The sequence below is a fragment of the Haemaphysalis longicornis genome, unplaced genomic scaffold (assembly GCF_048455015.1).
Source record: "Haemaphysalis longicornis isolate Haplotype H1 unplaced genomic scaffold, Haemaphysalis longicornis Haplotype H1 scaffold_14, whole genome shotgun sequence".
In the NCBI taxonomy this organism is placed as follows: Eukaryota; Metazoa; Arthropoda; class Arachnida; order Ixodida; family Ixodidae; genus Haemaphysalis; species Haemaphysalis longicornis.
The window spans coordinates 32,866,687-32,980,072 of record NW_027526245.1 but is presented as its reverse complement, the minus strand read 5'-3'; the positions used below and the strand labels follow the sequence as shown (position 1 = coordinate 32,980,072).

General features: G+C 48.4%; 1 protein-coding gene, 1 long non-coding RNA gene and 1 other non-coding gene across 4 annotated transcripts; 1 reads left to right on the top strand and 2 right to left on the bottom strand.

The window, feature by feature from the left end:
- The first annotated feature begins 1,491 nt into the window (after window positions 1-1,491).
- LOC144165032 (uncharacterized) lies at window positions 1,492-110,381 on the top strand. Its single transcript, XM_077695192.1, has 9 exons — window positions 1,492-1,583; window positions 17,920-18,097; window positions 40,345-40,491; window positions 69,274-69,379; window positions 71,493-71,623; window positions 96,479-96,617; window positions 102,226-102,368; window positions 104,011-104,328; window positions 110,109-110,381. The coding sequence occupies exons 1-9, from the start codon at window positions 1,558-1,560 to the stop codon at window positions 110,322-110,324; spliced, it is 1,404 nt and encodes a 467-aa protein (XP_077551318.1). The 5' UTR covers window positions 1,492-1,557; the 3' UTR covers window positions 110,325-110,381.
- On the bottom strand, window positions 50,862-50,934 carry Trnat-ggu (transfer RNA threonine (anticodon GGU)). Its single transcript has one exon. It is a non-coding gene; the product is annotated as a tRNA-Thr (tRNA).
- Window positions 74,197-84,525, bottom strand: LOC144165241 (uncharacterized). Of its 2 annotated transcripts, none has more exons than XR_013321417.1 (5): window positions 84,330-84,525; window positions 82,189-82,256; window positions 81,076-81,571; window positions 79,336-79,632; window positions 74,197-74,428 (listed from the first exon to the last, which is right to left on the bottom strand). It is a non-coding gene; the product is annotated as an uncharacterized LOC144165241 (long non-coding RNA). The 2 variants fall into 2 exon arrangements; XR_013321418.1 differs by having other exon boundaries at window positions 79,336-79,629.
- Window positions 110,382-113,386: the final 3,005 nt, after the last annotated feature.

The following is a 113,386-nucleotide window of genomic DNA, read 5'->3' as shown; positions in this document are numbered from 1 at the left end:
TGCTATTCGGGGTGGTCTCCAAGCACTTGCATCGACAGTAACTACCGGCGTGAAACTGGTAATTTACACGGACTCAACGACAGCAATTCGTCATCTACGTCGAGTTGCGCGTACCACCAGCGTGTCGGCACGTATTCACGCGATCCTGGACACATACCCATGCCCTGTGCGTGTTTTGTGGATTCGCCGGGACATGCTTCCTGCCCACATAGCGGCGGATCGCTCCTGTCGCCGTGTAGACCTTCCACGGCCGCTACCACTTCTTCCGGTGTCCACCCTACAAGAACTGCTGGTGGAAAAGGAGAACCTCCGCTGCGCCACGCGTGCTTTACTTCCACCGCGTGGAACTGACCTCCCCAGTGGGCTCGCTCGCTGGGAGCAGGTCCTGCTTCGGAGGCTTCGAGTTGGGGTGGCCTTATCCCCAGCAGTGACCCACGCTTGCCCTGCCGCTATCACGCAGCGTTTGCGGGCACCTGTCCCTTTTGTCCGGTCCCTGTGTCCGAAGCCGACACTAGCCACCTTCTATGGACCTGCCCTGCCCTTCAAACCTATCTCCTGCAACACCTCCGGGGCACAGGGCTCCATCCTGGGAGACCCCCTGATCTACAGCGGTGTGTATGGGGCCCTCAGTACCGGTCTCTGCTGACGTTTCTGGGTGAAACAAATGAGATGTTGTACATATAACTGTTATGCCGCAAGGCAAACTCTCGCAAAAAAAAAGTGCAACGTGTACACTACCACGTGAATCTGGATCGAGCAGGTGGAGTGATTCCTTTCCCCACAGCCGCGGCCGAGTGAGTGAGACATTTCAATCTCGGGCATTAACTCTCCGGTGTGTCCGTGTTCCGGAGACCGACTCCGCCAAGCCGATTCTGGAGTTTTTGTGTGGCCAATGTGGGCCTATGTAGGCCGATCTCCCTAAGTGGGTATGCTTGGCTTGACGAACGCTCGCTCGAGGCACGCGGGGAACACTGGAGTTTTTTTAGATTTTTGGTCAGTATTGGCCAACCTCCCTAATTGGGTACGCCTAGCTTGACAAACGTGCGGTAGAGGCACGCGTGAACGAGCGCTTTGAATTTTCTTGCTATCTTTGCGGACACCATACACAAACGATTTCCTCAACAGCTTCGCTGTCAATTCATTACGCAGCTGTGAGCGTTCGACTTCGCAGAGACGCTTGAAGAGAAGGGTTACACTGATTGTTCATTAATTCAGTCGCTAATCACAGCTTGACGCCTTTCCGAGGCTTCGGGAGCTCAAAATACAAGTGAACTAATGCGAATTTACAGTGAAGCTTCAACGCAGCTAGGCGCAAAAAACTGCAGCCACGCTAAATAGGAGTATAGCAGACGACACCGGCGCGAGTTCACAAGATGACGCCGGGGGTAGGGTGGCGAAACATCTACTGCGAGCGGATTCAGAGTGGTAGAGCGCGCCTTAGTTTTCATGCCATTTGTTTTACTCTAGCTGTCATTACACTTCAATGCCACATTCGTAGGTGGCGCCACTCCCGCGCTGCCACGGTAGCCGGGGCAATTCGTTTGAGAAGTAGCGGCGATGATGGCGTTCTCAGCATGCAGCAGGTGAGTTGCGTCAGTTCCTACGGATATTCTCATTACATATGTAATGCGCTTATTTAAAGTTGAGCTGTGCGCCGTTCGATAGACAAAGCACAGAGAAGAAATTGGTATTAGTGTCTTAAACTTTCGCGAAGTGGCTGACCAATAAGCGCTTTTCACCGCTAATACCCACTCGTGAACGGCACGCGCAGAAATGTTGCACTTCCTCGTCTGTAACGCGCATTTTTTTTAACCTTCTGTGACGGTTTCCGAGACGCACTCACTATGGTAACAATAGACTCTAAAATACAGATCGGAAACATGTATCTCTTAAAAGCAACTTTTGGAGGTCGTGTTTGTTGCTGAAAAAACTGCCGGCACGAACTTTCGGCGTCCCATTTTGCCGGATCGTCAAATGAAAGCGCTGTTGGAAGACTCTGCGCCTCATGATTGCTATGGTCGCATCGACACTGACGAAGCAAGTGGCGTTGACTGTGAAAACTGGTCTGATTTTTTTACTGTACCGATAAATGTAGACTACGGAAGAAATAAAAACGGCGAAATGTCGGGAAGAAAGTGGAGATTTTTGGTGATACTTGAATGGCAAAGAAGTATAAGGAGAAGAGTTTAGGACGAAGGCGCCTACAAGCACAGGTAGTCCAGCATAGATACCCAGAAAATAGAGTTTCTGAGTATTACAAGTGAAGAACCGTATCCCTAGAGTGACAGCTGTTACGGAGGAGGAGATGAAGCTTCTCGCGGCTCTTGCGATCACTGCGACAAAACGGCATTCTTTTCGGTTGCATGCGTGAACGAAGGCAATACGAGGAGGTCATGGTACGTGTTCCTCGCAAGAAAAAAAATACGAAGTGCCTGGAGTATGCGCGTCAGGTGATTGTGCATTCGCGTTTCTTGACCGCACGGGCTGAGTGTGTCTATCTTGTGGGTTGTGTTTCTTAATGTACCCTGGAGTGCGCGTGCGTTGTGTGTGTTTCTGGGCTACGGCGTTACATTTACAGTGGTCCCCTTAATTTCGTACTGCCCCCCGCAATTAAGTATTTTCCTACGTGCATAAGCGGGATGCGGGAAGGAGTACGCCCGATTTCTTTGCCGGGCTAGAGTAACCATCTGAGATACAGCGGTCGCGTGATAGTGGGTGCTGAGACCATTCCTGAACCGTAGCGTATCGAAGAGCCACCCCTCCCCCCTTCCTCTTTTTTTTTTATGAAGTTGCGTTACTCGGCGGACCGATGCCTTCCTGTACGCTTTCGTGATTCCTGCTGGAGCTCGCCATTGGCACCTCTTTCCTCATGCTGATCGTTTTTTAACTCGACTCTTGCTTCTGGGCTCCTCGGCCAATGCGGAGGTGCTTTCATCTGAGTGTGTTAGGGGGGTGACACTTATTTGCAGACACGCCTGCGAGGACGGCAATTATTGTGACGGTCTTGGCCGTTGACACTGCGCACTGCTTAATATGATCACTATCGATTATGGAGGAAAATCTGCGTCGCCGATGACGTCAACGAGAACGGCACTGATTGTAACAGTCCGCGTGTCAGGGAACATGGAACCGACAGTTTTGGGTGTTTAGATTTAGCTTTTGGGCCGGTCGCCTGGGTCTACCAATGTGGGTATGACAATGGTGATAGTCATTTTATGCGAAGCAGCTTTCTGAATATGCACCATTGGCAATTCAACCATCTTTCTGTTTTCACAACGAAGCTGGTAATGGCGTAGACCGGAAATTTTTCGCACCCAACACGTAGTGTCTTGCGTCTCCATTTTGGAGGGCCCCTGGAGTGACGTTTTTTCCGTTGTTTTTCCCATCTACGTTGAAGGGCTTCCGGAGCGACATTTTGCCCAGTGTCTTTCACGTCTGAACTCGCGCACATGCGTGCACGGGTGGAGGGGTGGGCATGCACTCGCAGCTAGGCTTAAAGGGTCCATTCAGTGGAGGAGGAGGAAGCCATAAAAAAGACTTCGGGTGATCAACCGAGGCTGGTCCCTACGTCCGGGGTCCCATTGGTCCTGCAGCCCTCGTCCGCTACGGATATCAACTGGCGCTGACCCTTCGCGTCCGAGGCCAGATTGCCGTCTCTTAGGGCTTTAGGTGGTCTCTCCGTCAAGCAGCGTCTTGAGGTGCTTCGCAAGATATCGCTCGACGCCTAGATCAGGCAGTGCTAGTATCTAGAGCGGTCTACGGCGCCATGTGTTACGATCTGACGGAGCACCAACTTCACCAGGTTGTGTTGTATCGGGAGGCTCTGAGGGCTATTACTGGCCTGCCCCTTCACACTCGCGTCGAAGACTACCGCTATGCTGGTTTTCCCACGCGTGGGGATACCATCTCTGCGCGCATAGCAGGCGCCAACGACCGTCGCCACTTGTCACTGCAGGGTCGCCGCCTGCTACGTCACGACGGTGAGCGACTACTAGATGAGCCGCCCATCCACCTGTACGTTCGCCCATGGAAGGTCGTGCTGATTACAGAGCGGCGAGCAGCACCCCGGAAAACTGCTCGGGCTACTCACGCGGCGCAACGTGCCACACTGCTGCAGACCACCGCAGCCACCGACGCTGCGGATCCGCGGACATTACGTGTGTACATGGACGCCTCCTGGCAACTTCGCACGGCCGCTGTGGCACTTGCAGCTGTAGTGGAAGACCGCAATGAACGCAGCGTTACAGCCGACATCGTCGGCTCTATTCAAGACAGCACCAAGCTTGAGCTGCGCACTATCCAACAAGGCCTACGCTTAGCACGTTCCGTTCTGCAGGCATGCACTCGGCGCGCGTAACACCGTGTGCACGATTTCACGGACTGTGCCGAGACCTTACGTTCCCTTATAGTAATTCCACGGAAACACTCTGCAGCACACTGCATTAAACGAGCTTGCAGCTCCCTGCACACCTTCCACACGCCCGTAACAGTACGGCCATGGAGGGCATTCCGGCGCCCACAAGCTGGCGAGCGAGGCATCTTCGTGGTACCGCCGTCAGCTCGGGGAGACCATTGCCAGCGGAGCCCACTCCGATCCTTACGAGGAGCGCCAGCGTCGCCGACATGCCTTGCGCCTTCACCTCCAGTCTTCAGTACCCCAGAACCCGCATCCTCTGCCTCCGGACTTGTCTCGCGGCGCCCAGGGTTTTCTCAACCGGGCCCGTTCCGGCGTCGCCATAACCTCCGACATAGTGGCACGGTGGCGGGGACGGTACACTCATTTTGAGCCCCCGGGCAACGAATCCCAGCAAGGCAACAACATACCGCCGGCAGGTTCTCCGATGTCAACCTCGGCGGGAAACTGCCCTTCTGTAGACCTCGCAGGCCTTCTACAGACCGGATATGCTCCCAGTTCCTCCCCTCCTCTCTTGGACCCCCATGTGCTCTGCTACGCATGCCATGGCACATCGAAACCTGACCTTCCGCACCTCGTCTGGTCTTGCCCGCGCCTTGCCGTGCTTCGCGCCCAACACCGCCCCGCGAGGGTTCACTCATACGAAGAGTGGATTCGGCCCTCTTGGCGCGTCAAGGACACCTTGACAGCACTCTGGAGCTTCGTCTGTGCGGCCTCGATGGCTGGACATTACTAGCGTCCTTCCTGCCCTCCCCTATCCCCAGCGGCTTCGGGCCATCCTTTCTTAATAAAGTTTTCTTCCTTCTTTCTCCTCCCCCTCTTGCGAAGGACGAAGCGTTCCGCGAGCGCTTCGCAATAGAGTGCAAGTCAGGCTAGTAAATGTAGTGCCAGGTTGAAAGCTTAAAGTTCAGCTTTTGCTGTTCGCCCGGTGCCCGGAGGGGGGGGGGGGGGTTGAGTCGACATAAACAGGTCTTTTCGCCTCGATCATCCATGTATGAGCAGACGGGTTGAGTCGAAAAGCCGTCGGGGTCCATTCGACTCGCTCGTCGGGCTGAGTCGGCGGTCGGTGAAGCGGGATTCACTCGACGGAGAAACCCTCTCACGGATGCGGACGGATATGTGACGTCAACACCACGTGAGCGGATTTTCCGTCTTGGTGGCGCATCCACACGTGCGGAGCTGCCCGGAGTGACTAGCAGACGACAGCGCGGAGGAAGCGAGGGCGAGGCTCGCTTCTTCCGCGAGAGCCTCGCCCTGTGTGCCAAAAACTGGTTCCATTCCCTACGGAGGGCCGCCGCCGCCGAGCGAAAACATGCGGAGGCATTTTCTTTCGCGGAGCCACCGCGGGCGATCTCCACCGAGGGGCGGAGCCTAAAACCGGTCACGTGAGCGGCTCCCGCGGGCCAAAATGAGAGGGGTTTTCCGTCGTGTGAATCCCGCTTGAGGAACTGAATAAGTGCCCTTCCGCGAACCCCTGCGGTCCGCGCCTGCTCTCCCCTCACCTCGGTTCTCTGGGTGGAGTTCATATAAGCACCGGATAAATGGATTCGATGAGGGAGGGCGAAGTCACCTGACGGGTTCAGCAACCTCGACCACTCCCGCGTTTATATAAACCCATGCCAAAGAATCGAGGGGAGGAGACCGGAGGGATTCCGGGTAAAGGAGCTACCGTATTTGTGCGGTTCTAACGCCAATTTGTTTCTTGCTAAAACCTAACCTTAAAATTTGTGTGCGCGTTCAAATGGGGCTCAACACCGAAATAGGCTTTAAGCTGGCCAGCGGCGTGGCCATAGGCACGAAGTCCTCCCGAAATTAAACTGTATCCAATAAAAAAACCCGTCAACACCGCGTGGATGAATTTTGGCGGACTCATTCCTAAATGGCATACCTTGTTCAGCTGTTGCACATTTTTCTACCACTGCAACTAGTCCGTCACGCATAGAATTATGAACGTCAATGCATTTCAAATCGCTAACAGCTTCAGTGTTCAGTTTTATTTCCGGCAGGAGCTAGATAAGCAAGTTTATGAAGCACAATTATTTTTTGGCTGCCACAGTTGCATGCGTCAAATCAAATCTCCACCTCCCAGGTACGTGGTGTCATGCCTTCTACATCTTCGCGGTAGATTATTTTGCTCGAATTTTCCTGCACGAACGTACCCGCGCGTTACAATCAGTTGCGCGTTATAATCGTGCAGATAAGGTATTCAGCTCCTCGCGGCCCGCCGACTCAGCCCGACGAGCGCGTCAACCCCTGCCTGGGAGTTGAACGGACTCGCCCCGACGGCTTTTCAACTCACCCCGCCCGCTCATACATGTGTACGTTGAGTAAAGAAAACACCGTTTTTTTCTTTCGACTCATCTCTCGCTCGTCGTGTGGGCTATTAACGCGGGAGGGTTGAGGTAGCTCGCGGCGACTGCCCGGCGTCCCCGGCGCGAGGCGGTGGGCACGACCTGCGCGCAGTGGCTTTAGCAAAAAAAATGTCTGGCTGTTACGATACTCCCCAATGCGATATTTGGGCGCAGCAGCAGTGCGCTGAGGCAGCACTCACTCGTGGGTTCTCTCGACGGCAGCTAAGTAGTAAAAGAAGCAACCCTGTCCGCAAAGAAAAAACCAAGTGTAGTACCAGTCATAAGAAAAAATTCACTGAATGCGAAAGCGGCGTTGTGTACCGGATCCCTATGGCCTGTGGCAAGGAATATATAGGCCAGACAGGCCGATGCTTGAATGAACGGCTGAAAGAACATGACTACAATGTCCGTCGTTCTTCACGAGGCCACGTGTGGCAGCACGTACCTGACTGCCTGCTTTGTGCTGGTCGAATCCCCGTGTTCGATAACACAACAGTTATCTTTAAGAGCAGGAACCAGACCACGAGGGAACTTGTTGAAGCTGCAATGATTGAAAGAGCAGGCGATAAATGTGTTAGTGTGCCCTCGTTAGCTATCACGCCAAAGGAAATCGCATTCTTGGAGGCCAGAGAAAAGTGGATGTGGTGACAAATTCAGTGACGCAATAATAGTTTGACAAGCTGGGCATCCTTCTCTTATCTCTTCGTGCGCACTTGTTGCATTTTTTCCCCTGTAACTGTGCTATTTATTTTCCGCAGCTTGCAATAAAGCCACCAGTTGATAGTCAGCGCTTGTGGTGTGTTACTCTGTCGTCCTTTGTTAGAATGTGCGCTGTTCCTTCCCTTGCATGGTCAGAAACTTGTGAGTTGCGTGGAACAGAAGGATTGATGAAGACGTATCCTGGCAGCTGAGGGGTGGTGAGGGTTTCTTGAAGTAGGCGGGCGATTGGTTTGATATATTTTACTTGCTGCGATTATTGTCTTGGCGGTCAAAAAGCTTATGCAGTTCCATTGCAGAATGGCGGGAGGGTTAGAGGTCATGGTGTGGGTCGTGGTGGGACTTTGCGAGGGGGTTCAGGTATGGGTTCCGAAGGTCGGACGTTGGTGATGACTTGATGGAGGAGGTCTCGGATTTGCTGGAGCTGTCCATCGAAGTACTCATGCATACGACGACGATCCTCCAAGCGGGCGAGGCGTTCCTGGTGTCATCATCATCATCATCATCACCACCAGCCTGTCTACGCCCACTGCAGGGCAAAGGCCTCTCACATTATTCTCCAATTACCTCGGTCCTGTGCCAACTGTGACCAATTTATCCCCGCAAACTTCTTGATCTCATCTGCCCATCTAATTTTCTGCCGCCCCCTGCAGCGCTTGCCTTCTCTAGGGATCCACTCTGTTACCCTTAATGACCAGCGGTTATCTTGCCTTCGCATTACATGCCCTGCCCAAGTCCATTTCTTCTTCTTAATTTCTACTAATATGTCTTTAACACCAGTTTGCTGCCTGACCCACTCCGCTCTCTTCTTGTCCCTTAATGTTACACCTATCATTTTCCGCTCCATTGCCCGCTGAGTCGTTCTCAATTTAAGTTGAACCCTCTTAGTGAGCCTCCAAGTTTCTGCCCCGTAGGTGAGTACCGGTAAGATGCAGCTGTCATACACTTTCTTCTTCAACGACAATGGTAGGCTGCTATTCATTATCTGATAATGTCTGCCATATGCACCTCACCCCATTCTGATCCTTCTAATTATCTCTGCCTCATGGTTGGGATCTGGGGTCACAACTTGGCCTAAGTATATATATTCGCTTACCACTTCCACTGCCTCGCCATCTATCTCAAACTGCTGTGCTGTCCCGAGGTTATTGATCATTACTTTAGTTTTCTGCATATTAATTTTCAGGCCCACGGTTCTACTCTGTTCGCCCAGTGCGGAAAGCATCCTTTGCAATTCGTCCCCCGAGTTACTTAGCAAGGCAACGTCATCAGCAAATCTGAGGTTACTGAGGTATTCTCCATTAACCCTTACTCCCACCTGTTCCCAATCCAACGTTCTGAATACTTCTTGTAAGCATGCTGTGAATAACATTGGAGAGATTGTGTCTCCTTATCTGACACCCTTCCTTATAGGTATTTTACAGCTCTCCTTATGGAGGATGATAGTAGCTGTAGACCCATTATAGATATCCTCTAGTATTCTTACATAATGCTCATCTACCCCCTGGTTCCGTAATGCCTGAATGACTGCTAGGGTTTCGACCGAGTCAAATGCTTTCTCATAATCTATGAAGGCTATATATAGGGGTTGAGTATACTCAGCGTATACTTCTCTATCACCTGATTGATCGCGTAAATATGTTCCATTGTTGAATAACCTTTACGGAACCCTGCTTGTTCTTTAGGTTGACTGAAATCTAAGGTTGCAGAGATTCGGTTAGCGATTACCTTGGTAAATACCTTGTAGACGACTGACAGTAAGCTGATCGGCCTGTAGTTTTTCAAGTCCTTCATGTCGCCTTTCTTATGGATTAGGATGATGTTAGCGTTCTTCCAAGATTCCGGTACCATTGCGGTCATTAGGCATTGCGTATACAGGTTTGCCAGTTTTTCAAGTTCCTGGTGTATTTCGGTTCGAATAGTTTGAAGCGTTTGAGTTAGTTGGGGATCGTTTTTTGATTGAGAATTAGTGCTTTTCTTGTAACTGGGGCTGCGATTGCGGCGGGGGGGTGGGGTACCAGATCGGTTTGCTTGGGAGGTAAACGATGCGTTCGTTTTAGTTGACTGGGCTCGCTTGAGGTCTTTTCTGCTTAGAGTTTCAGATCGTCTTCGGCGTGGCGGACCCATGGCGCGCCGGTCGCTACACGACGATGACGACGAAGGCAATAGCTCCTCATGTGGTATGCTCTCCGTGCTGAAAATCTGAAACTCAAAGCAGAAATTGCAGACCACATGAGGAGATCTTGCCTTCGTCGTCATCGTCTTGTAGCGACCGGCGCGCCATGGGTCCGCCACGCCGAAGTCGATGACGACGAATCTGTCAAGCCATCCCTTCACAATACACACGTATATGGCAGAAAATATGGCACTTTTAATGTCCACATTGGTGCCATAACAACTAATCTGCGCCCAATTTTAGTGCATAGACTGGGGGGGGGGGAAGCAACATGACCCTTACCCTGCTATTCTGAATCCGTGCTCCATTTTATCCTCCAGTGGAGGAGATCATTGAAAGCGATTTCCCCATGCACATGCATTGCGGAGTCCTCCCCTCAGGAGGGAGCAAATGGAGTAGAAGACGCACTCAGGATACGGCCCTTAGGTTCAGGCCTACATTTTAGAAAAGCGCTCTTCGAATTTTTGTGAAACTCTTTCAAGATGTTGACCGCTAAATTTGCTTTGGTTAGAAGTAAAAATACCTGATAATGGAGTGTGTACAGCGCGAGAATGGAGCCCTGTCAGCCATGCTCCTTTCGGCGTGCCCACTCAGGATACAGTGATATAGCTACGTACCTAAGATTTGCATATACAGTGGAACCCCGATAATGCGACTTTCAAGGGACCGCGAGAAAGCGTCGTATGACCGGGGTGTCGTACGACTGGGGTGCGGGTAAATGTCGGCCTAGTAGACGGCTCCACGCCACAGGTGGGCTAAGAACTTTTTAAACTACTACATATAGCGCGTTATCGCGTGATTTGCGAACCTTTAGCTGAAATCGCAACAGGGTGCCTAGCGACCGGGAAAACAGGGAAAAGTCAGGGAATTTTGCGCCACCGGGAAAAGTCAGGAAATTGTCAGGGAATTTTTCAATCAAGTAGTACCAGTCAGGGAAAACCGTTTCGGGGCCTTCCCACAGTTTCAGAATAGGGGATACAGTGTTGCGGGCCCCCAAGAAGTTACCGAACCCAGCAAGTTCGCGCGCGACGAAAGCGTGAACCGCACGAAACGTTTTCTGGGTTTTCTGCAAGCGAAAACGTGCCGCGCACGCCTGAGGCGCGCTGACGCCGCCGCGAAAACCACCCGCACGGTGCGTGCCGAGAAGCAGGCGCCGGCAACACGGCGGCTGCACCGGCCGCGGCGGTAGTGCGGTAGCTCCAACGACCTCTTCTAACCGCTCTTTAAACTCAATGCACAAACGCACCTGCTTGTGCAGGAAAGGAGCCACCACAGGCACGAAATCGCCGACGCGGCCGTGAAAATACTGCGCATGAATGGCGTGCAGAAACTCGCCGTGCGGTTCACGGAGCTCGCAGCTGGCTTCGGTTGCTGGTTGCACTTGCGCAGAGGGGCGATGTAGGCGGTGCCCAAATCGCAGCCACAATGCGCTTTTTTTTTTTTCAGCGAATTTTAAAAGTCAGTCCTTTTTTGGGAGCTAATCTTGAAAGGACTTCTTTCTTATGACATCAGGAGCTAGAATTACCTAATCAAAAAGGAACATGACATGGTTTAGCGTGAATCGCGTGGGGCGTTTTCTGCTCGCGAAAATGCGCCGCGCACATCACAGACGCTCTGACGCTGCCGCGGAACCGCCTGCACGCTGCGCGCGGTGCTGCCGGCAGCGGAAACATGGCGGTGACTTCGACCGCGAAGTGATGACGGGAGCTCGAGCGACCGCTTCTAAGCGCTCTCTAAAATGCCACACAAGGCACGCACGAAGTTGCTTGTGAGGTAAAGGAGCTTATAATGTGGGCGAAAACGGTACTATAAAACATCATCCGCGCCGCTAGTGAAAGCGCCCATGCAATACCTGCCTGGGTGGTAATCCTAAACATCTGTGGCGGGGCCATCCGGCTGTCTCGAGAGCTTCGAAAGTGCCGCCATGAGTCGTGCGGCTCTCCATTGGCGCAAGTCGGCAGGCTCCTCCCACTGCCTCGCGCGACGCGCGTCATTTTCTGAGCGAGGCAGAAGCTGCCGCTCCCGCGAATCGTCGACGGGGGCGTCAAAAAATCACACGCACAATGCCGACGCGCCCGAATCGCGTGCAGAAACGCACCATGCGGTTCACGTTGCATATAGAGCCAGGGCAATAAAAAAAAGCAAAAGGTGCTCGCTGAAGCGCAACTTAAAGGGACACTGAAGTGAATTTGTCAAGCTCCCGTTTTTGCTTGCAGTGTAGACTGCCTCAAATTAGCACACTTTTCATCGTTTATCCGATTGACAAATCGGTAATTAGTTTACAAAGCGCGAAAGAAGAAAAACTACCATGCGCGGTTTGCGGCGGCCGCACCAACTAAAGCTGTGACGTTGGGAGGAGCGGGTACCGTGATTGGACGATGCCCAAGGTGTGCAACCAAACAAGTTTCGGTTATGGTTTCGGTTCTGTAAAATACAACCGGTGGCGTTGTTGGATGGGCATTCTCAATAACTCAGTAATCATAGTATAGGGTATATATTGTACAACCAGTTTACACTTTTATTTAGTTTTGGTATTTCAAGCAGCTTAGGTGACTATTTGTTGTATTGCGCTCGTGCAGTAAGCGTCGCCCGAGTTTCCACAATAGCTCACGTCTAGCAATTGCATTTCGTAGACGGAAAAGCGTTCGCAGATGCGTAGTCGTGCTGCTGACCGCTGTGCTTGTTCGCCCAGCGCAAAAAAGTGCTTCCCGCGCCCTAGTTTTACGCTGTACGGTAAAAATATCAGTTGATTTTATTTCCTTAGTACCTATATTGATTTCGCTGACTCTTCTCCCGCCTTCAAGAGGCCTTATATTTTCCTACTGGCGTACCAGTAAGCGAAGCGTCGCATGTGCGCTTGTACAGCGCTTGTGTGAAGCGACCTTGACTTGGAGCTAGATACAGTGTACAAACTAACCAAGTAAAGAAAGGCAGATTCTTCCATTCACAAACGTGTCCTGGCTTCGTTTCAACTGAGCGAACGAATTGCGACGACACGTCGGCGGCCGGCGGACGAAACGCTGGGCCGACTGACTCTCGTCTGAAGGCCGGGGGGCCGTGCAGTAGCGCAGCCAATTGCGAGCTCGGCTCCCCGCGACGTCACACGAAAACGCCGCAGAAAATGGGCGAGCGTAAAGAGAGGAGGACAGCATTTTCGAATTAATTTTTCTACTAAATAAAATCGCGTAAACGCGCCCAGGGTGGTCGAAACACGGCCTGGGGACTCCGGACTACAATTTGCGCAAGTAATCCCGCAATGTTTACATATATCACTTCAGTGTCCCTTTAAAGCTTCTATCTCGCAAGAAGAAATAAACTCTCTGAAGCCGTAACAGAAGGCATGCAAACCTCAAACTGAACATACAAACTGAAGTTAATCAAAGTGCATTTTGAGAATTAGGGCATTTGCAACAAATGTGTTTTTCCTCATGATAGAACGTGTTTTGTATATACTTTTTATATGCTTCACGGACCAATTCCACAGAATGGCGCCTGTTGTATAGGTCAGGGAATTACGTTTAAAATGGTCATGGAAAACACGGAAAAGTCGGGGAAATTGAATTAGGCAATTTGCTAGACACCCTGTCGCAAGTTTAAAAAAAGCAACTCCTATGTTGTGCCCCTTCCCCCCATGGCGTCCAGCTAGCCTGCCAGCCAAGCGCCTCGCGACATTCGTGCCGTCCGCCGCCATTTATGGCCCGCCAGTGCCGCAAGCCCCGCGCCTTGCGCGAGAGAGATAAGGCCGACGTGGTTGAGCAAATTGAGAGGGGAAATGGTGAGTGTGAAACTGCCAAGGCCGAGCGAAACGAACGATATTACAAGGTGGAGATGAACAAGAAACGGCATAGCCGCACATGGCGGAGACACACTTTGAGCGGTACCGTGCCGTCGCTATTGTGTAAATGGTTCTCTATAAATAGCTGTTTTTGTTTCTCACAAGATCCCAGCAACGTGAAATAGATAAGATGGCTCAAATTTCGCTAGTAAACCGTGTTCCGGCGAAAATTATAGTGCGGCATTGCTACAGTGACTTGCTGCGGCGGCCAGCGAGTGATCCAAAATGGCGGTGCCAAACGTGTCTCCACACTTGCGACGGACGCGCGTAAGTTGAGGCATTCTATCAAAATAAAAGAGCGTAGTGAAAATGCGGCTACAGTGAACTAGTTTACTTTAACGCGGCTTTGAAAAGCTGATAAGCAGAGAGCAGAGAAATAGGAAGAGAGAGCGTCGTGAAAGGAAGAAACTTTTATCGAGTGTGCGGGGAAAGCGGCTGTTCGGTCATCGCCGTGGGGTTGCGTAGAATGTGTTTTCGCGTTCGTCGGCGGCTCGACGGGAGCTGCAAATTCACGGTCCGCCTGCCACCTGAACTTCGACTTCTCGCGCTTGGCGCGTTGGCGTACTGCTGCCGCGTGGGGCCGTCACAGGTTAACTCCCGCTTACGGGTATCCGCCTGCTTGCTTGCGGGTGTTCAGTAAATGGTCTGAGCTGCGGACCTTTGCACATAAAGCAGCGTCGAACGGGGGTTTAGGATAAAGAAGGCCGGGACAATGCGGCGAAGCGGTGTAAAGTGTGGAAAAAGCGCTGGTTTATCAGCGCCGGGGTCCGTTGTATGAAGCGGACCGCGTGCACCCCAGCGTCGTATCATCAGGGTTTTTAATGCATTGTTTCTATAGGGGGTTTGCCGGGACCGCGGTGATCTGTCGTAAGAAGCGGGTCTTCGTAAGACCGGGGGACGAATCAGCGGGGTTCCACTGTATCTAATGTTTTTGTACAAAAGGCAAAAGATCACAGATGACGAGGTCGCGGGTTCGATTCCCGGCCGCGGCGGCCGCTTTTCTGATGGAGGCGGAAAGCAAAAACGCCCGTGTGTGCAAGATTTCGGCGCACGTTAAAGATCCCCAGGTGGTCAAAATTAATCCGGAGCCCTCCACTACGGCGCGCCTCATCGCCTGCGTTGCGTCGGCGCGTTAAACCCTACAATCAATCAAAAGATCACAGATGAAATGAAATTGCGCAGATTAGAGCAGAAAAATGCCAGTTTAAAAGTTGGTTTGATGCCGTAAACAATTGTCACCCTATCGAAATTGTATACTGCTGTGTGCCACCTGTCCAGCTAAAGTTGCTAGCCATATAGGTATTAAGAGTTTCCATAGTTTTCATAGAGTTTTCACGCAGAACACAGGCTGTTCTGCATGAATATCACATGTACCTGCTGCAGTTCACTTAAATTTTACGCCACATGCGTCAGCACTGAATAACGGTGAACGCGTGCACTGGTCATCACTATTCCTTTTTTTGTGCCACGCTAGCTGGAAACTTCATTTCGCTTCACGGATTGGAAGCGTGTGCACTTGACTTTCTTAGACTACAGCTGCTATGTTTCTAGACGCATGAATTCTAATTATTGAAGTGTTCCTCAGGTTGTGAAATGTAGCCTGGTGTTCAAATATTCCTTCAAATACTTCGCATGCATTCTTTGCAAATGCAATCTAGATTCCTCTGAGCAATGCTAAAGGGCCAAGGGTCTTCCACACAAAGTTCCCTGGCTCCAACGTGAAAACAGCAATTTCCCGTCTCCTTTCTGCTTCCAACCGTACCTTCTACGGGTAAATGCAGTCCTGCGAGCATGGCATACTCGCCTTTTGCATACTCGTCTCGTTCCCCGCAAAAGCATTTATTTGGTGGCGCGCTGAAAATGAACTGCACGGTTCAATTCACTGGAATGCATAGTTAAGTTCCTGGTCTTTCCCGTGTATGCAACATAAACGTGCTAGTTGGCACAATGAGCGCAGAAGCACCTTTCTTACTGTCGATTACATTTGACTCATCCTGGTTGCAAAGAGTACGTTAAACTTGGCAAGTCCAGCGCTCTAGTGAAGACAGTTTTGTTTGTACACGCGAAATTTTTCCCGAATTGACTTTGTCTTGTAGTGTTTTTTCACAGGAGTTTTCTCGCCATCACGCACAACCCAGATAATGTTTTGTCTGACTTAGCGTTGAGAACTCGAGCGTATCATTTGTGAAGTATTCCCACGCCGCCCAATTTGCAGTCCCCAATCACTCTGAGTGCCTCGCGAATGCGCGTACGTGCGAGTAAGCAAAAGAGGGGTCACCACGGGGAGGCAAGCGCACAGTATTCCTGTAAAACTATAAATGAAAAATGTGCGCAACTTCTCGTATTGTGATATATTTCATTTTTTAGGGCGAATACAGCGCAATCATGATTGCGGTGTGCACGGATCCCGTGTGTTGGCGATATGAATTTGGTCGGCATGGCAGAATAGCAAATCAAAAGGAAGAGTGTGACGGCTTTTAGAAATCCAGAGTAAGCTCTAAAAACTCAACCCGAAGAACCACGTTCCTTTTTGTGGATAACTGCGCGCATTTCCAGAGTACGTTCGAGCGGTGCCTTTGTAGGAAAGGGGTGCTGTAATTTCGGTATTTTCAATATGGTTCACAGTGTTTCTTTTTCTAATCAAAGTAAGTTTAGCGGTGAACGTGTTCGGAGAGTTTCACCACAATTTAAAGAGCGCTTTCTGTTAATCCGGGGCTGAACATAAGAGTTTTTTCGTTCTTTCCCAAGTCTATGCACTTTAAATTGGACTCAGATTGGTTGTTGGGATGCCAACGTTGACATTAAAAATGCCACTTTTTTTCTGTTACATTCCCTCTTATTCTATCCGAGGAGGCATCATTTCTTTTTTTTACAAAACTTTTAAAATTTATACAAATCTGAGAAAAGTCGCTATGACTACAGTATATACCTGTGGAGAGCCGGCCGGATTACTCTCTCGCGCGGTATGCGCTCCAGGAAAGAATAATGCAACTTGTTTTTGATGATAATGCAAGTACACGTCAAGTACTACATCTGAGGAGAATTTCAGAAAAAGTCACGTGGTATCTTTTATATCAGTGCGTCTCAACTTTTGCATTTTTTCGTTTTTTTTTTCAATTTTGCGTGCCCGTCGCACCTTATCCGTATTTTATACAACTATAATATTCATCTTGTTTGTTTAAAAATGTAAGGAGCACGCGTAAGTAAAATGCTAAGGTTGTAACTTACTTTTTTTTAATATTCAGGCTAAAAGTTTGAAAAAAAAAATAATGGTCTCTGAACCCAATTCGGCATTTTATTGCGGGGAGTTTATATTCTCTTCAGCAACAAAATTTTTTAGAGAAATCTACACCAAGCGTAAATTGAGCATTAAATTTACCAATTTCCCGTCATAAGTATTTTCGTAGGTAGACGTCGCTAAAGCTGGTCGAGGCGCACGGGCAAGTAGCGGTGGGGTTCACCTAGTCGCTTTCCGAAATTTTTGACAGTTAGATAATTAATTGCAATAATTAATTAGAACTCATTAACGAAAAATTACTGGCCGCTACTCCAGTGTACTGGAAACATTATGCACTCGATCGGGTTACGCCATTGCTTTTTTTTTAAATCTTGGTGCATGATAGCTGGGTCACCCTGTATACATATATCCGCCTCAAGTAGCGGCACCGGCCTTTATAGCATACCGTATTTAGTACTCGCGTAATGATAGCACTTTTTCAAAAAAAAAAAATGATGCAAATTTAGGGCTGCGTTCATTACGCGGGGTAAATTTTTCGCGAAAAACTTTTGAGCACAGAAAACGCAAGCAAGGTGCGGGTCAGAATTTTTACGAAGGTCCCATGAGCATAATAAAAATAATAAAAACACAATAAAAACTCCGCACACCACCGCCAGCCGCTTTGCAAAGTGACGCAACATGCAGTGTTTTCATGAGTTAGGGAATGCGCCGGAACGAGTTTGCTGCGAGGTGGCAACAGGGCAACCAATAAGTGGCTGCCGCTGTCACAGTGCGGGAAATCATAACAGACATGGGGGCCGACGCAGCAAGCTGAGCGCATTTTTTTCTTTGTCTTGTGAGTGCATTATGAGCATTTAGTGAGAGTTTCGTCCTCATGAATATTGAAGGCATGCTTACCGATATCGCTAATATCAGCAAGTCTAAGGCAATAACGTCGCCATGTCTGCTTTGAAAGAAACAGGGGTAAGCACGATCATCATCAGCTAGACTTGGCACACATGACGTACTGCTGCGGCAAGTTCAGGGTGCGTTCATTGCGCGGGAAATTTTAAAAAAATCGAATTTTTACGACAAACTTCAAGGGTGTGATCAATACGTGAGTGCGATCATTATGCGAGTAAATACGGTATGTAGGCGGAGGCTTGAGGGTCATATTCCGTGGTGTTCTCTGGTGTTTTCGTCCCGCAGCCTCGGCGCTGGCGACCACTCGCTGGCAGACCCTGCGGAACCCAAGGCATGGGGCCGAGGAAAGGGGCGGTGTCGTGCACCAGTGCGTCTCCCCGTCACCGCCGAGCTCTCTGAGTGGGATCGGCAAAAGAACCGCGGCGTCATTGGCACACTCCAACACCATAGCACCGGGGAGGAGGTGAGTTTGTGCAGCTGAACCCCAAGAGCCGTCACAACTACGGTGCGGGTGCTGTCACCGTCGCCGAGGGGGTTCATTTAACCTGAAAAACAGGCGCGGAAATAACGTTGACCACGGAAAGAAATACACAGGACGACGCGCTACTAGCAACATTTATTAAGAAACAGGAATATATAGTGCAACCAACTCCCATAACCCAACTGATTAACACTCATACATAGATTATCAGTAAACGATATACCTCTAGACATAAAAAATCGACCTCGTATCTGCACCTTTCGTTGCAAATGTCGACAAGCGACGATATTCTTTGACGACATTGGCCAAGTAAATGCCTCCCTTCGCTTTCCCGCTCACCTCTCCTGCTGTTCCTGTTCCGTCGCGCTCCTTTCAAGGTAAACACGCTAAAGGTTTCCTCAAGTCGATTTTAATTTACCGCGTTCCACTCCTCCAAGCTGGGTGCCTCGATGCCAGCGCTGCCGTACGGCGGAGACGCGCGTGAGTGGAGGCGCCCTACTTCAACGCTTATAGAACCACGTTGCCGTACTCCACGTGCGTTCCAAACAGACCGTGGAACCTATCTAGTGGAACCTTTTGTAACTGTTGCCGCTTAATTTCTTAAAATGCCGCCAGAAGCTATAGTGGCGCGGGCGACAGCAGGTGACGGCGGAGTGGTTTTTTTTCTGCAGTGGATGTAGTGTATTTAATTTCGCAGAAACAAACATCTATGGTTTTTTTTATAAAACAACACTGCAAATGTCACTTACGTGTTAATTTGTTGTCTTATATTTGCGTAATGCCTTGTTCTTGTTCAACAATGTTGACAAGTATGAACATTACACCGGACTTAGACGTTTAGATTTGACTGCGAGTATATAAGACTATTGCGCAGACCTTGTATCACTCTGGCCGGGTGGCTGAATCGAGTCACAGACAGACCGACAGACAGACAGACAGACAGACAGAACTGGTATGCAACCTGACGTAGTGAAGGAAAAACGGGATATCTACCGGGGGAAAACTAGAAGTGCAGAAAATGGTGCGAGCAAAGATCAAGCCTGAAAGCGAACAATGGATGGCAGAAATACGGAAGAAAGACAAAAGCGCATCCAAGAAGTTTTGGAACCATGTGAAATTACTAAGATCAAAAACGGTATCCATCAAAAAGTCTTGATTTATGAGGAGGGGAAACATTTAAAAGGAGAGCACGCGTTAGCGCATATCCATCGAGTGATTAGTGAGAAGTTTAGGGCAATAGCGGTAGGGAAACCTGCACCGATAACATCAGCGCCACAGAAGACTGCGGAAAGGGAAATAAGTTTGAGCAAGCTTGTTTGAAAAAAAGCAGAGCAAAAGGTTTTCCCCCAGACAGCAGTGGGCCCAAACGGAATACCAGTGCAACTGATAAACCTTCTTGGACCTAAAAGTAAGGAATCGTTTATGAGGGCAATAGATAAGGTGATACAAACGAAATAAATACCAGAGGATTGGCTAGAACGTAGGATGAATTTAATATGTAAAGGCAGTGGCAACAAAGCCAGTATTAATTCACACAGACCACTCGCAGTAACGTCAGTGGTGTGTAGATTCGGAATGCAGGCAATAAAATCTGAAATTCAAGCATGGATGTAAGAAAATGAAATATTCAGGTAACTGCAGAATTTATTTAGACAAGACAGACGATTGGATGATAATTTGTTCGTGATAACGCAATGCATTGAAATTGCGAAAGCGCAGAATAGACCATTATGGATTACGTTCTTGGACATTAAGGGGGCATATGACAACGTAAACAGAGAATTGCTGTGGAGAATGCTGAAACTCCAGGGATTAGATGACGAGGTAATACAGGTCCTTATAGCAATCTATAAAGACAATAGAGTGCACCTTACTTGGGAAGGACAGAAATTCGCCCAGCAGGTCAACACCCATCGGGTACTGAAACAGGGGTGCCCTTTGAGCCCAATACTGTTCATGCTTTACATGGAAGGGTTAGAAAAGCAACTGGAAGAAAGTACACTAGGGTTCAGCCTAACCCGTATGCTGCAAAGCGAAGTGGTACAACAGCGTATTCCGGGGATGTTATACACAGACGGCATTGTTGTTTTAGCTGATAACCAGACCGATATGCAACGGCTAATAAATAGCGGCCAAGAAGCCACCGACCTGGGGTAAATTTTAGTGCAGAAAAAAACTTTCAATGACGCTACCACTGACGCAGTGTCTATCCAGCAATGCGAATTGGCCAGAGTGAAGGAATATAAATATTTGGGAGTGTAGATAAACGAAGGGGATAACTACTTCAAACTCACGAGGAGCAACTTAAGGGTAAGGGAAAGCGAAACGCAGCTTTAATGAAGCATAGAGCTCTGTGGGGGTATAACAACAACAACAACAACAATAATACTAATCAATCAATCATGTTTATTTACGTGCCCAGGAACAGCCAGAGGCCTGAGTGCTGGCGCACGGATAGTTATATGAAAACAAAATACAAGAAACATATTGCAAGAAACAAACAAGCGACAAGACACACACATATTGAAGTAGCGAAAATTACAAAAATAAAGCACAGGCGGAGCCTGGGTACAGGTAAAAAAGAAAAAAGAAGATGCCTTTGTGGCTCAGCTTATTGTAATGAATACACAACAAGCAGAGAACAAAGTTTGACAGTAAGGCAACAAAAACAATGACAAGAGTATAGAGACAAATGATAAGACAAGCATAAGTAAACAGTTTCAAAAACAGGCAACTATATTGGTTAAACAGAACCGCAGAGAAACCAAATTTCAGCAATAAAAAAAAAAGAAAAACGAACGACAGAGATATCATAGATGTTTAACATACTGTGTTCAACAGCGCAGTACGGTAAATTGTAAAAGAGCTTTGAAAGATGTCAAGGCGTTCAGAGAAGCGGTTGTAGCAATTCTGTATTCTGCGCACTGGAGAATGATTGGTGTTGCGCGCAGCGGTCAAGAAAGGGCGATGCGACCTGGTGGGCCTCTGTGGAACACTAAACTCTAAACAGTTAAGCAGGTCCGCGCAAGAAAGGTCACCATGAACAACTTTGTGAAGAAATGTAAGGTCTGCACGCATACGTCTGCAGGTCAACGAAGGAATGGAAGGAACTATGGGTAAGTCAGAATCAGGACCCGGACTGTGATTGTGATGACGGTGCTTAAATATGGATAAAAACTTCTTCTGCACACGTTCTATTAATTCACTACTAGATTTGGAGATGCCGTTCCAGGCAACAGAAACATATTCTAACTGGGGGATACATATTGCATTGTATAGCATTAGAAATGGATCTGGAGAAGAGAATTCCTTTGTAATCCGACACACATTTCCAAGACTTCGGAGCGCTCGCCGGGTGATGAGCCTAATATGAGAAGCAAAAGAGGGTACTGTCGAAAAGAACTCCGAGGTCCCTAATCTCCTCAACCCTTTGCAAAGGAGCTCCCTCTATACTGTAGGAAAACAGTAGACGATGGGTTTTCCGGCTGTACGTGACAACCTTTGTTTTAGCTGGATTTAAAATTAGACAGTTTTTGCTGCACCAGACCGATAATTCCGACACATCCCTCTGCAAGGCACAGCAGTCCTGAAAACTGCTAATGTGCCTAAATAGTTTTACATCATCAGCATAGAGAAGAAATGAAGATTTTGTTAACACTGTTGACACATCATTGATAAAGATAGAAAACAATAGTGGACCCAGCACAGAACCCTGAGGTACACCACTCGTTGCAGTGTAAACACTAGACCTTTTGAAGTTTACATCTACGTAAAAGGACCGGTCAAGGAGATAGTTGGACAACAAGGCAACAAGGCTTGCATCAACACCGGACATAGTAAGCTTGTTAATTAATAATTTATGGTTCACTACATCAAACGCCTTACTGAGGTCAAAATAGATAACATCCAACTGGCCGTTTTCACAAACTGCAGCCGAAGCCTGAGTCATGAAGCTTGCAAGATTTGTAACCGTCGATCGACCCGAGAAAAAGCCGTGCTGATTTGGTATCAGAACGTTCTTGACGCAGGCAGCAAGAACGTTGTGCAGAGCTGACTCGAAGAGTTTTGAGGCGACACAAAGGAGTGAGATTGGACGATAGTTGGTAACGGCTGACTTATCACCAGACTTAAATATTAGAAAAATTCGAGCAATCTTCCATGCACGAGGAAATTTGCCGAAAAGTAAACAGTTATTATAAATGGAGGTTAAGACAGGCACAAAAATGTTGCCGTAAACCTTCATGAGGGCTGCTGGAATTCCGTCTGCACCACAGGAAAATGACGGTTTCATCCGTTTAAGGCTATCATTGACAAGTTTTTCATCGAACATAAGTGTACTAAAATTAGATATATTATTAAACGATAGGCGTTCGTCGTGACCATCTGGCAGTTGAAAGACAGAATGAAAGTACTGAGCAAAGCTAGTGGCGACATCCTCAACCTGTTCCCCATCGGAATTAAGCAGGCTAATGTGTTCTTTAGACTCCTTAGAACGGCCGCGTACATACCTCCAGAAGTCAGCCGGTTTCTGAGACGCAGAAGCCTCTAACGACTCAATATAGAGCTGGTGGTCACGCCGGTAGAGGCTTTTACAAAGTGAGCGATACCGACTAAACTCCGCTTTCCACTTGTCGAGCCCAGAACGCTTGGCCTTTTTGTGGGCGCTGTCCTTAAGTTTAAGCGAACTTCGAAGTTCTTTAGAGAACCAATGGGGAAATTTGGAATGAACAGGCATATAACAAGGGATGTACTTTTCCATGCCACTCCTGACAATTTCGGTAAAACGTCGAACCTGTTCGTCAACATCATTGACATCAGAAACACTAGACCATTCAGCAGATGAATAAAAGTGATAGAGCCCAACATAATCTCCACGCTTGAAAGCATATCGCGGGATTGCACAATCGTCAACACCACCATAGCAATGCTGGGCAGCGACAGAGACAGAGACAATAAGAGGGGGGTGAAACTTGTCGGGGTGTACAAGAGATATTTCGGAGGCACACACTTCTACGTTTTTCAAGTTCGAGAAGCACACATCTAGGACATTACCACAGAAGTTTTCTATGTGGCAGAACTGCTGCAAGGAGGTGAATGATTGAAAATCTAATAACATGGTGCATTTCTGCGCTGCATAATGGTTTTTATGCTGAAATGAAAGACTGTTCCAGTGAATACCTGGGGTGTTGAAGTCCCCAAGTATAATTAGCTTATAGTTGGAGTGTGAATTGGAAACATTTTCAATAGATGTGAGCTTTAGATTATATTCAGCAGTTAAAATATCCGGGGTTATATAGAATGCACCGATGAGCAGCTTCTCGCCCCTCTTGAGGCCTACCTCAAGCCAGACTGATTCCTCAGTCTCGAGGTCTGCACGCCGCACGCATTGCACTGAGCGATCGATGGCAATGAGAACACCACCACCCTTTTGCTTGGGCCCAGTTAACTTTCTGTCACTTCTAAAAATTTCATAGGTCGGAGGAAAATAGTCGGAAGATGAGATATCATCGCAAAGCCAAGTTTCAGTAATAACAATAGTAGAAAATTTGGAGCACACAACATTTCTAAGAAATTCGGAGGACTTAGTACGTAGACCCCGAGCATTTTGATAATAGATGTCGAGAGTGTCGTTCTTACTGGTCATTCTCAGAAGTTTCACAGCTGTGCACCATGCCAGGGTGGAGCTTGCCTTGGAACGGCTTGAAGAGGCAGCCCTTTGGCCACATAGACGGGTCGCACAGGCGCCTGAAACACTCTGCGTCAACAGTTACACAAAAAGAAGAATAGGAGTCATGCTTGGTTTTAAGGCGTTTGCATGACAATGGCGTGACTTGCACATTCGACAAGTGGGCCAACAGTTGCCCAGATGTAGTGTTAGCCGACAACTTCGAAACAAAGATGGCCCTGGAGCTCGGCGGTCGGCGCACCACAACCAACTCAGAAGCTTCCGATGCACCAACGCGAGGAGGGCTTCTTTTCTTCACTAAGTTCACCGGCGGGCCATTACTCGCAGTGTCGGACCGTTGAGGCGGAGGCAAAGGGCATGTTTCTTATTGCCAGGAACTGTGATCTGGTTTGAAATTGGCGCCCGCGTGCGGGGCCCAGCACGTAGAAAAATAGCGGGAATCTCGGCGTGGTGGCACGCGGAGGAGACAGACGAAGACGAGAAAGAAGAAGGAAGATTCTCGGTCGCCATGTTAAAGCTTGTTTTGCCCTGTACTTACTGTAAATACAGTTTGCTTTCTTTGCTTTCCGTTCGCCTTTGAGATTCTTCAACAACTGGTGCCGAAAGACCGGGAGCTGTGGAACGCCGTACAGTGAAAGAGACAGCGGAAAAGCTTCGGGTGTCCACCAGGAGTGGAGCGGTGCGACCGGTGTTCGGAAGCAAGGATGAACCGACTGAAGGAGAAGCGTACTGCTCGGCGGCAACAGAATACTCGCCTCATCAATGAAGCAAAAGCTGTCTTGGATACGGCGGACATCGGCGAGCTGGCGTCGTTGCGTGAAAGACTGCAGGCCAACAACGACGAATTGGAAAGGCTGAATGTTTTGTTCGAAGAGCACCTCAAGGACGAAGAGGTCGCAGCGGAAATGGAGGCTGTACTGAAGTACGAAGACGCGGCTAAAGGTATGCTCGCTCAATTAAAGTCAAGAGAAGCAATGCTTCAATCAAGCCACGTGTCACCTATCCCAAGGAACCCGTCACATACGCGGGTGGATCAACGCGAGGAACTAGCGCGAGGCAGTTCCGTCAAGCTTCCGACACTCAAACTGCAGTCCTTCGACGGGGAGATATGCCAGTGGCCTAGTTTCTGGGAGCATTACCAGGCGTCTGTTCATACCAACGACTGTCTAACTAAGGGGGAAAAGTTCCAGTACCTACGTACGCTTCTCAACGGCAAGGCAGCTGCGTCTATCGCGGGCCTTCAAGCGACGAGTGAATGCTACGACGATGCCGTCGACATTCTTAAAAGGCGCTTTGGTGACACTCGACGCATCGTTCAAGAGCATCTGGCTCGCTTGAGGTCTCTGCCCTCGGTGCAAGCATCGGACGACGTGAAGGGTTTGCGCAAGCTTATGGACTACGTGCACTGCCACATGAGGGGACTTAAAGCCCTGAACATCAGTTCGGCTACCTATGCGACCATGCTGACGGACATCATACTGCAAGCTTTACCAAGCGACGTCGTCGTTGGCTATCATCGACTGGTGGCGACTTCTAAGACCTCATCCACGTCGCGCACCGAACAGCAAGACGAAGGCGGGCGGTCGCTATCCCCGACAACTTGCGAAACAGGCATGGCAGAGCGTGAGCTGCAAGGTCTTCTTGAATATCTGCTGGTAGAGGTAGAGAGTCGAGAGCGAAGTGGGTTGGCTGATCGCCAAGATAAAAGAAGTCCTCGAAGTGGATTTGACCGCAAACAATTGGCGCACCTACCAACTGCAGCCGTACTGCATACTGTCGCTCCACAGGAAAACAAGAGCTGCTTCTTTTGCTGCTCTCCGAAGCATTCTACCGAGAACTGTGATGTAACTATCACGAAAGAAGAAAAGTTGAAGAAGCTCGCCAAAGACAACCGATGCTTTCGGTGCACTACGCGTGGGCATCGTTCAAAGGATTGTCGCCGGAAATTAAAGTGCAGCAAGTGTCAAGGGAGGCATGTTTCATCTATGTGCGATCCAACGTGGCAACCCACGAAAGCTGAAGTCACAAAGAGTGTGAACGCTAACAGCCTTCACACAAGCACGTGTTCATACTTGACTAACGAGGTTCTTCTGCAGACGTTCCGGACTTGGGTTGTCGGAAGTCAGCATTGCGCGTACATTCGTGCAATAGCAGACGGTGGAAGCCAGACAACGTTTATTCGGGAGGACATTTCCAAGACCCTATGCCTGAAAGAGCTTGGAAGTACGAGTCTCCAGTTGAATACGTTCGGACAGGCGGCTGCGACTTCACAGCGTCGGCGCCTCGTGGAAGTACGTCTTCGCAGTCAGTACGACGGTACGGAGCATCTTATACAAGCCGTTGAAGTCCCATTCATTTGCCAAGATGTTGTCCAAGTGCCGGCTGAACATGACTTCGTGAAGACACTGGAAGACAGTGGTCACAACATCGCCGACAAACTTTATATACCGGGCATGGCAGCCGTACCTGGTATTGGGCTGCTTGTGGGCTGTGATCACCTCTGGCAGCTGATGACTGGAGAGATAAAGCGCTACTCTGGTAACGCAGGCATGGTGGCTCTTGACTCCGTCTTCGGATGGATGTTTCAAGGACCTCTCTCATTGAGTGCATCAGTTAACTTGACGATGAACACCTGCGTTCTACGAGTGAGTGCGTCAGCGGAACCAGCAGACAGCATCATGCAGAAGTTCTGGGAGCTTGAGAGCATAGGTATTGTGGACCAGGACAATACTATGAATGAGGCCTCGGACGTTCTCTGTGAGTTCAAGCGTAACGTCAAGTTTAAGGAGGGCCGCTACGAGGTTGCACTCCCATGGAAAGATAATGGTGGTCGCTTGGACGACAATAAGACGCAGGCTATGAAGAGACTTCTGGCTCTCGGGACTAAATTGCGGCGCCATACCGAATTCGGGCAGCAATACGACTCCACCATTCGGTCCTACATGACTTTGGGACACGCAGAGCGGGTAAAGGAAATCGGACCGTCATCCTTTCCGGTGTATTACATGCCGCATCATGCAGTGATTCGCAGCGAGTCCACGACTACCAAGGTCCGAGTCGTTTTCGACGCATCGTCACATGGGCCGGAGTACACGTCCCTCAATGAACACTTGGAAAAAGGCCCAAGGCTTCTGGCAGACTTGACCACACTGTTGATAAAATTTCGGTTGCATCCCATCGCTCTGGCCGCAGATATTGAAAAGGCGTTCCTGCAAATCTGCATTCGAGAGCAAGACAGAGATGCACTGCGGTTTCTGTGGTTCAAGCAAGTTCCCTCAGACGAGAATCCTAAACCTGAAGTGGAAGAATGGAGGATGACCAGAGTACCGTTTGGTACCACAGCAAGCCCATTTTTGCTGAACGCCACCTTACAACATCACCTGAGGCTTGTCAGCGGTTCCTTTCGGGACACGGCTGCCCTACTCGCAAAGTCGTTTTACGTCGACGACTTGCTCGTGGGAGCCGACACCGACCAAGAGGCGCAACGTGTTTTCACGGAAGCTAACGCTATACTAGAGTCAGCAGGTATGCGTTCACCTCAAGGACGAAGAGGTCGCAGCGGAAATGGAGGCTGTACTGAAGTACGAAGAATGGAGGATGACCAGAGTACCGTTTGGTACCACAGCAAGCCCATTTTTGCTGAACGCCACCTTACAACATCACCTGAGGCTTGTCAGCGGTTCCTTTCGGGACACGGCTGCCCTACTCGCAAAGTCGTTTTACGTCGACGACTTGCTCGTGGGAGCCGACACCGACCAAGAGGCGCAACGTGTTTTCACGGAAGCTAACGCTATACTAGAGTCAGCAGGTATGCGTCTTAGGAAGTGGACCTCTAACTCGACACACCTACAGCAGCTGTTCGAGCAGGAAGAAGGCATTACTTCTACCAACGGAACACTCAAGATTCTTGGCATGGTATGGGAGCCCCGAAGAGATCTCATGACCATAGCTTCAAAGTCTGTACTTGGTTTTTTTGACAAAGATCGAAACTCCAAAAGATCAGTGCTCCATACAGTGGCACGAATTTTCGATCCTCTCGGAATGATCGCACCATTCACAGTTCAAGCCAAGATATTATTTCAAGAGATATGGAAACGGGATGTCTCTTGGGATGAGGATCTTCCACTTGACATCGGAGCGCAATGGCGACGTTGGCGGTCGGACCTCCAGGAACTTGGCAGCGTCAAAATACCTCGCTGGGTACATTTATCCCCAGAGACGACGGTAGCTCAACTGCACATATTTTGTGACGCGAGCCCAAAGGCATACGGAGCATGCGCCTATTTAAGGCTTCAAGACAACAGCAATTGCGTGAAAACAGAACTGGTGATGGCCAAGTCAAGAGTCGCTCCTATAAAGACGTTGACTTTGCCGCGACTCGAGCTTCTCGGCGCCGTCCTCGGGGCCCGGATGTCAAATTTCTTGGAAGCATCTCTTGCCAAAATACCGTGCAACGTCGAAACTATATTTTGGACAGACTCCCGCATCACTCTGCATTGGATTACGGGTAATCCATCACAATGGAAAGAATTTGTCAAAAATCGAGTCACCGAAATTGAAAGACTGACGGCTAGGACACAGTGGCGGCATTGTCACGGAAATTGCAATCCTGCCGATCATCTCACTCGCGGGGTGTCATTGCACATTCTGAAAACCGATGAACGATGGTGGCATGGACCCACGTGGTTACTGAAAGACCCTACAGATTGGCCTAAGGAAGAATTAGAGATTGGGTTGAAAGGCGTCGACGAAGAAAGGGAGAGATGTGTGCAAATCTGCTTTGTGAGGACTGTGAATCCCATCTTGGACTTGGCGCGGTATTCCAACCTGTTGCGAATTCTCCGAATCACCGCTTGGATTCTGCGATTTCTCAGAAATTGTAGAAATGTTGACAACCGGATATCTACATCCATCTCAGCGGAAGAGATTAAGGACGCGGAATTGTACTGGATCCGTGTTGTTCAACAAGACAGTTACGGTGAGGAGCTCGAGCGGCTCTTGAATCAAGCTCCTCTCGACTGCCGATCAAGCATTCGGATGCTCAGTCCGTTCCTTGACTCAACGGGATTGATGCGTGTACGAAGCAGGCTAGAGTTCTCTCAAGAAGAACAGGAAGTCAAGCACCCTATCTTACTGCCACCTTCTCACGCGTTCACCGAACTTGTCATTCGCGATTGCCACCAACGAACCCTTCATGGCGGGACTCAAGACACATTGACCGAGCTAAGACAGAGATTATGGGTCCAGCGCGGAAGACAAATAATAAAAAAGGTAATCGGCAGATGCAATGCTTGCATAAGGACACGACTAAGGCCAGCCAGTGCACCTGTAGCCCCTTTACCTGGTGATAGAGTGCGCCGCTCGGATCCCTTCGAGGTAGTAGGGATAGACTTCGCTGGACCTCTTTATGCTCGCACTGAAGGCTCATCTGCGAAAGTTTACACTGCCTTGTTTTCATGTGCAGTTACGAGAGCCCTGCATTTGGAGTTGGTTTCGAGACTGTCGAGTGAAGCGTTTCTTCTAGCCCTACGAAGATTCACGTCTCGCCGTGGACTCCCGGCTGTCATCTACACGGACAATGCACGAACTTTCAAAAAGGCATCCAAAGATATCGCATCGTTGGAAAAGGCGTTCCTAGACGTAAAGTTTCAAGATTACTGTGCTCAAACACGCGTGCAATGGAAGTTTATTGTAGAAAGAGCTGCGTGGTGGGGCGGATTTTGGGAGCGTATGGTGCGAACCGTAAAATCCTGTTTACGGCGAGTCCTGGGGAAAGCTGCACTGACGACTGAAGAACTGACGACTGTACTTCAAGAGGCAGAGGCGGTAATTAATTCCCGTCCACTCACGTACCTTTCTTCAGCACCAAATGACCCAGAGGTACTCACGCCCGCACACTTCCTAATAGGAAGGAGGCTTGTTGCGATACCTGCGGGTCAACCACCAACAGCGGAATCAACAAGAAGCGAAGTCACGCGAAGGTGGCTCCATCGTAAACGTCTTGCGGAACAGTTCTGGAGGAGATGGCGTAAGGAATATTTGTTACAGTTGCGCTCTTTCCACCATGCGAAAAATGTGCCCACCCACGAGCTCAAAGTTGGAGATTTGGTACTTGTGCACGAAGAAAAAGCTCCTCGACAAATGTGGAAGACTGGTCGGGTTATACAAGTTATCATGGGACGCGACCACAACGTCCGAGCCTGCATTGTGAGGATTCCTAGCGGAGCTACATTGCGACGACCGGTGCAGCTACTGTACCCAATAGAGCTTACTGCAGCGTAGACGGAGATTACAATCCTCAGTGCTGGGGCCGGGAGGATGTTTCTTATTGCCAGGAACTGTGATCTGGTTTGAAATTGGCGCCCGCGTGCGGGGCCCAGCACGTAGAAAAATAGCGGGAATCTCGGCGTGATGGCACGCGGAGGAGACAGACGAAGACGAGAAAGAAGAAGGAAGATTCTCGGTCGCCATGTTAAAGCTTGTTTTGCCCTGTACTTACTGTAAATACAGTTTGCTTTCTTTGCTTTCGGTTCGCCTTTGAGATTCTTCAACAGGGCAGTCCGATGGGGAACTCAAATCACTCAACACCGCACCTGGTTGACCCCTGGAGCGTTCTAAGAATGCCGAAGCGTTCGTCGAGGACAGGAGGGGGCCGCCTTCGCCCGCTGCACCGGCGGCAGCTGCGGCGAACGACGACCTCATGGGGAGACCGGAGTGCGGTGACGTCACCGGTAGCGTGGAACGGCTAGCAGGCTTCGGGGAAGCAGGCGGGGAAGGCGGCGGACGGGCGAGCTCCCCTCGCAGGCAGCGAACCTCCTCACGCAGGGACGCGACGATTGCAGCCTGATGGGCAAGCCCAGCCACATGGTCCCGTCGCAGAAGCCGGTTCTCCTCGCGCAGCTCGGTGACAACATCCCCAAGAAAGGAGAGGCTGTCGCAGGCCTCGGACAGGAGATTCTTCAAAGCCGCTACCTCTGCGCGTAGGTCCGCCGAAGGGTTGAAGCTTGCTCCGACAGGGGACGCCACTCGTTTGGCCGGGATGTTCGCTGGCTCACCGTCTTCGCTGGTTTGGTCACCGGGGTCGCTAGGCCTAGCGGGTGACGCCGCGGCCACACACAGATTGCAGACGAACGGCTGCTCACCGCAGATCAAACGCTGCAGTTCCTCGTCCGGAAGAACAATGCACTTTCCGTGCGCACGGCGTTTACACGCAGAACATCGAAAAAACGCCTGCCTGCCGAAGAAAGCGAGGCAGCAGAGGAGGCACTTGTCCTTACTGGGCGCCATCATGCGGCGAAAAAATAATATAATAATATTCTTTATTGTCCTTCTCTTTACAAAGTAAAATGGCAGGCCTGTCGAAGCCAATATAGGCTTGTGTGACTAGGCCTGGCAAGCCGGCGAAGCGAAAAAAGAAGGCAATTAGTGCATGGAAATACCAACATGCGAACAACAATATTTACGAAATCAATTGACTAAACAGAGCGTAAGCAGAACATAACAAAATCATCACAGAAAAGAGATCAGAATCCACATTAGTACACACTTCCGTAAATACAAGACGCATATATAATACTTGTATATGTCAAACAAAATGTCAGGCACATGAATTAACAAAAGGTCAACAGGGCTTTTTTAAGTTGTTGTTTTGATTGTGCAGCAAGGACTTCTTGGGGTAAATCATTAAATAATTTTGGGACATAAACACTTCTACGTGCCATACCATACGATGTACGGGAGCGGGGGACTGAAAAGCGGGGCTGATTTCTTACAGGCCGGGCAGACTTGACTTCATGCTTAAAATCAGGCAACCAAAAATGTTTAACAACCACTGTTTCAATAAATAAAGCATCAAATGACGGCAAATTAAAAGTTTTGAATATATCCTGTACATCTGTCAACGGCAATCCATAAGTGATAGACATCAATATATTTTTCAATAGGCTGTTCACGCGAGCTTTCCAACGGGATGAACAAAAATAAAAAATGTTTATCCCATACCTTAGTACACTATAGGCGAGGGCATGCGCAATACTTTTCTTGACGTGAAAGGGAACGAACGATTTAATGTTGTAAAGCACACAAGCCACACTTCGGAGCTTCCCACAGATATACGCTAAGTGTTCATGCCAAGAGAGTCCGGAATCAAAAGTAATGCCTAAATATTTAATAGAATCAACATAATTTACAACTGCACACTCGCAGGTGGTGCACTGGTGATCATGAATATAAACAGGAGCGTTAATCACAGTAGTTTTCAACGGATTACGGAAACAGATTAGTTTTGTTTTACGGGAATTGATTTTAAGGCAATTTTCGGAGAACCAATGCACAGCATTACAAATGTCATTTTGAAGCATGTTTATCGCCTTTTCATAATTCACATGTTTAGCAACCAAGAGTGTGTCATCAGCGTACTGGTAAACTATACATTTAGAAATTGACATAGAAAAATCATTCATGTAAATGTTAAAAAGCAAGGGCGACAAAATGGAACCTTGTGGAACACCAGCAAATAGAGATAGTGGTCTACTGAAATGAAAATGATCATCAGTAGCAACAACCTGAGAGCGCTCCGAGAGATACTTATACAGAAGAGCAAAAAACGGGCCACGGAATCCCAATAAGTAGAGTTTCCTTAGCAATAGATTATGACACACAGAATCGAAAGCTTTAGAAACATCAATAAATAAAGCACACGCAAATAAGTTATTATCAACAGAATTGAACAGGTCATCAGCAAATTCTTCTAATAGAGCAATTGTGCCACGGCCAGACACGAAACCGTACTGCCGAGGCTACATAACCGAAAATTTTTCCAGAAAAGAAGACATAATTTGTAAAAGGTATTTTTCTTGAATTTGAGAAAGAATGGGAAGTATTGATATGGGCCTATACGAGTCGACTTTATCCTTCGGACCTCCTTTATAGAGAGGCTTAACGATAGCAGTTTTTAAATTGTTAGGAATGTCTGCGCCATTAATAAATCCATTACGAATGAAAAGAAGAACGTCCGATAAAAACGTCGAAGTTCCTACAAAGCGTCTCTACCCTTATTCCATCATAACCCGGAGGCTTATTAGTCCGGAAACTGAACAGTATGGACCTCAGATCGGATTTAGAGAGGCAAGGCAGAAACGCCGAAGAAGGAACAGATTTATCCAGCGAGCAAGAATCAAGTAAAGGTGAAGTATTATCAGGAGTGATACGGAATGCATGGTTAAAAGCGTCCGCCACAGTTTCCGCACCATCCGAAAAAGGTTTAAAGACCGGGGGATTACTAGTCTTTCCACGCAAGCTGTTAATTAAATGCCATGTCTTCGCTGGATTTTTTGCGCACTGGCTGAATTTCTGAAAGAAATGTGCACGCTTGGCAGATCTTAAAAGAGCCACAACTCTGTTGCGAGCACTTTTGTATTGCGCGCGCAGAGTCTCATCTTTAGGTGCGCGCTTTACACGCTTCCATAGGCAATCCCTATACGAAATAGCTTGCATGACGCCCGCGGTTAGCCAACTGTATTCTTTACGCCGCTTCCTAATCACGGAAACAGTACTTGAAACCTGGAACCGTTTGAGATGCTCGCATAAGCTTGCGTACACGGTTCCAGGAGACGGTTTATCCGCTATCAGAGAAGACCAGTCAAAATTAGAAATCAAGCGGTCAAACATATTTTTATTTACGAAAGAAAAACGGATATCTTGACAAACCGGTACCCTGTCTACCTGATAAGTAGGAGCAGAAGAACTATCAGATATTTGACATACCACAATGTAATGGTCCGCCAACCTTTGAGCGATGAAACAAGACGAAAAAGAGCAATTTTCGGCCCTTAAAGCGATATGATCTAAACAAGATTGAACCAGTTTCCCGCGGACAACCTCTTGGCGAGTGACGAAATTGACTAAACTTTCAAGGCCAGACGAACAAAGCACTCCCAAATAATCTGCCACTGTAGATTGGGCGGGCTGTAGTAAATTTATATTCAAATCCCCCGTTAAGCACAATTGATCAACTGCACCAAAACACTTAAGTAAGGTATCGAATTCAATTAAAAATCTGGCAATACTATTAGAGGGAGGGCGATAAATTGCTAATAGCACCATTGAAATACTACCGTAAGCTACCTTAACGGCTAATAATTCTGCATGTGCCAAAGTTGCACCCAGAGGCGTCACTACAAAGTGCTGGCGAATGAAAATGGCAATGCCGCCCCCTCGACGAAATGAACGAGTGAAAAAATGCGAGCTGAAACCCTGCAATTCAAAAAAACCAGTAGGTGTGTTGATATTTATTTCCGTAAGAACAAAAATATCAACGAAATCAGCTGCGGATTCTGCAAGACTGCTGAATTCGTCCCAGTATTTTCGAAGACTGCGAATATTAATGTTAACAATTATTAGATCCTGCTCAGACCTATTACTTAAGGAGTACCCAAATGCGTTGAAGTCGGAAAATTCAAGGAAGTGAACTGACATGTCCGTTAGGCAATTTTTAGCGATGTCAGCGATTTTGACAATTCGAAGGAGGGGCGCGTTCTCGGTTTTATTATTTTTTTTTTTTGCGTAGATTTTGCCGCTCTTGACCCAACAGAAATTGTAGTCGTTAGCTGTAGCTGCCGTTCTGGCGTGCCAGAACAAGTCACGGTTCCGCTTGGTCAAGTTTTCATTGAAAAACAATTTCGGCAACGCGCCTGACTGATGTAACACGCGTATATAGTTGGCCGCGTGCTCCCAACCACATTTCCGTGCAGCGGACGGACGCAAACCGAACAAGAATGGTAGGCGTTGTGTCACGTTTGCTGGGAAGCCTGTGCACGCTGAGCACATCAGAAGCGGAAAAATGTGATAAGTTCAGTTTATCAGCGAGATGAGCGAGTTTCTGCTGCAAGTCCTCTTCCTGCTCAACCGGCATCCCATGGATCTCTAGGTTTGCCCTCCGACTGTATTGTTCAGTGTCGTTCAGTTGATCGTGCAGACGTTCTATCTGGGCTGCTTGTTCATGGACAACAGTTTTCAAGTCATCGACCTCCTTAGAACACCGGGAGACTTGTTCATGACAGCCCTTACTCTGAGCAAGGACAGTGTCATATTGCGAAGACATGAAAGAAACTGAACCTTCCAAGTCGTGGACTTGCGCAGATAAACCAGCGAATTCCCCTTTAAGAAGCAACAAGGAATTAACTTTCTCATGGAGTGCTGGTGACATTTCTAGGCTCTTTCTTATGCTCCGCAGCTCTGAAAGCACCGCGGACTCTGGCTCAGGCCGCTCAACCTCGGTAACCCCATCCGACTGGGAGGTGGGAACCTAGCGTTTCTTACTCGCTCTATAGGTCTTGCAAACCCAGACGTCCCTTTTTCCTTGACCCATCGTAGTGAACGTGTTTGGTGCAATGCCCGAGCAGTTATGACCGAGGTGATAGAAGTAATTACAGTCCGAGCATTTCATGAATCTGCCGTCATCCGGCAGAGCATTCTGGCACGCAATACACATTTCATCTCCTGCCATTGCGAACAAACGAGTCGAAATCACACAGCCAGGGTGCAGTCGGCGGCAAACAGCAAAATGAATTAAGGCCTAATGTAGAAGGCGCCAATTATTACCTGACAAGAAGAAGGCGTGAGAACGGGGCAAAATTTCGCCGCCGACTGCGAAGGGGGAATGGGAAACACCCGCTGATATAGCCAGGCCGAAGCGGGACTGGTCAGGTGATGCGCAGAACTGCAGCCAGATGAAAGGCGATGCGCAACTTCGTCGAAGAAAAGCGCATCAAGAGTCTCTTTGCATCAGCAGGTACAGCAGGCCCCAGAAGACGCCAAAATTCGGTCGGACAGCAAATCCAGGAAATCCAGAAGTTGCGAAGAAAATTCACGCCTTCCGGAGTAGGTTCGGCGGGGTAGAAGCCAGGAACTCGGTCGAACGGCGAGGCCACCCGGAAATCTGACAAGAAGAAGGCGTGAGAACGGGGCAAAATTTCGCCGCCGACTGCCAAAATTGGTGATATTATTGATGATTAATAATAATAATAATAATAATAATAATAATAATAATAATAATAATAGTGTCTATTCAAGCTCTTTTACATTGCAATATCCAGCCCGCATAAGCCAGAGTTGCTTGTGTGCGGGGCTGGGCAGTCTCGGCTAATACGAAGAGCCAAAAGAGAAACAGCTCGGTGAATAAAAACAATTCTAAAAAAAGGCAAGCAAGAAAGAACATCAAAGCAAAAGAAAAAAAAGAACAAGCAAACAAAAAGAAAACACTGCGAGGCATGATGTCAAACCGTATAAAAGCATAAAGAATAAAATGTTTGTTTGTTTTGGTTCACAACCGCAATTCAAATAAAAGGAGCCCAATCACATTCAAGCACAGTCTAAAACCATTGTCTTATTCTACAGCAGTTTCGCGGACCCATGCCTTTAAGTATTTTTTGGCTTGTGAGGGACAGTTAATGCTTGGCGGGGCGTCTATTTTATTAAAGTAAAAATGAATCTGGAACGACCGTGTTTTCTTTCCATACCCGGTTAGTACTCGAGGCAGCACCAAACGTTCAGTTTGACCGAGGCACCTTGTTTTTATATTATCAACTTTAAAAGGACTGTAAAAGACATTTTTTAACAAGGTATCAAAAATTTGTTGTTTTTTCACGTGTAGAATATCTGATTCTTTCATAACAATTTCTGTTCGGTCTCCATGATGTCTAGTACCATACATAATATTTGGCGCTATTTTGTGCAGGATGCTATTAAGAGTGTTCAGTTTATAGGAAAATGCATGTCCATAAATAGCTAGACCATATCTAATGATAGATTCTCCTAAGCATTTAAAAACCATTCTTTTTACAGCGAGGAAACAAACCGATCGAAACGCATACAAATGAACACATACCGCTCGCAAGCGTTTTGCAAGCTGTTCTATATGTAAATTCCACGATAAAGTTTCATCGAATTGCAGACTTAAATACTTAACATCACGAACAAGATCGCTGGACGGCAGGAGCAATTATGACAGGAGCTAGTATGCAGAAATACAGATGTGCTCTCGACAAAGGTCCGGTAAGGGCTATGAAAACATATCAAACTGGTTTTGGATTTATTCAGAAAATATGGTTATTACTCAGCCAGTTCACCAGAAGACAAAACATCCTCTTGCATAAGACGAGCACCAACATCATAATTTGAACACGGTAAAAGAAGAGCAGTATCGTAACCTGTAGGGTTTGGCATTTAGTGGCAAGGAAGCGAAGTCATCAATATGAATGTTAAATAAAAGTGGCCCCAGCACCGATCCCTGTGGTACACCTGAACGAACACACAGAAATTCACTACAAGAATTTTCGATACGAACACACTGTACACGATTCGACAAGTAGTCTAAGAAAAATCTGGCGTAAGGACCCCTAAACCCGATGTTGGATAATTTTTTAAGGAGCAGCTTATGGTCAATCGTGTCAAACGCCTTCTGGAGGTCTAAAAAGAGCGCAATAACGAGGTTGTTTTTCTCGATCTGACTGCACATATAGTCGTTGAAATCCTCTAATAAGCTGGTCGTGCTACATCTACTTCGGAATCCATTCTGCGCTGTACTGATTATGCTATGCGTTTCGCAAAAATAGGTCATACTTTTTTGTAAGATCTTCTCTATAATACATATTATTGATGATTGTATTGAGATTGGCCTATAGTTGTGGTCTTTTCTACATCCTTTTTTATGAAGAGGTCTCACAACGCTGACTTTCATAACCTTCGGGATTATGCCGGTGTTTAGGGTCTGGTTTATAATAAAAAGTAATACACTTTTGAGATGACTGAAGTTCATTATTAAATCCCGCACCCTGACTCTGTCATAACCAGGTGACTTAGTGGCATTGTACGAATTGTTTGCCATAAATCGAGCTCAGTGACATCTGGCATGCAGGCTTAAAAGGCGCATGACGAGCGGCTGTGCCAGCAATCTGATTTTGCAGTGTTGTTTTTAAGTTCATTGACTGCATGTATAAAATGCTCATTAAATTTATTGGCCAATTCATAACTATCTGATGAGGGAAAAGAATCTCTAAGATTTGTATCAAGGTTTTTCTTTGGATGCCTTCCATATATAATGTTTGCGAGGTCCCAGGTTTTCTTTATGTTTCTTCGGCAGCTGGGAAATTGACCCACCTGTTAACGTCTCTTGGCAAACCTGATTTTTGCCGTTATTTTATTCCTAATAATTCTGTATTCCTCCTTGAGAAAGGCCATCACGGGGGTTAGCACGACACTTTTTTGAAGCCTATTTTTAAGAATGCACAACTCCATTATATCACAGTCTATCCAAAGAGAGTCTGGGTTTCTAGGTTTCAGCAACACTTTCTTTTGTGAACACTCATATATCTGCTGAAATTTTGCAACCAATAGTTCATAGGCCTTTGTATGCTCTAAGCAAATAAGAGAGTCCCAGTTGAAGCGCCGTATTTCTTTGTCAACATTTGTGCCATTCGGAATTATTTTTTCTTGCTTAATGACTGGAGGCATTAAACTCCTAATGTCAAAGACAGTTAGTGCAATATGAAGTAGTGAGAAGAATATGATGTAGTGAAAGGAATGTGGAAAGGAGTAATTGTTCTGGGTCTCACATTTGCGAAAGCTGTACTCCGCTTAAAATCAGACATTCTATCAGGCCTTGAAGTGAACCAGAGGACGGTAGGCAGTTTGGCCTTGTGCGCGCATGGGAAAACAGCTAACGAAGCAGTGCAGGAAGATGTGGGCTGGGCGTCGTTTCTAGTTCGAGAAGCACACAGTAAAATATGTTTTGAGATGAGGTTGAGAGCAATGGATCAACGAATATGGTTTTTAGGTACCTATACTTGAAAAGCGTGGACACGCAGTGGTTAGGGAAGGCTAGAAGACACTATGAAATACGGAAAGAACAGTGGAGAATCCAAAACAGCCAAGCTAACCAAAAAAGTGGCAAAGCAGGTTGAAACCAATAAGTGGAGAGAAAAAATGGATGCTAAAACGTCGTTAGAGATGTACAGGGCTGAGAAATTGAACATCAGAAAGGAAAATTTGTACGATAGTTCCCTGGGCAGTGCTTTGCTTTTTGAGGCTAGAGCAGGTTGCCTGCGAACTAAGAGCTTTGTGGGGAAGTATTCACAAAATGATGGGGTATGTGTCGTCTGCGGAAAAGAAACAGAAACTATGCGGCACATAGTGTTAGAGTGTGAGGGTATCTATCCAAATCTACATGAGGGAAATATTCGGCTTCCAGAAGCCCTAGGATTTCTGGGTAGCACAGAGGAAGTTAACTTCAAGGCTGTCAAGGCGGCAGAAAGAAAATTAGAATGCTGGTGGACAAAAAGCAGAGAGGGGAATATTGCCTGTAACAGAAAAAAAAAAGTATTTTGTGCCTAATGAGCTTTTGGTGCCAGCCCTGAGCAGCGCTAGTATTAAGTCAAGAGTATAAAACATAGGTATATTAGTCCTTTTAGGTAAGATGGCGTGTCATCACCCCGCTACAAAGGGGAAACCAATAGCAATCATCAATCATCGTGAAAAATGGATGGGAAGAAAAGTTGAGGTGGCCGGAGATAATTGGGGATAAACGGGGAGCTTGGGAGAGGGAAGGATATAAGGAAGAAGAGGTGGGCGACGAGACAGAGAGGGCGGAGGTGGGGAGGAGGCAAGAGGGGAGTGGGAGGGAAGGCGACGACGTGTCAGGGGAGGTGCGAATTGAACAGTTGCAGCTTTGCGCCTTGTAGCGTCCCCTCCGTTGCCGCAACACTTAGCGCAATCCAAGGTGATGTCAGTGCCAACTAGCCCCACTCGTCTTTCTTTTGAACCAAGTTGGGGAATTCCGCCCTGAAGCTGTGGCACCGGCGTTCTGGGACTTCCCGCATGCATTGGAGCAACACGGACGAGCTCAAACCGCCTGCGGAGTATCCACAACCTCCGCCCTGATCTTGCACTTACTGGAAGCAGCTATTCGGGGCGGGCGGATTTTGGGCGCGCAGGAAGCAGCTCAGCTCTTTTGCGAATCGTCTGCCGTGCCATTGGGGCAATAAGTTACCGATGGGGACGAGCAACTCGCCGCCAAGGTGAACGCACTTGAGAAAACCTTACGCTCGTGCAAGTAGGCTGTGCTGGTTAACCAGGTGGCTAAGACGTTGTGCTGCTGAGCCCAAGGACGGGGGTTCGATTGTCGTCCGTGGTGTCTGCTTTTCTGATGGCGGCAAAAACCCTAGAGAAAATGGTAGCTGGTCCCAGCTGGTTTATCGTTAAATTCCCAGCTTGAACCAGCTGGTCCGAGCTGGGAATTTAACCATAAGCCAGCTAGGACCAGCTTCATTTTCTCCTGGGAAGCGGAACCGCCCGTGTGTAGAGATTCCTGTGTATGCGAAATGTTCCGGGGTGGTCGGGAGTAATCCGGCGCCTTCCACTACGGCGCGCCTCACAGGCCAGGTTTAGCTTCGGCGCGTTGGAACCCATGATCTGAACCTCTCTAAACAGCGAGGAATACGCAATCGCATTTTACGCTGTCGAGTTTATCTGCAACACGGACATCCAGGAAGGTGACAAGGACGCCGCCCACACGGGGTTCCCAACCGGCCCTTCCTCCAAGAAGGGACGAAGTCGGGGGAAGCACGGGCAAGCAACCGAAGTGGTGGCTCCCGGATCTAGGCCTCGCTGCTGTGAATCGACTGCGACCTCGAGCGTAAGTCTGCATTATGACGGCGAGCTCTGCAGGGCTGCGGAAGTGAGTTTGCTACGCCTTGAATATTTCTGGAGTATTTGAGCGACCCAATACCTGCTGAATCGCCATCTCCACGCGGCCCACTTCGTTTAGAACGGGTATTTCGGGCGCGTCGAAAATTCGGTGAATCAGTGCAGTGGCGGTCCCAAGGGGGGGTCGAAGAGGTCCTCAGCGTCTGTTTTTTTTTTTTTCGAAGCATTCTACTTGTGCGAGGTTAAGTGCCACTTGTGCGAGGTCGCAAACGTGTTGCGACCGTCAGAAATGTGGGCTCGAGTCAGCCGTTGCACCGCCTATGGGGAGTCAAAAACCACTGTGTCGCTAAGTGATTTGTGCGCAGGCGGGTTACACCGCATACGCGCACTCGCCGGCATGGTTATCACCTCCTCCGCATAACAGGCGCAAGGATATGAGCGGTTCTTATTCACCCCCCCCCCCCCAAAAAAAAAAAAAAAAATTCCCCCCCCCCCCTTCCTAAAACCAATCTCTGGGACCGCTACTGAATCAGTGGCCCGTGAGTTTAGTATTCATATACCAACCCTTTTAGCGGCATATGACCACAGCGTCATAATTAGGTTTACTTTGTCGCATAATTCAGAAAGCGGGTTGGTGTCGGAGGAGATTGATTTATTGATTTTGGGGCTTAACGCGCCGACGCAACGCAGGTGGTGAGGCGCGCCGTAGTGGAGGGCTCCGGATTAATTTTGACCACCTGGGGATCTTTAACGTGCGCCGAAATCTCGTACACACGGGCGTTCTTGCTTTTCGCCTCCATCAGAAAATGGGCCGCCGCGGCCGGGAATCGAACCCGCGACCTCGTGCTCAGCAGCGCAACGCCTTAGCCACTGAGCCACCGCGGCGGGTATGTAGGCGGAGATATTGAGGGGGAAAGAAAGTTGTATAGTTTGAGCTGCGAAGTCGGTAACAGGGAAGTCAGCCGGGGGTTGATATTCCGAGAAATTCTTGGAGAGAAAGGAAGAGATTATTACCCCGCCGCGTGGCCTACCGAAAGGTACTCAGAAATGCCGGAAGCAGAACAGGCGATGAGTGGAGTCCTTATCAGAAGCTATCTGTAAGTATTAGGTCAAAAGAAAAGATAGAGAAGGGAGAAAATAACTATATCAAGGAAAAAAGAAAACACACACACACACACACACACACACACAAAGCAGTAACCGCACAAATGAAATGGCTCGTGTCGCCAACAGCACATTCCTGGAACAGGTCTTTCCTGAAACTCAAAAACGACAACATAAAGTTAGAGGGACGTACGGGGCACAAGACACAGCGGAGCAAAAACGACAGCGAAAAATAAAAATAAAATGGAATTCCAGAGAAAAGATTGGAGGGATGCCTGCGCGTACTACACTGGAAGCTAAGGAATGAAAACAAAATTAGGTTACCACACAAAAAGCAGAAGGAAGGGGTCATATTTTTTCGATAAGGTACAGTCAAGACGGTGCCTAATGCTGTTTTTCCTGTGAATATCGCAAGGATTCTAAGTTGCCCCTAGACGCATTAATTCTAGCAGGTTCCATGGAGTTGAATTTGTGAATTAAGTAGGATTCTCGGTATTTTCTGTCCCTAGGAGACTGAAAGTTTGGCTGAAGTATACACCACTTAAGGTCATCAAAATTGTGGCCTGGATGGTTGAAATGCTGCGCAACAGCTATGGAGGATTTGCTAAGAGTATCTGCCCGGTGACCGACGTTAATACGTAGGCTCATAGGTTGACTCGTTTCGCCTATATACTGTTTGTGGCACATTGAGCATTCCAACATATACACAATGTTGGATGAAGTGCACGTAAAACTTGAATTAATCTTGTGGACATGATTACTGGCTGTGCTTTTTACAATGCAGTCTGTCTTGCATCTATGATGGGAGCAGCTGGCTATGACTGGTTGCTTTGAAGGCCCTGTTTTAGCATGCACTAAAATATCTTTTAGATTACTATTTCTCCGGTAGGTAACCCTTGGTGCTTCCGGGAACGTCTTTTTAGGTCGGTCGTTACTGGCTAAAATGGGGTAGTATTTCCGCAGGGTATTGTTTACGTTAGGGGGGGGGGGGGGGGGGCGTTTGAAAATTTAGTTATCAGGGCAGGCGGCCTCGCGCTTTCGTTTTGTCGCTGTTTGTTGAGCACGTCATCTCTTTTTAGATTAGATGTACTTTGGTATGCTTGAACGAGCGAGCTTTTGGGGTGGTTCCTGTTCATAAGGGTGGCCTTGAGTTCGTCTAGGTGCTCTACGTAGTCACTGTCATCACTGCATACTCTTCTAAGCCTGGTGGCTTGTCCTACAAAGATCCCTTGTTTGCAGTGTCTCGGCTGATGGCTTTTATAATCTAGATACTGCTGCCTGTCTGTTGGTTTTCTAAAAGGTGTGGTTTTAAGTTTACCGTTGTCTAGAAGGACGGTAGTATCCAGAAAGTTCACTTCTTTTTCAGAATGCTGGTAGGAGAATTTAATAGTCGGATGTGAAGGATTGAGATGAGATATAAACGTTTCTTGAGTCGCGCGACCGTGTTCCCAAATCATGAAGATGTCGTCTATGTAGCGGAGGTAAACCTGAGGTTTATGAGGAAAAGAGCTTAATAGAGTGGCTTCAAGTTGCTCCATAAAAATGTTGGCATAGGTCGGTGTGAATGGAGTACCCATGGTGGTTCCAAAAACTTACAAAAAGTAAGAAGAGTCGAATTCAAAATAATTGAGAGTAAAACTAGTTTTAACAAAGTTATGTACACTTCTGGCGCATGTTGAAAGATTTTCAAACAGCTTCGATTCGTTCGACGAAAGGGATGATTGTATACAATGCGGCAACGTCAAGAGTAACAAGGAGGGTTCCACTGGGTAGGCGCCCACCCTTAGCCGCCCGCCGCTCTTCTATTATGCGGAGGAAGTGGGGGTGTCCTGAACTAATGAAGAAAGAATAGCCGGAATGTCGGATAGGTAATGATTCAGAAATAGAGATAATGCTTCGGTTGGGGTATTGCTATTCGAAACACTGCGCAACAGCGAAAGCCCGCACCTGGTGTGTGCAAACTCTTTGCATTTAATAATTTGTTTAAAAGGTCCGATACCTGCAAATTGTTAATACTTGACAAGTGTGACCGCAGGAGCTGCTCAGTGGCTAAGCCGTTTGCTGCTGACCACAAGTGGCCTCGATCTCCCTTCCCGACAACTCTTTTTCTGAAGTATATGGAAATCGAGAACGTCCGTGTATCGAGATTTTGATCCACGTTTAATATCACCGGCTGGTTAAAATAAGTATGCCGGCCTACAACATAAGCTGCGCCTCGGAGCAGAGATATAGCACGCGGAATCAAATGCGCCAGTTTTTAAGAAAAATGTGTTTACACCGAAAACAACAGAAAAGAAAAGGCGAATCACGTTGTTTTAAAATATTACGCAAAAAGTAAGTAAAACAGAATAAGTAAAAGAACGAGCAAAACGTGGATATTGCTCTGCACTTTTCTTTCCCTGGCTTTCACAACCAAACGTGTCATCAATGCGAAGGAAGTGAGTTTCGTGGTCAGTTTTTCAGGAAAGTACAGTGGACAAGTTCCGTTTTCTACAGATACCAATAACAACAAATACGTCAGGGAAAACGTTTAAGGTGCGCACTTAATCCCTTGGCAAGAAACTGCAGCCCTCGACCTTGTCTTAGAAGCAGAAACAGTAATAAAGCAGATGACACGTGCAGAAAAGCAGGCCGATACCTCACACTGTCCCGTTCGCCCTGCGATCATCTTTTCTACTTGTTCTGCACTTTCAGATCTGCTTTTTTTCGAAGGTGCACTGGTACTGACTGCCCAACTCGCTGCATTACTTCTACTGCTACTCGTTCTGGAGGGAAGTACTGCTGTGGACGAATTAAAGAGCGTCTACCCAAAAAAGTCCCATCTCATGCTCCGCGCGTCAAATTTCCCTTTCATTTTGTAACAGCATAATCAATTATAAGATTCCTCAATGTAGCACACGCAACGATGGCCGGGGGTCAGGCGGTACGATGACATACTGATTGTAATGCACACATCCGGTAAATGTATTGCAAAAGGAATTGCAGTGGTCAGAGCAATAATGCAGTGACTGAGCGTTAACTAAAGCTTACTTTTAACAAGTGTGGCTAACACATTCGATGAGGTGACAGCTAACAAATTATTCAAGGTGACCAAATAATCTAATTAATTGGAAGTATTTATGTGCCTGTTGTAGGATTTTTTTGTTTTGTTACAAATATAAAAAATGTGCCCGATTGGTAGTAAGCGCTGGCATTTGAACGCGACATTACGCAGGCCTAAATTTAAGGCTTTAAGGTTTGCGTGATGGGCGATTCCATAGCGACGATTGCGATTTCAACAAAAAAGGAAAGGGCACAAAATATATCCCACCGTCATATCTCTTGGCGGTGGCTTTATGGAGGGGGGGGGGAATAACATCTTTATTTGCCGGCTAAAAGGTCACGGTGGCTCTCACTCCCTCGCTAGGAGGGGGGTGCCGGCCGCGACTGCTGGCGTGTGATCGCCGCCAGCGCAAACTGCGCGGCGGCTTTCTGTGCGTCCTTGTCCGTCTCGCGCACCGCACGCGCGATATGGGGCGGTAGTACGTTCGTTTCCGCTTCCGCGTCGTTGCACTCCCACATCATGTGGGTCATGGTTGCCCTCGCGGCCCCGCACACCGCACACTGGTCCGTGATGTATCGTTCGGGCGTGACATGCACGGCCACACCGGGGTCCACGTCGCTCCCACTTGGAGTTGTCGGAGGAGCGCCGCCTCCTGCCGGGTGAGGTCCGAGTGCGGCGCAGGGTAGCGTTTACGTTGCTCCCTGTGCCATTCCAGGACCCCTCCATACGTTGTAATCGGGGCGGGCTCCTGTTCTTCCACCCCCTCGTCTTCTGCGTTGTCATTGTCTCTGGCGTCGTTTTCCTTGGCCGCACGAGGTGACGCGGCGCGCGGGCCGACGGGGCGTCCGGTTAGCGCCCTCGCCGCCCTGTCTGCGTCCTCGTTGCGGTTGCGAACGGGTCCCACGCTGCCCATGTGGGCCGGGAACCATCGTAAGGTTATCGGCGTCCGCTAGTCCAGGGCTCCGCACACCCTCACTGCGTTCGCACACACTTGGTTCCTTGCGAAATTGGCGATTGCCTCCCTCGAGTCACTTAGCACCGTCGTGCATCCTCTGGCGGTTGCCGCCAGCGCTATGGCCGTTTCCTCCGCCTCCGTGGCCGTCTCGACACGCACGCTGCACGCCGCGACGACTCTGCCGGTGGTTGCTTGCACGACCGCCGCCGTGTAGGCATGTTGGCGGTTGTCGGGGTATCGGGCCACGTCGACGTACATGGCGCCGGCGTCGTCGTCGTACGTCTCTGCCAGGGTGCGAGCCCTGGCCAGGCGACGCTGATGGTTCTCTGTTGGATCCATGTGCCGTGGGATCGGTGCGACGCGAATGCTGTCGCGGGCCTCGCGCGCCAGCGGCAGCCGTCTCTTGCTCTCCCGCAGCCTCGTTTCGTGTCCTACCGCGACAAGGATGGCCCTGCCCGTGCGCGTCGTTCCCAGTCTGGCTATCTGCGCCGTTGCTTGCGCCTCTATGATCTCGCTCAGCGTGTTGTGCAAGCCTAAGTCGAGCATGCTCTGTGTATTTGTGTGGGTGTATAAGCCCAGCGCAGCTTTGTATGCCCGGCGTATGAGAGCGTCGAGCTTATTGCGTTCGGCCGTGGTCCAGTTGTGAAAGGCGGCCACGTACGCCAGGTGGCTTATGACGAACGACTGGACCAGCCTCAGCGTGCTGCGTTCCTTCATGCCGGCGTGCCTGTTGGCAATCTTCTTGACGAGGCCGAGTGCTCAGCTTGCTTTGATTTGCAGTTGCTTGACGGTGTGAGCGTTGCGTCGGTGTTCGTGGATGTGTAGTCTGAGGACTCTGATGGTCTCTACCTCGGGTATGGCCGAGCCGTCGCCCGTGCGCACTTGGATGTTTGCCGCCTTCCCGTTCTTGGGGCTTCGCGGGGCCTTCAGGATTAGTAGTTCCGACTTGGCGGGGGAGCATTGCAGCCCCGTTCCCTCGAGCTGGTCTTCGACCGCTTTCACCGCGCACTGGAGCGAGTCTTCGATCTCTCCGTCGCTGCCGCCCGGCACCCAGATGGTGATGTCGTCGGCGTAGATTGTGTGGTTGACGTTGGGGGCGGTGCCGAGGCGTTCCGCAACCCCGATCATCACCAGGTTGAACAGCGTCGGAGAGATCACCGCTCCTTGCGGCGTGCCCACGCTGCCCAACGTTTTCGTTGGTAGTTCTAAGTCTCCGGCCACGATGGTCGTTGTGCGAGCCGTGAGAAAGTCTCTGATGTAGGCAAACGTCCTCCTTCCCATGTTGAGGCGGGACACCTGCCGTAGTATGGCGTCGTGGCGAACGTTGTCGAAGGCGCCTTTTAGGTCCAGGCCCAGGACGGCGGCGTTGTCGACGGATCTCTTATTATCAATAATATCGTGCTTGAGAAGCAGCATGGCGTCTTGCGTGCTGAGGCCCGCACTGAAGCCGAGCATCATGAATAGTCGCTAGGACAACATAAAGTCTGGGCAAGAAAGTAGGTGGTAAATCGTCGCCAATTCATCTGTTTTTCTAATATCTCGTAGTTGTTTAAAGTTTGCTTTGCAATTGCGCCCCTGCCCTTGGGGAATAGGAGCATTTTGAATTTTTGTTTGTATTTTGATTTGACTGTCGTTATAAACTACTGAATATTTTTTTTCTAATTTCAGTGATAATTCAACTCATCGAACCGGTTCGGTACGTGATTTTGTCGAGCCGGAACTGAGCCGGAACGAAATGATTTCGCCTGAACCAGAGCCGTAACCGAACCGGTATTTTTTTCGGTCGACACACTGATATATGCATACATACATACATACACACACACACACACACACACACACACACACACACACACACACACACACACACACACACACACACACACACACACACACACACACATATATATATATATTTTGTCACGGGAAGAAGATGACGAAAGCTATCGGCCCAACCTCCGGAGAAGAAGACCCAGCTGGGCGGGCTCCCTCATGGCCGACATCGTGTAAATAGTGTGAATACAACACTCGCATCTTCCATTGTTCATTTCCTCTGTCCTGCCGCCACGTAACATGTTTTGGTGGATGTTGCGGAGGTCATCCCCATCCTGGCCCCAGCTCCTCTTCGTCTCGGCTGCTGAACATCGCACAAAGGCTCTTGGATCGCGTCGGCCCGCCCCAGCCCCGGTGAGCCATGGACGCACCATTCCCCAGCCCCGTGTCCCCAGCCTGTGACTTGCCGAGACCAAAGGACGTGACCAGCCGCGATCTGAACAGAAGACAACACCGTTCCCCTGCCCTGAACTCCGGCGCGCCTCCGAGGCCTTTGGACGTTGCTTCACTGCGTCGGCGGACATTGCTCTTTTGGGGTCAGGGCTCACCACGACGAATCATCCCCATCCGTGGCGGTGAGGACTCCCTCTTTCCTCTCATCGCGCATCGTCACCGCACCTGTACGGTTACTAAGGCCTCGACCGGGACGGTCGCTTTCGACGAGGGGGATGTGTCACGGGAAGAAGATGACGAAAGCTATCGGCCCAACCTCCGGAGAAGAAGAAGACCCAGCTGGGCGGGCTCCCTCATGGCCGACATCGTGTAAATAGTGTGAATACATCACTCGCATCTTCCCTTGTTCATTTCCTGTGTCCTGCCGCCAAGTAACAATATATATATATATATATATATATATATATATATATATATATATATATATATATATATATATATATACACACAGAGATACGGCAGCAGTCTACAACGCCAAAGGAGGCATAGGGGTGTGGTTAGGCTCTTTTTTTTCTTTTTTTCACTACGGTTAATGAAGTAAACATTTTTTTAATATACAGAAGAAAGAAAGAAAGAAAAACACGCGCCCAGAGTGGGGACCGAACCCACGCCTTTCGATTACATGTCGAATGCCTTACCAATTCGGCTATCTGGGCGACTGTGTTCTCCTTCACTTTCTGGGCTATTTATATTTACTAGAAGTGTATCTGACGCTTGAGGGTGGTAGCCAGTGCCACTCTGACTACACGGGGAGAAGGGGACCTTCTTTTCAACCCCCGGGGCGTGACTCGTGCGTCTAGAGCCTGTCATGAGCGGGTAACTGGCGGGAAGCCCTCTTGTGCTACCTAGGCATCAAGGCTGCCAGAACCGAGACCCTCGCTAGGCTTTCGCAGAATAATATAGCAAGGAAATGAGGGGCTCGTTGAGGAAATACACAGAGATACGGCAGCAGTCTACAACGCCAAAGGAGGCATAGGGGTGTGGTTAGGCTCTTTTTTTCTTTTTTTCACTACGGTTAATGAAGTAAACATTTTTTTAATATACAGAAGAAAGAAAGAAAGAAAAACACGCGCCCAGAGTGGGGACCGAACCCACGCCTTTCGATTACATGTCGAATGCCTTACCAATTCGGCTATCTGGGCGACTGTGTTCTCCTTCACTTTCTGGGCTATTTATATTTACTAGAAGTGTATCTGACGCTTGAGGGTGGTAGCCAGTGCCACTCTGACTACACGGGGAGAAGGGGACCTTCTTTTCAACCCCCGGGGCGTGACTCGTGCGTCTAGAGCCTGTCATGAGCGGGTAACTGGCGGGAAGCCCTCTTGTGCTACCTAGGCATCAAGGCTGCCAGAACCGAGACCCTCGCTAGGCTTTCGCAGAATAATATAGCAAGGAAATGAGGGGCTCGTTGAGGAAATACACAGAGATACGGCAGCAGTCTACAACGCCAAAGGAGGCATAGGGGTGTGGTTAGGCTCTTTTTTTCTTTTTTTCACTACGGTTAATGAAGTAAACATTTTTTTAATATACAGAAGAAAGAAAGAAAGAAAAACACGCGCCCAGAGTGGGGACCGAACCCACGCCTTTCGATTACATGTCGAATGCCTTACCAATTCGGCTATCTGGGCGACTGTGTTCTCCTTCACTTTCTGGGCTATTTATATTTACTAGAAGTGTATCTGAAGCTTGAGGGTGGTAGCCAGTGCCACTCTGACTACACGGGGAGAAGGGGACCTTCTTTGATGCCTAGGTAGCACAACAGGGCTTCCCGCCAGTTACCCGCTCATGACAGGCTCTAGACGCACGAGTCACGCCCCGGGGGTTGAAAAGAAGGTCCCCTTCTCCCCGTGTAGTCAGAGTGGCACTGGCTACCGCCCTCAAGCGTCAGATACACTTCTAGTAAATATAAATAGCCCAGAAAGTGAAGGAGAACACAGTCGCCCAGATAGCCGAATTGGTAAGGCATTCGACATGTAATCGAAAGGCGTGGGTTCGGTCCCCACTCTGGGCGCGTGTTTTTCTTTCTTTCTTTCTTCTGTATATTAAAAAAATGTTTACTTCATTAACCGTAGTGAAAAAAAGAAAAAAGAGCCTAACCACACCCCTATGCCTCCTTTGGCGTTGTAGACTGCTGCCGTATCTCTGTGTATTTCCTCAACGAGCCCCTCATTTCCTTGCTATATTATTCTGCGAAAGCCTAGCGAGGGTCTCGGTTCTGGCAGCCTTGATGCCTAGGTAGCACAAGAGGGCTTCCCGCCAGTTACCCGCTCATGACAGGCTCTAGACGCACGAGTCACGCCCCGGGGGTTGAAAAGAAGGTCCCCTTCTCCCCGTGTAGTCAGAGTGGCACTGGCTACCACCCTCAAGCGTCAGATACACTTCTAGTAAATATAAATAGCCCAGAAAGTGAAGGAGAACACAGTCGCCCAGATAGCCGAATTGGTAAGGCATTCGACATGTAATCGAAAGGCGTGGGTTCGGTCACCACTCTGGGCGCGTGTTTTTCTTTCTTTCTTTCTTCTGTATATTAAAAAAATGTTTACTTCATTAACCGTAGTGAAAAAAAGAAAAAAAGAGCCTAACCACACCCCTATGCCTCCTTTGGCGTTGTAGACTGCTGCCGTATCTCTGTGTATTTCCTCAACGAGCCCCTCATTTCCTTGCTATATATATATATATATATATATATATATATATATATATATATATATATATATATATATATGTGTGTGTGTGTGTAGCGAATCAGATTAGGAAATGAGGCCCCTCATTTCCTTGCTATATATATATATATATATATATGTGTGTGTGTGTGTAGCGAATCAGATTAGGAAATGAGGGGCTCGTTGAAAATAACACAGAAATAAGAGTTGGCAGTCAAGAAAACCTCGGAAAGCAAACGGGAGGGTGTGGTAGGTCATTGAAACAGTTAAAGAATTTGGAAAGAAAGAAAGAAAGTGGAGAAAAAATGCCCGCCAGGTGGGATCCGAACCCACGACCTCCAGAATACCAGTCTAGTGCGATAACCACTACGCTACCGGCGGGGCGATTTTCCCCTCCACTTTCTGGAATATATATGTTTAGGTATTTTTGTTTCCTGTGCTTGGTGGTGGTAGCCAGCGCCACTCGGACTACTCGGGGAGAAGGGGACCTTATTTTTAACCCCGGGCCGTGACTCGAGTGTCTACGACATGTCGAGAGTGGTCGACCAGCGTTGAACCCTCTTAATTAAGCTTCCTATGGCACCAAGACTGCCAGAGGAGATGCCCTCGCTATGCATGTAGCGAATCAGAATAGAAAATTAGGGGCTCGGTGAAAATAACACACAAATAAGTGTTGGCAGTCAAGGAAACCTCGGAAAGCAAAGGGGAGGATATGGTAGGTCATTGAAACAGATAAATAATTTGGAAAGAAAGAAAGAAAGTGGAGAAAAAATGCCCGCCAGGTGGGATCCGAACCCACGACTTTTCTCCACTTTCTTGACTGCCAACCCTTATTTCTGTGTTATATATATATATATATATATATACATATACATACATATATATATATATATATATATAGACTGAAAAGATAAAAACTCACACAGAGCGCGAAAAAATAAGGTTAGTAGAGACAGAGACAAACGAGAAAGACGTAGAAAATAAAAATAAGTTTACTGACGTTTCAGGGAGAGGACTCCCTGCCCTGAAACGTCAGTAAACTTATTTTTATTTTCTACGTCTTTCTCGTTTGTCTCTGTCTCTACTAACCTTATATATATATATATATATATCGGCAGTCAAGAATGCCAAAGAAAGCAAAGGGGAGGGTGTGCTGTAGGTCATTGAAACAGATAAGGAATTTCTGGAAGAAAGAAAGTAGAGAACAAATGCCCGCCAGGTGGGATCCGAACCCACGACCTCCAGAATACGCGTCTGGTTCAGGCGCAATATATATATATATATATATATATATATAGAAACGTGGGTCTGAAAATTAATATGCAGAAAACTAAAGTAATTATCAATAACCTCGGGACAGCACAGCAGTTTCAGATAGGTGGCGAGGCAGTGGAAGTGGTAAGCGAATGTATCTACTTAGGCCAAGTTGTGACCCCAGATCCCAACCATGAGGCAGAGATAATTAGAAGGATCAGAATGGGGTGGGGTGCATATGGCAGACATTCTCAGATAATGAATAGCGGCCTACCATTGTCGCTGAAGAAGAAAGAGTATGACAGCTGCATCTTACCGGTACTCACCTACGGGGCAGAAACTTGGAGGCTCACTAAGAGGGTTCAACTTAAATTGGGAACGACTCAGCGGGCAATGGAGCAGAAAATGATAGGTGTAACATTAAGGGACAAGAAGAGAGCGGAGTGGGTCAGGGAGCAAACAGGTGTTAAAGACATATTAGTAGAAATTAAGAAGAAGAAATGGACGTGGGCAGGGCATGTAATGCGAAGGCAAGATAACCGCTGGTCAATAAGGGTAACAGAGTGGATCCCTAGAGAAGGCAAGCGTTGCAGGGGGCGGCAGAAAGTTAGATGGGCAGATGAGATCAAGAAGTTTGCGGGGATAAATTGGTCACAGTTGGCACAGGACCGAGGTAATTGGAGAAGCATAATGGGAGAAGCATTTGCCCTGCAGTGGGCGTAGACAGGCTGGTGATGATGATATATATATATATATATATATATATATATATATATATATATATATATATATATATATATATATATATATATATATATATATATATATATATATATATTGTAAGTTATGACTAAGGCAGACATTAGGAGACGTATGTGGACATTCTCCTCAGTGGCTATGTGCCAGATGCTATGTGCCACCAGCCTCGCTCGCCGCGCACATCGTCGTCCACGCTGTCATCATCGGTGTGTTCTGGAATCTCTGCGCTCGACCTGAGCTCGCTAGCCTGTCGCTCTCTGCGGGATTAGTTTAATAAACCGATTCCCGACGACTCCTGGCCTGTGCCTCACAGTATATATATATATATATATATATATATATATAATAAAAATACAAAATTGTAACGTCATTAGCGGTAAAACAAAATGCTCTAACCATTCCCCTATGCCTTCTTTGGCGTTGTAGACTGCCGGCATTTCTTTCTGTATTTTCCTAACGAGCCCCTCATTTCCAAACCCTATTATCGTGCGAAAGCTTAGTGAGGGCCTCGGTTCTGGCAGCCTTGATGCCAAGGTAGCATAAGAGGGTTTCCCGCCAGTTACCCGCTTATGACAGGCTGTAGACGTTCGCGTCACGCCCCGGGGATTGCAAAGAAGGTCCCCTTCTCCCCGTGTAGTCTGAGTGGCGCTGGCTACCACCCTCAAGCGTCAGATACAGTTGTAGTAAATATAAATACCCCAGAAAGTGAAGGAGGACACAGTGGCCCAGATAGCCGAATTGGTAAGGCATTCGAGATCTAATCGGAAGGCGTGGGTTCGGTCCCCACTCTGGGCGCGTGTTTTTCTTTTTTTCTTTCTCACGTAATTAATAATGAAAAAAAATAATAAATTGTAACGTCATTAGCGGTAAAAAAAAAAGCTCTAACCATTCCCCTATGCCTTCTTTGGCGTTGTAGACTGCCGGCATTTCTTTCTGTGTATATATATATATATATATATATATATAGGGAGTAGTAGAACTTTGAAGATGGTAGAGAACACAAGAGAAGAAAACTTCGAACAAGGTAAAAGCACGATTGTGGCCTACGTTTCAGCAAAGAGAACTTGCTTTCCTCAGGGCAATCTCTCGCCTGGCAGGCAGGGTTTATATAGGGGTAGGACCCCAGGTGAAAGGAGAGGGAAAGATGGAAGGGAAATTGAGCAAGCTGATTGGTTTCGGAGTGTGTCGGGGGAGAGATTGAGGGGCCAAGAAGGTTGTCTAGTTTAAGCCGCGAAGTAGGTCACAAAGCCGCGAAGTAGGTCGCGAAGTAGGTCCCAAACGTAAACAATATACTGCGGAAGTACTACCCCATTTTAGCCAGTAACGACCGACTTAAAAAGACTTTCCCGGAAGCACCAAGGGTTACCTACCGGAGAAACAGGAATCTAAAAGATATTTTAGTGCATGCTAAAACAGGGCCTTCAAAGCAACCAGTCATAGCCAGCTGCTCCCGCCCCAGATGCAAGACTTGTAGGCACCTGCAAACAGACTGCGTTGTAAAAAGCACAGCCAGTAATTATGTCCACAAGATTAATTCAAGTTTTACGTGCACTTCATCCAACATTGTGTATATGTTGGAATGCTCAATGTGCCACAAACAGTATATAGGCGAAACGAGCCAACCTATGAGCCTACGGCTTAATGGTCACCGGGCAGATACTCTTAGCAAATCCTCCATAGCTGTAGCGCAGCATTTCAACCAACCAGGCCACAATTTTGATGACCTTAAGTTATATATACTTCAGTCAAATTTTAAGTCTCCTAGGGACAGGAAATACCGAGAATCCTACTTAATTCACAAATTCAACTCCATGGAACCTGCTGGAATTAATGCGTCTAAGGGCAACTTGGAATCCTTGCGATATTCAACCGGAATGCAGCATTAGGCATTTTCGTGCATATACCTCATCCAAAGACTATGACCGTTCACTCTGCTCCGTACCTGGTCACCTAATTTCTTTTCCCTTTTTTTTTTTCATTCCTTAGCGTCTAGCTTAATACTCGCCCTCATCCCTCCAACCTTTGCTTTTGGAATTCAATTTTATTTATTTAATTTCTCCTTTTTTTCTTTTTTTACTCCGCGTGGTCTTGTGCCTCGTACGTCACTCTAACTTTATCTTTTCGTTTTTGAGTTTCAGGACAGGCCTGTTCCAGGAATGTTGCCGCGGGTGACACGTGCCATTTCAGTTGCCGGGTCATTGCTTTTTCTTTTGTGTGTGGGTTTATGTGGTTTCCCTCCCTGTTTTTTTTTCTCCTTTTTTTTCTTTTTTTCTTGACCTAGTTAGTTTTCCCCCCTTCTCTATCTTTTCTTTTGACCTGAGGCTTGCAGATAGTTTCTGATAAGGACCCCACCCTCACTCCCTGGTCTGCTTCCGGCGGTTCTGAGATCCTTTCCCTATACCCCGCGGCGGGTCAATAAGCACCCTCTCATCCTGTCTGTCTAAAAATTCCACGAATATCAACCACCAGCTGACTTCCGTGTGACCTACTTCGCGGCTTAAACTAGACAACCTTCTTGGCCCCTCAATATCTCCCCCGACACACTCCGAAACCAATCAGCTTGCTCAATTTCCCTTCCATCTTTCCCTCTCCTTTCACCTGGGGTCCTACCCCTATATAAACCCTGCCTGCCAGGCGAGAGATTGCCCTGAAGAAAGCAAGTTCTCTTTGCTGAAACGTAGGCCACAATCGTGCTTTTACCTTGTTCGAAGTTTTTCTTCTCTTGTATATATATATATAAGAAAAAGAAAGACACACGTCGAAAGAGGAATGGTATAACGTTTCGGCGGAGGGACCGGCCTTCTGAAGGCCGGTCCCTCGGCCGAAACGTTATACCATTCCTCTTTCGACGTGTGTCTTTCTTTTTCTTGATATTTGCCGGTGTCCAAGAAACATTTGTTCTGGCACTTATATATATATATATATATATATATATATATATATATATATATATATATATATATATATATATTAATATATATATATATATATATATATATATACAACACGCTACCGCGGGCTACGTAGTGGTCATCGCACCAGACCACAGTCACCTTCGCCATACGCGTATTCTGGAGGTCGTGGGTTCGGATCCCACCCGGCGAGCATGCTTTTCTCCACTACCACGTTCTCGTATACTAAATATCGATCGCTCTAGTTCTCCCTCTTTGCTTTCCTTGGCTTTCTTGACTTCTTACCCTTATTTGTGTATTAATTCAATGAGCCCCTCATTTCCTCTTGTAATTTGCTATGTGTATATATATATATATATATATTGTGAGACTAGTGGTAGCCTCGTTTGTGGAAGGTCGGAACGCTGAATGCAATGTCCCAGTGGAATGCAATCTTCACTGGCGCTCAGTTGCGGCCACGGCTTCTTCATCTCTGTATATACTCATCATCACCGATTCTTCTACCTTCTCGAACTATCATCATCGGTAACCTTGTTCGGTCGCCATCTTGCTGCCTTGCAGCTTGGCCTGCGAATAAAGCGGTTTGCGCGTACTGGTCTGCCTCGCCTACCATCGGCCTTATAAGTGGTGGAAGGTGCGTTTCGGTCTCGTAATCCACCTCTCAAGCTGCCCCACTGGAGCTTCGTTCGGGTCGCCGCCTTATGCCGGAAACTACAGCGATGACGCTGGAATCGGCGAACGCCACGGCTCCACCAACCCCCCAGTGCATCACAACCAGCCCCCAGCGTGAACCTCCTTTCTTCGCTGGCCTTCGTGACGGTGATGCCGACGAGTGGCTGGACAACTACGACAGGGTGAGCGCATTCAACCGCTGGGACGATAACCTCAAGCGGCAAAATGTTTCGTTCTCCCTGACCAGGGTTGCCGAGACGTGGTATCTAAATAACCGGCATACCATCACCGACTGGGCCGATTTCGTTGCTCATTTCCGCCGGATTTTCGGCTCTTCTAAAGTTCGGAGCGACAGCGCGAAAAAGAAACTCGAGACCCGTGTGCAACAGGCGCATGAAACGTACACCTGATATATCGAGGACGTTCTGGCACTGTGTCGTCACGCCGACAATAACATGCCGGAAGCTGACCGTGTACGCCACGTTCTGAAAGAAATCGGTGAGCTTGCGTTCACCACACTGGCAACGCAGAACCCCACAACCGTGTCGGACGTGATCTCCACTTGTAAGCGTCTCGACGAACTACAGTCCATCCGCCTTCGTCAAGACACGGCTCCTACCCACCATCTGGGAAATGAAGACCTGCGTGCGTTGATACGCTCTATAATTCGCGAGGAGATGCACGCCAATATTTCCCAGTGCACACACTGTGTCCGCGAAGCTCCTTCTGTGCCTGGCCTACGGGATATTGTTGAGGAGCTCGCGGCTATGCCCGTACTTCCGCCTCCCACCCAACCTGTTACTGTGGCTACGCCATCCTACTCGGATGTGGCTGGTCCGCATCCTCTACCGCTCAGTCCCATTACGACACAGGCCCCGCCCGGCTATGTGGCCGCCATGCGTCGATTTCATACCACGCCAACTTATTTCCCGCCACACCACGACCCCAACTTTGGCCGGCCAGTCTGCTATTATTGTGGCATCCGGGGCCACATCTCCCGATTTTGTCGAAGGCACCAACGTGACGAACGACGCGGCTACGCAGCCTACGAACGCGATTATGTACGTCCGAATTACTTCGACTACGTGCATCGTACGCACCCGTCTTTCTCACGCCGTCCACCATCGCCACCTGAGCCACCAACCGACTTTTCTCGTAGGCCGCGCGATACGCGACGCCGCTTACCATCGCCAGGCCGTCGGGCGCTGTCACCCCTTCGGCCTGCGACCTACGTCACCGACCAGCACTCGGAAAACTAGTTAATGCAGTTTTGGGAGGGGAAACTGCATCACGTGGAAAACTTACAATGCCTCCGGAGCGTCCATGGAACATGTTGTCAGTTTTGGTTGAAGGTGTTTGTGTAGATGCCCTTATTGACACTGGTGCCAGTATTTCGGTGATAAGTATGGAATTGTGTGCCCGATTACGCAAGGTTCGAACACCCTACAGTGGACCTTCTTTGCATGGCGCCAATAGCAGCACGATCAGGCCATCCGGACAGTGCACGGTACGAATTTCAGTCGGTCAACTTCGTCATCACGTTCAGTGTGCAGTGTTGTCACCGTGTGCGCATCACCTTATCTTGGGCTGGGACTTCTTGTCATCCGCATCCGCCGTCATTTCGTGCCAGCAACCGCAAATTGAACTCGCAGATACGGACGACACCAACATTCTGGAAGAAAAGCCACAACTAAATTTGACAGTAAGTGCCGATTACGTTTTATACCCGGGCCACGATAAAGTCCTTTCAGTTCACTCAACCCAAATTCGTGACGGTGATGCGTTAATCGTTCCTTCTGCGCGTTTTATTGGCCAAGGAATCATTATCGCGACCTGCTTTGTCCGTTTTGCATGTGGGTCTGCACCGCTCATTGTTACAAATATCACTTCTGAGACGATACTCCTCCCTTAAGGCACCACGCTCGCTTCCATTGTGACTGATGACAGTCTGTCTCTGGTTCCCCTCTGCTCTGTGTCTTCCGTTCCGCTGTCTTCAGATTCCGGGCCCTCACGTCCCACCCTGGCAACCACGATTAGCGAAGACCTCACGGCGTTCGAAACGAGACTCCTACTTGAGCTGCTCGAAAAACACAAAACTCATTTGACTGCATCTCCACCAACCTTGGACAGACGTCTGTTGCAGAGCATCGTATTGAGACAGATGGGACTCACATTGTTCGCCGCCGCCCGTACCGTGTGTCGTCGTCGGAACGGAAAGTCATAGAAGAAAACGTCGCGGACATACTTCAACGAAACGTTATTCGACCTTCGTCGACCCCGTGGTCTTCTCCTGTTGTTCTGGTGAGGAAAAAAGATGGTTCCGTACGCTTTTGCGTGGACTATCAGGCTTTGAATAGGATTACCCGGAAGGATGTGTATCCGATTCCGCGCATAGATGACGCGCTGGACCGTCTACAAGGGGCTGAATACTTCTCTAGTCTGGACCTGCGATCTGGCTACTGGCAGATCCCCATGCGCGAGTCTGACAAAGAGAAAACGGCGTTTGCGACTCCAGACGGCTTGTACGAATTTAACGTAATGCCTTTTGGCTTATGCAACGCCCCAGCCACATTTGAGCGCATAATAGACACGGTCCTTCGCGGCCTTAAATGGAAAACATGCCTGTGTTACCTTGACGACATCGTCATCTTTTCGTCAAGTTTTGCGGAACATCTGCAGCGTCTGGACGAGGTGTTGACTTGCCTGGCAAAGGCTGGTCTGACTCTGAACACCAAGAAATGTCGTTTTGCTAGCAAATCGATAAAGGTTCTTGGTCACGTCGTCAGTAAAGATGGCATACGCCCCGACCCAGACAAAATGTCTGCTGTAGCCAATTTTCCTCGACCTTAGCAACAAAAAGCGCTGCGTAGTTTTCTCGGCCTGGCGTCCTATTTTCGCCGTTTTATCCGCAATTTTGCTATACTCTCGCTGCACCTCTGAACCAGCTATTAAATTCTGATACCCCCTTCGACTGGAGTGATGGCTGCGAAAAGGCCTTCCAAGACCTCAAGCATGCGCTTACTTCCGCACCTATATTATGCCACTTTGATGAATCGAGACCGGTGATCCTTTACACCGACGCTAGTGGGCATGGCATTGGCGCCGTTCTGTTGCAGCGCGATGCTCACCACCGCGAGAGGGTTGTTGCTTATGCCAGCCGCTCTCTAACACGAGCGGAGAAGAATTATACAATAACGGAACAGGAGTGTCTGGCCGTTGTGTGGTCTGTGCAAAAGTTTCGGCCATATCTCTACGGCCGACATTTCACCGTCGTCACAGACCATCACGCTCTGTGCTGGCTGTCTTCATTGAAAAACTTGTCGGGACGCCTGGGACGCTGGATTCTGCGATTGCAAGAGAACGACTTTACAGTTACCTACAAGTCCGGACTCAAGCATGTAGACGCAGACGCACTCTCGCGGTGCCCGCTGACGCCGTCTTCAAACGACATGGCGTCGCTTTCTCATACACCGCCATCATCAGTTGCACCTGTCGACTATGCACCGGCTGACGACCGCCGCGAATTGGTCGATCATCAACGAGCAGACAGTCACTGCCAAAAAATAATGGATCGGCTCGCTGGTTCGACACGTCCACCGAATAGCCGCCTACGTCGCCAACTGCGGCAGTTCCAGCTCATAGACGGTGCACTGTATCGCAGAAACCACCACCCAAATGGCGCCACATGGGTCCCAGTTGTGCCTCGTTCTCTCCGGAGCCGCGTCTTGCAAGCTTTTCATGACGACGCTAGCGCCGGCCACCTTGACTTTCAAAAGACGTGCGACCGCATTCGAGGTCGCTTCTTTTGGCCAGGACTCTCGACCAGTTGGTGAAATACGTCGCATCCTGTTCACCCTGTCAGCACCGCAAGCGCTCTACGGCACCCCCTGTCGGTCTCCTCCAGCCTGTTCCGTGTCCAACTACGTGGTCGGTATTGATTTGTGGTCGGTATTGAAGTGGTCGGTATTGATTTGTATGGGCCCTTACCGACGACGTCCACTGGTCACCGCTGGATCGTAACGGCCGTTGATCACTTGACTCGCTACGCGGAGACAGCGCCACTTCCCTCGGTTAGCGCTGGCGACGTCGCTGCCTTCTTTTTGCGACACATCCTGCTACGACATGGAGCCCCTCGCGCACTGTTAAGTGACCGCGGCAAGATGTTTCTATCTGAGATCCTTGCCGAAGTTCTTCGTGCCTCTAATACCTCCCACAAAATGACATCAAGCTACCATCCACAAACGAACGGGCTCACCGAATGTTTTCACCGCACGCTCTCTGTCATGATATCAATGTAAATACGACCTGACCACAGAAATTGGGACGCTATATTACCTTCAGTCACCTCTGCCTATAACACGGCAGTTCAAAGCACTACAGGGTACGCGCCTTTCTACCTTGTCTACGGCCGTCATCCATCGCACGTGCTTGATACCTGTTTCTTTACCGCTCCTGTGTCCGCTTCTGCATCGTTTCCGGAACAATTCGTGTCTCGTATCGACCACTGTCGGCGCCTGGCTCGCATGCGCACGGAAGCAAGCCAACAAGACCGCAAAGAACGCTACGACGCTGTTCGCCGGTCCGTTTCTTTCCGACCTGGTGACGAAGTCTTGGTCTGGACACCGATTCGCTCTCCAGGCCTCTGCGAAAAATTCCTAGACCGGTTCCTTGGTCCTTACAAGGTTCTTGAGGCTACCTCTCCGGTGAACTATCGCGTCACCCCCATTTGTGGAAGTTCGGACCGCCGTCATCGTGGCACGGAGATTGTCCACGTTTCCCGCCTCAAGGCGTTCCACCGACGTAATCTGCAGTAAAACGCGACCAGGCGGCCGCTCTCGCCCCGGGGGGGGGGGGGGGGGGATATTGTGAGACCAGTGGTAGCCTCGTTTGTGGAAGGTCGGAACGCTGAATGCAATGTCCCAGTGGAATGCAATCGTCACTGGCGCTCGGTTGCGGCCACGGCTTCTTCATCTCTGTATATACTCATCATCACCGATTCTTCTACCTTCTCGAACTATCATCATCGGTAACCTTGTTCGGTAGCCATCTTGCCGCCTTGCAGCTCGGCCTGCGAATAAAGCGGTTTGCGCGTACTGGTCTGCCTCGCCTACCATCGGCCTTACCATATATATATATATATATATATATATATATATATATATATATATATATATATATATATATATATATATATATATATATATTAAGAGAAAAGGTTCCTGGCTATGAGGTTAGCTGTACGATAGAGAAGTCAAACTGAAAAACATAACAACATTTATTCTAACGTTTCGACCGGGGGCCGGTCTTTTTCAAAGATTTGAAAAAGACCGGCCCCCGGTCGAAACGTTAGAATAAATGTTGTTATGTTTTTCAGTTTGACTTCTCTATCGTATATATATATATATATATATATATATATATATATATAAAAGAAGATCCCCTTCACCCCGAGAAGTCACAGTGGCGCTGGCTACCACCCCCAAGCACAGGAAAAATTACATTGACATAAATACCCCACAAAGGGGGGAGGAAAATTACCCCGCCGGTAGCGTAGTGGTTATCGCACTAGACCGGTATTCTGGAGGTCGTGGGTTCGGATCCCGCCTGGCGGGCATTTTTTCTCCGCTTTCTTTCTTTCTTTCCAAATTCTTTATCTGTTTCAATGACCTACCACAACCTCCCCTTTGCTTTCCGAGGTTTTAAATGCAGGGCATTTCTTAGCCTCGCCTCTTCCTGCGTCGGACGGCGTCCACAGCTCCGCGCCCGCAGCAGGTGCGCCTCTCCTCCTTCCCTCCTCTCTCTCAACAGCAGCTGGCGCGCGCTGCTTGCGCATGCGCGCTCCCCCCCCCCCCCGTACTGCTCTCCCTCTACTGCGCGCGCTGCAAATATAAAGCGGCTAGCGGTCGCTCGTGCTTCATTCACTGCGTTGCTCCTTCCTTCCTTGGTTGACGCTCGCTCCCACGTTTACTCGTGTCTGCTACTCCAGCATCACGGAAGAAGCAAAGGAAGCAACACTGCCTTCAACCAGTACTGAGGCCCCAATGCTCTGCATTTACTCGTGTTCCCCTCGCGGGGAGGCGCGGGAATTTTTTCTTGACTGCCAACCCTTATTTCTGTGTTATATATATATATATATATATTTTTTTTTTTTTCACCACTTTCTTTTCGACTCAAAAAATTCTTCATCTCTTTCTATGACCCACCACAACCTCCCCTTTGCTTTTCGAGGTTTTCTTGACTGCCAATCCTTATTTTCTGTCTTATTTCACGGAGCCCCTCATTTCCCATTTTCTGATTCGCTACATGCTTAGCGAGGGCCTCTGTTCTGGCAGTCTTGGTGCCAAAGGGAGCTTAAGAGGGTTCAACGCTGGTCGACCACTCTCGACATGTCGTAGACACTCGAGTCACGGCCCGGGGGTTAAAAAGAAAGTCCCCTTCACCCCGAGTAGTCCGAGTGGCGCTGGCTACCACCCCCAAGTGCAGGAAACAAAAATACCTTAACATAAATACCCGAGAAAGTGCTGGGGAAACAGCCCCGCCGGTAGCGTAGTGGTTACCGCACCAGACCGGTATTCTGGAGGTCGTGGGTTCAGGTCCCACCCGGCGGGCATTTTTTCACCACTTTCATTTCGACTCAAAAAATTCTTCGTCTCTTTCTATGACCCACCACAACCTCCCCTTTGCTTTCCGAAGTTTTCTTGACTGCCAACCCTTATTTTCTGTCCTATATATATATATATATATATGTATATATATATATATATATATATATATATATATATATATATATATATATATATATATATATATATATATATATATATATATATAACGAGCCCCACATTTCCTAACCATGTGGGGCTCGTAACGAGCTCGTTACATTTCGTAGCTTTCGCAGGATAATATGGTTAGGAAATGTGGGGCTCGTTACATTTCGTAACGAGCCCCACATTTCCTAACCATATTATCCTGCGAAAGCTTAGCGAGGGCCTCGGTTGTGGCAGCCTTGATGCCAAGGTAGCATAAGAGGGTTTCCCGCCAGTTACCCGCTTATGACAGGCTGTAGACGTTCGCGTCACGCCCCGGGGGTTGAAAAGAAGGTCCCCTTCTCCCCGTGTAGTCTGATTGGCGCTGGCTACCACCCTCAAGCGTCAGATACAGTTGTAGTAAATATAAATACCCCAGAAAGTGAAGCAGAACACAGTCGCCCAGATAGCCGAATTGGTAAGGCATTCGAGATCTAATCGAAAGGCGTGGGTTCGGTCCCCACTCTGGGCGCGTGTTTTTCTTTCTTTCTTTCTTTCTCGCTTCAATTAATATGAAAAAAAAATGTAATTTCACTAACGGTAAAAAAAAATAAACAATAGTCGAACCATTCCCCTATGCCTTCTTTGGCGTTGTAGACTGCCCGCATTTATTTTCTGCATTTCGTAACGAGCCCCACATTTCCTAACCATATTATCCTGAGAAAGCTTTGCGAGGGCCTCGGTTGTGGCAGCCTTGATGCCAAGGTAGCATAAGAGGGTTTCCCGCCAGTTACCCGCTTATGACAGGCTGTAGACGTTCGCGTCACGCCCCGGGGGTTGAAAAGAAGGTCCCCTTCTCCCCGTGTAGTCTGAGTGGCGCTGGCTACCACCCTCAAGCGTCAGATACAGTTGTAGTAAATATAAATACCCCAGAAAGTGAAGCAGAACACAGTCGCCCAGATAGCCGAATTGGTAAGGCATTCGAGATCTAATCGAAAGGCGTGGGTTCGGTCCCCACTCTGGGCGCGTGTTTTTCTTTCTTTCGATCCCTCGACCCTGCGGGCGGAACGCAATGTACATGGCGCTCTACCCACTGCGCCACAAAGCCGACACAGAATGGGACCTTACGAACGCGCCTTATATCGTTGACTCATTCAAATTACTGCTGACGAGCGCTCTCTCGTCAGCAGTTGCCACAAGTGCAACAACATTAACGTAACGCAAACTACTTAACATCGTGCGCCCCCGGAAATGCTCTGCATTTGATCGTGCCCCTCGCGAGGGGGATGTTTCACGGCGTCTTCTCTCGGTCGCGGGATCCGTGGCGCCATCTGGCGGAGGCGCGGCACAACTCGTAGCACTTTCTTTGAAAAAGCGCCTCGAAAGCCCGGCAAATATGAAATAGGGATGACGCGCTTTCGAGGCAATCCGCCGACGCGGCTGCTTTGTGTACAGACTCGGCGGCGAGCGTCCCGGGATTCTGGTGCCGACTTTCCTCCATGACTCGTGAGGAATCAGGATTGCCTACTGGAAAGAGTAGCAGTGCTGGGACACGGAAGACTTGCATTTGACGATCCGCCCATTAAAGGGGCCCTGAAAGGCATTTTGAGCACACTAAACGGAGTACCGCAATCGTTAGATTGGGTCGTCAAGGTCATCTGGGCCAAGTATTACTCTTCTACGGGCAGCGGAAAGCTCATACTTTTGTTGCAAAGTTTGTCGCTTTTTTCTCACCCTTTCCTTCGTGTTTTTGGACGCCGCCATCTTCACATGTCTACATCATCGATTCCCAGATGTTCGTCATGAGCTAGACATCCGGCTATTGGGCGGCTTTTTCACGCACTTCCGGCAAAGAGACGAGTCGTCTGCTCAGCGTCGACTCGCCGGCTGATCTGCCAGGGGAGTGTCGGAGTGCTTGAACATTTTACGACAAACGAAACAAGTGTAAAGAAACGCTTAACCGTTCGTATTGAATGCAACACGGCCATAACACGACATGGATATTCTCTTACCGGAGTACGTTCCATAAAGAAAGCGTTGAAGCCCCGTGGCACTTCTTTCGTGCAATCGCAGGGAACGCCCTGAGCCGAATGCCCGGGTTTGACGGATACATTTTTTTCCACTTCAAAACAATCCAGAGATGCGTTTCGAACGAACACAACGTCATAACATGCGTTGCAAGTCTGAACCGCGATTGACAGACGATGGGTTGCCTCTTCCTGCCCGTCGTAAATTCGGCACTCACATCGCGCGCGGTTTGCGGGGACGAACAGCAAGTCACTTAACTCTGGCGCGCAAGCCGAGATGGCTTTTAGCCACGCACACTGCACATACCCCATGCGAGGTTGAGTCCTACGTCGCTCGAGAAAGATAATCCAGACCATGGGAAGCACTATCCACCCGCAGAAGCACAACGTCGCATTTCATCGCGAAACAAAGGCGTCCACAACACACACACCATCGCCTCCTGTAATGCCAAACGCATCTCACACTTCCTAATGAGAGTGAGTGGTACGCCTGCAGTGCCCACATGTCGCGAGGTGGGGCCCCGAGCTGAACCGGGATCACGCAATCGTAACTGACTTCTTGGGCGGTTTGTGCCTTGTTGCCAAGGCAACCGATGTTTGAGATCGTCAAAGAAAGGCGCTCGCTCCAGCGCTAGAAAGCTCAGAGCCGCGCCGGAGCATGTTTTGCCAACGTTGCCGCTCTCCACCACGCGTCGCCCCAAGCTGAACTGGTCACATGATTGAAGCGTTTTGTGCACGGGTTCTGTATCGATTTAAAATGTCTTTTTCGCATGGCGCCGGCAAGAATTACCACCACCGCAAAATAAGACCCGGCACCAGCGGGGCCACATCTGATACGGCGCTTTTTGGATAAACAGTGCGCGGTGCATGAAAGGGACCGAGCGCAAGATCCTCCCCAGCGGCTGCGAGTTCGCCGCCGATTAAAAGTCACGTGCTGCACTGCAGCAACGCACACCGCGAAAGGGCAAGGCCAGGCCACCGCACACATGCGGCCAGATTTTTCGTTCGCTTATCCATTTTTGAGCGGAGTGCGGAATTCATGGTGTCAACAAAACTTGCCCGTAGCAGACGGCAGTCGGAGGAGCGTAATGCGGAAGTACGTCACCGCGGACTAGCGCAGCATCATGGGAGGGAGTGCTGGCGCGCCGTCAACAATTGAAAAGAGGCAGAAACGCGGCGCGACGATAATGAGCGGTTTTTTATTTACGATTTCTCAGCTAATACTCATCGCTTTAACAAAATTCTTGCGGGAGGAGATTGCTAATACATTTTCTTATTTGGTTACATGTACATTCATGCATCGGCGGAAGGTATTTCAGGATCCCTTTAAAAATCTCTGCCGAAGGAGTCACTGAAAACTGCAGCCTTTTTTCAGGCTCAAAAAAGAACTCAAAGCAATTTAAATCCAGTTGAACATACAGCAACATATTCATTCCATAGGCTACCCTAGAGCCACTAGATCAGGTAGCTTATTTGGTGGCTCTACAATGATGGTTAGTAGATAATTTAACAAACCTTGTTGGGGGGCTAGTTGGTTCATATGTAATATATATTTAAGCTAAAAAAAAACAAGATGGTACACAAAAAAGAAGACAACACGCGCTATAGTGCTTGTCCTGTCTCTTCTTTCTCTCCTTCGCTTTTTGTGCTTAAACATATACGCATTGGCAGAGTCCCTCAATGTAAAGCATTGAAGGACTCTGGTATTGGAAAATGGTTAGTAGGCTCCCTCCTTCTCTTCAAAAAAACATAAATTGTTGCTGTGTATATGTAAATGTATTTTGTGTGTGCATGGCACATTCACAGTCAAAAGTTAAAAAGTTATATAAAAATACGGATGACGCAACGGTTGCTGCTTCTTGTAGGAAACTTGTCCTCCTATGGTAAGGATTTGAAGAAATCAATTGAGATTGTGAAAGTAAGCCGTGCATGTGTGCATTAACAATAAAACTTCTAGCCACATGAAAAGGTAGAAGCAACTCAAAAGAAACTTCAACTGGTTATGGCTCTGGTAAAGGAACTCATTGGGGAGTAGGGGCCACGGTTGCGGGGGCTATTCGGACCTGTGCTGGCTCTGCCCCTTCCGCCGAGCCCCCCATAGTCGGCACCTATGATCTCCGAGACCCGCAAAGGTATCGAGAACAAGATTACGCCCATCTTCCCGCGAGGGAACCCTGATGTGATGCGACGCATCGGGGGGTTCAATTGGTCGTAACGTTGCCTTGAGCGTTTGCGCTGACGCTGGTATTGGATTGTGTGAGCCCACTCGCTGAAGGGACCGTCGCTTCCATCACGTCTTCATCGGAAGAATCAAGTCAAGCACGGAGTCGTCAAGCAAAGGCACGCGGCGTCGAACGAGAGTGAGCGCTGACTGAACCGCCGCCGCGCGCTACCCGCTTTATATTCACAGTGCCTGAAGGAGAGGAGACAGCGGAGGAGAGTAGCGCATGCGCGCACTTGCGCGCCGGAGCAGAAGCGAGCGGAGCGAAGCGCGTGCACGCAGCTGTTGTTTATGATAATGAGACGGAGTGAAAGTGTTGCGCACAGCTGTCGGAGAGAAGAGCGGAGGAGAGGCGCGCATGCGCAGGTGGCGTGCCGCCGACGCCGACGCAAGAGGGACATGCCTCAGAGCAAGAGATGCGTCGCATCTAAAAAGCCATTTTCGTGAAGCCAGCAGCGCCATCTTAGGATGTCTCCTTTTAATAACTATAGTCTTTCCTACCTCCCTAATACTGCCTCTCTGGGAGTTGGGTCGGTAATGGGCCCTTGGTGGGTCTCTATACTGTACTTGAATTGCGCAAGAAAGGAACGAAGGCTGAAGATTGACGACACGAGACGGAGCGCACTTTCAACAAACTTTATTAAAGGATCCGTGAAGAGAAAATGCAAGAGGGGAGGAGGTGTTTTCTTCCTTGTTTTTTGGATGAGTGTGTGTGAGAGAGAGCGGGCGGTATAAATCTGTGATTTCATCCCAATAAAGTTTGTTGAAAGTGCGCTCCGTCTCGTGTCGTCTCTGTGCAGCCTTCGTTCCTTTTTTGCGCATTCAAGTACAGCATGATTACCAACTCGCCCAAACCTACTGCCTACTAAGGGTCTCTATCAGCACAGCACGTGAACCAAGATTTACGACTTCCCCACGGGTTGGCCTCGGGACGTGGGTGAGAGGGAGGGAGTTGGCATGGAGAGGGAAGAATGTCTGGAAAGGGAAGGGGTATAGGTCGAGTGTGGTGGGTGGGGGAAAACAGCTGGAAGTAAAGTAGAGAGACACAATGGAAAATGCGTGCAGTACGGGGGATGGGGATCCAGGGAATGGCAAAGTGGCGAGGGAAAGGGAAATGAGCAACGATGGGAGCAGGGGGTAAGAGGAATTATAGCCGCAGGGTGGGATGAAGGCAGGTGAAGAGGGGAGGGAGATTGCAGTCTGAAGGATGTTGGGACGGGGAGGAAAAGGCCGAAGAGCTGCAAAGGGGGAGAGAGAAGTGGGGATGGAGGGGAAGGAAAAAGGTCTAGAGGAAGGTGGAAGAAGAATGGGGAGGAAGCTGAGGGGATTAGGAGAAAAGATAGGGGAAGGGAAGTGATACACTGCTGCGATGGCTGTTGGAAGTGCAAGAGGGAAAGAGGTAAGGTAGGATTGAGAGGCTATGGTGAACAAATGTTGGATATGCTAGGAGGGAAGCAGGAGAGGAGGGGCATTGTAGGGGAAGTGTGGGAGGAGCGTACAGGAATGGGGGAAGAAAAGATAAAGGAAAGATGGGGTTGAACATTGGCGAGAGAGGCCTATAGAGGAAGTACCAGGAGAAGGAAGAGGGTAGGCTAAGCATAGGAGAAGAACAAAGACGGTGTTATGTGAGGGGCCGCAGAAATGATATCGTCTTTCGACGTCATTTGCAGTGAAGCAGGCAGACACGTGGCCATCTTCTATGTTTAATTTGTGTACGACTGAAATTTCCTCTACCTTAAGTCACTTCTGTTATCTGGTTCTCGTTTGGTTCTCGGGGGTTTGAGTAAACTGCTGGTTCAGCACATTTGAGCAGTACAATAATATGTGTGCGTGTGTGTGTGTTTGCACTGGCAGTAACGGTTAAACAATTGCTTGGTGGTGAATGTAGGGATGTATAGTTATCAAGACTGCGTGAGGCCTAATTATCAGTGCTTGTGAAGATGTTAATTGACTGTTGCCCTTACTACAAGAGAGGCGAGGTCCTATGCTGCAATTTGATTAGCTATATGTAATGCTGCTGTGGTTGAATGGGCCAGCTCGTTCTTGGGGACATCTGTAAACATTTCTCCGCTGTTGGCACCCACTGGTAGAGCTTCACGGGTCTGTCTTTTTGCTTTGGATTTTTTCAGGTATTTGGGAAGGAGTACAGCATCTTCGAATTTGCAATGCCACTCTATACACCTGGCCCCACGGTGGAGTGGGAAGAACGATGCGCGGACATCAGCTGCCAACAAGGTTGGCCTTGACTTTTGAACCTTTGCCTTTCACCTATCAGAGGGACTCTGTGAAAAGATGTTCTGACCATCACACACCGAGCTTTTGAGGCGCTTAGTGCTAAGAAAACACATCTCATTTAGTTTCCATTTATCTGCGCAATTTTTTAGAGCTCATTAGTTAACATTGTGCTATGTGAACACCATGGAATGGATTTAACCAGCTGATCTGCAGTGTGGATGGAAAAGATTGCAAACATTCGGGGAAGGGTGTTTACCACTTTCCAGGCAAACAGAATTTAAGAACATCATCCGGGTTCCCTTATCTGTTGCTAATCAAACTGCCATGAGTTTTCCTAGTTGTGTTGGTAAATTGATTTGGAATGTGAGTGCCACTGAATTTCAAGCTAACAGCCTTACAGGTAGAGATGTGCAAATATTCGAAACTTTCAAATATCAGAGCAAGGTTATTCAGCATTGAATTAAATAGCGGCAATTGTGTGAACACTTTGAATATAAAAATTTCTATCAAACTCAGATACAGGAAGTTAGCAAACAAACCTAAGAACAAACAAGTTACCCAAGTTACCTAAGAACAAACAAAAAATATATCCTCTGTAATAACCTAGGTGTCAGCTAGGTGGTACTGTGAGTTTTAAATTTTCACAGTTACTGGTCCACTGCCAAAATACACCAGCTGCTTGCAGTAGCAGTGGCTCACTTTTTCGCCGTGCATTGCTGCAAACAGGTGAAGGCACGCAACAGTTTTGGCTGGTGCTTGCGGAGCCGTAGGATAAAAGCGAAAAACCCTTGAGAGCAGCGGGAGTGAGGTGCCAGCTAGCTGCTTCGTGCTCTCGGAGCAAACGTGAAGAGTGGGAAAAGAAAAACGGGGAAAAGAAAATGCTGCATTGCCAGTCTTTCTCTCCTCGTGTTCTTAGTCCTTTTCCCTCTCTTTTTGTTTTCGCTGTTCAACTTTGTTCTATAGACGTTACCGGCCGTGACACATACTGAACAGACATCCGGGAATAAGTTTGGCACATCAGACGCCCTTCGAAATGCAAACACCTTGTGTAGAGGGCTGCAGGTAACTGTATAACTGCTAACATTTTTACTGATTCAAGAATTGCTCAGCACAAACAATTGTTTTTTTTTCTGCACCTGCAATTTGGAATTGGAAGGTGCAGAAATTTAGACATTTTAATTCAAGCACCTCTAACCAGGCTTTCTTTTCCCTTTTTTTGCACTCTAGACTAAATTTTTGCAAGTTGCATGTCTTGTTAGATAGACTGTTTGATAAAACTACTGGGTTTGCGCTCTTGGCCCTCTTACTAATCGCTTTCTGCGGTGCATGCGCAAATGTTTCATGGGTTCCTCGCATAATAATACATTGGGGGCAACAACCATTGCACTGCTGAGGCTGCAACATGTTGTTTCGCAGCCTCGCCTGAGCAGTCCATGGAATGGCAAGGAACGCATTTTAAACTGTTCTTGTGCAAGGCAAGCAAGGGTGCGCGAGCTTTTTCTTTTGTCACAAGTAACTACTAACACTCATGCAATGGAAGCCACATTATGAGGCTAAAGAGAGAGCGCAGCACTTTGCGCTCCTCAATCTTTAATACTTCATTTGCAGCTCCAGTGCACAAAAAAAGAACACAGGCAGAGGAGAAAAGGGGAAGCGTCGACTTCCAAATGAATTTTATTGAATGAAGGTGAAATAATATATATATATATATATATATATATATATATATATATATATATATATATATATATATATATATATATAAGAAAGATTAGAAATGCCGAAAAGGTTAGAATAACGGACCAACTTGGTGCTGTCCTACACGTTTCAATCACTACCACGGCCGATATTCTTTTTTAAGAATGCTAATTTTTTTTTTCCCAACAAGGCTATCCATGTCGTGCTGACCCACTCGTCTAGTTGTGTTCCAACAGCCTCCGCTTTCTCGCGTGTGCGTTGATCGGAATCGAGAAACAAGATGGCCTAATTTTTAAAGTACTGCGCACACCCACTTCAGTTCAGCGATTTTAGAGGTGCCCTATATTTTGTTTCTGCGTGTTGGTTTGATGCTTACATAGTCCCAAGTTGACTTGCAGCCTCCTTTCTTTGGCAGAAATAGTCAGCTCCTCTGCTCACTCCCAAGCACTGGAAAGCGTAGAGAGCGTGGCCGCAAATGACAGCGCTGCCTCTTCGTCGCTCGCAACCGATCACAACACGTGCGCCATCAAGGAGCCCTCACTACAGGTGAGGCAGACCACTAAACAGGGCAGCTTTGGCATCGAGTCGCATCAGGCAGCAGTCCCACATCAGACAGCTGCGCATATTGCGCAGTTTTGATACGAATTTTTTTTCTTGCACCAGGCTGCTCTAAAAGCTTGAAAATTGCAAAAATTGCGCCAAACTGCTTTAAAAGAGTCCAAGAGCGAAGGATTTTAACGCTCCCGTCAGTTTCAGTGGGGGAAAATGTTTACTGGCGGCATAATTTTCCAGTACTCCAGGGTGATGCTGTTTGTGAAGCTTTAATTGATTACTCATTCAATAAAAAAACTGCATAAAATTGTCCCCAAGATAGTTTTTTTTTCGAAAATCGCAATGTCGGGTGGCCTATGTTATAATCTGCGAGTTTTTAAACTTTCCCATCGAAAACCATTGCAAAGTCCTGTAAAAAAATACTTATGTTTACTGAGGTGACAAATTAGTTGTGCAAGTTGTTGAAAAAAACGGGAATTTCCCGAGCGCCGGCCGTTTCATCGCCTCCTGTATTTTTACAATGCCAAACGCATCACGCGCTTCCCAATGGGAGTGACTGGTCGTGGCCTCCGCGATTTGCTGCCGGCGGCGCGCCGCCGGTAGCCGATTGCGGAGGCCACGGACTGGTACGCCTGCAGTGCCCACATTTCGCAAGGTGGGGCCCCGAGTTGAACCGGGATCACGCAACCGTAACTAAATTCGATAGCGGCTTGTGCCTGGTTGCAAACGCAAACGATGTTTGAGATTGTCAAAGTAATGGAGCTCGCGCCAGCGCTAGAAAGCTTAGAGCCGCGGTACCCTTCTAGTACACTGTAGCCGCGGTATGGTGGCTAGCCACCATAGCCGCGGTGGAGCATGTTTTGCCTACGTTGTCGCTCTCCACCACGCGTCGCCCCAAGCTGAACTGGTCACATGACTGAAGCGCTGGGAAGGGTACCGTTTGGGGGAGAGTGGTCGGAGTAGGAGAGGGGTTGGTTGATTGGCGGAACGGGCTGATGCGTTTGGCATCGTAAAAATACAGGAGAGAGAGAAGAACGAGAAAGAACTTTATTCTGGAGCCGTTGGGTCAACGACGAGTGGTGACGAGCGCTTGGAGGGCGCCGGTGACCTGCGCTGCTCGTTCACCGAGTCCTGCTGGACCCGCGGATCCGAGCTGCCTAACGCTGCCTCCCAGTGCTCCACACAAGAGATGAGAGGGAATGAGTTTTTGAGGGCATTGTCAAATTATATGAGCAACTGTTTCGTGGGCTCGATCCACAGTCGGGACATTGGGGAGAGGGAAATACAGATGGATAAATTGCACGTAGTCTGACGCGACAGGGGAGGGTGTTGGTTTCTAGAAGGCGCCAGTACCGTTTCGATTGGCGATACAGAGTGACCAATGGGGTGGAGGGTAGCGCCGGCGAGAGAGGCGGTAGTGGCAGGTAATTTCCTGGAAAGCCTTCTGACTTTCCAGGAAAATAGAGGAGGCGATGGCCGTTTCTCCGGAATGACATTACTGGGCGCCGCCATCTTGCAGTGGTGAAGGTTGGAAAACATGGCCGCCGGGCGAAGCAGTTGCTCGTGTTTCAGGCAGGGTGCTCTTCGCTGATTTCTACCGTGATTTTGGTATGGTGGTGGCTGATCTGCTGCGCGCGGGAAGTTGCGCGACTGACTCGACAGACGGGAGTTCATCAAAAACAACGTGGTGCCCGCGAATTCGCCGTGCGCCGGCCTTGAGTATGAGGCGCGGTGCGTGCTTGAAGTGAAATTTCGAACTCTATGGGGTGTTATAAAACGCTGTTATTGCTGCCTATAACAGCGAGCTTGTGAGCGGCGGGAATGGGACGGCCCCCATGAAACGCAAAAAGGGCTATTGTAAATCTAAAAGACATCTACACAAGACGATTCGAACTGCTTAGAGACATCTTGGCGAAGAAGTTATTTATAAAAGCCGTCCTGAAGAAGTCTTGTAGCTGTGCTAACGCGACGCTTATAGCCGTCTATCTGGGTGCTTGCAAGACATCTACAGGACTTCTGGTAGGATGTCTCAGCACCTTCTTGTTGACGTCTATACAACTTCTTCTCAAGGAGTTTTAAGACCTTTTCAAGAGGTATCAGGAATTACGTTATCCGCGTTTACTCAGGGGCTCCTTCGTGGCACCCACTAAATTCTTTCTCTGTACACACAGGCTAGCCTGAAATATCGCTACGAGCTGTCCCCACAACTGACGCACCCAGCAGCTGCTTTTGGAACACCGACTCGACTGCCCGCTGTTCTCCGAATAAATATCTTTGCTTAAACTGGCACGCAGTTTAAAAGATACTTAATCGGAGAAGGGCTGGTCATTGCCGAGTGTTCTGGAAGCAACCACAGGGTGTGTTAATTGTTGACAGCTGGCAGCAACATCCACAACCGGCCTGTGTGAACAGAGAAAGCATCAAGCGGGCAGCACAACTGAAGGTGATGTTAGCACAACATAAATAGGGGGTATTCGCATAAACTCACAAGAATAGAGTTGCTTCATGCCAGCTAGGTCTCATTTCACATGTTTTGTGTCCTGTGTACAAAATGATAAATCAATCTGTAATCTTTTGAAAACCAAGCTTTATTTGTAGTGCAACATTAGGTATATGCATTAAAGTAGAAGGAATTACAGGAGAAAGCTCTCACAAAAAAAGGTAACCGTCAACCCGCTATATACTTGTAAACAGGGATGATAGCTTCATGTGGCAGTCATCAGCAGTCTGGCTTGTTCCCATGAGGCTGAGTGTCCTTGCTTCTTGCCTCCAGCCGTGTTGCCCGTGCCAGCAAGATGCCTGGGTAGAACACAAGGCACTGTGTCACTTACAATGTGTACCAGTAGTGAGCAGTGAAAGGTATCAGACAGACAGCTACTTATTAAATTTCGTTGATGCGAAAGCAAGCTAGACAAATGGTTCGTTGGGGCGAGGACTGTGTTGCACTGACTTCTCTGGCTAACTGATGGGGAATTGGAAATTTTTCGTCGAAACGGAAATTTCGTTGAAGCGGAGTTCGTTGTAGTGGGGTTCGACTGTATTATTGATGGGTATAGGTGCCAGAAAGCAAGTATAAGAATTAAGGCTGCAGTAATTTTTATCCTTTACCAAAATGAATGAATTTCCAGGAAGGCAGAAAGGAATGTGCACCAGCAGCTGTAAATTGTCACACCTAGGGATGGACACCAGTATGTCCACTCGTGTGGGGAGTGGGTGAGGGCATGACAGGCAGATAGAGAGGAGACAAAGGCACAAGGGGGTATTATGTTACGCTACACAGGCGATGAGGTGCGCCATAGTGGAGGGCCCCAGATTAACATTTTGACCACCTGCACGGGATCTCGAGCACAAGGGCGTTTTTGCTTTCGACCTCCATCAGAAAAGCGGCCACCACAATTGAGAAGCGAACCTGCGACCTCAGGCTCAGCTGAACGCCTTAGCCACTGACGGCGGGTTGTAGGGTATTAAAAGGACACCGAAGTGAATTTGTCAAGCTCCTGTCTTTTTTGTTTGAACTGCGTATAATGGCTCAAATAAACACACTTTTCATCATTTATCCTGTCGATAAGGCGGTATTTATTTTATGAGGCCTGAAAGGGGAAAAACTGCCATGCGCGGTCTTAGGCAGCCACAGCAACTAAAGCAGTGACGTTCATACAAGTTACTACGTAATTGGACAATGTCCAAGATTAGAATTCAAACCAGTTTGTTTCGGTTCTGTAAAATACCGTATTTACTCGCATAATTTGCACACCCTTAAGTTTTGCTAGGTTTACAGAAACGACAAAGTTTTGCCAGATTTACAGAAACAGCGCAAAATTGTGAATTTAGTATAGAAAATACCGCCCAAAAACAAATAAACCACTTAGTGCTATGGGATTTGAGCTTGCGAATTGCATAACAATATACCTAGTGCTCCAGATCACTCCGCCATAAGCCAGTGTCGGCAAGGGCATAAGTATAATGTATATAATGCATACCCAGTTCACATTTTTATCTAGGTTCGGCATTCCAAGCAGCCCGGACGACTATTTCTTGAATAGCGCTTCTGCAGTAAGCATCCCTCAAATTTTCACAAATACCTCACCTTTAGTGACTGCATTCCTTTAGCAGAAAAGCGTTCATAGATGTGTGATCGTGCTGGTGACTGCTGTGCTAGTTCACCCAGCACAAAAAAGCGCTTCATGCACCCTGATTTTTCCCTGTATAGCAAGTTTCAGTTGACCTTATTTTCTTAGTACCTATATTAAGTAGAATAGAATGCAAGCTTGGGATAGTTGGTACATTCCGAAAAAGAAAACTGCGATTAAAACGAGGACACGAGAGAAGACGACTAGACACACAGGGCGCAGACTAGCAAGTGATTTTTTATTTGAGTGAAAAACACATCATGAAGGAAACTGCGATCTACACATGTGCGATAACCTAGGGCACAGGACTAAGATGAACAACCAAATCACACCCAAAAGTCCAGTCACAAAACGCAATCTTCGCCTTTTTTTCAGAATCGCGTACTGCAAAAATCTCCCTCCTGCGCACACCCCTGTAATGCTTTGTAAATTCGCGTGCTTCGAGGCGTGGCGCACAGCCTTTGCAGTTCTTTACAGTGGGTGGCCAGGTTGCTGCCAGTAAAAGTGCGGAGGCTGTCGGCGTGTACCCTCAGTCGATCATTAATGCATCGGCCCGTTTAGCCAATGGTGTGATCATCCACTGGACAAGGGGGTTTTGTAGACGACGCATGCTTGAAAGTTAAAAAAGCACTTCTCATGTCTTTTCCAGCACCCCGCATGTCTATTTTCTTCGGTGTTTACATGCTTACACAACTTGTGTAGCTTGTTAGGTGCCGAAAAAACAACACTAACCCCCACCTTTTCCCTAGCTTTCTTGATCCTGTACCCAACATTGTGGACGTAAGATAAAACGGCCATCTTGTCGCCCTTGTCCCGTTCGCACCTCGTCTTCTTGGGGCGTGACTCGACAAGAAGCTTCTTGCCAACTGCCAAGATAAGGTCGCAAGGAAACCCTGCTTCCTTCAGTCGCTCCACCTGTGAACAGAAACTTGCCTCAGCTTGGTGTGTGCACGAGCGCTGCAGCGCATTCCCGAGAGCTGACGTGAAGTGAAGCAGTCCTTTTTGGATCGAGGGGAATAGATCCAACACACATGGTCACAGTTCACCTTGGGCTCCATATCCAAAAACTGCATCAATCCCCCGACCGGTGCTTCTATTGTTTACGAAAAGACATTGAGGGTGGAGCGAAAGAGTTCAAAACACTTCTTCAACTTGATGTGTAGTGCCCTCTGGATTGAGCTGCTACAGCACTAGGAAGTCGTCAACGAAGCGGAAAATCTTAATGACGTTAGTGCGGAGCAACGGAAGCAACTGATGAAGTTGTCGAAACGTGCGAGTAGGAGGTGACTGAATATTGGGGCAAGACACGACCCTATACGTACGCTGTCTTTAGGAACATAGGAACGACTGCACACCCCTTGAATTGGCTCAGCTCTGGTTGGGCCGCTGGCACCGTCGCAGAGTCACAACCGCCGGTTGTGCCAAATCCTTCGGGCCTCCGTATGAAAGATTTGGCACAACCGGCGGTTGTGACTCTGCGACGGTGCCAGCGGCCCAACCAGAGCTGAGCCAATTCAAGGGGTGTGCAGTCGTTCCTATGTTCCTAAAGACAGCGTACGTATAGGGTCGTGTCTTGCCCCAATATTCAGTCACCTCCTACTCGCACGTTTCGACAACTTCATCAGTTGCTTCCGTTGCTCCGCACTAACGTCATTAAGATTTTCCGCTTCGTTGACGACTTCCTAGTGCTGTAGCAGCTCAATCCAGAGGGCACTACACATCAAGTTGAAGAAGTGTTTTGAACTCTTTCGCTCCACCCTCAATGTCTTTTCGTAAACAATAGAAGCACCGGTCGGGGGATTGATGCAGTTTTTGGATATGGAGCCCAAGGTGAACTGTGACCATGTGTGTTGGATCTATTCCCCTCGATCCAAAAAGGACTGCTTCACTTCACGTCAGCTCTCGGGAATGCGCTGCAGCGCTCGTGCACACACCAAGCTGAGGCAAGTTTCTGTTCACAGGTGGAGCGACTGAAGGAAGCAGGGTTTCCTTGCGACCTTATCTTGGCAGTTGGCAAGAAGCTTCTTGTCGAGTCACGCCCCAAGAAGACGAGGTGCGAACGGGACAAGGGCGACAAGATGGCCGTTTTATCTTACGTCCACAATGTTGGGTACAGGATCAAGAAAGCTAAGGAAAAGGTGGGGGTTCGTGTTGTTTTTTCGGCACCTAACAAGCTACACAAGTTGTGTAAGCGTGTAAACTCTGAAGAAAATAGACATGCGGGGTGCCGGAAAAGACACGAGAAGCGCTTTGTTAACTCTTCTTGAACCGCGCGGTTTTAAAACTTAGACAAGGGAAGAGCACACAAGGACGGGACTCGCGCTTTGCCCCGTCCTTGTGTGCTCTTCCCTTGTCTAAGTTTTAGAACAGCGCGGTTTAAGAAGATGTATAACCAACTAGCCCCCGTTTTAGCCTTGCTTTTTTAACTGTCAAGCTGCGTCGTCTACGAAACACCCTTGTCTTGTGGGTGATCGTACATTGGCCAAATGGGCTGATGCATTAATGATTTACTCAGGGTACACGCCGACAGCCTCCGCACTTTTACCGGCAGCAACCTGGCCACCAACTGTAAAGACTGCAAAGGCTGTGCGCCACGCCTCAAAGCATGCAAAGTGACAAAGCGTTACAGGGGTGCGTGCAGCAAGGAGATTTTTGAAGCGTACGCGATTCTGAAAATCAAGGCGAAGATTGCGTCAGTTCACCGTCAGTGTCCCTACTAAGCACCGAGATCGCGTATCATAACGGGACTCTTGGGGGTGATTTTTAGTGTCCTTGGACTACCCCGGCACTCACCTTGTTTGTTTATGTGCGAAGCGATTGCACATGCCTAGTGTAGGGTTCTTTGCCCCCCGTGTTGCGCTCAGTCTTTTGGCTGTGGTTTTGGTTGTTTACCTTTGTTCTGTGCCCTAGGTTACCGCAGTTTCCTTCATGATGTGTTTTTCACTAAAATAAAAAATCACTTGCTAGTCTGCACCCTATGTGTCTATTTGTCTTCTCTTGTGTCCTTGTTTTATGTGCAGTTTTCTTTTTTGTACATTTATTAACTTTGATAAAGCTTCTCCCACCTTCAATTGGCCTTTGATTTTTTTCACTAGCATACCAGTCAGCGGAGCGTCGCATGTGTGGAGTGAGTTAAAACAGAATACAGTCTACAAACTAACAAACTAAAGGCAGATATTTCCAGGCACAAACAGGTCATGATTTAGTTTCAACTGAGCAAACAAATTAAGACGACCCGCTGGCGGCCAGAAGACTATACGCTGGACCGACTGACTCTGTCGGAGGGTCGGCGAGCCGCACAGTAGTGCAGCCAAACCATCTAGTTTTGATGTCACACAAAATGTCAGGAAATCAGCAAGAAGGATGCGGAGGAAGGCCGCATTTTTTAATTGATTATTTCTACCGAATAAATTCACGTAAATGCCGCGAGTGGTGAAAATATGGCCTAGAGACTCCAGACTACAATTCGCACTAGTATTCCTGCAATATTTACAAATCACTTCAGTGACGCTTAAAAAGGGGTATTAAAAAAGACGCACACACACATGCACAAGAGAAGGTAACAATCAAACAAACCCTCAGTTCCTCAATGTTGTTCCAAATCAACCGGGCTGGGAGGCGAGGCGTGGGGATGACTCCTGAGGCATCCAGGTAGGAGCCCAGGACCTTGTGGACTTTGTCCTGCTCCCTGGCACAGCCCGGCAGCAACAGCAGCTGGTCCAGCAGCCGAAGATTCCGCCGTGAGGCCAGCAGCTCGCCTCCCTGTTGTTAAATCTGGCCACTCTCCATGGCCAGCAGGCAGGGCTGTCAGCCACCTCCAGGTGGTGTTTCTCTGCTTGGAACCCACATGGGGCACAGGACGGCTGAGAGCTGCTGGAAGGGGAGGAAAACAACTAAGAGGAGCCCCAAAAGCAGCATCCTGGGCACACAGAAATGTTTAAACAAGTAAAATGCCTTCGGTACAGACGAGTTTCTGCCGCACAGACGTCTTTTAGCAGTGACTATGAAATGCCTCAGGACAAGCACCAAAAGAGTTCATGCGATGTGTACATACACCACATGAGCCAACAGATCATGAAGGAACTTGGCTTTCATTTAAAAAACGACTATCGGGGTAGCATTCAATTCGGTAGGCTACAGAACTTTTCATGAAACCAGAATGAACGAAACACAGTCACTTAGTGGACAGTTTGATGTACACGAAAACAACATCCTGAAGCTAAAACGACTACATGGCAATAAAACACAATATGACAAGATTCCCTGAAAACACCTTTGAGCTTGTTTAAGTAAGCAGAAAATGTAACGAAACAAAACAGACACTTGCGCTAAACCCACGTTTCTCTGGTTAAATATGCATGAAAGTAGAACTATCGTGACAGGTCCAAAGTTGTTTTTTGTGCCATTTTGTCCAGTGCTGCCACCATTCTAGCTTTACCCTCAGGTAAAAGAGACTGCCCACTTTCGACATACCTGCAGCTCTTGGACTTTATGTCGAGGCTAATTAGATGCTCCGTATTCGCCACCATGTTATTTTTGTGGCCTCCACTTCTTGCTGGAGCCTGTCTCGGGCATCATGACTAGGACCAGCCTTGGCTGGGTCAAGACACCACTGCTTAGCTGCCTGAGCTTTTCAGCCACAATGCGCTCTTGGCAGTCTTTGCTCGATGTTTGTACTGCTCTCAAAACCTCTGGTGTCACATTGAAGTGACTTGCATCTCCGTCAAAGCGCTTGAAGAACGAAACAATGTGCCTGATGCCATGAACAGTTTGTATCGCACACTGAGCCCTTTCATTAAGGTGCCGGCAGTTCTTATTGAAGCCCATTTCCCCAACCGCTTTTCTATGTGGAATGCACAGCAATGCCTTCACTAGCCAAGCCAAGAGAGGGAATTTGGTTTTGTTGTTAGCCTCCTTCTTCTCAAAACTCTGCTGCCAATACTCGTTAATTCGTGTAGACGGATCTGATCAACATGTTCAAGCTGGACGAGCATGTATTCATCCATCAAAGTCAATTCATCGGTTAGATCACTTGCAGCACCCTAAAATGAGCTCTAGAGGACTTTTCTTTCCTCAGCTGTGGGCTTAAGAAGCGCAGGCTCTGCAAAATGAAAGGCAGTCGTGAAGAAGGCACTCAGCACATTTTATGTAAAAACTTCCTTCCACTTCATTTTACGTAAAAGATGCCTTCAACGCCCGTGGCGTAAAGAACTCCTCCCACCAGAGCCAACACATTGCGGAAACCCGGCGAAACGAAGCTTCGGCACAAGATTGGCGCAGATTGCTTGAAATGAAGAAGGATGTAGCAGGATTTACCTTTCGGCACGGTTCGGCGCAGATATCACATCACTGGTTCGTTGCCCTTGAGCTCCCTGTGTCTGGGATCCCACTGCGGCCGCAGCCAGGCGCCCCGATACAGCACTCCATGCACCACGAGTGAGCACAAGTCGCCCTCCGGATGCACAGCAGGGCAACCCGGGAGTAGCATTGCAGGGCACAGCGCTGGGGTCAGGTCCAGGCTGACACCCACCAGCTCGGCTGTGGCTGAGGATACAGCACACTACAGCAGCGCCTGCCGGGTGACCTCCCCTAGCATGGCGCCTGCTGAGGCCAAGCCCTGTCGCTGCCGCACAGAGCCGCCCGAATAGGCCAGGGTGTGGCCCTTCAGGTCATCTCGGATGATGGCCCAGGCCAGCTGAGCTGCCCACAGTGGGGCCGTCTGTTGTTTGCTGCGCTTGCCCAGGATTTCCAGTTGCACCTCGGCCACCAGAGCAGGAGACCAACCAGGGCCCTCCCATCCAGAGGCCACCACCTGGGACATTTTATGATTACTGGACCAATAGGTGCAAATAGCAGTTCGGAAGGGGAAAACACACATTTACCTTAGGAAATAGGATATAACGGTGTGATAAACATTGCTAAGCCACAAGTGACAAAGCTCTGAGGTTTGCAAGCCCGTCGAATTGCCCTGCAGCTGGCTAAACAGCAACCACTTGATCTCCCAGGTACGACGCTGAAATTGAAGCCTTTGTCATCTCCTGCCCTAACATCATTTTGACGCCCCTTTAAGCCACTCTAGACTACATATAACAACCTAGGACAACCCAATGAACGTAGTTATAAATATTCCTAGGTGAAACCTGAAGACAAGAAAACTAGACACAAGGGCAGCTCTATGCAAAGCGGTAACATGAAGGGCAGTGAGCACAAATTGCACAGCTTCTCTCTCATTTAGTGCACACAAAGTGCATACCACATCCTGCCAAAACCTGATGCACCCAGCATAACCGGTTAATTGCACTGTAAACACATCATGGGTCTGCAAGGAAAATTCCAATTGCAACATCAGCTATACACAAAAAGTGGTTACCTTCTGTAAATGAGAAACGTCCTAATTGACCCTGTGCAAGCGCGGCTTGGCCTACTCACACATGGACAGGTTGATCAGCGACACCTCCTTGGCAGCTTTGTTGACATCCAGGGCTTGAAAAGGCGCCCTGAACGCACCGACCAGATGCCGGCAAAAATGCGAGATAATAAAGTGTACACAACTAAAGCACTGAGAATTAAAGCAGTTTGAAACTTAAGGTAAGCAAAACTTATCTTGAGGTAAACAAGGATGCAGAGGGGTTTTACTACTCTAACATGAAAATATCCTACTGCACAAGGACAAAAAAGAAGTCAAAAGCTCAGTCACCGGCCTTTGCCTGTGAATGAGCTTATTTTATTCAAAAATCTCAAACCTGCTACAGTGAAAGGCTTGGAATGAATAAAACTCTAGGGCAGTGCCTTGAACATGCACACAATATTTTGGGAAGGTCTGGTACTACTCATAACTCAAATGTGAGTTAGCAGAAGAAAACTAAAATATGTCAGACACTAGCAATACCATTGCAAACTTTCTCCATAAACAAACGTTTGCAGCTAGATAATATGCCATTCTCCTTTTGTCATACTGTTTTATGTGACAGGAGACAACTAAAATGGAACAAGTAGTAAGGCAAATGTGCAGTCTATTAGCTTCATTTTTAGCTCAGACAGAAATTTACTAAATATGCCCATCATGAATATATGAAGACAACTGATCACATCAACAATAAATGCAGCATGGAGATATGGTAACGGTCAGTGGCAATGCAAATTGTCTTAAATTGGCCCCACTCCAGCTTTATTTTTGGTCCAGATTACAAAATCGCACGACATGCATTTCATACGGGTTTTTGGAAACAGATGGTGTATTAACTCCAACAATTTGTGTTCAGAATAACGAATATTCCTCCGTCATTTCCATTGTTTTCTTTGGAGTTATGAGTAGGATTATTGTATTGTTGAGTTTTAGTTTTCGGACGCACCATAATGCGCAACAACTGTCTAGTATTTGTAATGTCCATACGCTAAACTGTGCTCTTAAACGCACTGACCTATGTAGGATTTTATCACATCAAAGGGACCTTACAAACGATTTCTGATTCAGTCTCTGTAGTCACATGCGTTATCTACTGGCTATTTTCCGGAATCTGTGAGAAACATTGCGTACACCCGCCCAATTTTTTACCAATATCACGGTAGCGTCGACCGTTCCCTCGATCAGCGCCGTATGATGGAGCGATACGACAAACTCGACGAGAGTAATCGCATGCGCATTAAGCAAAGGCCGCTGCTATCGTCTTCTGGTCGGCTGTTCCAAGAGTAGACAACCACCCCCGATTTTTTTTATTCGCTTATCACACTGCCCTCCAACCCGCCGTTAACGGGGCGGAGAGGGCAAGTGAAAGCGAGTGGTAACGTCAGTATGTGGTGGCTGTCGGCTCTTGGAACAGCCTAGCAGACGACGGCAGCAGTGACCTTCGCTTAGTGCGCATGCGGTTACTCCCGCCGAGTTTGTCGTATCACCCCATCATACGGCGCTGATTGACGGAACGGTCGACGCTCCGGTGATATTGGTAAAAAATTGGGCGGGTGTACATGCGGACTTACTGCAAACTTCTTGCTTTTTTTTTTGTTAGTGTCATCTTGGTAGCAGTGACAACAGACAATGAGTGGAGCCTGGAAGAAACTACAACTCTGTCCTCTCAACGTGTTCTCAGACGCTTTTTTTTACTATTATTTCTTCTCGGCCAGTGCGTCATATATAATCTTAGAATGTGAGCGAAAAACAAGAAAAACGGGGTTACAGCATGAAAGGCGCCAACTATAAAAAAAAAGTACAGTTGCTCCCCCCCCATTTTGCCTTAATAGGGTATTTACATTGCACTCCATCGTTGTGCTGTGACATCACCGAAATTTATGAAAGTTTTGTGCATCACTAGTCCATAAAGGCTCAGCGCGAGCTCGGCTGATAGCCTGTGCATTCGTTGTACTGCTTGTACCATTTCAACAGTTTTCTTTAACGAGAAAGGTAATGCCAAAAGTTTGCAAGCCCAAGCGTGTACTTCTTCACAAATTGTGGTGCTGGGCACCGGCGTGTGCTGCGCACAGAATTCGCCAAACTACGGTACTGTGCAGTGATAGCTCATTAACGACGACCGCAAGAAACTCTGCTACTACTTATCACGCTAGTAGCTACTCACCTTTGTTCGTGCCGAGTCGTTTCCGGACGCTTGGGGAACCGTGGCAGTCTTCACGCATACAAAGGCTTGAGCAAGGTATTTTGGAGATGCATTTAAAACACCATTTACCTATCTACTCTCTCAAAAGCATTTTTTTTTTTTGCGCAAACGACCTTACAAACGCAAAAGCAACTTTTAAGAACGACAAACGCGAGCAACGGTTGTTGTTATGTTTGAAATTTGAATTGAAGCGACAGAGGAACCCCTGGTGCCCTGGTGGTGCTGAAAACTACTACCACAAATGCATAAACTAAAAAGTAAAATATTTTCGCTTAATAAAAAGCAAAAAACGTTTTATAAGCCAAGCTTTTTTTAAATCCAACAAATTACTCCTTTATTACAATGTTTAACGGCTTTTTATCTTTTTTTTTGAGTGAGCACTCAGCGCGCGCTTTTTGAAGTTTGCAGCGGTTCGGTTCTACAATTTTGGATTGAATCAATTGGAGTTTCGCCTGTCAAAATGCTTCTTTAAGTCTTCGGTACTTTGCCCATGCGTTATCGGGCACTCTGCCTATCTTCGGCACCGTGTGGAGCAAGGAAGCAACGAGTTATTTTCCAGAAACGTGGAATAGGGTCGTCTGCTTCGCTGAACGCTAGCGAGCCTTTTTGGTAGAAAATAACTTTCGCTATCCCAAATGTTCCCAGTTGGGTGCATAGCTGGTCATTTTTTTAGCTCCGGAAGATGCTGCTTGATGTGTGAATTGTGAACGCCAGCCTAGGCCATAATCACTAGCTAATCACTAGCGCCACCTTTAGTGCTATTACGCCGACGCAGCGCAGCTCCAGCCCAAGCGAGGTCTGCGACGCGCTCGTTAGTGCGCGTGGTTCAACCAGGTTCAACTCCACAGTTGCACAAAACATTGCAGTCCGATTCGCCTCGCCATGCCTCTTCAATGCTCCAGCCTTCACGCCAGCCCTCACATCTTGCGCAGTCGATGCCCGAGCCTATGTGCAACCACGCAGCCACGCAAGTACGCCAACGCTGTAACTAAGCCGGCCTTCGCCGTTGGACCAGTGCGCCATTTTGTCTTCCTCGCCCAAGCGTTTTGCACCGTTCACTCGCTTGCCTCCTTGTGCGCGTCTGCGCTTGCTTGCTGGCGGACGCTCCAGCAAGATTGTGTTTTGTGTGTGACCGCCTGCGTGTATCCGGCTCGGCGGCATATCATGCCGGGCATTGTGTGGGAGCGGCTCGTCTCAGTGACAATGTCGCGCCTATTCATCGACCTCATACGGAAAGAATTGGCACGGCGACAGCTGGACACAGCCGGTTTCAAAGAAGAGATAATTCGGCGACTGGAAGCCGACATTCGGCAGCAGCATGAAGCTAGCCCCCCGGTTGAACCGAAGGCTTCTGCCTCGTCCGCCGCGGTGCCTTTGACGCTAGACCCAGCCACGGTACTTAACCTTGCCAGACACATTGCCAAAGACTGCCTGCAACATGATCCGTTGCCTTTGCCAGAGCAGCCGCCATGGCAAGTGTTAGTAGCCCAAACATTGCCCTCACGAAGTGCCCCTGTCGCATGACACCGTCGCATCCGACGCGGTGTTCCCGCGCCATCATCCCAATATTCCATCGTCCCGCTTCGCAGCCAGCCCACTCCCAGCCAGCACGCAGTTATAAAAGGTACATTGGCCGAACACAGAGCTGTTTTTGCTTGCCACAGCGATGATCTTGACCATATCATTGATAGGAAGCTCCGTGTTTACCTGCTAGCGTGTTGCCCTACAGTCGGCGCTCATACCGGTACGATGGAGAAGGCAAGCAGTTCCTGAAAACTCGGGGGCCCTAATGAACCATGGCTTTAAAGGGGAATGTAATGAGCTACAATCAAAGCCATCATCCGTGCCTTGCTCATCGCAGCCAAGCAGCCGCTAACTCTACAGCTTCTGTGCGAATTCAAAACGAGTAAAGGCTACGAGCTTCCATTCAAACAGTACGGCGTCTGTGGCCCCTCCGCTTCCTTCTGAGCCTCCCGGATGCCGTATGCTCGACACGGGTAGGTGGCGAAACCAAGTTCTGTCAGGCCAGTTCTCACAAAGGAAGTCAAGCACATACAGAATTCCTTCAACAGCCAGAAAGAGGTCATACCGTTGGTGAACCACCTGCCAACTACTTTCAGCCCAGCCAACAGCAAGCCCAGCATGCCGAAAACTTTGTCCATGGACAGAAAAAGGGAAGAACGCTCGTGAGCCAGCCACCTACAGGTTCCAAGCCCGTCAACAGCGCCAACCAGGCGCGAGCTGTGCAGCAGCCAACGCCCAACTCGAGCCATCTGTGGTACCATAAGAGATTAAGGACAACTTGTGGCGCACCTGGCTGACCACTTCGTGAGTGGCATCGATGTACTTCAGCTGGACAAAAGCCCATGCCTGAAAGTTTTTGCAGCAGCACCGACCATTCAGCATTTGGTTACAAGACGAGCAAGGACTTCCTGCGTAGCAATTGTGGCATACTGTGTGCCACATGCAGCTCCATGAGACTGTTTGAGAGGGTGTCGGCAACCTCCTGTCCAAGGACAACTGGCACGCCTTTCACGAACCTCGAAGCCAAGGCTAAGGCCCTTACCATGCTTCAGTGTGCATGAAACTGCCAGTGCAAGGAAGCAGGACAGTGTAGACTCACCTCTGCAGTCAGTACAGCCACAGCTTAAACGGTACAATGCGCTTATTGGCTGTCTAGCCACCTAGATGACTTGGTGCACGAGTGAAGCGTGCGGCAGTGTTTCCCCCGCGTGTATGAGTGTTGTGCCTGTTGTGGACAATGTGCGGATATTACTGTCCACGAGACGTGGTCAACCAAACTGGTGGGGCGGGGTGCGAGCAGCCAGCCACATGTGCTGTAGTCATTGGGGGATCACTAGCATCACCTTCAGTGCCATCACGCCACGCAGCTCCAGGCCCATTCGAGGTCTGGGACATGCTTGCTTGTTTGTGCTTCATTTGTGCCCGCCTCCGGTGTGGTCAATCGTGTTGTATAATGTTCAAATAAATGCGTTCCTTTAAATAACTCCCATTCGCCTCGCCATGCCACCTGAATGCCCCAGCCTCCACGCCCAGCCCTCACAGTACCGCATACGGTGCAATTCATGAATTGCGAGGAGGACCAGAGATAGCGCAAATAAAAGTAATGTGGTTTTAGCAGCACAATATTTACAACAATCGAGGCCTAAACCTAAAAAATAGCTGCAGTGATTTCATTGAATCGGCAGATTTGAAGATCCACGGCGGGTAAAATGGATCACAAAAAGAATCTGGCTTGGATGTTTTTAAAAAAGCATAGTAGAGATAAAAAATGGAGGTGATTTCTTGCTGAATGGATGTCGGGATTTTTTACTATAGAAGTGTAGAGCATGTGTGTGTTTAAATTTGTTTTGAGATGGGGCGTGTTCAGACGTATTTAAGCACAAATGTCAAGGAAAGCATTTCTAGTAAATTTATCATGAGTGGTTTTCAAAGTTTCAAGACGCGTAACAAACAAATAGGCTCGGGTAACACTTCTTTACCATGTCTCCAGATAAACCTCTCTGAAGCGACATTTTTAAAACCTCTTGGTGTAGCATATGCTTGTGTTGTTCTCAGCAAGACATCTTTTACACGTTTACAAGTAAACTTCTCGAAACTGCTAGCGGTAAACGTTTGCAAGATGTCTTCACGTAGAGGTAGACGATTGTAGCTGTTTCAGGCTGTTTCAAGACGTCTTCAAGACAACTTGTGTTTCATGGGGGTCGACACTGCAGAAGTGGCGACGCAGGCTGCATCGCCGAAAATGTTCAAGCAGGGTATGATAGCGGGACTGGCTATTATTGCACGCTAGTAATAAGGGTTCATCTATCTGAAGTGAAATTTAATCCCAAAAGGCAGTGGCTAAACATACCAGCTAGTGTTACTCAAATTACGATCGTAGTGAACGTGCATCTTGAGAATCCGCCTCTTTCATTGCGGTGTGCTGCCACCTAGCGTGCCTAGCGGAAGTTGAAGCCGTAGGGTTTGCCGGCGTTTCCTCCGGCTGCGTTCTCGTTGTATGCACGGCAATCCCACATTACGGCGAGGAGCAGCCGAAGTTTTTCTTCTGTGTTGGTGTTATAACGCCTTAAGACGACAGCCCCTGGTCATCACATAATACCAGGCGGCTTCTTATCACTGAATGAGGGCTGGCAGAGAAATCTCGGACAGATCCGTGTGCCGTCCGAGTGGCAGCTCGAGCAGTACTTGGAGTCGTCTGGCATGAAGTGCGATCGCCAGTTCAACAAAGGCCGGCAGTTCGCAAAATGCCTTTAAGCGCTGGACACATGTACGATTGGTACACGCGATTCGCATGCGACTGATCGTTACGACTGTCGCCACTAGTCGTACGCGTGAATTTGAGACGGCCCGATGCGCGCATGAGATGCGTCGTCGGCGTCGCTCCGCCCACAGTTTTTGCACCATGGTCAACTACGACGATCGCTGAGCTGAATTTGTAGATTCTGCGCGTTTGTTCGCAAGAAATGGATAAAGCAAGCAATCGTGAAGCGTTTTCTGCCTTCGGAAACAGTCCGCGCACACGCCGGCCGCGCCTGCCAGCTCGGCACACTCAGCGGCTCGAACCGGCGCAGACCACGGTAGCAACCGCGCTTGTCGCTGCTCTTCTGAATCAATCTGATCGCTAAAAAGTTCCACATGCGAGAAAGTAGGTGTTAGTGTGGTGAAAAATTGTGCTAGGGATTGTTGTCAGGGCTTATTTTAAAAGCGGCGATCAGATATATCTGCCGCGATGCAAGCCTACGCTGTCCGTCGCCGCGGCGCGCGGTGCGCCGAGCAGCCGAGAGATGGCGATACCTGCGCGGAAGCATCGAAACAGGCTACGCAGATGTCTTGGTCACCGATCGCTCAAACGGCAGTTATAACTTAAATAGAGTTCCACGTGCGAGAAAGGGTATGATAGTGTAGTGAAAAGTTGTGTTGCGGATTGTCAATCGCAGTTGCACAGATAGCAGCGATCAAATATCCGCCAGGATGCTAAGCCTACAGTTCCCATCACCCGAGCCGACGCGAGCGACGCAAGCCGCCGTAGCCGATCGCGTGCGGCCGACGGGAAGCGATAGAAGCCGGCACCGTTCCCTTTTCGGCACTCCGAGTTACAGCGGAACGCAGCACAAGTTGTGGGCATTGTTCCGCGCACAACGAGCGCACACAAAAAATCAAACGATGTAAATACAACCACGACCCCTTCCCGCTTGTGCGGGAGCTGTGGAGAATGTCGTCTGCTGCCCCTACTGGACTGCTTAGGGACTTGGCCGCTAGGGGATTGCGCATGCGCAGTGGGGTTGTGAAAGAGGCGGATTGAAATGATCAGGTGGTGGGGTACGGCGACTGTCACCTCGCTTTGCACAACTTTTGCCGTGACTCTACACTTCTGTGTTAAGCCGAGCCTTGGATTACAAAAATAATTTCGGAATTCACATGATAACAAAAATGCCTTACGATTGAAACTAAGCAGCTTAGATTTTCAATTCGATATTTCCAACGGCGCTCCACGCTATTTATGCATAGTCTAAGAATTTAAAAATGGTTTGTGAAAAGGCAGTGCAGTAGAAAAAAATTCCCCCGCATTTCCCCGAGGGGGAGAATGTGAAAGTGCGAATGCACGGTTGTCGGCCCGCTTGCGGCGCTTGCGCTCGGCCCCCGCAGCCCACCGCCTCGCCGCCTTCTCTTCCATCTCTTCCATCGGGTTTGTAGTATCACGTGTACACCACGCAGTTATCAAGCCGCTATAACGCCGCTGAGTCGCCAACGTACGCCCCTGACGACGTAGTTTGAATGCGTTAAAGATATAAGGCGCGTTACTAACACTGATATCAGCGTCGCGTCCGTGGCTTAGTCGGTAGAGCGTCGCACTGCGGCCGCAAAGTCCTCGGATCGAAACTTGGCGCCGGATGCTGTTTTTTTTATATAGAGAGGAGGACTGCGGACGCCGCCGCCGCCGGCGGTGGAAGGTTTGGGGTCGCTTATAAAGTGCATTCGCACTTCAAAAACAATTGAAATGCTGTTTCAGTGTTATGTACAGGCGGGGACTGAATTTTGCAGACTACGCGAGCGCGTGGCAAAAGGCACCGATGCGCGCTCCGGAGGCCCGGCGCCTGTAGTCGAGACCGGCGCGGCGCGCATGCGCGTCCTGTTTTACTCGCTTCCTGCAGAGGGGCTGCCTTGATCACTCAAGCACCACAGAGCGACGCCTTTGTAGCATTCATTTCATCCCGACGGCACATTCTTTGCCTAATATGACGATTGCGCCGGCTTTGGAGCAAGACCTCCTCGCGTCCTGATAAACACTTGCAAGGGATGTTGTGCTTGTTCTGTGCTTTATCGTTTATAGACGATGAGACTGGCGGCTTGCGCAAGGCGTCCCCGAATGAAGCGTGTACAAATCAAAATCACACGGTGCCGCGTTACGGACAACGAAATGCCAGCTATATGAATAGCGAACCTTCATTCACCTTGTTTATTTTGTAATTTGGCCACTGAACATATATTTCAGCTCGCTCTCCGCTGCCCATAAAGAAAGCGATTTGCAAGTTCAATAAAAGAAATCCTCTTTTTTATTTTAAAGTCTACTTACTTACTTAAAAATGATTGAAAGACATACCCATATAAATTGTGTGTTCGTTCTGTGCGTCGCATTCGTAAAAATGGCACCTCGGGTTCCCATTAACGCCGTAAAATTATTCGCTACTTTTGAGGAACCATTTTTCAAAGCGACATTTGCGGGCTTACTAATAGGACAAGAGATGCTGTTAGCCGAGGAATTCATGCCTACGGGGATGAATTGCTCCAATGCCGGAGCAATTCTTCAAGGTCGGCTTGCACTGATTGATTATGAGGTTTTAACGCGCCGACGCTACAGAGGCGATTAGGCGCACCGTAGTTGAAAGCTCCGGATTAATTTTGATTACCTGAGGATGTTTAACATGTGCCTAAATCCCGAACACACTTGAGCATTTTCGCTTTTCGCCGCCATCACAAAAGGGCCAACTTGCAGATGCCCAGCGGATCCCAGAAGGACAGTCAACAATGAAACAGGAGGACAAGCTGATTGTTTTTCAGTGGTTGAGCACCCGTCCATTAGTCACAAGAACATTCGGAAGGCCCTAAGTAGCTGTTATATTACGGTGAGAACTAGCGAATAATGTTATGGCGTTCTTCCGTGGGAACCCGAGGTGCCATTTTTACGAATGCGTAGCGCAGAACGAACAGACAATTTATATGGGTATGTCTTTCAATAATTTTTAATTAAGGAAGTAGACTTAAAAATTAAAAAGAGGATTTCTTTTATAGAACTTCCAACTCGCCGTCTTTATGGGCAGCGGAGAGTGAGCTGAAATATATGTTTAGTGGCCAAATTACAAAATAAACAAGGCGAGTGAAGGTTCGCGATCCATATAGCTGGCAGTTCGTTGTCGGTGGCGCGGCACCGTGTGATTTTGCTTCGTACACGCTTCATTCGGGGACGCCGTGCGCAAGCCGCCAGTCTCATCTTCTATAAACGATAAAGCACAAAACAAGCAAAGCATTCCTTGCAAGTGTTTATCAGGACGCGAGGAGCACTTGCTCCAAAGCCAGCGCAATCGTCATATTAGGCGCCAAATGTGCCATCAGGATGAAATGAATGCTACAAAGGCGTCGCTCTGTGGTGCTTGAGTGACCAAGGCAGCCCCGCTGCAGGAAGCGAGAAATTCGGCGAGCCTGAGAGTAAAACAGGACGCGCATGCTCGCCGCGCCGGTCTCGATTGATTGATTGATTGTTGGGGTTTAACGCGCCGACGCAACGCAGGCGATGAGGCGCGCCGTAGTGGAGGGCTCCGGATTAATTTTGACCACCTGGGGATCTTTATCGTGCGCCGAAATCTCGTACACACGGGCGTTTTTGCTTTTCGCCTCCATCAGAAAAGCGGCCGCCGCGGCCGGGAATCGAACCCGCGACCTCGTGCTCAGTAGCGCAACCCCTTAGCCACTGAGCCACCGCGGCGGGTGCCGCGCCGGTCTCGACAACAGGCGCCGGGCCTCCAGAGGGCGCATCGGTTCCGTTTGCCACGCGCTCGCATGGTCTGCAAAATTAAGTCCCCGCCTGTACGTTCAAAACTGATTACAAAGTGCACTTTTCCCCCCTGAGTTGCCAAAAAATTTGATTTTTTTTTAGGCTCCTAAGGTGACATAATGTCGTTCTTCTGCTCCAAAATCGAGATTTCGCTGCTCCAAAAACTGCTCCCAAATCTGATTCACCTGTCTCACCCCTGCATGCTTCACTGTGCAGCAATACACTGATCGGAGCCCCTTGTAATGAAAGATGTTGTTATGTAGCAACAAGGCAAATGAGATGCATGGAGGATGGGAGTGATGACGCATTTACATGATGTTGCCACAGAGTGATGCGATTATCATCTATTTACAAGCGGTATTTGGTAAAACTTAGAGCGTGATTGAGCAAGGACGACAGAATGATGACAAACACAGGCGCTCAGTCGCAAAAAGTTTTATTGGAGGCGTCGTCTCTTATCATCATCACCAGCCTAACTACGCCCACTGCAGGGCAGAGGGCTCACTCATTAATCTCCAATTATCCCGGTCCTGTGCTAATTGCGACCAATTCGTCCCCGCAAACTTCTTGATCTCATCTCCCATCTAACTTTCTGACGCCTTCTGCCATGCTTGCCTTCTCTAGAGATCCACTCTGTTACCATTAGTGACCAACGGTTATCTTGCCTTCACGTTGCATTCCCTGCCCACGTCCATTTCTTCTTAATGTCTACTAATACGTTATTAAGATGCGTTTGTTCCCGACCCACTCCGCTCTCTTCTTGTTCCTTAATGTTACACCTATCATCTTCCGTTCCATTGCTCGCTGAGTCGTCCTCAATTTAAGTTGAACCCTCATAGTGACCCTCCAAGTTTCTATACACAAAAAATTTCCCGGAGCATGCGCACAAGAACACCACGAAAAAACACTGGCAAGAGAGCAGAGAGCAAGTTCCAGAAATTGAAATTCACTCGCTTTCAGCAATACCGATGTCTCATTGACGCACTGGTCTTCTTTCTGCTTGATGTGAAAGGCTTCTAAAAGCTCCCTGGTCATTGTGTTTTCACTTTTGCCCAAAATAGTAATCTTCTCTAAGAAATGTCTGCATTTAGACTTCAAATCACTGAATGGCCGGCACTGATCACAATGCACTGGTAAATGCGTGCCCGTACATATGAATTGGGCTACAAGTGGACATGATCCTTTGCGCCATAAGCCCATACATTGACTGTTTCTTCATTGTCAGTGATGGGCCCCGTGGATTTATGCACTAGTGTCCACTAATTGTGCTTTGCGTAGCAGTATCAGTGACTGCTTCTGCAGTTTCTCGTAAGTGACGTGCTTCTTCTGGAAATGTCAACAAATGCAACACTCATCGGCTTTGAAGGGCATGCTATAAAGTGGTCCAAAGAAACGCAAATTCCAACTGCACGAAATGTTGCCACTGGCACGTCGGCCATTGAGCAAAAGTTGTGCGCACGCAGAGGGTTTGTGGTCTACTAAGTTCGCGAGAGAAATCTGTTGCGGTCGTGTGCCAGTGGAGCCATAGTGGCTAATCCGGTATGGGATTGGCAGCTAGTGGTTCGCAGTGGCAGCCTAAAGTATGGCTGCACATACTTGCGTGAGCTAGCCAGTGTTGGTGATACAAAGAACAAAATATATGTGGAGGAGGCATTGGGGTCCCTTTCAGCTTGAGTAGCTTTAGACACGTGCCTTAGCTTCTCAAGCTGAGATTTCCCAAGCTAGATGGCTTGTGTGGTGCATTTAAGAGATGTCGGGAGACAGATAGAGAGAGAGAGAGAGATAGAGAAAGTGTCTACCAGTCAAGACGGGACTAGAAGGCCAGTAACTTGGTCGAGATTTGATCTAAGAAATTTTGGACGGAAATAATGGATTAGGGAATGTTTCTCAACCATGAATGTGGCGGGAACCCCTTGCAGGCTGGCAAATGTGATGGGGGAACTCGTATGTCAAACGATGTTTGTTAATTAATGTTAAATTTCAAACATTTAACTTTCCGATAAAGTCCCCCATACACCCATTCCATGCCTGCCTTTTGTGTGTGACTTGTACTGATGCATGGCATATATTATCAAGCTCTTGGAGCTAAAAGACACCCAAACACCTGTTGTGTACAGCCTTCTTGTGTGTCTGGCTTTTCTGCATAGCTGGCGTGCTGTGCAGCAAGCCAGCCCTAGACCATGAGCCAAGTGAAGAAGTTATTCCCTTTTTCACACCAACCAAGGTTAGGCAAAAAGGAGAAAACAATGGGGGGAGAGTGAAATGGCCTCCCCTATTTGAGAACCATTGGACTAAGACATGGCAAGAGAGGAACAATGTCATGCATTCTTGGGCAGTAACGCGATGGGGCTCTTCGATTTACACTCTCGGACTCACCGCGGATAGTCCGCGGGTAGTCCGAGGATTCCCCGAAGCCATAGGGATACATGGGAAAATCGAATGCCGGACTGCTTCTCGGGGAGTCCGCGGTGAGTCCGAGACTGTAAATCGAAGAGCCCCATTATCGGTAACTACAGTTGAACCTCGTTATAACCAACACTGCTATAGCTAATTATCGGCTATAGCAAACAAAATACGATTTTTGGTTACTCACGTTTTAGTTCAATCATGCTTATTCTTTTATAACGAAACTGAAAGTGTGAGAGCGGCCCGTGATATCGGATATAACGAAGAAATATTTGACCAGGAGGCTGAGAAGCTACTTGAAATAACTCCCCGTAATCTGAAACTGCATAAGTGTACGGGCCATTTCGTTCGTAGACACTGTGGAGAACTTCATCCTGCTCAGTACTGTGAGCAGCCACCAGATGAAGATCGCATCCTACATCAAATAAATAAGGACGCAGGCCTGTTTTGTCAAGTGAACCTTGTTCTGTTGTACTTTCACGTACTCATGTTCCGGGTCATTGACCACGAAGTGCAACAAGGATTACCTTAAGGGTTACCTTGTTTATAGTAGGTTCGAAGCCATAATACAGACATTTTTGTATCAACCATTTTTGCGCGAGCCAGATTGTCAAGTCGCTAGAGCCAATTTTGTTTACTGGTAGTATAACAAATATTGGTTATAACGAACTAATTTCCTGTCCCTATACTACTTCGTTAAAACAAAGTCTGTATACTTTTTTTCAGTAACTTGTAACTGTAACTGGTCACTCTCAAGTTGGAGGAACTTGTAACTGTAACAAGAAATACTGTTACAGTTACTTAATTGTTTTAATGAAAAATTATCGAACAGCTACACTCGTCATAGGCCAACGCACAGTTCGCAGTTTCCACTTTTTTGGACTTCCTTCTGTTCCCTATCTTTTCTACCATTCACCTTTCCAAGCTTAGAAGACAGAGGTTGGTGGTCAGTCTTCGAGGCTATTTTTAAAAACACTGCCTTTGTCCTGACTCGAGCGGAACCCAGAAAAACAAGAGAAACTCGCATCTAGACCTCTGCCTAGGAAGGAAGCTGGCCTTGCCTTGTAAAGAACGACCACCACAGAAGGGCCCATTGAGCATGGCACCCATGATGACACAAGGGCTTACCAGAAAAAAAGTTGATGCAACAGAATGAAACGTACATTACAATGTTTGGTGTGAGCCTCAGGTTTGGACCTCATCGCCTGGGCATTTATTATGGGCAAGGTTTTTACCACCCATGTCTTGGTATGTAAACAGCATAATTCGGTTCGTGATCTGTTACTTAGCATACAGATCCGTTATTGTTACGTAGCATACAGTAACGTAAAATAAATGACATTACTTTTTTCACAGTAACTGTAACAAGTTACTTTTGGAAATTCGATAACTGTAACTGCAACGAGTAACTTTTTTGACTGAGGCAACTAACTGTAACACTGTTGCTTTTTACTGGTAATGTTTTCATGACTGGCGACATGGAAGAGGCCTTTGTTTTGCAGTAAATACAAGTGTGCTGGTGATGATGACAATAGCAGAGCATAGTCGTTGTAAATGATGTAAAACGTTGTAAAAGGTGATGTTTTGGCTAACATGTGCTGAAAAAGCCTCTGTCTGCCTCGCACAACAGGAACCAGCGGGTGACCAGGACTTCTGTGTGCAAGATCAAATGGAGGCTACTGAGTCATGCACAGAACAGGTGGTAGAAGATCCTGTTGAATGGGAGTCCCCAGAGCCATACAGATTGCTCCTGCTTCAGGCCTTGGAAGGTAAGCCGTGAGAATGCTTTGACGTTGGGCTTGGATGCGGTGTGAAGGGTGTCTTCATTATCAAGCAATTGATGGCAGCCACACAGAGTGGATCCCTAGAGTGGATCGTTAAATCCAAGGGTAAACAGAGTGGATCCCTAGAGAAGGCAAGCATGGAAGTGGGCGGCAGAAAGTTAGGTGGGCAGATGCGATCAAGAAGTCTGTGGGGATAAATTGGTCGCAGTTAGCACAGGACCGGGATGATTGAAGATCTGTGGGAAGGCCTTTGCCCTGTAGTGGGTGTAGACAGGCTGGTGATGATGCTGATGGCACAGTGTGCTGTACTTATGGGTGGCAGCTTTCAGAGGAGGACACGATAACTGGGAGCCTCCCCTCAGCTGACTGTTCAGCTTCTTGGATGATCCAACTTGCACAAAGACGACAACAACCATCTTGATGACCGGTCCTCGCGTAATGCTGTATTCTGAAACTGCTGAGTGGCGGCTGATGCTCCGGTGTGGCTCCTGATTAGCAAGGGCTCCTTGCGGAGTTGTTGTGCCACATAAAAAATGTGTCCTTACACGTACTGAATCAACAATGCGTTTTAACAGCAAAGTTGCATAGCAAATCATTAGAGTTTGGTGTCTGCATTAAAAAAATACCAAGAAAATACCAAGTGCGCATGAGCACGTGCCTTATGGTGACCTCCCAGCAGTTAAAAATAAAACAAAAAAATGCTTAGCGCTCGTGTGTGGGTGCCTCACAGTGGCCGACCAGCGTCCCCAGCACACGTAAGCCAAGCATGCCCACTTATGGAGATTGGCCAAGATTGCGGCGACCACCTGGCAGTTAAAAAACCAGCAAAATGCCGAGCACCTGTGTGTGCGTGCCTTGCGGCGACTGCCCAGCGTCCTCGGCGCACGTTTGTGAAGCCAAGCACGCCCACTTAAGAAGATTGGCCAAGAAAAAAAACTCCAGCATTCGCCATTATCGGGGCAACACTTGCTCGGAACGAGAAAGACGCGTCATAGCATGCACACCTCCAAAATGATGTCGAATGATTATCACTTCAAAAAAAAAAAAAAACGAAAGCTCACATTTATTCGCCCCAAGATCGAAAACAGTCAGCACCTGGTGGCAGAGGGATGAACCCATTTCATTGTGGACGCTGCTCTTGCGTCAGCTGCTAATTCACGTTGTGCACAACACAAGACGCACGCTGAACATGATAAAAAAACTGTTTCGTGCAGCTGCTTGTCTGCAGTAAGCAATTGCATGATTACCTGTATGGTAGTAGTAGTAGTAGTAAGTATTGTTGAATAAGGCGGACTTAGCCTTGCATAGCTGCCGGCAATTGCTCCGCCTAATCATCCCCAATACCATATCAAATCTCTCAAAGTCATAACACATCACTTAGTCCTAAAATAACAGACACGCTATGTCACCACACCTCACTTAGTCCTGTGGACTGCAAGAATACAAGTAGGAGATAAGATGGATTTCCTCTCTGAACGCCATAATCACGGGCCGTTCAGGAATAGCGCGCTAGTTTTGTTCGACGAAACATTGTCGCCGTGGTCATCCATTGCAGCGTAAAACGTGTCAATACTAGGGCTTGGCGTCAGTTGAAAATTCTAATTTGGTTAATCGGTAGGCTTTAATCGGTTAATGAATCGATTAATCAGTTGCATTGGTTTCAAGAAAATATTTGATAAAATTAATGCTTTAAATTAATTATCAAATTATAATAGTATTAGCAGTATGCTCCTAGGCCTGTTCACAGCTTTTTGTAGTGGTTTAAGGGAAGAGAAGAGGAAAGGGGATATTTTTGAGCTCACCTGCATACAGCCCAGTGCGGAGGTAGGGGAGTAGAGGGACAGGAGTGAAAGGGTGGAGCGGAAAGGGAGAAGGGTGAAAAAAATGGCCGTCAGGCTAGCACACCACACACATCCCAGATGATCTGAGCATGTCATCATCGTGGTGCTGATGCGGGTGGGATGCTTATCACCGCATTCGTCACTCGCACTATTTCTAGAAACAGAAACATTGGCACGGGCCGTAATTGCAGGAGGTGTCGATTAACTGTAGTTTACTTATGCTGCAGTTGGTTTCTATAACAGTGAAACAATGGGAGTGCCCGCTCGCCGTTTTTTGCATTATGTATATTTGTATTTAGAGCAGCCATTTTCCTGTCTGTCTTGGATATCAAGCTCGCGGTTTGAATCAGTATACCATCCCCGAGAATACTTGCATACCTTTTTGTTGTGAAGTAAGCAGGTTATGTGAACATGATTATGATCCTCGACATGCTTGCGCATAATTTAATCATGACACCCTGTTTCATTTCGCTCATATTGCTTCAACCAGTTGACCATATAAAAAAAATTAATTGTGACTAAGCCGTTTATCGATTAATGGAAAAGTTAATCGATCAATCACCCACCCATAGTCAATACACTGTTCTGACAGCTTGTATTTTTCTTACCGATAAATGAAGTCATCCACCGTCTTCAGAATGTCAAAGGATTTTGTGCTGAAGTTGGCGTGGCGGTTATTTAGAGAACAAAACTTAACTACATGAAACTGGCAATACACTGTGAGGCCCGTGCATGCGTGTGCATTTTCCTCACCATTGTAGAATTGCAGTGTGTCCATTTATAAATAAGAAACAAACAAACACAACTTTTCTGCACAGGACCTGGTGCAGAACCCCCTGCATAGCCCCGCCCCTTCTACCGGGCGCTATCGGCCATACATTAACGGGTACGTATTTCACACATGCCAAAAAGCCTATGTCAGGGCTTTTGATGGCTCTGTAAGCATCAGAAGCCTAATCAACACCTAGTACCAGGCCTAACCACTCGTTCCATCATCCATCGTCATCACATGTATTTCCACTACACAAACAACCAGCGAAACAGACTGGAGAATGTTTCACAGAACCTCACAAACAACAAAAGTCTGAGGAAAATGTCCTGACGGCGTCTTGCCATACCACAGTCCAGGCGCAGATGTCTCTGGTGTCGGTGACTGGCCGAGACTGTTGATGAGGTGGTTGTCCTCGGGCCTACGCTGCGAAGCGCACACGGTGACAGGTTGCGTCGATGCTCTCACCTGCGCGCTATCAGAATACCCGCCTCGGGTATGTGAGGCATGCAGGCACTGGGGCTGTAGGTACCTTCCTCAGGAATGGGACGAGAGGTGCTCCAAGAACACTCACCGGCCCTGAGTTCAAGAGCGCAGTGCGAACCACTGCAACGGTCGAGCAGCTTCGTTTCGACCGTCTCCTTCTTCGCACGCCTCCATCTTTTTTTTCCCTCCCTTTCCTTGTTTTCGGCCAGCCTGATGCAGCCGTCTGACCAGCCGAGGCGTTGACCGCACACCTTCCACTACACCTTACCACAGTTACCCCCCTTTTAAGTTATCACAACTATTCTCAGTTCCGCGGAGAAACGGGTTAAAGGATTCAGTGGTCTGAGGAAGGTGAACACATCACGAGGCTGGTGTACAGCTAAACAATTACACCACTATCAAGGTATGAGAAAAAACACACACTGACTCAATCACTAGACCAGAACAATTCCGGAACTCGAATTGTCTGGGTCCAGCTGGTTTTCGTGACATTTGCGCGACCTCCATGCGGTGATCTTCCTAGTGAGTTTGTTCGCTGACAAGGGGTGCAAGATTAGACAAAACGGCACACGTCAGCGTGGACAACAGGCCAGTAAAACTCTCCCAGAACTCGATTAAGCGTTTGCCGTACACCCAGATGACTGGCCAGGATACCTCCGTGGGAGCTTCGGATGATCGATTCTCGGAGTGGCTTAGGCACAAGAATCTGGTTAGATGTTTTACCTGTCACTTGGTGGTACTGCTGGTACAGAATGCCGTCTTCCTGTAAGAAGTTGCAGTAGTGGCCCTTGTGGTACCAAAATTCTTGCCATCTTTCCGGTTGCACAGTGACCAGCATTACGCTGTGTACTTAAAGTATGTCTACACTCCTCCGTCCCCCCCGCCCCTATATTGCTTGGGGTAATTTTTTTTTTCACCACCTGTTTGTGGCGTAGGTTTCTGATGCTGAATTAGAAATAAAACTTCAAGGGTTTATTGTTGCTGGAATGAGAAGCATGTAGTAAGGAAGGCACTCTCTCCAATGCACTTGTGTGTGCAATTGCTATAAAATGCGTTCAATTGCGTAACTATTTCTTGTCACCTAGTAGTCTCCAGTTTCTTCCCTGCTACACACTCAAGGAACAGTGTGAAACCAAAGTGCTCAAGCAGTCACCAAAAACAAAGATACTATTGCACTCCTGAGCAAAGAGCATTGACGTGATGTGGCCACTGTGTGTGGTCATCACAGAAACAAGTCACTTCAAGTGATTTTTGATGGCCTGGCCAGTACCAGTGTGGGCTGCGAGTGTCTCAACACCTGCTGCATCTGGTAGTTGCTAGGTATGAGTTACCATTGCAGATGCAACACTTTTCACTGTTAGTAACTGCTACCACACCTTCGTACAAATGAAAGCCATACGGAAGGGCTGTTGACTGTACATTTCAGTGTGTTCTCAAGGGCTGTCTCAGGTGATTCTCAGCCTTGTATTGTCTCGCAGAGGATGTTCTGATCCTCTGATCTAACTGGCAGTAGTCATTGTCATGCTGGTTGACATTGGATACTCGAAATTATTCCTGTCCAGTGTCATCAGAGTACGAGCCCAGTTTTTTACCTGCCCGCCCCATTTTTTTTAATTCTTCACCTACCCGCCACTGTGGCACTGTGGACAGAACAAGTGCACTCGCTTTGTGCTGACATGGTCGTTCCTTGTAGTAAAAGTGACACCCTTCTGGGAAGTAAGTAAGGTGGAGGAACGGGGGAGAAGATGCTAGGGGAAATGGAGCTGGATTGACTGAGTCGCAGGTGATCAGTGAGCCGCTCACTGTCATGTGCTGCCCGTTCAACATGATGGCTGAGCTGGCTTCACGCCGCTGCAGCCCCACTTGCTCAGGTGTGTTACTAAGATTTGCGTTTGTGACAAGCATGTGACGCTTCCCCTGGACATAGTCTTCATTGGCCACTGGGCTTGGTGGCCCACCAGGCTCGGTGGGCAACACTGTGAATCGCACCAAATAAACACCAGTCCAGGGGTCAGTCCATTGTCACCACTAGCAGGTTGCGGGTCGTCTCTTGCCTAGAGGGTGCCTCGACCCTGCAAATTGTGACAGCATTGCCACATAGTGCAAAAATGGAGTGCAAAGCAAGTGCAAGGGCCCACCAGGCGGCAGACAATCGAGGATGGAGTGATGGCAGAGAAATTTTAACACTCGTCTACGACCTGCCACCACCAAGCGAGCAAAGGCAACCTCTGACAAGAGGAGAATGGAAGGAAAATGGCGGGCAAAGAACTCCCAATTTCGGGGTTCTGTAGGACAGCACAAAGCGCGCTTCGGGCCTATATCCTCAAGCTCATGAGGCCGATGGATGCATTTCAGCGCATTCCCAAGGGTCCACCAAAGAACCTCCAATTAATTTTTTTCATTGTGTCTGCATTCTTTTGCGAGCCCGATTTCTTTTTTATCATTTAGGCTTGACCCTGTGTGACACAGGTCTCATGTGAGGGCTCTCCTGTCGCAGATCCCGAGAGCCTTACCCCCGACAGAGTGGACGAGCTGGTTGCCTCCATCTTTGAGTCCACTTTGGCCGTGCCGGGCAGGGCTGAAGATGGGGCCACCACGTGCCTTGCGCTCTTGCTGGCACAGCAGAGGAAGTGCCCCTGGGTACGTATACATAAGTGTGTGACTCCTGCATTATAATTAGCTTTCTCGCATTTACAAACCGTGATGGAGGCATAAAAGCACTCTTCAGTGAAGCCGCGCAGGTTTAAAAAAGAGTACATTCTTGCTGTCCAGTGCACTCACAGGTTTGAAACATTAGTAAGCTATTGCTGCGTTGCTGAACTAGTTCTTGATCAGGGTTTTGCACACGTCATGTGAAACGTGTACAATTTCTGAATTGCACAAAAATGCTCGTGATGAGTGGCTGTCATTTGTTTTGTTTGTCTCTTGATATGAGCGTTGCCACGAGCCTCAACTAATTTAGTGGCATATAACTTACAGCACCATTTTGTATTACTCAACTTTCATCTTGGATCCATATCACTATCGTGGTTTAACTTCACATAATCATTGAGCCATGGGGAATGTGCACTAACAAAGCTGTATTTGTACTTGGGACAAACTGTGTGCGGTGTCTTCACCAACTTGTATATGTGTAACCACCTGTAGCACAGCTATGACCTTGCCAAATTGAGACTCGCCAAGGTCAGCACTCTGCTCGTACATTAATCGCAAATTCACGAAGTGAAACAACAGGAGGTTTCAGAGTGAAAGCCCTAGACCTGTCCATTGCAGCGAATGCATTGTGAGGTACATAAAATGGGCGCAAAAAATAGGGGCTTGAGCCACAGATTGCACAATCGAAGAGGGAAACTGCATAACCAAGGAGTTATGCAAGGCGAGGTAACCCCCTGGCAAGGCAACCAAAGGGCTTCGGTGATAGCGAGTGAGCAGGACAGGCTCTGGAAGGTGCTGTCCGGGGGGCCGGTCAAGTAGTGATTGGTGTAACCACCAAGTTCAACAAGGAGTTCAACAGCAGATCAACAGGAGGTCCACTGAGCTTTCTCTTTCACATTCGTAACAAAAGTTCTGAGCATCCCTTGCGATGTTTTTGTCGTGCTGCTGCGTTGCTATTTATTGTTATAGTGCACGTAGTGGTGTATGCAAACCTTTCTTTTGACACATGATGTACTTTTCAAAATGTGAACCGAACGGGATTGTTTTAATTCTGTGATCGAAGTAGGCTATGTCCCTTCTGCCCACTTCTGCGTGACTTTGAGGGGAGAGTACGGCAGTTATTGCCTATATGCAGGGCTGTATTTTTTACTAGTAGAAGTAACTATTGTTTATTCGGGCAGTTGCGCAGCATGTATTTAATTTAATAATTGCAGAAGGGTTTGCTTAACGGCTTGTTGGTACTTGCAACTCAAAGGAAAATAGCGCAGACGACGGGACAACGCAAGGGAAACGGTGCCTGTGTTGTGTGTTCCTCTTGCCCCGTCCCGTCGTGTGTGAGCTTTTTCTTCAAGTTGCAGTTGAATCATTGTATTTCTGCCCGTCTTTTTCTGCCCCTCCACAATAGGTAGATGTGCTCTCTCGAGCTCCAAAGTTCCCACAGTGGTTCGCAAAGATTTTGATCGAATGTATGTACAAGATTTGCACCCAGCTGTGAACTAGATGAACTACAAAAATGACTCTGGTAGCACGCGATAGAATAGGCGCGGTTGGAATCGTTAGGAGAGGCTTTTGTCTTGCAGTGGACACAACCAGGCTGATGATGATGATGTCCTGCTGCGAAATGCAGATGCTTGACAAGTGCAACTTTGTGGACCACGTGCTGAACGCCTGCCTGGACTGGTTCAGCAAGCGGAGGGCGCAGACCCGGAGACCTGTCAAGGAGGCTGCAGCAGCACACCAGCAGGAGGAGACCGCAGCCAGTCCCTACTGCTGGGAGGCGTTTGTGCTCTTCCTGGCGGAACTGCTGACCGCTCTGGCGGGCATCGGAAGGCGCAGGGAGACGGGACCCTCTGCTCCGCTCGGAGGCCTCTTCTGTCTGGCTGTGTTGCTGTGCGACTGCGGCCAGATCATGCTTCGGGAGCTGGCGGAGAACGCTTTGCACGAGGCGAGTGTGAGCGGGATGTAGATGCTGACGCATTAAAGCAAAACAAGTAGTGCTATAGCTACTCTCAAATAGTGGGAGCTGGAATAAGATTTACATACTGAAGGGACCAATAAAGCGTCCTTTTTTTTCTTTCATTGAACACGCCCGAAAATTACAGATTCTTCTACAGTACCATGCACGTGTGCCTCCTCATTGGTTAAGCATGCTGCGCAGAGGAGTAGAGAGACAGAGAAACATGATAGTTCCAGGAAGACACCTCAATGACAGAAGGACGAAGTTTCAGTGTTAAACTAGATGGCAGTGTATTTTGGCCTTTATATGGAAAATGAACATGTATTATTTTATAGTCATGAATTTATTTGGCTATGTGGTCATGCGGTTAAGAAAGTTTGGTGCACCACTTTTTCCCACACAGATGGGCAAAGGTCTAGCGGGGCTAAATGACTGCTGTCAGTGTGAGCTCAGCCTCCTCAAATAATGTTGTAGACCGAGTGAGGTTGTCATAATGTTGTAATGTTCTAAACCGAGCAAGGTTTGTCAGGAGAGATCAGGTCAGTTAGCCTAATACAAAAATTAGGGTTTGTCTCATACTTTACAGGGCATTCTTCAGCCTCTTCTGTTTCTCTTTGGAACTTTCAACACGTGCCAGTAATTTAGCATTCTGTCTCTCTTTTCTTTAACAAACAGCTCTGCTTAGAAGTGTGCATACGAGGAGACAGCTGTAGCCACGGGTTGCCACAATAGAGTTTTTCTTCAGTTTGTTTGCAACATGGGGGGGACGAGATTTTAATCGAAGCCAAAGAATCCCAGACTATAGATGTCTTCCACATAGGTCGGCAAACTCACTCATGAGTGAACTCACACACCCCCCCCTCATCACTCACGAGTGAGTGGTGAGTGAGCCTCACCGTCGTTTTGGCCTGGTGAGTGCGAGTGCGAGTGAGTGCGAGCGCCAGTCACGGTGAGCCCCGTTCAGCACTCGCGAGTGCGAGTTCCACTCGCGGCGAGCCATGCTCAGCACTCGCGAGTACGAAAGCCACTCGCGATGAACCCCACTCACCACTCGCGGTAAGCTCCACTCACCACTCGCGAGTGAGAGTTCCACTCGCAGCGTGCCCCGCTCACCTCTCGCGAGTGCGAGTTTCACTCGCGGTGAACCCCACTCACCACGCGCGAGTGCGAGTTGCACTCGCGGTGAGCTCCACTCACTACTCGCGAGTGAGATTCCACTCGCGGCGAGCCCGCGCTCACCACTCGCGAGTGGGAGTTCCACTTGCGGCGAGCCCCGCTCACCACTCGCGAGTGCAAGTTCCACTCACGGTGAACCCCACGCACCACTCGCGGCGAGCTCCGCTCACCACTCATGAGTGGCGAGTGAACGCGCGCTTCTTGCGCGATGTGCGGGGCTTACCGCGGTGAGCATCACTCGCTGTTGGCATTTGTTGCAGGAGCCGCTTGCTGTGGTAGTTGGTGCTGGCGATATCCACTCGTGCGCACAGCCACTAGTTAATGGAACGACTGCATTTAGCTTCGGGAATATGTGGCTACTCCCCTTTATAATTAAGGCACCGTGGAACCTGCAGTGACCTGTTGATTGAGGAATACGATTTAGATGGACGTCTGACGCCGTAATGCGCTGATACTCTCACTGTCATGACTCATTGAGGGGCTGTTGCACTCTCGCTGAATGATGTTTCTGGCTCGCAGCGTTTAGTGTTGAAATTAGTGTTGGTAACGTCGTCGCAATAAAGCGATTGCACTTCTCTACCGCTGAGCGCTGCGATGGAGGCATTATGAAGCACCGTGGTCTAGTGCCGTAGTACTTGGTGTACATAATTGGCCGGCTTGCTGCAGCTGTCAAATGGCCGGCTGTTCCGAAGCGCAAATTGTGAGTGCCCGTAATCGTTTGAAAAGGTATCGCAGATTTTCACACAGTCGCGTATCAGGATGAGCTTGTGGAAGCAGTAGCTCATTTTCGAGGCCTTAGCAGCCTTAGCGCATTAAACGTATCAGTATTTGTCATTACTTGTTACGGCGGTGCTCTGTTATGATACTCGCTTTCACTCGGACTTGGCGTCACACATCCTTCTACGGCAGTTACGGTGCGTGCCTTGAGGCATGTGATTTGCTTCGGGTGTTTTACACACCTGAAAACTTCACCGCTGCTGTTGTATTGCAAACTTCACTAATGTTTACGTTTCGTTATGTTGCATGAATGTTGCATTGACTCATATACGCCGATGTGCGTCCCTTCGCAAGCAAACGAAGTAAGCTCGCCTTAGCATCACCTCACATAGTATTTGCCATGATGACTCGCCGACTGCACCCCTTCGTTTTGTTCCCTGTCTCCCTCTGAAATTTGTGTGTCCGTTCGTCCAGATTCACAAGAATCGTACGTTATGTCTGACTCCTCATTCGCCTTACCGAATCGCGGAGTTCGGATCGTTACTGTTGCGCGCATTCTGTACATATTTCATATCTTCAGATCGCGAAAGGTAAGATACTTGCTGTTCGCGCTGCTCTGTTGTCATCGGCGGTCATTTACTATTACGCTTGTGAATTTGCCTGGCCAAGTTGAAATTGGGATCTGGGCCTCGCATATTGCTTTTTTTCATTCTGGCTGTTCACAGTCGCCAACCAGCTAGTTATGAAGGCGAAATTGATTCTGCTGCTTTATTTTTAGTATTTAGCGTTGTGGCCAGCCCAAACACTGTAGTCCCCGTCATGCTTGCTGCACTGATTCGCTGAAAAGGGCTTCGCAGTCTATAAAAAACAGTTCCTCATATTTTGTGCCCCGTATGTAGATCGTTGTCCGCGTGCCGATGGCGTAGGGTATAGCTGTGACCCCTGAGTGGTGTGATGAATAGTAAGCGTTCTTGGCAGTCGGATAGCATAATTTGTGAGTGGGTGAGTGAGTGAATGAGTGCGTGCATGCGTGTGTTCACGTGAGTGCGTCTGCATGCATGTGCGCATGCGTGCGAGTTCGTATACGTGTGTGCGTGCGCGCGTGTGTTCAAGTGCGTTGATGTGTGTGTGTGTGTGTGTGTGTGTGTGTGTGTGTGTGTGTGTGTGCGTGTTTGTGTGCGTCTGCGCGTGTATGTGTTGCGTGCGGGTTCGTGCTTGTGTGTGTGCGTGCGTGTGTGCGTGCCTGTGCTTGTGTTCGTGCGTGCGTGCGTGCGTGTGCGTACGTGTGTGTGTCCGATGACTTGTTCTCCCCGTTATTTCGTATAAACTTTCGACGTGAACTTGTCTCGGTGCCCGGTGCGGGCGAATGACGGTGTAGTTTAGGATCAAGCTGTGGTTTTGCTCTACGGCAGGCTGGCGCCGTTTAGGGAGGGGGACGGCGAGGGAGGCGGAGGCAACTCGTCTCCATGAGGACGCCCGCGCTAAAGTCAAACGGCGCCGATTTGGCGCGACCACACGGCGCCGCCTCTCTCCCTCGGCTTACCTCTGCCCAGCGCTCAAGGCCAAGCGCTCCAGTAGCCTTCCTCCACCTTGCTTGCCGTTTTCAATCTTCGTGGCGGTGTTGTGCTGGACACTCTCGCTATGCGCCCTTTTCACCTGAGATTACTCTTGAAATAAACCGTTTGGAGGGTTCTCCAGAGCAAATTTACTGCGCAATTTTAGTGGCGCGGATAGCGCGCTTCGAGATAAGAATATTTGCGCGCGCTAACCAGTATTTTGACCGATGGCAACAGCTTTTCTTCCGAACTGAACTGTCTTTTATGTTTGCCACTGCTGTCAAATTTTTCAGTGTTTCTTTTCTTTTGTAGAATCTGAGAGAAATAGCATAGACAAAAAGTTATGAATGGCTTCAGGCAAATTTGTGAGAATTGGTTCATTTCGTAAAGAGTCCAGACGACGATTACCGCTTTGAAAGTGACATATCAAGACATGTGCTTATAATAACCGAATACATACTTCGGAAAAATGGAGACCCCATCCCTGAGAAAGGTAAATTGTAGCTCAAATCAGTAAGTATTTCATGCCGGAAAACATTTGTACGTGCGTATGAGTGGAGGAAGCGAGTGGCGATTGCGAGTGAGTGTGAATGGCCATTGCAAGTGGTGAGTGCGAGTTCGAGGGAGTGTAAGCGGTGAATGCGAGTGGTGAGCGTGAGCGCGGATGAGTGCGAGTGGTGAGCGCGAGCGAGTGTGAGTGCGAGTGGTGAGGACCAGTGGCGAGCGTGAGCGGGAGTGAGTGCGAATAGTGACGACAAGTGGTGAGCGTGAACGGGAATGAGTGCGTGTAGTGAGGCCCGAGGGGCGAGCGTGAGTGCGAGTGAGTGTGAGTGGTGGGGCGGAGGGGTGAGCGTGAGCGCGAGTAATGTGGACGAGTGGAGAGTGTGAGCGAGTGCGAGTGGTGAGGGTGGAGGGGTGAGCTTGAGTGCGAGTGAGTGCGCGTGTTGAGGGCGGAGTGGCGAGTGTGAGTGCGAGTGAGTGCGTTATGATAAATATATTTTTTGAGTGAGTGTGAGTGAGTGGCATCCAGTTTTGCCGAGCTATGGCCTTCCACGGGGTGAGGGCCATAACAACAGCCTCTGTTCAATAAATAAAGATTCCCTGTCTCTCTCTCTTAAAATAAAGCTAACTCGCGCTTTAAAATAATGTCATACCCCAGAAATGCAAACAGTAATAATAGTGGCAAAAAGAAAAAAAACGTTCTTTATTCAAAAATAAGATCAATTTAATTTTGTGCGTCCCTTAGCTTACTTTTTGTGCGGATAACTTTGCGACAAGGTGCCCTCTCAGCATAAGTTTTGTTCATGTTTCAGCTGAAGTGTCGGAAGGCAGAAGTTACACTTGGATAAGTTTTGTGAATGTGGTCTCCCGAAGCCTCCTCTGGCGGTTTCTCAGAAAGACAATTCCTCGTTTAAGGTGTGAAAATTTTGGTGCACGTTTCTCGGTACAGCCTCGATGATTTGGGATGATTTCGACATCCGTGTTGCCTCCCTCATTTCAAAGTGCAACGCCGAAGTCTGTTCCTTTGGTAGACGGGAGACAGAAAGGGGTGGCGCGAAGGAGGAGGGAGAGGAGGGGGGCGGGCGTTCAGTGCAGGTCGGTGCCTCCTTTTCACCGGCGCTGTGTGGCCCCCCTCGCCCACCCCTAAGACCGGCACTGGGGTTGGGTTGGGTTGGGTCAGGTTAGGTTAGGTTAGGTTGGGGTAGGACCTGTCTTTATGGTTGGGTTAGATTAGGATTGGTTCAGTTAGGTGTTTGCTTTAAACACATATGCGAATAGAGCATGCACGAGGAAGAATACATCTGTGCGAGAGACAGTAAAATACCGACTGCCGACAAAAACAATGCCGGCAGGATGGTCACGTGGTCGTGGCCAGCCAATGGTGGTAGTGTTGGCAACATTTCGCGCAGCCATTTTGCGCAGCCACAATATATAGGCCGTTCCTGATTGATTGATTGATTGATTGATTGTAGGGTTTCGCGCCGACGCAACGCAGGCGCTGAGGCGCGCCGTAGTGGAGGGCTCCGGATTAATTTTGACCACCTGGGGATCTTTAACGTGCGCCGAAATCTCGCACACACGGGTGTTTTTGCTTTTCGCCTCCATCAAAAAGCGGCCGCCGCGGCCGGGAATCGAACCCGCATCCTCGTGCTCAGCAGCGCAACGCCTTACCCACTGAGCCACCGTGGCGGGTATAGGCCGTTCCTAATTAGATACACCTTGATGGCGAAAATGAGAGGAAGTATGCTCATGAAAAACATGGGTTCACCTAATGGAACTGCTTTCTATATTTTTGAACACACGCACAAATGTCTGCAGGTGCTGGTTCTCCGGTACGTGCTGGTCAAAGCGGGCAAGACTGCCAACTGGTACGCCCCGACTCACGTCCAGGCACTCATGAGCTCGCTGCGCAAGGCCTTCCTGGACCTGCGGTACTCGGCGCAAGTCCACAAGGTGGTGATGGAAGTGATCGAACTGTGTGCCTCGGGATGGGAGCTGGATGCGACTCAGGAGGAGTACTACTGCGGCCCCTAGACTGGGTGTGGGGAACTTGGCAGCTTGAAAGGTGGCTGGCAGATCAATAAACGGCAGTGTTTGGTTGTCGCTGTCAAAATCGTGATGTTTGAATGTGTGGCAGTGTCCAAAGATTTCACTAGAATTGCATACTGTAGACGTAACACTGCACACAAGGACCGGACAGTGAAAAAGCAGAGACAGGACGAGTGCAGACTCATACCTAGTTTATTGAAAACACACCCATGACTAGTACGTACCCCTACTAGCACATGCGCACAAACGTAGCCATCTTTATCACATCGAAGACTGGTTTCAAAATTTGTATTCATTTCCATGCAAAGGTATACGGACACATTTTTGTCGCTCCTTTTGTACTGTCCTGTCTTCGTGTAGAAGTTTTACAGTTAAATACGCAAAACCAAGTATCCCAATGGCATGCTTTGCCAGAATTGTATGCTTTGTGTGATGTTATAGATCTGTGGAAGCATTTCTGACTGGGGAGGGGCAGCAAGCTGGTAGGAGTTCACAAAACTAATTTGGGGGTGCAAAACTTTTAATTAACACTGTGGAGCTAAATGTTGGTGTTTGGGTAAAGCGGCAAGTGAGAAGCACTCACGTGGTTTGCAAGGCTTCCATGAAAACACCTATGTCTCTTGGGAGCCAATGTTCGCGAAGCATATAATCACTCAGTTGTTTATATAGTACCAACTATGGCTAATGATCTGTCTCTGTTTATATGAATTAAGTGAGCCTCCCGACCGAGTGGACGGGAGGCTCTTTTCCATGCATACATGCATGGAAAAGAACCCTAGTGATATTGACTCTAACTAGCCCCAAAGCATATGGTCCCCTTTTGAGAATGTGTCTCATCAAAATGGAGTGCTGACTGTGATACTTGTTCATTGGTGATTCACTGTCTTCGTAGAAATTGTCAGCAACCTCTTGCTGTCCGCTAAGAGTACTCCTTGCATTGCCTTATTGCACTGCACTGAGCTTCGTCTAATTTGGCATGATTACAAGTGCCGGATGTAGTGGTCATTGCCATCCCATGCTATTTTTCTGTGAATTTAGGAGTTCCACCCGAGACTGCATGCAACTAGCACAGAATAAGCTCGTTCTTCATTGAAATGCCTCGAAGCTCTCACCTGTTCTTCTATTCTTACTTAGACCTGCGATATCTCAATCAATGCCAGAGAGTCGGCCATTAAGAGTTTCCAATTGTCGTTTTTATTTTTCTTGCCTTTTTCTGTTTTGTTTTGTGACTGCTCATGCTTATCGGTGCGCTTTTGTTCTGCACTGGCGCCCTTCGAGCCATCCTTCTGTACCAAATAACACTTAAAAGTGTGAAAATGTACGCTTTGCGCAACTGTTTGCCAATCGTATGTGTTTTAACTTGCAGCCATGTTTAAATGTCTTTGCTGGCCTTTCCCCTCCCCCCTTATCTGATACCCTGAAACGCACCTTTAAAAAAATGAGTCATGGCCTGGCATGTGGCACAAGGCGAAAATCTTAATCAGGAATAGCTTTTTGATGTTGTTGAAACAACAGCAACAGCTTGAAGGCATACACAAGAACAGTAAATGTGAAGCTGCATAAGGCCGTGACACAAGCAATCGAAGAGGCCAAAATGAACTCAAAAGTTTTTCCCCTCTGTTCCTACGAACATGTGTTAAAAGCTAGTTGCGCATATATCTGCCTTACAAGGCAATTGCATAGGTAACACTTTTTGCTAGTGCTTGCAATGGAAGACCGCTACGATGGTGCACAAAAACAAACTATAACACCATAAGTATACGTATCTCAATTGATTTCATCATGCAGAAAAATGGCTTGTGGTGGGAAACATCATCCACTGCACGCAATGAGGCAATGTACTGAGCATGAGCATACAATGAAACAACCATAGAGAGAGAAAGAGAGAAAAGGCTTTATTGGACCCAAACGAGACGTCTAGTTTTCTTCCATCTTGCGAGGGCTTGGCCAACCATGGTAGTCAGTGGACTTCCTTGCTACTTGGAGCTGTGTATGGCGTCGTCGTTGTGTATGCTTGTGTGTGCATGGTGTGTTCCTCTGGCTTTTTAGTGATGTATATGGACACTTCCGCATGATTCTAAGAGGCAAGTCCAGCGAAGTTGGATCTCTGGTGGGATTTGCTTTGTATATAATTAAGGACAGTGGCTGGACCTCTACGTCACAGACTATGGACACACATGATAGGTGCATGAGGCAATGACGCTAATTATGGCCCAGCTTTGCCAATCACACGTTAGGCATTGCACAATATTGTGTGATGGAGCGAGACCCAGCGCGTGGCGATTGAGGAGTACACATGCTTTGGGAAAGAGGCGGCGGCGCTGGAGAGGAGCATAAAGTGAGGCTGCAACCACATTCCCCCACCCTGTCTATGGCCATGCTTCACTGTGCTTCACACAATGTGGGGAAGCTAGCTTAAGATCTCCTGCATGCACCGATCTCCTCAAAGTCGGCTTCACCTCTAAACACAAATGTATTGCTGGGAATTAAGACACTTTTTATGGGAAACGTAAGCGTCCTGTATCAAAATATGGAATGCCTAGGGTCTTTATTCTGAATTAATTTTTTTCACGCGCTGAAAATTGTTGGTGTATATACGATATCGCGGTCTGTCGCCGGAGACGATCTGCTGGATCCACAGCTTTGCATTGATTATCGAGCCATATATGTGGTAGCATGCATGTGGATAACTAATTTCTGGTGCCGCAAACTTAGCTGGGACAAGGCCGACATCCGTCGCACTGACATCGTGCCGAGGATAGAGAAGCCGCGCACGCGTCGAGGCATCCGTGGGTTCATCACCTGGAATTCTGCCCGCGTCCAGCGAGGTACATATATCCTCCAACCGTTCTCGGCCTATCGACGTCCATAAATCATCGACGCGAGTTTCGGGAGAGACACCGGCCCTTGGCAGGAGTTTGATGAAAAAAGTTCCTAGGCTACCATAAGAATTGAGATTGGCAACGCTGTCGATCGGCTGTATATGCTTGCAAAGGCGTAAACGGGAATTAAATCTCCTCATCGACGACCACGGACAAGAACACACT

Coding starts and splice junctions, on each gene's coding strand:
- LOC144165032 (XM_077695192.1), top strand. CDS start 1,558: ATGATGGCGTTCTCAGCATGCAGCAG. Junction 18,098..40,344: donor ACCATAGCACCGGGGAGGAG/GTGAGTTTGTGC, acceptor ACGGACATCCAG/GAAGGTGACAAGGACGCCGC. Junction 71,624..96,478: donor TCAAGGAGCCCTCACTACAG/GTGAGGCAGACC, acceptor CTCGCACAACAG/GAACCAGCGGGTGACCAGGA.